Genomic DNA, 122,848 nt, shown 5'->3' on the forward strand with positions numbered 1-122,848 from the left:
GCGCTGCCAGCCCCCACCGTGCAGCAACTTGTTCCCCGATTACGTCACCCTGCATAAAAGGGAATTATTCAGACCTTCGTTTCAGCTGAAACAATACGGCAAATTAGCTAAACGTGTGCTCCGCTCCCCACCCGCCCCCCTCCCGCCCATCTTCCGAGGAACAAGACCTGCCTGGCGCAGGTTGAAATAAGACCTGCTCCGAGGTTCAGGGGATTAAGTCACCCAAGACGATTTTGTGGAGTTTAGAAAAACGCCCATTTCCTTTGGAAAAAAAAAAAAAGAAAAATGGCCTCGAAACGGGCCCCACCAACAGCGGAGGCTGCGGCAGCCGCCGGGCACCAGGGAGACTCTCCTGCGGCGCTGGGCTCCGCTCCCCGCACCTTGCCCACCCTGGGCGGGCATGGACGGGTTCTGCAGCCTCTTCGCATCCCTCCTGCTGCCCCGTGCACCCTTGCCCTCCTGCCTCAAACCCTCCGCCTTTTGCTAGCCAAGCGTCTGTCCAGCAGTTGCCCCCAACAAAGCCTTGGTAGCCTCCACCACCAAGGAGGTGGCCATGCCCTCGCGTTGCCGCCCCAGGGCCCTGTGCAGCTCTCAAGAAGGTCCCCACCACCCCCAAATTGTCCCCTGTGCAACAGAGCAGCGTCCCCACCCTCAGCCCGCTATCAGGGCGATGGTGGGACGTGGGACATCTCCCAGAACATCTTCCACCCCTGCCGTCCCAAGCCCCGCTCACCCCAAGAAAGCACCAGAGCCAAAGTGGAGCTTAAATATTTTTGTTCTCTCATTCACTTAGGGATGGGGGGAGGAATGGAGGGGGGAGAAGGGAGAAGAAGGGGAGGGGGACAAAGGGGGTTTAATAGGCTCCAGTGACAGCACAATGTCCACATTGGGAAAAGATTAATGACGAAAATTAATCGCATGACCTTTCTTTCGAGGAGCTGGAGGTGAGGCGAGCCATTAAAGCCTCTTATGTTGTAATTAACGTTTGAGGGGAGAAAAGACTGGCTTTAGAATGGATGTGATCATTTAATTAGGGTTATGCGTCAGTGCCACAACAGGTTCAGAGAAGTCATAATTTAACTATAGCTTTAAATTACACAGTCAGAACGCGGATGGCAGGGTTTAATGGCAGGGAAGCGCTGCCACCGAGGAGTAGGGAAAACAATTAAATAAACACCTCGAATGGGAGAAAAAGGGAGAGGAGACGGCCGCGGAGGCGAGGAGGGCATCCTGGGCAGGGAAGTCGCAGCTTGGGTTGGTTTGAAAGGGAATCCTGTTAAATCAGAGCAGGACGGACCTCGAGCCGCCTCCGCCCAGCTCTATGCCCTCAGCCTCATGTGTCCTCACCGATCAAGGTTTCCAGGGCAGTGGGGTGTCTTCCTCAGCCCGGTATTAATCCACCAGCCCCAGTTTCCCCTTTTTTCACCCTAACGGACACAGGTTGTAATTTGATTGATGTCGGGGCACTGTGGCCCACCACGCTGTCTCGGCAGCGCCTGGCATTTGATGCTTCTGTGCATTGCGATCAACGAGCAAAAGCAACGTATCTTTACAAATCTAAGATTTTAGAAAGAAAGGTCAGGATTTCTTTTTCCCTTTCAGGAGGGGAATTGACAAAAAAATCCAGAGAAATGCCTAGTTTTCCCTTCACCTACGTAGAAACGTCCACTTGGCGAGAGCACCGGCTGCTTTAGCGCTGCTGCAGAAAGCGTCCGTGAAAGGGGCAGGGAGCGCGGCGTGGCGCGGCAGCGGCTCCGCGAACGCTGGGCTTTTTGGGGGGAGGTTTGGTTCGAAAGGGAAAAGTTGGATGGCGTTTGACTTTGGCGCAGGGAAGAGGTTTAACAGCTACGCGGTGCGGCGCAGGCGGGTGTATATGTTAGAGAGGAGGTGAAGGTGGATGTGTAGAGTCTTGGAAAATTATATGTGAGAAATGAGTGTCATGATCAAGTGCTGCATATTGGATGGATTATTAAGGTTCAAAATTAAAACATATACAATATTGCCGATGCCAAGAGCTCTCTAATCATAAATCAGTTCCCCTGACCCCTTCATAATCATGAGATTGCCCTAAAGAGCATGAGATTTTACATAATAATAAATGTGAAAGGGTTTTTTTTTTAATTGGCCTTCTGGTTTTTTGAGCCTGCAGTGGTCACATTTTCAAACTCTTCTTGGCAATCAGAACGATGTTTTATTTGTTTTTTAGTGAAGGTGGAGGTTTTTCTGTAGCGCCGTATCTTTTGTGAAATCATGCTTCAAGAAAAAAAAAATTACACATTTCTCATGAGCCCCTTCTTTGGCGACACAGCAAGCAGAGGAAACTGAAACTCTGAGATCCCGGTGCCGACGCTGAACTCCCCGCACGGCGCGGGCTGGGGGAGCAACCCAGGGAAGGGCAGGTTAAATGCGACAAATCAGAGCTCCTTAACTTGGGGGTAAATCGCAAACAACTCCGCTGCCTTCAGAAGAGGCAGAAATCTGGAGTAAATAGTTCTCTGAATCTAACCAGCTGCTTAAAATCACTGTGATGCTCCTGCTAAAAGGGACAAAATTTTTACATTCTCCTTTCCTTTCATCATTCGCTTTGGTGCTTTTGTTTCCACTGAGGGACTGTTACTACTGCTGGGCGCCTTTCACTTTGCTTTTTACCTGCTTTGCCTTTCAGTGAAGGTCCTCCTGGCTTCCCACCGTGCCATCAGGTTTGGGCCGCGACCCCTTGCTTCTCTTTGGGGACAATCCCTGAAGTTCTTATACAGCACATAAAAACTGTGAAGGAAACCCCCAAACGCTAGCGCGTTATTAACCGTAAGCTCTGCAAAACCCTTTCTCTCCTGGCACACGTGGTCTGAGTGCCTCCTGCTCAACCGGTGCTACCCCAGCTCACACAAGCCAGCTTTGTGTCACCACCGCTGTCACCGACAGCTTCTGCACTGCTCTCCGCGAGAGCGGGATCAGGCCTTTGCATTTGAATCCTGGTGGTGTTTTGCTCTCAAATGAGGGTAAGCAGAAATGAAAGGGGAAGGACAGCGAGCAAAACCCCCCCTGTATTTTGCACACTTGCTCTCAGAAGAAAGGGCTGCACTGGGTGCATGGGTGCGCCCATTTCCATGCAAAATGTTGAATTTTCCACCCTCGCTGCATTTTTCCAAGACCCGCCCCAGAGAGGGAGCGCTAACTTCCAGCACGCTGCAGAGCTGTGTTTTTTCCCCCTCTCACAGTGGGGACACCACGGCAAGCACAGCCACGCTGGGAGCCGCCAGCCACCGCCAGCCTGCCCGGACGGCGGCTCGTGTCCTGGGGCTCGCCGGAGGACACCGTCCTGCCTTCGGGAGATCTCGGCAGCGGGTGGCTGTGTTTGCTCCGCAGCCACGGTGGTTTCTGCGCCTCCAAAGTGCATAAGAACCTGCTTAACTCAGAGAGCGGGGTGAAGTCCATCCCTGCTTAGCGAAGCACTTGAGACAAAGTGCTTTGCTAAATCTAAGCCAAATGCAATTCTGGGCTGCATGAACAGAGGTATCCACTTGTCAGCGAGGACGTGCAGATGCCAAAGTACCTGCCTGGGAATGGCCCCAGGAATCAGGGCTCTGTCGTGCTTAGCTCTGTGCCTCGCTGCTGAGCAGTGAGCGATTCGAGCCAAATAACCCCCAAATCCGCACCACCAGCAGTGACCCGACCATATCCAAAATGCTTAGAGCTTTGGACTTTGGGGAATGAACGCTCAGATCACTTCTGGACAGGCTTGTGCTCACTTCTGGACTGAGTTTTGGAAAACACCAAGCAGCCTCCAGCTCTGCCCGTCTCTGAAATCCTTACGTGTGCATCAAGCCTTCCTGAGGACAAGGTCGCTTTGCCCAGCCCGTGCAGGACTCTTCGTGTGACCAGGGCATTATTTCTGCTCTCACACGGGGTCAGAACCAGCACATGCAGACAGGACAGGCAGACTGTTTTCCTATGGGAGAGTAATGAAAATATTTAACATTTTTCTACCATACTGCTGGAGATATATAGAATAAATAACAAACAGGTCTGCTCTGCAGCAAAGAGTGCTTAATTTATCGGGTTACTCTGCACGCAGCTGGGATATTTGCACGCTCAGATGTGTAGAGGGGTGGAAATGCAGAAGAGGATCTCAAGCCATTGTTTCATCCCACATCCTCACACCATTGTATGTCAAAGCAATCTTCTCCCAAACACCTGTCTTTGCGAGAAAACCTAAGATTTGGGAAGAACCAAGAGCAAAATAATTGCATTAGCCACTCCAAGCCCATATTATTGATAGCTGCATCCTCGGGGACGTGCCGGGACCCCCATCACTGCTGCCCTGGGTCCTGCCCTCCCCGGTGAGCGTGCTGGCCCACATGCTGTCGTGGGGAAGCCTCGTCAATCCCAGTTGCTGACTACCCCATAAACCCCAGCGCCCTCGAAAGAAAGAAAAAAATGGAAACGACTTCTCTCCTTCACGGAGGTCTCGTGGCCTTAAAACTTAATAGTCTCTCAAATGCCGTAATGCAAGAGGGGACTTTTATGGACTCGACAAGGGATAATATTATTAAGGTGTGTTATTATATTAATTCCAATATTTCATGAGATGGGGCGGGGGGAGAGGGTGAAGAATAAAACCTTTCACTGGGGAGTTGTGGGTTTTCTTATCCTTCCCCAGGGATGTGCAGAGGGGTCAGTGATGGCTGCTGGGGCTCCTCGGGTGGCAATGTCACTGTCATCTCCTTCCCCATCTCCTCTCCCTTTCTCTTGGCCCAAGGCCAATGTCAAGGGTCCTGGTGGGAGGTGCAGCCCTGGGGCGGCTCTTCTTTCTGAAGCATGACGGGTTTGGAGGGGATGGCTGGGTAAAGCTGACTAATGACCAGCAATTGAAAGCTTGTGCCACCATCAATGGGAAGCAGATGGAGAGGGCTTGGGAAGGAGTGACTTTCGCCATGTTGGGAGGAGCCATGGTTGAATCCAGGGAAGTTCTGGGCAGGGTAAAGCTTGCGCCTGGTTTTCCTGTTGGTGCTCAGCTTTGGCTGCCTCTAACCCAAGCTCTGAGAGTCGGGCTGTTGGCTGTGCGTGACTGTGGCAGTGCTGGGGGTGCTGCAGGACACCCCGGGGTTAAGCACGGCGTTGGGCTCGGGGTAGGGCTCTGCTCGCAGGCCAGGCGGAGATGCAGGCGAGGCACCCTGTGCCCAGGAACAATGACTGGCTCAGCTCTGAAAGGATAGAGAGGGCTGGTTTTGCACTGCCACCCCTTGAGGAAGGCCTCGCCAACCTCAAGGGTTTGCCGGAGGGGGTGAGGAAACATCCAGGGATCTCCCTGTCCAGCCATCTCCACCACGAGCAGAGGCACAGGCAGTCCCCGCCATCTTCCATCACCCCATCCACTAAATGCCTTCACTGTCCAAACAAGTGCCACTTGATTGTTTCCTTTTCTAATCCCACCTCTTTCTCCTTATTTCTGTATTTCCCTCTTCCCTTCTTTTTCCCTTTCTGCTTCTCCTTACCTCTCCCAGCCAAAGCGCCTGCTGGGATTTTGGAGTCCAGCCACTGCCCAGCTTTCACCGTGTGTGGGCAACACCAAACAAACAGACTGTAAATAAAATACCCTCTCTCTCACACACACACATATTTTCTCCATTAACTCCGCTAATACTGTCTTTCTTCCATCTTGAGTTCAATGTTGGTTTTTGTCTCTCCCAAACCCCTCCTCCTCCTCCTCCCTGCAATTTATTCCAGCTGTGAAAACCTTTCTGCCATCCCCTCTGCCACACGGGCGGATAGGTGAGTGGCAGCGAGAGAAGCCCCTCTAAGCCACTGTGGCTAATCTATCCCACATGTGCGACTTGGCGGGCGTCCCGCGCCGCAGCCCGGCCGGACTCCGCGGCTCCTGCCGAAATCAGCCCAGCCCTTTACGGGCTCCGGCCCAGACGCTTCCCTCCATTGGAGGCTTTTTTTTTTTCCTGCATCCTCTTTTGCTCAGTTTGACGGCGTGGGCTGGTCCAAAGGGACAAGGTGGAAGCCTGCGGGGTGGAAGGGGCAGCATGAGGAGGACAAGAGAAGACAAGCCATGAGCACATCTAAATATCTTAAGTCCCTGTGCTGAGCTGAAGGGTGCCAAAATTCTTACACTGAAAGGGTTATTAAGCATTGGAGCAGGCTGCCCAGGTTGAGGCACCATCCCTGGAGGTATTTAAAAGCGGGTAGACGTAGTGCTTGGAGATCTGGTTTAGTGATGGTTTTTGTCAGAGTTGCGTTGGTGGTTGGACTCGATGATCTGAAAGGTCCCTTCCAGCCCCGGCCATTCTGTGATTCTATGAAGCCCGTCTTTGCTCATCTCAGTACCTATTGGTGAGGATTTCCACTTCAGCATCAACCTGTTGGGAAACAGGTACCATCCTCCCCACTGACTGCTGGGGAGACAGCACTGCGTGAGTTGGGGTGACTGGTCCCAGATCCCACCCTGAGCCTTCGCAGGGCTGAGGGAAGAGTTGGCTCTTTGCTGCTCTGCAACCACACACGAATTCCGCCTCCACGAGCTGGGAAAGGGACCCAGGAGCCGCGCCGTCCCAGCTGGATGCACTAAACTGTTCAGCTCTAACGTGTTTAGATCCCTCTGTGGCTGATGGAGGCAAAAACGAAGTAAACCCCGCGCATTATTCCAGTCCCACGACGCTCTGTTAGTCAATAACACATCCTTGATCATAAGCACGGGTGTGCATAAAAAGATCAGATCATCAAATCCTCCCTTCTCTCTGTTGTGTTTCTTTTTTTTTTTTTTTTTTTTTAATAAATACATATCGAGGCTTCTGCAAAACAGAAACGAGAAGCGTGTTTGGCACTTGGCAGAACTTTGTGCAGGAGCCAAAGCGCTGTCCTGGCTGCCAGATCTATTTGTCTGTCACTCGGAGCTGCCAGTCAAGGCGATGCCGCCGGCACCCAGGGGACGGCTGCCAGCACCAGCCCTGGAGACTCGGTGGGGAAAGAGCCTCCCTAAACCTTTAAAGACCACTTTATTTAACAGATAGCTTTAGTTAAGCAGTGGCTCCTGCTGGGCTATTTTCCTGGCTTCCCTCTGGTCTCAACACCAAGCAAATAGAGAGGAATTTCCCGTCGCAGCCCAGGGATGCGGCGGGAGGAGAGGGATAATCCTCGCTTTCAAGCAGGTTTGGGGGCAGAAGCAGGACATGCCTGTTGTCCCATAGTGCTAATGGCCGTCCTTGATGTGGCCTCGAGGCTCTCTGGAGGTTGTGTCTCTCTGACCACGTGGCTTGGCCTGATTTTAGGCTAATGAGGATCTTTCCATTCCCCTTTGCCCCACTACTCTCCATCCCAGGCAACTTTTCCTTGCCCAAGCGGTACTGCCTCCCACACTTGGAAAAAGGAAAGACCTCGAGGAGCCCGTGTCCTCCTGGTGACACCAGCTCAACCTGGAAATCCGGAGAAATAAGCCCAGATGAGAGTACCTATCCAAAATCAAGTGACTGCTGGCTCTTCACTGACCTTCCAGCACTGAGACGGTGACTCCTTCGAAAACCACATCCACGCCTGTGCCCACACCAACACCGCAGCGTCTGCAGGGCATGCAGCCTTGTCACCCTCGGATGACAAGTTATCCCAAAAAGAAAGCGGGGCAGATCGATCCATCAATCCCCCCTTCAACCACGCGTCTCTCACCTGCCTCTCACCTCACTATCGGGGCTGCAAAGGCAAAAAGAAACCAGAGCCTGTTGGAGGACTGACATGCAGGTGAGCTCCATTGCACTGCGAAGAGTTGGTCACCTGCAACGTGTGTTTTTAAATGAAGATTTTAGAAAAGCTTTCCTTTAGAAAAGGAACTTGTAAAACAAATAAATAGGAGCTCTTCTGAGCGAATCTGAGGCAGAGCAGAGGATTGCTGTGCTTGAAGAAAGCCGCCCCTCCTAAATGAAGTGCATACTCGGGCTGTGCATCGCTCAGACACACCAGCGAGGTCCTGACTCCTCCACGGTGAACATCTGCTCAATAAATGTTGTCTCCCACCTGATGGAAGCAGTTGAGTAAAGGTGTGGATTTGTTCCAGATGGGGAGCGTAGGTGCCATCGTCTGAATTTAAACCAAAAAGCTACGCGTTGAGCCCTGCTGAAGGGATCGTCTTCCTCGCCGCTTCCAAGCAGGAGGCAATGCCGAAAATGAAAGAGTAACACAAAGGTGGAAGGATAAAGCCCCGGCCTCTGCTCTCCTCCTCTGCCTCCTGTGCCTTTTCCCCACTCTCCTTCTCCCCCTGGCCCCCGTCTTGCTTTGCACGACCAAAACGGGGTGCCAAGGTCCTTCCTCAGTGCTTGGCCCATTGTGGGGACCTCCCTGGTCATTTCAAAAAGCAAAAAAAAAAAAAAAATTCAACCGCAAGATGGAAATCCCCCTGCCCAGAGGAAAACGGCTTATGTGAGGTGTAAAGCCCCTTTAGCACTCGTGCGAGTTTTGGGGCTCCGGTGACGGGGAGCAGGACATGGAAAGGGCCCCGGGGGATGGAGGGGGTGCAGGAAGCCCGGGCGGGGAGCAGACCCGTCCTGCGTAACTCCCGGGATATTGACTGCTGGGACACGGAGGTGGGGAGAAGAAAGGAGAGTAATGGCCCTGGATTTCCCCCAGATGTGTGGCGGGCCCACATGATTGATGGCATCTGTCTTTTGCTTTATTAAACTTGTGCAGCCGTGTTCAGCCAGGGATTTGCAAGCGGCTTAATGAGTATTAGGGAGGAATCTCCTGGCAGGACGGGGAGATTTCAGGGGTTTGCCGAGCCACTGGCAGGAAATGTCCCGTACGATGTGGCGTGTCCTGCAAGACAGGGGCTGGGACACCGGGAGCAAAGGGAAGGGCGGAAGGATGATGCCTGCCGGGATGCGTTGCTGGAGGTCGGTACTTGCCCTGCGGCAGCGGGATGCGGGTGCTACGGGTCCGGAGGTGGGTGATGGCGAAGGGAGGCAGCACCGGGCTGGGAGGAGGAAAACACACCTTTGTGCACCAATGGGCCGGGACATCGGCAAGAACTGACGACAGCAGCCTTGCTTGGCTGTCTGGGTCCTGAATCCAAACTCGGAGCTCAGACAGGAACATCCCAAGTGACAGTTCACTGGTGTGTTCGGGGACAAGCTGGCGTGAGAGTCCCTCTTCCGTGGGGCTCAAAAGGCATTTTGAGAGACGAGTTAAGCCAGAACGTGGTCTCTGCTGCCGCGTCACACCTCTCCTGTGCACAGGCTCGTCTGCGCAGCCTCTGCCTCCTCTTTTCCCCTTTGACGGGGGATTTCAGAGTGCCAAGAACTCACATCATATGCCTGCTTCTCCTCGGTAGAGTAGATGTACATGCATATGTGTGCATGAGTGTACATACGTATAAAATATAAGTAATATTTATGTGTATCTATATGCAGAGTGAGGAAGACTGACACAGAACTTTTCATCTGCAAACATTTGCAAATTAAAAGCCTATTCAATGTGAAAGTTTCTCGGCTGCAGAGGAACATGGTGCCCGCCCAATGTCGCCCTGACCTGGGAAATCACTCCAGGGTATTGCCAAGTGGATTCTCCACCCGTATTACACGAACCACTCTGTGAGGCACGAAGTGCGCGGGGCACCGTTGCTGTGCTAGTGTAAGGCCACAGAAAAAGCTTCCCTTTTCTCTGCCCTGAGCACTCAAAACACACAGTCCCTGGTTACCTTCCCTTCTTTCAGTTACTGTGACCCTTTTCTGCATCACTTTAAAGCCTTTTTTTTTGTGATGGAAGACACCCCTGGACTAGACACCGCAGTATGAAACGGTTTGGTTCTTCCTTTGCCAGTCTCTCTCCTTTAATCCCTTACCTACGTCACTCCCCGGCTCCATCCACACCCTCTCCACCCTGGGCACGTCACGATCACAAGTCTCTGCACAAACTCAGGGCCTCTGACGCACAAACAGCATTTTGAAATTAAATCAGTTTGGTTCCTTTCCGTTGAAATCCTGATTTTGGTTGGGGTTTGGGGTTTTTTTGTTGTTTAAACCGTCTACCTTGGCCACAGCAGCCATACACTTCATTTTGCGTTTTAAAAGGAAGCTGGGAGTCTTGCGTACCGCTTCCACAGCGTTAATTTCAAAGCGTTTCCAAAGAACTTTTAAAAATATAACGAAAGGGGATTTCAGGAGAAAGCCAACCCAGAGCAGCGGGATCCCCGTGGCGGCCATTCGTGCCGTGCCGTGTCGGGGCTGGCCGGAGAGTCGCGGGGAGGCGATTCCCTCCTCCGCGGCCAGACCCCAAGGAAGCAAACCCCGAGCTCCAGCCCAGCCCCGCTCGGGAACGTGCCCTCTGGCCTCCCATCCCTCCTTCCTCCCCGCGGCCTCCGCGCTCCCTCCTTCCCCCAGAGCCTCCCCCTCCCTGCCTCCTCTCCAGCTCGCTTGTTTTTCTTATTTTAATTTTTTTTTTTTTTGGCAGGGATTTTTTTTTTTTTTTTTCGGTGCCTCTCTTTGTCAGAATTAGTCAGGGCTGAACTGCCTCCACTCCCCAAGGAGACCCTATTTCACCCTGCCTAAAGTTCACCGCCTTGTCAAACCGAGCTAATCTCCTGCCGGGGAAGGAAAAAGGCTCATTTCAAACTGCTGCACATTCGGGGAGCGGCTGGGGGAGGAGGAGGTCTTCCTGGCTCCAGCCTGAAAAGACCCCGGACAATAATACCCCTTTTGTTCTAGGACAGTGGGAGGGGGCTCGGCGGTAGGAATGAAAGATGGGGGATATTAAAGGAGCAGGTGAAAGACATGCGTCTTCAGCAGTCACAGATAAGAGCCGACCCCCTTCTAATCTGACTGAAGCTTATTATCTTACTGCCACAGTCATTACTATTAATATTAAATACGAAAAAAGAAAACTGCATGAGACAACAACCTTAAAGAGGCTGCTTTAAAGCATCGGCAGACGCGGAGGTAAAGCCGGTGCCTTGGCCAGATTCGCAGCCGGGGTAAAGGAGGTGTTTCTCCGGGGATGCTCGGCCGGCGTTTGCCGGTGGAGGAGTTTGTCTGGCTGCAAGTCGTCCCTTTGGGCCAAAAGCGGTTGATGCAACAAAACTATCTGCACCACAGGCTCTCTGCTTTACTTTTCTTAGCAGAAAGCAGCAAACTTGGGGTTTCTTGGCAAACGTGGCGGGGTGTAAGGTAGCCAAGGAGCAGGAGCTGGGGTGGGCCTTGCTCAGACTCTTTGCGGGAGTTGCTGGATGAGGCCGGGGGCCAGTGGCTGGGCTCAGCGGCGTCTCCCCGGCTAGGAGGGTTTATAAGGGAGGCCAGAAAGGAGGGAGCGGTGTGTCCGCACAGCCTGGCACAGCGCGGCACAGCGGGGAGAAGGGGGGATCCGGGAAAAAATGGACACATGGAGAAACTCGCTCCCCGTTTTTCCTCCCTACACATGCCTTCTGCTCACCCAGCACCTCGCCAGACCTCGCTCAGCCAAGGGCTGCTGCCTTCCTGCCGCGCCGCCGGGCAGCCAGGGGGGAAGGTGGCCCCAAGCCCACCGTGAAGCATCTCGGACTGTGCCCCCCAGCTCCGTCCCTGCCACAGGTGGCCTTGGGAAAAGCACTTGGCGGCTCTTTGTCCCCTTTCTGCCTCTGCGAAGGTTTCCTTTGTTCCAATTAGTCCGGAGGCTCTCCAGGGCGGGGGATCCTCCCGGAGCCTGTTTGCACAGCGTTCGCCCCAGCAGCCCCGCGCTGCCTCTGTAAATACCAGCCGCACAGTGCAGCCAGCAGCCAGCATCCAGGCGGCTCCGGGGGTCCCACTCCCACCGGGAGTCCTGGCTGAGCAGGAAGGGAAGCGATTCCCCTCCCAGCACGGGAGAGAGGAGCTCCCCAGCCAAGCAGAGGGCTTATTTTTGGCTGTAGTTTGACAGACCCTCTTTCTGGACCGCTGATGCTCTTTGTGCATGGAAGGGAATGGGTGGATTTGGGAACTGGGATTTGGGAACTATTTATTCTACACGTCGGGGGGTAGCAAATGTGAACCGAGCATCCCTTTTGCATCAGCCCAAGGAGCCCTGCTCTCAGTCTGGCTCAGGGATGATCATCTCTCCCACGAAGGGCCAAATTGACTCCCCAGCGAGCATGGCCCCTCCTGCCAAAACCCTGCTGAGCCGGGGACGAGCGAAGGTGGGTCGGAGCAGGGTCTTTGTGCAGCAGCCGGAGCACAAGCAGGCGGCTTCGCTGGCGAGGGGGGTGTTTGCTCTCCCCGCTGACCTCTCCCGTCCACCTCCTGCCCTCCCTCGGCAGCTCCTCCACGCTGCGGCAGGGGCCAGCAGGGATGGGCAGAGGCTCCTGCCAGATGTGTGGGGGGGGTTCCCTGCCGGAAAGCTGCAGGGGGGCTTTTGCCACCCCCTGGGCAGGGATGCTGATGGCTGGGCAGCAGTGTCGCAGCTCGCAGCGGTTGTTGGAGTTCATATAATTTATTAACCACACTGGGGCAGGAGGTACCAAGGGGGGAGAAAGCCCCCAGGAGGGGATTTGCCTGCTCATTTGGGGAGGGAGCTGGGGGCCATAACCCCCTGCCTAGTGTTCATGGTGCAAAAGGATCGGCGTCAAGCTCCTGGCATGGCTGTGTCTCTGGGGAAACACCGACCGCTCCATCGTAGGAAGGGGCCAGCGTGGTCAGGCCCTCCATCCAAAGGCTCAGAGGTATGATCCTGAAGCCCCCCAACCTCATTGCAACAAAAAGGTCTCTGAAACGCCATACGGGGCTCTTTCCCCGCCGGCTGCACCTGCACGAGGCGGGCAGAGCTGGGCGCCGCGTCCGGCAGCTTTTCCCAGGGCACCGGGGCTGCCACCGACGCGGTGGGAGAGCTCCCGCCCGGCTGAGGCACCAAGGAGGAATGTTTGCCGCGGCCTCCTTCCCCTACAGTAAACATGAACGGATGACCCCGGAGCGACATGCTAGGGTTGAAATAGTCTGTCTGTGCGCTGGAGAGCCGTGGGAATGCAGCGGGGGTTACGTCACGCCGGGGAGACAGCGGTGGCCTCGGGGATCGCGGGCGCAGCCGTGGCCTCGGCCAGTCGGGGCTGGGGGGTCTCAGGTCCGGCCGTGCCCTGGGCGGCAAGCACGTGCGAGCCGCCAGACCTTCCCTTTGCAAGGAGGAAAAGTAGTGTGATTATTTATTATCAGCAGTCGGCTGAATATATTGAATTTCCAATCGCTAAGCTTGCGGCAGGATGCTACGATGCGTTAGCTAAGTTATAGCAAAATATCCTTCAGCGTCTACAGCTGGCAGAATTGGGCAGGACACATAAGAGAACAATATTTGCACAGCATTATGGCTCTCCTGTTTCCATCTAAGACAAGCTTCTGGAAAGAAATGGGAAAAATCCCTGCAGGGAAATGGCTCAAAGCCCTGCAAAAGTTTGCTGGGATGGAGGAGCAAAATGGGAAACGCTTGTTCTTTGAGCTAACGGGCAGGTCCAGAAAGCAACAAATCTCGTTCCGTTACACTTTAATATTGTTTAGTGGGTTTTAAGAGGGCTGTCCCAGGAGCCCAGTGGCCTCTGAGCAGTTTTTTGCCCTTTGCACCCAAAGCAGAGGGATGTGGCTGTGCTCTGAAGGAGGCAGGAGCCTGGGGGTGGCAGGGGGTGACACGTTGGTGGCATGACCACACCATGCACCGAGGGAAGCCAGGCCACACTGCCCGGCACAGCCTGATTTACCTCCCGTTTGGGTCCAGAAGTAAGAAGCGAGGACTAAAAAACTAAACTAACTAAATAACTAACTATAAATAACTACTAACTAACTAACTAACTAACTAAACTCCACATGTGGGAGGGAGCCCGCGGCTTCCCACCCTCTGAACAGAGACTGACACCTCCAGAAAGAAAAGCTCTGGCTGTTACCCCTCAAAACTCCCATTTCGAACAGCTTAACTCACTTATATTACTTTACCTTCCTACAGACAGAGAAAATTCATCGTATTAACATTATGGGCCCCACACTATTATGCGTTAAGTACTAAATATCTGCGGACACCAAATCTGCATATGGCATATCTGCCCCAAAAGGGCACGGGCGACTCCAGGGTTCTTATTAAGCCAGACGTGGAAGGGAGACTTGTCGCTTCGTTTCAGACCGATGCATGTTTTCATAAAATTAGTCCATTGAACCAGGGATGGCGGCCGTACCAATATCGTGCATGCCGGCAATTTTCCGATCCTGTTTTTCAAAGCTAGGTACAGGGGTTTTTTTTTTTTCTTTTTTTGCTCTAGACAGCCTGAATGCGCTGTTCCTTATCTAATCTTGTATTGATGTGTCTGTTAGACGAGGTATGCAGCGTGTGTCACTTCTGAATACCGGCATTCAGGACCCGCAAGCTGCTCGGGATAAGCCATTAATATTTTTGCATTTCGCACCGCGCAAGGCTTTTTCTTTGCAGATCTTAAAGCACTCCGTTAGTTAGTTAGTTCATTATTCTTCCAGTTTATAAAACAGTAATAAGGAGCTTCGGTAGAGAGAAGCCAGCCTTTGACACACGCATGGAACCGCATCAAGTCAAGGGAAAGGACGGCACTACCACACGTGTAACAATAGCAGAGAACCAAACAGCCCCCGAAATAAACCGAATTCCCCACGCTGCGTTGAGCCTTGCCTGATAATGTTCGGCTTGAAAGAGGCAGGACACCCTGCAGCTCCTGAGATGTGGGCTATTTTGGTCTTAACAAATATTAATTAAGCCTCTGAGGAGGGATATTTGTTGTATCTTCTGCTCTTGACACAACAAAAATAATCTGAAGAAGCTACAAAAGCGGACAAATAACTGTGTTTACTAAACATGTGCAAATACCCTGGCCCAGCTGGATATTCGGGGATGTTTTACCCTTCTCTCCTGTGCTGCTCGGCTCCACCCTGCGGAATGCTGTCCCACTGATGGAAATAGCCGAATTTCCAACAGAAACTGGGTTTTACTCCTTAACTTTGATGAAACATCGGGATGAGACAAACCAGCCTGCCGTTTAGGAGCCCCAGACCTCTCATCCTTTGGGCAACACGGCATCAGCAGCCAAATTTTTTTCCAACTCGAGAGCCTGAATTTGGGCTCAGAAATCCGTATTTAAGCAGCTAAAGAAGAATCCTCCGGAGCCCGTAACTCCTGGGGAGATGGAAGATGTGCTGTGGTTGATGCTGTGGTTGGTGTTATCATCACCAACCCCCAAACGGGGCGTCGGGTACTTTATAGCTAGTTGGAAGGAAGAGTTTCTTCTCCGAGGACAGCGAAATCTGCCTCTGTAATTAATTGTAGGAGCTGTGGGTGTGGGAGATAGCAGGCAGACACATGTACGTACTCATATTTGCGCTGCAGTAGGTCAGGAAATGGGGTTTTTCTCTACTGAAAACGTGTGTTGTTGGTTTTTGGGGTTTTTTTTGTTTTTTTTTTTCAGGGAAGAAGACAAATCAGTGTCAGAATTACCCCGAAACGCGGCAGCGGGAGGAGAGCGGGGGGATGCACCCGGAGCCCGATCTCCCAGTTTCCCAGGGTGGCCACTGCCTTTTTGGAAGGGAAGAGGGGACCCTGGCCCAGGTATCATTTGGTTTTCTATGAAAAGTTGAACGATTCTTGGGGAAAAAGGCTCATTTCACACACAGAAGCCCTCACCACCCGGATTGGCGTGGGAGAAAACCAATTTTCCATTGAAAACCCCCTCCAAGACCCAAGTGTCTGTGGGCACAGGCAGCCACCGGGTTTGTCCATATGGGCTGTGCCACCAGATTTTCTAACTGATCCTAGGAAAAAAAACCCCCAAAAAGTAAAAAAAAAAAAAAAAAAAAAAAGCAGGAGGGGGCAGGGAAGGTGGAATTAATAAAAGGCCGGGATTAAAAAAAGAACGGAGAAGAAAGTTTTATGAAAAAGAGAAAAAGGAGAAGTCGCTTCACAAAGTGACACTTAATTCAAAGCTTTTACTTTGGCTTTTCCACCTCGGAAGCATGAAAGCAGCTAAATTAGCAAAACAGAAGTAAACTGTTGACTGCTTCATTGCAGGATTAAGTGTGATAAATGGAGGTTTTGTTCAGCCTCTGTCCAGATGTTGTGTCTACGCTGGGTGTTTTTTTTTCTTTTTTTTTTCTTCTTCTTCTTCTCCTTTTTTTTTTACATTCTTGGCCTAGGGCCCATATATATTTTGGATACTGCAGGGAGTATATAATATCATTGGAAAATGATGTGGTCTGGTAACCTTTTAAATAACATTTCCTCCCTCCTCTCTTTTCTAATAGTTTGTTTTTCTTTCCATGTTTTCCTTTTATTGGGGGGAAATTTTTTTTGGAAATTAATGAGGCCAAAGTTTTAAAACAAACAAAACAAACAACCCCCCCAAACAAACCAAAGCAAAAAAACACACTATTTCCCTCCCCATTTAAGGGGGGAAAAAAAGAGTTAAGGGACTTGTAAGGGCGCAGGCTAAGGATGTGTTTGGGACTTTTTTTTTTTCCTGTCTAGAAAACCTTCCTGATTATTTTTTAACATTCCCAGCGCACTTGGCCCAGAAGCCGGGCTGGGTTTGGGACAGCAATTTCAGTTCCTCGCTCTGTTTGCATTGTCAGAGCCCCCCGACCCCAAAAGCGTATTTTTTTTTCGCCTCGCATTTCATGAATCGGAAGTACCTGTCGCTCCTGGAAGCGCTGGACGGAGGAGGCCGATGACCGGCCTTTCCCGAATCTCAAAGGCAGCATCCAGCAGGGATTCAGACCTCCCGATTTTAAGCCGAACGAGGCGGAGGAAGGTGGCGAGGGCAGCGCCCGCAGGGCTGCGTGGCCGCGGGGCAGCCGTCCCAGTGGCACCGCTGAAGGCGACCAAGTTGCCAACCCCTTCCCCATGGCCGGGCAGCATTCCCCGGGATTTTAGCATCCCCCCAGAAAAACAGCAAAGCCGTATTTTTGCATCTCTGCTACTCTGTGTGTTCTGCAAGCGGCCGGGTGCTGCCGGCAGCCGCTTTACCCCAGCACCGCGGCTGCTCCGGTGGGGACGGTTCTCCAGCTCCACGCTCCCCTCTCATGCTCCCCGTGGGGCTCCTGAGGTTTTTTTTCCAAACTCCACCTTAAAATCCCATCCCGGCAGCGGCTGTGCCTCCCTTGGCTCAGCCTGGCTTCGGGAGAGGAGCCCGGCCCAGGCTAAAATTGTGCGATTGACTCACCCGCTGGCAGCGGCCGGGCGGCCGGCACACCGCTTCCAGGCAGTTAAAAGAGCATTCGGGGTCTCACCCCATGGAGGAAGGACCACGCTGCCTTAACCCTGTGAGGGCAGAGCCCTGGGGATGAACCCTCTCCCCTGGGTGTGCTGCAGGAGAAGGGGGATAAAGAGGGGAGCAGCACGGGTGGTGACGGGGGGTACCAAAATGGGTTGGTTTAACCCATTTCTACCAGCTGGCGTGGGGAGTTAGGGCAGGACAAAACGAGGGTGTTCACCACCCAAACGTGGGCTTTCCCCCTCGGAGCAAGGGTCTGGGTGTCAGGACCTACATCGCTTAGGGAGAGATCTGCAGTGATTTTAACAGCCCTTATCGCTTCCCACTCTGCCAGGGCGAGGTGAAGGGCAAACCCGATGGCTCCGTCCAGCTCGGTGCCGGGGCTGTTGTGACTGTCGCCATCTGGGAAGGGACGGGGAAGCATCCCCAAGGCAGCGTCGTGAGGATGGCCACCACAGAAACCCGCCGTGGCTCTCGGCTTCTGCCACTGGGTACGCTCCAGGCTGAGAGGGGACGAGTCCCCATTCCCCGGCACAGCCCCATGTCCTTGTTGTGTGTTTTGTTTTTTCCAGGGTGACGTTAAACAAACCCAACCCAAAAAAAAAAAAAAAAAAGGTGAGAATTTCAGCAGATAAAAACGCAAAGCGGCAGCCGTTCGCAGCAGTAAACACCTTGGAAAGTCGCTCTCAATTTTTCTCCCCACCACCACCTCCCTCCTCTCCCTCTCCTTCCCTCTCTCGCTCTCTTAAGGTAGCAGCGTGGGAGCTTTGCCAAAACATTGCGGTCCCGTGGGGAAGCTTTCCTCTCACTGAAAGAGCCCTTGCGCCTGCCAGCCCAATTAAAACAACGTGAAAGGAAAGCAGCATCTGGAATTGCGCTGCCTCTCACAGCCAAGTCACAATTGTTTAGTCTGAAAGTCGTTTCAGGGAGAGCGGGGCTGGCTGGCTGCGCAGTGGCCCCCACATCTGGATTTGCGGCTAGACAGCCTCTTTGGCTGCAGTCCTGTGTGCATGTGCATTTTTAACTTTAGGATATGCTGACAAGTTAAGAAGTCAGAAAGTCAGTCACAGTAACAGCCTCCGCGGCCCCTTCCTCCCTCCGCCCCTTTCTAACACACACACGCAGTTGACTAAATACAATTTTCTGACATCCTTTCATCTGGAGAGAGTTTCTTCCCCTTCCAGCCTGCAGCTCGGGTCCCCGATGAGTTATTTGAGCTGAGCCAACACATGTGAACAAAAAGTCTTCTCTTCGGTTTATGCTCAAGGGCCCGTCTGTGCTACCCACGTTTCGCCGGCAGCAGGGCTCCGCCGTGCCCGGCGCGGGGACCGGGGCGGCCACTGTGCTGCTCCCCGCAGGGGACGGGCTGCCCGCGGGGGTTTTGCTCATTGCCGGCCGTGGGGGATGTGAAAGGGGCTGGGATGTGTTCGGGGTCGAGCTGCCCGTCGGGGGTGTGCGAAAAAATGAGCTACCGATCCCAAGCGGCGCCGCCGGAGCACGTCCAAGTCGGCCTCGCCATCTTTGGGCTGAAGATTTTGCCGGCATTTAGTTTTTTCCTACAAAGCCTTGGCTGGGGCTGAGATGTCGGGGGGTTGGTCATTCATACGGCAGGCAGGGTCCCCCCAAAATGGCATAGGGAGGGCAGATCTGAGCTTTTACAGACACGGCTCAGGAAAGGCCACTGACCACGCTGCCGTTACCAGCTCGCGTTTGCTCACACGGTGCCCAGAAGCACCCCGAGCCCTCGCCGGTGTGGTTTTGCCTTCCCAGGAGCCTGGGAGCAAGGAGCCAGGAGCCTGGGAGCCTTCCCAGGAGCAAAGGGAGTGGGGATGGCCCAGGAGCCGATGCCCGGGCGGCACCACAGCAGCCAGCATGCCGGCGTGGTCCAGTCACCGCGGTGAACCCTGCTCGCCAAAATGCTTCCAGGCGAACCCATCGGGACGGGTGCACGTCCCGTCCTCCTGCAGCACCAATCCAGCAGCGAAGAGCCTTCAGAAAAAGCCCGTTTTGTAATGAACGACTCCCCTCCAAGCCACCAGAAACATCGGCACGGCCGAGGGAGCAGCATCTTGCCTGGCTCCTGCTTCCGTCCCTCCCTCTGCCCAGCTGCGGGTTCGTCTGCGCGCTGTGTCGGAGCAGTAAAACGGCGATAAAATAAGGGAAAGTTTCCATTCGGAGGGAGGTGGTTGTTACGGGCTGGGGGCCCCTGCTGCCACCTGGACCCCGGCTGGGCTCTGCTCTCAGACCCACACCAACTGCACAAAGGCTCCACTTCGCGGCCATGATTTTTCAGAAGTGGCTACTGATTTTGGGGGCTGAGCACAGACAGGGTTTGGTGCAGGGATGCCAAGCACCCCAGGCTCACGGATTCCCATGGAGAAACACCCACCCGCCCTGTTAAAGCAAATGCCACAAATCCAGGGCCTGAAACTCCCGGGGGCAGCGCTCCAAGGTTTCCCCAAGCACAGGAAAGGTCAGGACTGGGCAGCTCTTTGCTTTTTTCCCTTGGTTTCCAGCTAGAGCTAACCTTATCCCGCCCCTCACCCCAGCATCAGGCCTGCGCTCAGCCTGGGTTAACCAGCACCCAGAAACGGGGCTACAAAGGGGATTGGGGGTGTCCCAGGGAAGGGCTGGCTGCCCTGAGCCCCCCCTGGATTTGGGGTGAGTTCTCGTGCCGCGGTGGAGGGCTGCGTTCCCGGCTGCCCTTCCGCAGGCTCTCCCGCAGCGTCCCTCCGGCCGCCCCTGTGCGTGCAGGAGTGTCGCTACCAAACTGGTTTAGCAGCTCTGCAGGGCGAGTTATGTTGTTTCGAAAGGCTCCCAAATACATGTTGTTCACAAAGCTCTCCTGTATAAATAAATACCAGCATTTCTCTCCTGACCTTTGCTCTTTTGCCGGGTTTCTCCTAAACGCGGAGCACACGAAACCGCCTTTTATCCCCAGAGAGACCCCAATCACCCAGTCTCCGTGTCTCTGTGGGCATGGTGGCACGGAGAGACATCTGGGAACTGTCTTCTTCATCCTCCTCCCTCCTGGCAGCCTCAGACCTGGGGCTCACTGGAGACCCAGAAGTGTCTGAGTTTCTCCTGCCTTGAGCTGAGGGGCCGGAGGAGGGATGGAAAAGCAGTCCCATCAATGCCAGCATTCACAAATCCCATGTGAGGCCTCCAGCTTATTCCAAGACGGGCTGAAAACCCATGCCCCGGTGCTGTGGTGGCTGTCCACAATAAATTTCTTGGGGTTTTCTTTATTTGCCTTCTGCTTTCCAGGCCTGCCGGGGTAGTGAGGTCGTATCTCCGAGTGTGGCTGGGTGGCCAGAGCTTTTGCAATTTTATCAGGAGTCTCGTGGTAGCCAGTGTTTACTCTGAAACCTGTCCTGTGGCTTTGTTCACACCGACTGGCTAAAACCCTGAGAGATCCAGGGAGCTAGAGAGCCAAGGGGAGAAAAAAAAAATCACATAGTAATAAAAGAAAACAAAACCTGTAGGAGCCTAGACCTGATTGTAACCTTCTCCCTGCAGGGCCTGCATCCTAGGTTGCTGATTTTCGGCGGTGCAAGACCCTCGTCCTCTGGCGGTGAGGTGGAGACCCCAAGGATGTTGGATGACAGAGCGTCGCCTGCGCTGGCTCCGAGCTCTCGCCCACCCCGAGGTTGCTCTTGCCGTCAGAAAGCTGTGCCTGCTATCGATAACTCCCTGATTGATGGCTGGGTAAACTCGCCTTGTTTACCAATGTGGGTGTCATACTGACAACAAACAGGTCTCTACCCGCGTGTGTCATAAGCGAGGGAGGACGGTAAATAAGAAATGACACGTAATGCTGCAAAGCCCTGGGCGGCTGGGAACAAGGGAGCCGATTCCTCCTCTGCATGGCACGTTGCAGCAGAAGCAAATCGAAGGCTCGGTCATCTCCTTGGAAAACACTGGAGAAAACAACGTAAACTGCGTGATAAAAAGGAGAAAGAATGTTTACCCTGTCGCTAGATTGCAGGGTCTTTGGGGCAGGGACCGTCTTTATTCAGAGTTTGCCCAGCACAGGGGGACATTGCGGCAGGGCTGCCGAGACAGCTCTGTGTGGGCACGATGTCCTGGGGCAGAGGCACCTTCTGCATCCCCCCCTTGGAGCAATCCCTGTGCCATAGCTGCTGGCACACGGACGGTGAGCGGTGGCGAAGGTCCCCCCTGTGCCTGGGGCTGCGACAGGAGCCCAGATCGTGCCTCGCCACATCCTCTCCTGCGCTGCATCCAACAAGCGGTAATTACAGCTGTGCCAGAATCTTCTAATTACCTTGCTGTGGGTGCCAGGCAAACCCACAGCTTTGGTGAAATTAGCCTGGGTTTCACCAGAAAACCCATCAAAGTCTGTAGAAAAAGCCTCACTGAAGCAGCTACCCTGGCTGTTCCTGGGTACAAGTGAGGACAGAAGATGCCTGTTCTCCTGCCAGGCTGCCAGGTCTGCTTCCGTGCTTCCCCAGGCGTCTCCGAGCACATCCCGCTGCATCCAGCCTTCCTGCCCCAGCCCTTCCCGTTGGCAGGACCCCAGGGGACATCCCTGTGCCCCAACGTGCTGCTCTTCTCCCTGCACTGGTGGGCTGTTTGGCTGCTTGCAGAGGGGGCAGGAGGACCAGGGGCTCCCAGGCATGAAACCAGCCCTGATCTCAGGGATGCCAGGTCTCAGGAGACCTCAGCTCTGCCCCTTGCAGACCATTTTGACAAATCCCCACAACGTGTGTGAGAACCTTTGGATTTGGTTGAAGCCTGGAGCGATCACTGCGAAGCCATGGGCAGGATGCAAAAGGCCCCGGTTAAAATCAAGGTGTGATTTCTAAACCCTGTGGGCAAATGCTTTTCCCACTAAATGGCTCAGCTCCTCCCAAAGCGCTTTCAATCTGTCTTCTCCCATTTCTTCTTCTTATGTTGGAGTCAGAAGCAGCAAATCAGCCTTACTTGAAGCAGGACCATCTAGTATTTAAACTCAGGTCCAATTCCTCCCATTTACTTCCCAAGTGTCCTTGAGCACATCATTTCCCTCTGCCTCAGGTTCCCCACCTGTGAAATGGGGCTGAAAAGGCACTGAGACGCTATGAAGTGCCTCAGGCCGTACCGACGTCCTCGCTGCTCTGGCAGCAGCTCTGATGTCTCTCGTTTTTTTGCCAGCGGTTTAATGAGTCCTGCTCTGCGAAGCGATGGGCGTGACGGCGGCGTGCCCCGTGGAGGTGCTGAGCTGTCTGTCGCGGGTGATGCTGAGAGCTGCTAGACATATATAATCTCAGGGAGCCCCACACCGATTGCAGGGATGAAAAATTTCATGGGAATAATGTACGCCACGGGATGCTGGAGCCGCAGACCGGAGATGCCGAGCGTGACACTAACAAGGACGAAACCTTTCATTCACCCCTCCCTGCCCGGTCCCCTCCACCCGTGCCACACACACGCGCGCGCACACGCACGCACACACGCAGTTTCTGGGTTTATTTTATATTTTCCCTCGTAAAGATTTGTGTCCGTGCTGCTCTCGTATCAAAGCCAGCAGTGGCCCCTAGGATAAACATGCGGTCAGAAGACAGAAAACTCCAGGCTAAAACACTATTCGTTTCACCCGTAGCAGCATAAACTGAGAGGCTTTTAAGAAGGGCGAATGGTTTTCAGTAAATCTCTCATATCAGCAGAAACCTTTGAAAGAGTTTGTTTAAAGGCTGTGGAGATAAACAGCCCGGCCAAGTGTTTGTTTAAGATGTATGTACTCTGTGTCGACTGGTAGGCTGGTATTTATATCAAGGGGGAGGAAAAGGAGGGCTGGGATCTTTTTGACCCTTTGCTGGCTGCGGCTGCATGAACTGGGGTGTTTTGAAAGCCGGAGGGTCCGGGCTGGGTGTCACACAGGAGCGGGGGGACAAAGCCAGGCGGGGGTGCGAGGGCTTTGGGCGAGCATTGGCATTTCTCTGCCGTGCAGAGCTCCCAGCTGGGATCGCCGTGCCAGGCACTGGGTGGATAAATGTCTGGTGAGGGATTCCCCGCCTCGGACAGCCTGGAAGCTACATAAGCCCCACGGAGGGAAGGGGAGGAAGGAAGGATGCACAGCCCCGGGAAGCAGACGGGTGAAGCTCAGCCCGGCTCGCCCTTGGCCGTGCAACAGCCTGGGGCTGGCACCGGAGCTCGGAGTCGCGGCCTGAGCCCCAGCCGTGCCTTCGGCTCGCAGCTGGAAACGGCCTTTCTGCAGCTCAGCAAAAGGCGAGTTGAATAAAGGTGTGTTGTATTTCAAGTGACATTGGCTGGAGGTGGTTAGAGCTGGAGATGGTTAGCAGCCTGCTGGCACGTCCCAGCCACCGTGAGCCCAGAGACGGGACCGTCCTGGGAGAGCTGAGGGGACAGAGGAGCAGCAGCACGGGGCCGGAGAGGTGCCTTCCTCGCTCCTTGCTTCCAACCATTGCCCCGTGAGGTCCGAGATCCAGCTCTGCCTGCGTCCGTCCCAGCCACGCACGCACCCGAGCGCCGCAGCTCAGCACCCGCAGGGTCCCGCGTCGGGGACCCTCCTGCACCCTGAAAGGTGTCAGGGGGTCAGTCTGCCCTCACCCGCCCGCCCGGCGGCGAACTCCAGCAAAGACAGGCGAGCGGAGACTTTCCTGGCCATGAGCCGGTTCTGTCGCCTTCCCTTTCAGACCTGCCCCTGTAAATCATCTGGGTGGGTTTTTTCCCCCCCCTAAACTAAACAAAACGTGGATGCTTCGCAGGTGTCTCTGGGAGGGAGGTGCAGTCAGAAGGGACTTGCTCTAGATTTACCCTTGTGTAACAAGAAGCAGAATTTGGCCTGTTTCCTAGCCCGGGAGGGTATGCAATATCCATCAGCTGAGCTGGGCACGTGAATAATGCTTATAGCATCTTCCCTCGTCCTGGGGGATCCCAATAGCGTGTACAAATCTTCCAGGCGCTCCTTCTGCCACTTCTAGGACGGATCCTGAGGTTGGGATCCGAGTGTCCTACACCAGATGCGGGAAGTGAAGGGAAAATGCTGCAAACAGCTGACCTCCATCAGGTGGAAATTAAACCCTGAGAGCTAAGCCCTCAGCTCGTTTAAATCAGCATCTGAACACGTGTGCTGGTGGAGTAGCACCAGTTCACACTGGCTGATTTGGCCCAGGGTGTTTTGCAATCCAGCCAATGCTCGTAGCTTCCACCGCAGGCGGCCCAGGGGCACCTGGATAAAAGGGGCTCGTTGGGGAGGTTGTGTTTCCCCAGGAAGATGGAGCCTCCCTCCCTGCCGTGGTATTTACACCCTCTAGGGCAGTGTGTTGGCACCGTGGTTCGTAACCCCACGTATGATGGATGAGGTTCACATGCACATCAGGATCCCAGGAGCATTCCGTCTGGAAGGTGAGTCTTGACTGAAGTAGTAAGTCCCTGAAGCTGTAGATAAGGGCTGAACACCGGTGTGATAATTGTGTGTGATGTTTTCTAGCCAGGAAAGCATACAGACCGCTCTCCTAACCTGCCCTGTTTTGAATATTCCAGCTGTTGGGGCTCCCATCATATAGATTCATAATCAGTGCAAATCCCACAGTAGAAAAAGAAAATTCTATCCACAAATAGATGAGAAACTTTTTTTAATTAGCATGAACTGGAGATTGGAAGAAAAAAAAACCCTTCAACTGTCTGAGGGCTTTGTTTACAGAAAATCAGATGATCGTGTTTTGAGCTTTTAAAGCTGTTGTCATATTTTTAAGTGTTAGAGGTACTAAATGTTCTCCAAACAAATCTGTTCAAAACTGGCCTCCCCACTCCTGGCCTGCACAAATGAGGTGCTATCAGGCTGCTCCTGTCTCCTTATTTCTACTCTGAAAGATTGCTAGAGCTGACCTGCTTTTGAAGTGTTTTGATTTGGCCAAAACCAGGATTTTTTGGTTGTATTTACCCTCGTTACTCGCTGAACTGCCTGTTCGGATCACCTGGCTGTTGAAGCACCTTGAAGCTTGTTCAGGAAATCTTCGTTTTAGTCCTACTGCAAACATTGACATCCAAGACAAGTTGGGGGTGAGCCCCCACCGCTGCTGTGCCGGAGCCTGGAGCCTGCAGTGCTGCCTGGGAGGGGATGCTCAGGGGGTCGGGTCTCTCTCGCAGGTGGCATCGACGCCTCCCTCTAATATCTTCTTTTAAGTCTTGTTATGAAAAAGCTTGTGACCTCCCTTGGTCACATATTGCAATACTTCTGTACAAAGCTTTCCCTATCCTAAAGCTTCTTCCCTGCAAACGAAGCCCCTTTCTGCTCCTCCTGTGCTGGGAATACGGAGAGCGGTTGATCCCTGTTCTCTTTGCAGCAATATTTATACCGTAAGGCCGTTATCATCTGCCCTCCTTACCCTTCTCTGGGCTAGACTAAACAGACGCAGCTCCTCCAATCTCTCCTCATGGGTCATGTTTTCCAAACCTCTTATTTCTTCTCCGCTTGCTTTTGAACTCCCTCCCGTCCACCCATCGCCCGCTGGCGGGCGGCAGGGACGCAGGCTGGGTACCCGGCTGAGCATCCCCGCGGCATCCCCTGCGCCCTGCTGCAGCCTCTCTTGCTCTGGCCGCGTTAGGCAGTTTGTTGGTTAATACCGAGCTTGTGAGCAAACACAAATCCCAGTTCACTCTTCATTGCACTGCTGGCTCGCCCGCCTGCCTTTCGGAAAGTTGTAGTTTTTGCTTCTCGTTCCTAAAGTCGTGTCCGTGCCGTTAGCCCGACTGCAGCTCACCGGGTCGTTCGTTCCTCTTACCCAGGTGGTTTGAACGCTAATCCTGTCCCCCCAAATGGCAGCCCCTTCCCAGGCTGTTCTCACAGACCCTGCACGTGTACCCTCTGTGTGCATCTTAACTCACCACCGAAAATACCGCCTGGGCTGGGGACAGTCCCTCCCGCCCCAGCCCTGAGAAAGCCCTTGCAGTTTGGTCACGAGCTGCTGATGGCTCCTAGTGGGGTTTCCCACCCAGCTGTGCCGCTGCAGGGGGATGGATGATTTCACCTCGAGACCGTGTTACCTTTATTGCGTATGAGGATATCGGGGAGGCTGCACCGAAAGCCTTCCCGCAGCCAGCCTGTGTCGGATCGCCCGCTCTCCCCGTTTCTGCCGGGCCAGCCGCCTCGGCACGGGAAGATGCTGCCTTGACACAGTATTGGAGACAAACCCATCTCCTCACCGTTGTCTTTTAGCTCCTTACAAATTGATTGCTTAATAATCTATTTGTATATTTTTCTGAGTATCGATTTATTCTGACTAATCCCCCCCACACCCCCTTTAATCATCGATGTTATGATTGTCTTGTCCAGCCCTCTGGGAGTTCCCCACCTGAGTTCCTGGAGATGGAAACCAACGGGTCAGCGAGGGCTTTAGTCCCCCCTTATGTACAAGAGGGGACCACGGAGGTTTCTCCACGCCCAGCCCCACTTGGAGTGATGACAGCATCTGAGGGGGAGTTCGTGACCCCCCTCAGTGTTGGGGCTCTGCGTGAAGAGCCCCCAGGTTGGATGCCAGGGCAGCTGGGGGGGCATGGGCTTGGCTTGGCTCCGTACAGCGACACTGCTCCTGCAGAGGGACGGGGGTGTGCCGGCGCCTGCAGCCTTCTTTGCGAGGCCATCGCACTTCTGCTCTTTGCCGTGCCCGTCGCCTCGCTGCCTATCGCGAAAGCAAATCCTGAAAAACCACTTTCCTCGCTCGGTGGGAATTTGGAGCTTCTCAGTTCTTTTCCCAGCCCATAAAAAACCGCCCATTCCCCTCCCTGGCTTGGTCCTCCTCCACCCCCTTCTAATTTCGGTGCCCAGGAAGGCCCTGTGCGAGATACTGATTTAAAACCCAGAAGCCAATACTTTTCTTTTCAAACCTCGGCATTTCATCTCTCCTCTAAGAAGGAAGGAAGCCCCTTTTGTTGAGTACACAGCCTGTAATTTCCCTGTCAGATCCTAGCAGCAGGTCAGTGTTGTGACTGACTGAGTGAGGATCGCTCCCTTAAGGGTAATTACACTAAATTTCCTTTTGAAGGACAGCTTTCTCTGGATATGATACAAGGAACCCGCTTTTTTCCATTCACTTAAATTCATGAATTCAGCGGCTGTCACCAAGCGCGCAGCAGTCGGGGACTTACACCCCTTCCAGCTCCGAGGCGAAGCCCGAGGAGGTGGCAATGGGGACAACGTGACGGAGCTCCCACCGCATGGTCCATGGGGGAGCTGAGCTGGGATGGACCACGCTGGGGCCGGGAGCTCCTGGTGGATCCGGAGGATGGAAGAGGGCTGCAGACCCATCTGGGATTTCTCCTCCACCTCCGTGCAGCATCTCGCTGCTCTTCCCTTCCTTCCACCTGGGTGGCATCGCGAGGCTTCATCCATTACTTTCTGGCATCTCGATTGCTCCTGTGGGCTCACCCACCATGTGTCCAGGAGTCACTCATCAACAACAAACAGTTAAAAGGAAGAAAATAGGCTGGAAATATCAATGCACTTTGGTAACAATAAACCCTGCTTTTAATTTATGCTAATATGTAGGGTTGTGGTGACAGTAAGAACAAAATTACAGAGTGGCTTTCTAGCTGGTAATTATCCCTCCATTTTCGTTGCTCGGGAAGATGGACACACAATTATGCTCTCTTGCTGTATATTAATACGGATTCTTGACATCTTCAGCAGACCTGGAGCTGTCATCGGGCTTTTTGTCTACTTTAATTGAAAATTAATGGTTACTGTGTTACCACGGAAACCGTGGCAATGGACGCCAATAGCGCTCACATATCAAACAGGCACTGGTGGCATTGTCTGTCCGTGTTGACCTTGAAAGTTAAAAGAAAAACTTAAATAAAAAAAAAAAAGGGGGGGGGGCGGAGAGGGGTAGGAAAGAAGGGGGGGAAGCCCTTGAAAACAGAGGGTTGGATACTGCGAGTCAAGGGGAGGGGAGAAGGGGAAAAGAGGGCTGTGAAGGGAAAACTTGGTGCCTTTTGTATCTGGATTGGGGGGAAAGAGGGAGCTTGGAAATGAGAGCGTCGGAGTGGCGAAGCGGAGGAGGGTGTTGGGGCGTCTGAACTGTACGGGCATCTTGTGAGCGGCCCCGGGGCTGCGCGGGGCTCTGCGGCCTCTAGGCACTGCGCGAGCAAGGGGGGTGTGCGGGGCCGTCAGTGTAAACCATGAAAAAAACCTTGCGAAGGAGCCCCGAGGAGGGCGGGCAGCACTGGGGAGAAAGTTAATGGTCTATGTGGAGATAAGAGAGAAGGGGAGGGGGGGGGAAAGAGGCAAGGAAGGAGGAGAGAAATGGGCTGAAGGGAAGAGAGTCCAGATTTGCTTTGACTGGAAATACCGCCTGGCCGGTGGATGGTTGCGGAGGCTGTGGATTAGAGCAGCCCCGCGGTGCTCTGGAGAGTGTTTGGGACCCTGCGGCCCCTTCCCTCCCCCAGAGATAAGAGTGGGGGCCGCAGGGGGACCCTGCTCCAGCGCCTGGGACTGATCAGCTACTGGGAGGGCTGGGGGAGAGATGGGGGGCTGAGCCCGGGCAGGGACCCTCAGACTGGCTCCGTCTGGGTCAGAAGCAGGTGGGACTTTTTTCTTCTTCTAAGTGCAATTTTTAGGTAGGTTGTGCTTTCACTGGCATCAAACTTCGGCTGTCTCCCCTCTTCCCCAGCTTCCCCAGGGAAAATGGAGCTTGGAGCAACCTGGTCTGTGGGAGGTGTCCCTGCCCAGGGCAGGGGGTGGCACTGGATGGGCTTTAAGGTCCCTCCCAACCCAAACCAAGCCGCGATTCTATGAAACGCAGCAGCACCTGCCCTTTGGGGGCTGTTTCATGCCCTTTGGTGGGGCTGTGACCTGGGGAGGAGGACCCCGGAGCAGCCTCTGGAAAGGTGGAGCTCCAGCTCGGCTTGCCAGGGCGCAAACCCTTTCTGGGGAAACCATAGGGGAAGCAGAGCAAAGCTGTGACACTGGGTGACAAGTGGCTGGGTCTCTTCTTGGTGACAGGGTGGGACGCGAGAAGGGGATGGCCAGCAGCCGAGGGGAGTCCCCAGTTCCTGCACCTAAATGAGCTGCATAATTGGCCTGGCTTTTCCTCCTCCTTTCTTGCTCTCCTTGAGGTTCCCATGACCCGTCGTCCTGCTTTTAGCCGGGGCTGGAGCACAGGGAGAGGCAGCTGCTCCGCTTTCCCATGCGCCATAAAATGCCACCTTAGAGCACAGGGATTTGCAGCTGGTAAGAAAGTTGTCACCCCCCCGGTGTCCCTGCTGCCCCTGCCTGGGAGGAAGGCAGAGATGTCCTGGCCAAGAAACACTGCGGAGATTGGAAGTAGGAGGAGTTCTGGTGGGGAAGTGACAGAGTGACATTTCAGAAACCCCTGCGAAAAGGCAGATATTCCCCAGGCACCCACGGCTGCTTGGCGCTGCTCGGTGCACCCTCCCGTGGGACGGCGCTTGGGCCGCCCAGCCTGTCCCTGCTGCCGCTGGTCTGGCTGCCCTGGGGACGGCAGAACGTGCCCAGCGCATCCTCTCTCCCCTCGCAAACCTCTCCAGATGCAGCACCGAAGTGAACCCTGGCCTCTTCAGGAAGGTGATCGGGGGCCTTTTAAAGCCGGGAGCCTGTCCTCCTCCCGAGCAAACAAGAAGACAAACACAGCCGAAGCACGCCTGAAAGCCGGAGTCTTTTTTTTCATTTTCCCCGCATCCCTGATCCCAACCTTAATCCCCGCTCTGAATCCTGTCAGCCCGGCTGTTCTAGCACTGACATTGCTGCAGGCATCTTCTCCGCTGCCTTCCCTCAGATCTGCCTCCTCCTGGGACGTCTAAAGAGGACTCGGAGATTTCTGTGTTACTGGATGATTCGCTCCGTGCCCTCCAGCAAAGCGCCGGCTTCCCTGGGGGAGGAGGCAGGCGGAGGGGGGACGACAGGGGTTGCGATGCCGGTGGATGCTCCGGCATGGCAGCGGGGGCTCGGGGCTGGCGTGCGGCGGCTGCAGGCTCTGGACGCTTCATGGGGGTCCACCAAAAGCAAGAGGTGGGCAGGGAAAGGTGCTGCTGCCTCTCGCTGGTGCTGGCACTGGTGCCCAGTGGGGGAGATGGAACCATCACCCCAGGACAGCGTGTACCGATTTTGCTGTCAGGTCGTTACAATAATGATGCGCTGGAGTGTTTTGCCCAACCCGCCATCGATCAGAGGCTGTAAATGCTCGGTGATAGACACATCACCGGGCCAGGGGCTGCCGCAGGAGAGCAGCTCCGGAGAAGCCTGTCTGCCTTTCTCCTCGCCCACCCACACGCACGGCCTGGCTGGGGTGGGGATGAAGTAGGGGAGAGGAAAGGGTTTCTCCAGGACGCGTCTCCCAGCGCTGTGCTCAGAGGGGCAGGTGCCACCAGCCCTCTCCCCTGCTTGTGTCACCCTGGGAGCATCTGCTCCCAGTGACGGTGCGCAGACCTGGGCTGAGCCCATCTTGCTGTAACCCTCCGAGATGCAACGGGGGATAGAAAGGGGGGAAAAAGCCTGTAGGCTGAAATCTTGCTTGGCTGTGTCCAGTTGCAGCAATGGCACAGGACGTGGATTTCTGCCTCTGCACCTCTGGAGCTCATGTGATGCCGAATCCCCCCTCCCTGCACCTCTGCCTCGGGGTGGGTGGACAACCAAGGTGGTTCCATGGCTGCGAGCCCTGCTCAGGCAGGTTTCCTCGCTGGAAACCAACCAAGCCCAACTGCAAACTCCCCCGCAGGCGTTTCCCTTGCCTGGGAGAGGGATGGCGATGTCTCACACCCACCCTCAGGCTCTGCAGCCCCTTCCCTGCTCCCAGTGGGGACATGGTGGAGGAGGACGGAGACTGGCAGCTCTGGGTACCCCCAATGTTGGAAACGCCCCAAGAAACCCCCCACTTCAACCTCTTGTGCGCTGCGGTAAGGGAAGGAGCAGTGTCTGTAGGACCTTCAAGATGGAAACAAGGCAGAGCTCAGTTACAGGGTCACGGGTAGGGTCTGCCCCACCACTGGCACGGCCCGGGGGGGTCTGTCCCCCGCGAAACCCACTGGGGGCAGCAGGGACCCCCCCCAGGCACTGGCTCCCTCTCGCCATGCTCTCATCACCGTTGTCAGGGGCGTCTGAGCGGGTGTCAGGCCGTGGCATAAGGCTTTTACTGGGTTTTATGTGGGCGCTTGGAATAGGGGCTGCGGGTGGGGTTTTTATTCTGTGTGTGGGGACTTTAATAGTACATGTTTGGATTTTATTAGCCTGCGTACGTGGGTTTTATGACAGGAAAGGTGGGCATTTTAATGAACTGCTTAAGACACAGGAACAAGAACGGAAAGACATTTTCAATGGCCCTTTAATAAATAACAAAGAACCCATCCATTTAAATGTTGTAAGCAATAAAAAATATGTATATATTGTTGAACATACATAGTTCCCCTGCAGTTAAAATCCATTATTAGCCTAAAAAGCTAACTGTGCCCGCTACCCAGAGAAGAATATCTTTGGTTTTGGGGTTGCCCGTGCACGATGCGGGAGGCTCTGAGCTCTTCTGCAGACCGGGGGCAGGAGGGACCAGTGCCGGGGTCGGTCCCTGGTGACTGCGCGGAGGCGTTGGAGGGGCTGCCATTGCCCGCCGCGCTCGGTGGAGCGTCCCAGCAGCGCGGGGTGGCTGGAGAGGTTCATCTTGGAGCACCGCTGTGCCATGCGGCAAGTCCCGGGATGCTGAGAGGAAAGAATGGGACCATAAAGGCCTTTTCTCTGCATCTCCGGGGATGCTCCGCGATGCGCCCGGCCGGTGCTGAGGCCGTTGCGTCGCCGAGCAAACCCCACGCCAAATTCAAGTGACGCCTTTTGCCTGGTTCTCCCGTTTTTTGAACACCCACAGTTGAACACAAAGTGGGCTACAAACCCGGCCGAATCCTGCAGAAACCCGACGCGGGGCCGGGGGGGGGGGGGGGGGGGGCTGGATTCCTGCAAGAGCCTGAAAATATCTTTCTTTTTTGAAATGTTTGTATAGCATGACTTGGCCGATTTACCTCATAATATCTCACGTTGGCCTAAAGCCGAGGGCATTAGCGAAACTGTGAGCCAGATAAATGATTCTAGCGCTTTTTCTTCTTTGTATCTGCTGTTACAATAAAAAAGGGCCTTTTCCATCCAACTGCCCTCCCGTTAACCCAGGTGGTGCCGGGCCGGGCAGCGGAGGGGGTGCGGAGGGGAAGCAGGGGCCACGTTGTTTGCACAGCCGGGAGTGGAAAAAGCCATGGAGAGCCTTTATGCTTCCTGGCAGAGCCGGGGTAGCTGTGGAGGCGGGGGCTGGAAGCCTGGAGATGCGAGATCTGCGGGTAGAAATGTTACCCAGAGGAGCTGGTTTGATGTTCCCATGCCGCGGCGTTAGATACGGCTCCCAGCTGATGGACATCTTCTCCAGAGGCTGCCGACTCCCTCCAGATGCCATCCAGGTGGTCTCCAGGGAGGCACCCACACCGGTGTTCAACCTGGGGGCAAGAGGATTTGGGGTTTGTCACCTCCTGGCTGATGTGACCCACAGCAGGAGGTGACACAGGTGAAGAGGTGGGATGTCCTGTGTTGGCCAGGGGCGTCACCTGGGGCCACAGGAGCTGATGGAGGAAGCGTCCGCATCTCCTCGGCAGAGCGCAAACCCCCTCTGTGCCTGGGGAGGTGTAATAAGGCACGTAGAAGCCACCGATGCCGCCCAGCAAAGGTTCACTTTACAGAGGCAAAGGGGCTTTAATATGAAATAACCCCAATTAACCTGCAGCAAATTCCCAGCCCTTATTTTTCCATGCTTGCAGGGAGAGGAGCGGGACCCGGAGGCCCGAGGAGCGGGTTTGGGCTGCCTGGGGAAGGCTGTAAAAATTGCTGGGGCAGGAGGCGGGGGGGGTCAGGGGAACCAGCGGGGTCCATCTTCCCCCGGTCTCCAGCTCAAACCCTGCAACGAGAGCGCGCTGTGACCCGAAGCGAGGAGATACTGATTTTACTCTGTTAAATTGCTTTAAAAAAGGGCAACACCATCAACACTAGAAGTGTTGGGACGCTCAGTGGATGGTTCAGACTCAGAGCTGGGGCGGTTTTGCTGGGACATGGTGGCTCCAGTCTGGGTAAAAGCCGGCTTTTCAGCATTTGGGTGAATTTGAGCTCATTTTTGACACTGGTGGGACCTCACCTCCGAGATCTGGAGGATGCTGGTGCGGCTGGTGAAATGCCAGACTCGCCCCAAACCAGTTGTAGAGCAGATGTAGGAAACGACGAAGCAAAGTGCGGATTATTACGCATAAACCCTCCGGAGAAATGGGTTTTTTAAGAAGTGATCAGCCGTACGAGGAGGTGTGTTTGCTAAATTTAATTGAGGTAATTCAAACACGGCAGAAGGCTTTCGGGACGCTGGTTGTAGAGATGAGGTATCGCAGCTAACGCCGTGTACCCGCCGTGATTACACACCGAGTGCCGGGACCCGGACCCTGCCGAAGGCAGGCGGAGCGGTGGGCGAGGGGGTCTCCTTTCAGGAGGTCTGTGCCAGGGAGATACGATACTCGGGGCTATTTCAGCACAAAGGGGCACATTCAGCCCCGGCGCGGCTCTCCCGGAGCCCACGGCGGTGCGTCGGGGCAGAGATATCGGGAATCGCTGCCAGTCGGGCTCTTTCTTACAGCCATCCAACCGCGGCTGCATCTACGCTCGGGTACCTGATTTGGCCTCTGGGAATTATGCCGCAATTAATTGCCGGTTTCCTCGGCGCTGGGATGGGGCTCTGGAGGGAGCCCAAATGCCGGATGGGGGTGAGCCGCGCACACCCCGTTTGGGCCGGGTGAGGTGCGCACCTCCCCGAACGTTGGTGACCTCATGCCGCAGACATGGATGAGGTCACTGGGATAATTGCTCTCCCCAAACGATGTATCTTGCGGGAAGAGGATGTTGTGAAGCCGGAGAACTTGCTAGGGCAAAAAACACAATACATCGCACCCCCCTGGCCAAGAGCGCTCCGAGGGGAAACTCATCCGCGGAGCGTGCCAAGACCTCCGAACGCTAGACTGCAGGGGCATGGCAGGAGAAGAGACGCCGGCAGCCGAGATGCGGCGTTAGGGGAAGCCGGGGGGGGCTGATTGCAGGAGGAAGGCGTGCGGTGCCTGGCGGGGAGGGAGAGGGGCCTTGCAGGGACCTGCCCTCCCCAGGGCACAGCGTGGGTACGGACGCCCAGCTCTCCCTGACGCCAGAACGGGCTGCGCAAGGGCTTTTCCTTGGGGAAAGAGCTGCGTTCATTTGGGAGCTTCTCCTCCGCCTGCCGGGCTGCCTCCTTCCCTCCACCAGCTCCTTCTCCCCCGGTGAAAACTCGGCTTCTGCCACCCCGGGACGGACAAATGCAGTTGCCCAACGGGGTGCTGGGCTCTGCCGCTGCAGCTTCACTGCCTGGATGAAACCTCCGCAGCGCCGTGCCTCAGTTTCCCTACCTGCATCGTGGCAGGAGCGATGCTCTACTACCCCGGCAAAGCACTCGGCAGAGCTTTGCTTGCAAAAATGTCCCAGTTATCACTCATCTAACCCTCCCTTCCCTCGCCAGGGAAAACTCGGAGATGTTTGATCCTGCGGTATAAAGTTGCTGCCGCCTGAGAGAGACGCGGGCTCAGCTCTTCTCAGCCCTCGCTCAGGGTGGTGTTCCTTCACCGGGCTGGTTTCGGCTGTTTCTTCTCCCCGCAGCCTCGTGACAGGTATTTGAACAGAAGCTGAGAATAGTCCCATCAAACCTTTGCAGTCACTGGGACAAGCCAGACTTTAAGGAGACTGAATATGAGTGAGTTTCGCAGGAAAACAAACAGAAATACTTAAGTCACCGCACCAGGGGAAAAAAAAAAAAAAAATAAAAAAAAAGAAAAGCGGGGAAAAAAATAGCCGCTCTATGGAAAAAATCAACTCTTTCCTGAATAAAGCAGAAAAAAATGCTGCTGTATTGAGCTGTGACATATGGTTACACAAATAGAAACCACAGAGGGGAAAATCATGTTTTCTCTTTCATTATTTATCACTCTCTAACTGTCTCCAGCTGGGTGAGTAAACAGCCTCATTGGGCTGTAATGAGAACAGCCTGCTGCCACTGTGCTCCGGGCTGCCGGAGCCCGATGGTGCGCGGCGCGTGTGCAAGCCGGCGTGGGACACGCCAGCCATCCCCGTGGCCGTCCCCGGCCGCCCTTCGGTCCTTGCGGCATCGCCGCCAGCTCCGGGGGTCCGGCGGGATGGGGGCACGTGGCCCCGGCACCCGCAGCATCCTCCCCTCGGCAAGCGCTAACAAGGCGCAGGCTCGGCATTAAATTAAGCGGGCTGCTCCCGGTTATTGTTCAGGGGGAATTATGTGCCCAATTTCCCCCCTGAGCCGCGTTGCAAATTGACTCCTAAGTGTCCCGTGAAATGGCTGCATAATTTGCGCATTTGCGAAGCGGCGGCAGGAACGCGTCTGAGAGCCGGGCGCTTTGCTTTGCTTCCTTCTCCACCTCGCTCGGCTCTCAGCCGGGTTTATTGCCGCCTTTCGCCCACCCCGCGGCTCTCGCAGGGTTTAATGGCAGGGTCTGTGGGCTCTGCCGCTCTCTGAGTGCATCTTCCCTCCTGACCCATCTTCAGCGGCTCCAGAAAGCGAAGTTTCGCAGCTCTCGCCTCTCTGGGGACCAGGAGCCCCTTCCCACACCCTGGGAGCCCCAGCGAGGAGCCCTTGCGGATGGAGGGCAGCTGGCCCCCATCTCCCAGATCCCACTGCATTTTCCCATTTGCTTTACTGGGCCGGGGGGGTGGGGATCAGACGTGAAGATTCAGATCCCCCTGATTAGGGCAGGCTTTGGATTAGGCTCTGAATTAGGTCAGGGTATGGGATGTTTCATCCTCCCGGTTGCTTTCGTCGTTCCCTCCCGCATCTTTTCCTGGGGCACGGCTGAACCGGAGCCTCCCCGGCCAACACGCCGCTCGTGCCCGTGAACCGAAGGGCGAGTGACATGCGTGTCATCGGGCACAAACCACCACGGCAGCCCCTGTCCCTCCCGGTCCTCGCACCCAGCGCAGGACCCTCGGGAAGGCGCAGCCATCGCGGGCGCCGTGTAGCACCGAGACACCGCGTCCATCGGGGCCTTTCGGGGGAGAAAGGTCTTAGCCCAGAGCCAGCGAGTCCTTGAGCATCAACAGCGGCGACGGGTGATTTCCCATGAAGATTAACCCATTTCTCAAGTCAGGAACGGTGGCAGCCGTCCCCTCTGCGCCGAGTGGCGTTTTGAGCGGATCCGAGCCCTTCCGACAAATGAAAAACTATTAGTAAACGGAAGCATTTTTAATGAAAACTGACCCAATTTGGAATGCCACTTCTCCTCCCGCCTCAGGAATAGCGTGTGCCAGAGTTTGAGTGAAATTAGGTCATTGTTGAACAAAGGTCATGAAAGAACATGAAAAGCTTTTCAGTGGGAAACCCCAGTTTTTATGGCTTTTTGTGGAAATCCCCTCCCAAATAAAGTAGTAAATCGAGTGACAAAAAGGCGCACAGAGCAAATCATCCCTGTATTTACCCAGTATGCCCGGGACTGGTAAAAAAATCAACGTCAGATTTCGCCCCTTCTGAACTCGCGGTGAGTTTGGGGAAGAAAAAGAGAAGAACCTGGTGAGAACCTGACTTTTTTTTCCCTACTAAATCTTTGCGTCCTTCAAACCCGGCCGTTGCTGCAGGATGGGGATTTGGGTGGGTGTCCCGAGAAACCTGGGTGCTCCGGGGTGCGGGGAGGGCTCGGCTGCGCCTCTGATCCAACCCCGCACCGAAGCACCTACTCCCATCCCATCGGCTTAGCACTCGAACGCCCGCCTTGCTGAATCAAAGCCCTTCTTACAGTAAATACTCGCCGAGCTTTCACAACCGCCATCGGATGATCTAATCCCTGCCCGTTTCCCTGGGAAGGGATTGCAGAGGCAGCTCCTTTCCGTAGAAAACGCCGGGCGGATGAGCGCCAGGTTTTGGAATCGTTGGGAAACTTTTACAGAGAAGTAAATAAACGTGGAAGTTTTGGGGGTTGGCTCACCCAGGAAAGTTTTCCAAAGCGCAGGGGAGAGTTGAGGGGGGATCCCGGAGGATTAAGGCCCCCCCAGTGCCAGTTCGAGCCCAGCCGAGGCATGTGCGAATGGAGCAGCAGCCCGAGAAACCTCTCTGCTCGGTTTCGGGAATGAGATGGGGGAAAAAGAGCCCTGAATCCTGCGACAGAGGCGGCTCTGAGCCATTGTTTGGCTTGGTTTTTAAAGGCGCCGGTGTGCGCGCGCGCACACACACACACACGCGCGTGTCTGCAAATGCAAAACTCAGTGTGTGTTTTCCCCCTCGCTCTTTTAACCGAAGTTGGGTCCCGATGGCATCTGGTTTGGGCGGTTGCTCAAGGTGCTGGTGGCGACTTCCCCGTCTGGTCTTGCGGGACCAGCTCACCCCTGCCGCTGCCCATCCCCGCTCCCGCGGCTGCCCGACTCCGGGCCCCGCTGCCACCCCATCCCCATCCCGGCACCGCCGAGGGCACGGCGAGCGCAGCCACCGGCTGCACCAGGGCTCGTGGCACAGGTCCCTCTTGTCCCCGAGCTCATGGAGCTGCTCTGTGGCCCCGGTTGGGATCCCGGGGTTGCCGCAGCATCGTTAAAGCGGAGCAAGGCGGCGGCGGACCCCTCAGTGGGGGAAGCGGCGTGAGAAGCCGAACTCCGGCCCCAGACAAAGCGCTTTTGTGCTCCCGCCGGAGCGTGAGCAGGGATGGCTTCCTGCTGCCCCGCTTTTGGGGGCTGCTTCCCTCTTTCCGTGTCCCATCCTGCTGCTGGAGCATTAAACGGGCCAGATCCTGACCTCCAGAGCCTTCCTCCAAACCCACATCTCCATCCAAGCGCATCTCGGCCCCAGCACCGGCTGCTTCGCCACCTTTCCCTCTCCTTCTCCTCCTCCTGGCCGTGCCGTTAGCATCCTCCCCGTGTAAATTTTAATGAATTGTCATCAGACCAAAGTAATCACCAGTCGGCAAAACTTAATTTTACAAAAAGACAAAAAGAGGCTTCGCTCTAATTGATGGAAAATTGGTCGTTTCTTGTCAGGTTATTGTTCATTTCCCGCCCGCTAATGACTCCGCTCCCGCCAGCCGTGCCCGGCCTGGGAGCCCGGCGAGCGTCTCCCGGCCCTCGCCCTAAGCACAGTCTTTATGAAACAGGAGAGGAAGAGGAATATTTTCATTAATAAACTTTCAATGCAATGGAAACTTTAAAAAGGAGCAAGGAAGAGAGGGGCGAGGTCCTGCCCGGCAGCCGCCACGGGAAGCACTCGGCTGTTTCCATCACAGCACACAAACAGGCAAACGGCGTCGATAAGAGAGAGCCGATTACATTTTTGGATGCCTTTCTCTTTTAATCACCCGAGGTGAGAGCCAGGTGATCGAGGCTGGAGCCCTGGTGCGAATCCGGCAGAACTTCGCTGAGTTTGTAGACTCGGGCATCAGAACCGGTTTTTAAGGGGTCTCGAACCAGGTGCTGTCCCTTTGTCACATTCTTAGGATGGGGGAAAAAAGATGGATCGTTTTCATACCCTTCAAATATTGGCAGCCCAAAGGAAAACAGACCTGCCTCGTGCTATCCCAACCACTGTTATTTATGGATCACGTTCCGGTTGCACCCAGGGACCCTGGTCTGGTCCCATCTTGTTCGCGATCGTCTAAACGCACCCGTGGAGTCGCGTCCCGGGGGCGAGGCAGCCCCCGGCCTCCCCGCGCCGCTCCACGGGCTTGGTCTACACAGGCTATTACGGTAATTTGATAAGCCAGTTCTTCGTGATATGAATCTTCGCCTTCGTTAAAGGGAGGAAAAAAAAAAAAAAAATTGCATTTTGATGGCTCACAGGGACAGTTCATTAAGCAATCAACTCTTTTAATGAAATATTTCTTTGTTAAAATATTCATTGATCTGCCGCGGGTTTGCGCGGAGGAAGGGAAGGACCGTGCCCCAAATGCTTTTCTGTTGAGTCTTCCCAAGCAGGAGCTTAAACCGGCGGGTTGTGCCCCAGCCTTGCGGACGCGGCAGGTCGCACGTCAGCCCTTGGCCGGCGCCCGTCGGGGAACCCGGCGAGATCCGGGGCTGAAACGAGGATCTCGGGCTTCCGAGATATTTTTTCCGCTGCCTTTATCCTGCTATTACGCCTAACGATGGCTGAGGTTTTACGCACCAGGTTTTGGGTCTTCTCTGGCGGGGGCGGGGGGGGTGTGTGTCGGGGTCGGCTCTGGTCCAGCGTGGGCAGAGCGGTTTGTGCAGCCTGGGAATGTCATTGCAGAGACGGGGGGAAAGTTGGGCCAAGAATGAGCGGAAATGGGCAACTGTGGAGCGGGCAGAGCCGGCGGCGGTGGTCAGCGTGGGAAGAGAAGGGTCCCAAAGGGAGGGACTGGTTCTCCCGGCTGGGTGCGAGGGGATGCAGAACCCCTTTGCACCCGCAGGGCAGGAGAGGTCCTTTTACATCCCACAGGGATTCAGCCAGATGCTCTGGCCCCGGTGTAAGAACAAGGAGGAGGGAGCTCCGGGAGCCAGGATGGAGAGTATTGGCAGAAGAAGAAAGAGAGGAGGGGAAAAAAAAAAAAAAAATATATATATCAAAGAGTGAGAAATGAACAACTGCAGACAAAGCGCCGAATCTGGCCTCCCCCCTCCTTTCTCCAACCTTTACACCATGAGTAATCCCCGCCGCTCGGCACCGTGACGGCTCAGACAAGGAGTCACCGCGCGCGGGTAAAGCATCTCCCCGAAGGAAACAATGCAGACAAACACGGTGAGTGGTGAACGCCGGCGTCCTGCTCTGGATGAGTAACGTTATTGGAAAAGCAGATAAAGGAAAAAAAAAAAAAAGAGAAAAGGGGAAAGGAAAAAAAAAAAAAAACAAACAAAAAACCACACCAAACCACGGCACGTGCTGGTGAGGAGAGAAAAGCCAGGTGTCTCCGTGTGCTGGTGGCACGGCACGGTGCGACACGTGGGGGTACGGCTCCGTGGGGGACGCAGGGTGCCCCGCCGCGGGGCGACCCGCAGCCCCTCCGCTGGCAGGCTCCTTCCCCTCCCGCGCTGAGGCTGTGCAGGCGCGGAGGGAAATTGGTCACTGTCTGGAGACCCCCCACGCCACATCCTTTTCTCCGTGTGTGGGAGCCGCACACCCAGGCGCTGGTGTTTTCGCCTGTCTCTCCTTTAACCTTTAACTTTGGCTTACGAAAGCCCAGCTGAGCCCCGTCTGTCTGTCTGCGCAAGTAGGGGAAACTGAGGCACGGCACTGCTGCAAGCCGGAGGGGCTGCAAAGCCCCCGCTGTGCCTGAGTTGCTGCACCCCCCCACAACATTCCCCCCCAAAGTCTCTCCTCTTTGTGCAGCTCCCAGGCGGAGCCACCAGCCCCTGAGGGTGTCAGGACCCTCCTCCCCGGGGGGCTGCTCCCCTGGGGAAACGCTGGGGGGCTTTTTGGCTGAGGGCAGCGGGGGCACGCAGGCTGGGGCGGGGGGGGCGATGCCGGCCCTGGGGGCAGACAGCAGCCTGTCGCTTTAAAAGGGAGCCAGGAGCCTCTCATCACTTACAGTAACTCGGTGCATCATTTCTTTGCCTTACGCAAGAGGCGAGCGGGGTCCAAGAGCTCGGCGTCGGCCGCGGCCCTGCCAGCACGTCTGGGCAAAGCCGGCTTCCTCCGGTGGCTGGCGAACGTGGGCTGAGGCCACGCCGAGTCCTCCCTCGAGGGCTCTGGGGGGGGGGGTCTCCTCGGGACCCCCGGCTCCACCAGCCCTGCGCTGGACGGGGATGCGGTGCCCGGAACGGTGGGTTTCGCCCGAGGAGGACTCATCCCGCATCCTTCTCCGGCGCATCCTGGGTGCAAACGCTGCCAAGATGGACCCTGGCATGGCTCAGTCCCGGACCCCCCGGGAGGCGAGGGAGAGGATGGAGGGCTGGGCTCCGAGCGCTGCCGGGCGCCGCAGCTTCACGGGGTGCTGCTGCAAGAACTGCAGGAAAGGGGCTGCTGTAATTTGGGTGGAAAACCAGCTTTTCTACTCATCTCTTGAAATTTCCACCTTGGAAGGGATGGGAATTTGGGGCTTAGCTGTGCCAACTCATGGCTTTCTCCCCAAAACACTGCTCTGGAAGGGAAAAAGTAACTTTCTTCCCTTGTTCTCCCTATTTTCCCATTCCAATTTTTTTTTTCCCATTCCCAGTTTTCTTCTTTTGCTTCTTTCCATCTGTTTTTTTCCTCTTTATTTTGCCTTGAAAGGAGGAGGGAGAGAATCGGAGGCAAGGCAGGAAGCAGAGGGGTTCAGGGAACTCCTTCACATCTTCAAAAACACATTTTTTCCAATGAACATCGTTAGAAAAGTCAGGTTTTCTTCTTGAAGTTACTCATCCCATCGAAGAAAACACAGAAAAATGAGCTTCATCTCTTATGTTCTCCACCACCCATTATAACATGGGCTTTAAATCCGGCTTGGAGAGGATTTTCCCGGAAGGATGCGGATGCTGCCCGGTTTGGAGCTGCTTTGCCTTGAGTGGGATTTAGGACAACCCCAAACTGACCTTTTCCATGATTTCCGCTTTCTGTCAACCTTAGAGCAGCCAGAGAATATTTCCATTCCAGGTAACCACAGGATCGAAAACTTTTGGTTGAACATTTTCACTTTATAAAGGTTTTCAATGTTCTGGTTAGAAAAGCACTTTCGGGAGGAGAGGAGAGAAAAAAAAAAAAAAAAAAAAAAAAAAAAGACTTTGCCAGGAGAAACGATTTCCCACAAATAAAGAGTTTGGGGATCGATTGCAGAGGCATCAGTGAGGATGAGCATCGCGCTTGGAAGAGCTGGAACGTGTCATTTTCCTAGGAGAGACGAAGGACACTGCGTTTGGGACCTGTCGCTTACCTCACACTAACTCCCGGTTTTGCGGCCGCGTGTCTCAGCGCTTTATAACCAGACATTATGTGAGATATTTAATCCAAGAGCTCTGAATCCTGCTGCCCCTGTTACACCATTTGGAGATGATACGTGCCTGAAGCTTGCTGCAGGATAAAGGAAGTTTTCTCCTTCTTTTTTTCCTCTTTTGGGAGTTCAGTGCTGCAGCACGAGCGTCCGTGGTCTCTCTTGCCGTCGCCCTCCTGGGAATCTCCTGGCCTCCCCTGCAGCATCCCTGATGTCCCCGTGGCAACGGGCTTCCAGCCGAGGTGGGTACGGCATCACCGTCGGTGCCGAAGCCCGGTCAAGCCACGTCTCCTCACCCAGATTCCTGCTCATTCCTATTTTTTATTTTTTTCCTGGCTGACACGGCTGAACAAAGAGGGATCTTCAGGCCACGCTCAATCCACAAACTCCCCTTGGCGGAAGGCTGCCCGTCGTCTTTTTGTGCAAATCCTTCCCGCTCGGATGCTATTTGATGTCTTCAAAGGGGCTATTCTTATGTTGAGAAAAGAGGGCAAGTGCAGGTTGGACGAGGCCCGTCGCTCAAAGCCATTTTTTGCTCAGAAAAGCGCCGGTTTGGGATTAAAAAATAGATATATTCTGTTTTTCATAGGCCGATATTTGGGCGAATAACTCATAAAGTCAGAACATTGGGTCTTAGGGTACAAATTTGGGGAGACGACTGGGAAAAACAGCTTTTATGTCCCTGGGAGGGAAATAAAACTCCTTGAACCCACAAAAATAGCCCGTAGAGCATCGTGTTGGCCGAGCCAGGGGCAGGCGGTGACTTGCGGTGTCTCCGTTTGGCTACTGCGGGGCCCAGGCTTCCTCCGGGGATGCCGATGGGGCAAGGGAGGGCAGCCTCTGTGGGTCTGCCCCTCTGCGTGCGGGGAGCAAACTCATCACAGCGGTCTCGGCGCTACGACGTCTTCACGGATTTGCAAAATACCAGGAGGGATGTGGGGGGAATCGAAGCTTCTCCGCTTCCCGCCTGGTACCCGGCCCCCAGGTGGGTTGGGGTGTCTCGTGTCTCTGAAGCCTGAGCACAGAAAGGGCTCTCAACACCTTCCTGCTTTCTAACGCTTGAGTTAAAATTTCCCTTTTGTGCAAATAAATAGATAAATAAAGGAAAAAATGCCTTTGCCATGGTGGCGGTGGGGTCCAGGCCTCCGGCTCGGCCGGGGGACTCCCATGGACGATGCTCGGCCGGCCCCGGCTGCGGGTGCAAGGGGTGGCCCGGTGGCCTCCCGCGGTGCAGGGGAGGCTGGAGGATGGCGGGGGGGGCTTGTGCCAGGCTGGCGTTTGCGGGGTGCTGAGCCTCATGCTGCCCACAGAGGGGTCCTGCCCAGCATGGCAAGGGGGGGCTGCCTGCGCCGGGTCCGACCCATGCAGGAAACCCCCTGCCTGCGATGGAGAAACAGCCAGGGAGCACGGAGAGGGCTGGCTCTGGGGGGGTTCATCTGGTTTTTCATTGCAAGGGCGAGGGGAACGCTGTCCCCTCCCCAAGGGAAAGGGGGCTGACAAGAAGCGGAGCTCCCCCCCGCCCGCAGCGCCGCTGCACCGCGCTTCCGAGAACTGGGTCCCGCGGCGGGGGGCCTCTTCCAAGAAAGTCGGGCTCCTGCCGCCGGGACCCGATTCTGCAGAAGTGGGTGTGCAGCAAACGCTCCCCCCGCGGGAGCCTCGGGGGTGGCGGAAAACAAGCCGAGCCCTCTGGAAAATCCCAGGCCTCCAGAAGCCAAGTCCCGCACCCCCAGCCCTCGCCCCGTTTGTCCCCTCCAGGGAAGATTTTTTTGGGGGGGGGCAAAACTGCTGGGTTTGCTGGGATCTTTGCTGGGGCCACCAGAGCGTGCAGCTGGAGGCAACCAGCTTTTCCATCGCCCAGAAATTCCCAGATACAGAATTTCATTCAAGAATAGATTATTTTCTTAAAAAGTTTTCCTGTAAAAAATCAAATTATAGAAAAACAAAATAAAACCCAGGTGAGCTGAAATACTTTTCATTCCGATTTCACCTTTTAAAACTATTTTATCTGTCCATAAAATGGAAATTTCCCAAAAGCTACTTTCGAGGTAAGAAAAGGAGAACATAGAGTGGTCACACTTTGGTGCTATTGACACATAGCGGCTTTGACACTTGGTGAAAAACTTTATTTCACTCCTTCCACGTGAGATTTGGCCCATCCGTCCCCAACCTGCGCAGGTGGGAATGTCACCTCCCAAAGTGCTGCTCCGAGCCCTCCTCCACAGCCGACTGAGACTCCCCGACTGGCTCCGAGTGACCCCAGCGCCTGGGCGACACTTTGGGGTCCGGCATCCGGGTGATGATTTGGGGTCCTGCATCCCAGTGATGCTTTGGGGTCCTGTATCTGATACTTTGGGGTCCTGCATCCGCAGGGAGGTTTGGGGCCTTCATCCAGGTGTTTGGGTCCAGCATCTGGGTGCTGTTTGGGTCCAGCGCCCTGAGTTGGGCTCTGCTCCCCCAAGGGCTGTGGGGACCCTCTTCCTGCCGGCGGGACGGGATGTCGGGGTGTAACAGGGCAGGGCTGGGGGGCTGCTGGTGTCACCAGCTCAGTGCCTCGCTGTTCCCATCTGTAAAATGGGTTCAGTGACTCTTTCCCAGCTCTGTGAGTAAAGGGGGGGGGGGGGGGGGCGTGTGTGCCCCCAGCACCCTACATCCTGCCACTCCCGCGTGCCTCAGTTTCCCTCCCATGAATTCCCCCCTCCAAGACATCGCTGCGCCACGAGCAGCGGAACCCAATTAACGCAGGCGTTAACGAGCAAAATGCGGAGGAGGGGGAGAGAGGGGGGGAGAGGCCGGGACCCGTCGCACTGGGGTGTGTGCAGGGGGGGGGTGGGGATACTCCCCCCTCCCCCCCCCCAAAAAAAAAAAAAAAAAAAAAAATAGCGGCAGCGCGGGTTTGGGGCGGGGGGGTGGTGGTGGTGCGCGCCCCGGGGAGGGGTGTCGGGCGGGGAAAGCGGCTGCACCTGCTTTAGAGGAACTATGGTAGGGCGGCCGGCGCCCGCCCCGCGCCGCCGCGCCCGCGCCGCCGCCGCCGCCGCGCCGAGCCGGACCTGAGCGCGGCGCGCACGGCCCCGGCCCGGCCCCGGGGCTGCCCGCGCTCCGCACGGCCCGGCGCCGCCCAGCAGCCGCAGCAGGGACACCGGGGCGGCGGCGGCGGTGGTGGTGCCGGTGCCCGGTAGCCCACCCCCCCCCCCCCCCACCCCCCGGTCCCCGCCATGCCGAGCCGCTCCTAAGCTCGCAGCCCCGCCGCGGCCGCCCCGTCGAAGTTTTGGGGAAGGGGGTCCCGGGGGGGTGGTGGCGGCGGCGGCGGCGGCGGCGGGGGGGCGGTGAGAGGCGGCGCGGCCGCATGCCCCGCCGCGGATCCCCGGCGCTCGGCGCGACCAGGTGGGTGAGAACGGAGCGGGGCGGGTGGGTGCGTGTCCCCGCCGCCGGACTGCCCCGTGCTGCTGCCGGCGGGGGGGGGGGAAGAATTCGGGATGCTGCCCTCCCCGGTCCCCATCCCCACCGGCAGGTGTGGGGGGCGCCGGTTGTGTATGCCACCCCCCGCCATCCTCCCCGGGAGCGCGGCGGGTCCGTGTCCCCCCCCACTCCCGCCCCGGCGCTCGGAAGTTTGTTGCGGCGGCCGGACAAAGGGAGCGGGGCCGCGGGGGGTGCGGGGTCCCCCTGGGGGGGGGGGGAGGTGTCGGTGCTCGGTGCGCACCCCGGGGAGGTGTCCCCGGCTCGGTGCGCCCGGGGAAGCCCCGGCGGCGGGCGGGCACGGGGGTCTCCGCCACCCCTCACCGCCCCCCCCCGACCCCGAGGCGTTTCCGCGGCCGGCGGAGGGGAGGAGAAGGGGGGGGGCAGCCCCCTCGGGGAGTGGGGGGGTTGGGGGAAGGGGAAGGCGGGGGGGGGTCGGGCACCGGAGAACTTGCTCCGCCGCCGGGAGAGCCGCGCTGCCGGTGCCGGATCCAGACCTGCCGCTGCCCCGGCGCCGTGGGGTCCCGCCGCCCCCCGGGGTGGGGGGGGTGCTGAGCACCAGGCGGGGGTGGGGGGGGGGGGGGGCACGGCAGCCCCTGGGCTCCCTTTGTTGGTGCTTCCCATTTCCCACCCCCATTTTTCTCTTCTGCCTGGCAGTTTTGTTTTAATTCCGGCTGCTTGGGAGGGCTCGGGTGGGTTTTGGGGGGTTTTCCCCCCAATTTCCCCCCCCCTCCCCCCCGCTTAATTTTAACTCAGCCCCAGCCCCGCCGCTGGGTGCCGAGGAGCGGCCCAGCGGGTGCCATCGCCTCCTTGGAGATAAATAATTAAGTCAGCCCCAAGTTTTGAAAATACTGGGAGAAACAGCCGCCGCCGTCAACCTGCAGCCGAGCCCGGCCGTCGCTCCGGCACCCAAAATCCTGCGCCGTGTCTAAAACACTGACCCAAACTGCAAGGTGAGGGGAGAGGAGGACAAATGCACGGCTTTGGATGGAGCTGGAGGAATATTCCCAAGAAATTCCCGCAGGTTTGGATTCCGGACATGGCGGGGCAGGGGTTGGGGGGACGACTCTACGGCAGCTGCGGTGTTGCCCGTTCCCTGCGTTTTTTCGCCCAGTTGGGAAGTTGGAGAGGTTTTGGTGTGTCTTTGTTTGAGGTCGGGGATATTTGTTTTGTTTTTTGTCAAGGGTTTTGGGGGGGTCTTTAACCTCAAGACGATGCCCGCCGCCTGCGGGAGGTCTCCGCAGGCTGGGACCCTCCCGTCAGCGGCGACTAATAGTATTGGCAATAATAACAAGGTGGTTTTTTTTGGAAAAAAGAGTTTTTATTACGGAGCTGTCGTCTTCTGGGAGTTGAGAAATTCCCGGGCAAATCTGGTTTAGCGAAGCTGGCGGAGGCGTCGCCGGGAGCCCCGGATCAGCCTCTTTCATCCCGTTTCCACCCCGGTGTCCGCCGTCGTTGCGAGATGCTCTCCCAGCCCCAGCGCCGGCAAAGTTCGGAGATTTCTATTCTTCCCTGCTCCATCTCCCTCCTCTGCGGGATAAACAAACGCGCCTCTGTCTCCTCTCCCCGCTCCCCCTCTCCCCCGCTAAAAAAGAAAGGCGCTGCGGAAAGTGCCGCCTTAGCAGCAGATCGCTCCCAGTGTTTCTTTTGGTGGTAGGAAATCTGTTTTGAGTTGGCAGGCGCGTTTCGAAGGTGTGGATAGGAGAGAACAAGTGGAGTGTAATTGGTTTTTCTTTTTCCATTCGGGAGCGATTCTTTTTTATTTTATTTTTTTTTTCCTTTCCCCTTTGGAAAAAAGAAAAAGAAAAAAAAAAAATAAGCGAAGGGCTGTCTCTCTGCCTCTCTCCCCTCCTGTGCACCTTTTAATACAAATAAAAATTTGCGTAAGGGAAAGCAGGAGTAATTCATGGGCATCTGCGAACTCCACTTTGCTCGGAGTCGTGCTCGGGAAGCGCCCGCTTTGAAAACTTGCGCTGGGATTATTTTTTTTTTTTTTTTGCTATTCTTAATATAGTCCTAGAGGAATTTGTGTCCGAATTCCTCCCCGGGATCGCTCCTCGGCTTCGGGCGGCTCCTCCATCCCCATCGCTCTGGCTGGGAGACCGCGATACCCAGAGATTCTCCTTTTACCACACTCAGAACCAACTTAGCATCGGATTAAGACCTCACTTTTCCGCGAGCATTGTAAAGCTGTGGGGCATACAATAAAAATGTTATTAGTTTCTGTATTAAAAGGTTGGGTTGTTTTTAACCCAAACCAGAAGTCGGATTTACTTTTACAAATTTCTTCTTGTGTGTTAAAAATTTACACGAGAAACGTGTTACGCCGGAGAACAGGCATTTGATGTTAAATCAACCCAACATGTGTCTCGCCCGGGCGGTGTGACTTCCCCCCCCCCCGCCGGTCCCCGTGTGTTTGCGGGGACGTGTTCCCATCCGCGCCTCCCCGGCTTCTCAAGCGTTGTGAAATCTAACTCTTAATTTAGTTTTTTGGGGTTTGGGTTTTTTTTGGTTTTTTTGTTTTTGTTTTTGTTTTTTTTTTAATTCCCACCCCACCTTAAAGTCCATTGAAAAATCCCCCGAGCCCCCAGGGGGGTGGGTGGATGGAGAAAATAATCAAATTTGGGAAAATTACCCTGTTTCCCCTGCTTTTTCTTTTTTTGTTGTTTGTTTTCCCCCCTTGCTCCAGGTCGCTTAAATCAAACTGGGAAGGGGGGATTTGGGGGGAGGGGGGGAAGAAGGGACAAAATTTCCTTTGCGGAGCTTTTGTCAGGGCTGCGGAGCCCTGGTGGCTCCTGCCTTTTGTGGTGGGGGCCGGGCAGGGAAGAGCTTCCGAATAATGGTCCCGAGCTGCTGTTTTGAGATGCTACCTGGTTTGGGTTTTTTTTTTCTTTAAATTTTTACACACACACACCCCCCCCCGCCCCATCCTAAGCTCCTTTTGCCGGGGTGTGTGGTGTGGATGGGGCTGGAGCATCGCTCCCGGGATAAACCCAAACCGGCTCCATCGCTCAAAGTCAGGCTTGATGGGGGGGGAAGAAATGCGGGAGAGAAGGATTGGTGTGGAAAATCGCCCCCCCCCGCCCAGGGCTTTAACCTGCGCACCCCGGGGATGCGTCGCCCCGTGGGGTGCCGGACCCATGGGTGCCCCCCGCTTTGGGGCAGGAGGATGTGATGGAGAACGCGGTGGGGTTCGGGGGGGGGAAGGCTGAGCAAACAGAACGAAAGGAAAGAAAACGGATTAAAGTTGCCGCTGGGGGGAAGGCGGGGAGGGGGCTGATACTCAGACCTGAGGGGGGGGGGGGGGGGGGAAATAATATAAAAAATATCTGTAAATGCCGTAAATATCTGAGACACTTCCCTGCCCTCCGGGAAAGACGGGTGACCGTGGGTTTTCCGTCCTCGTTGGAAAGGGAAGAGCAGGAAAAAAATAATAATAAATAAAAATAAATTAATCTGTGCAATGTATAAAATCAAGTGACACTAAAATATCTACTCCGGGCCCTCGCCCTTTCTCTCCTAATAACCCGGCAGGAATGCGAGTGCACTCAGTTGTGAAGTTGCTGCCCCGGAGAACCCGGGAGCTTTTCTTTTCCGCCGCTGGAGAAGGCGGGGGGCAGGGGGGGGATGCTTTGAGTCTGCTGATGTGGGGCTGGGGGAGAGGGGCTGGCGAGGCGCTGCCGCTTTTCAGGGGGTTTATTTCCTTTTATTTTATCCCTCCCCCCCCCGCCGCCCCCCTTTTTTTCCTCTTTTCTCGTTGGAGGGTGGACGGGGGGGGGGAGCGAGGCCGGAGGAGAGGTGTGGGGCTGGCTTGGCCTTTGTAGCAGCAAGGTGGGGGGCGAGCCGTGCCCCCGGCCGGGACGGGTTCATTCTTCCACCGGAGAAAGGCGGGAGAGCCCGGAGCTCCCCGGCTTTTCTTTTTCGCTCTTATTTAAAAGTAGTACACGTTTATGGCTCTTTGCGGCGCGTTTCAGGGTTTGGTAGCCTGAAATGTTGGGGGAGGTTCTCTTATTTGTGGAAGAGGGAGCCGGGGGGGGGGGGGGGGGGGAGGGTTTCCCTTCGTCCCCCCGCTTCCCTGCGGTGGTTTTGAAGCGCCGAGAGCCCCCCCGGTCATGGCCGGCAGGTGGTTTGGGGGGGATTTTGTGGGGATGCTCCCCATTGCTTGCACCCCAGTATCTCCCTGCGCGGGGTGGGGGGGGGTCCCACCTCCTCCTTCTCCTGGGGGGCCACCCTGGGTTTATCCTCCGGGGCTCCCGAAATGACCCTGTCGCCGCCTCGGCGTCACCTGCCGCGGCTGGAAGTGGAAACTTGAAATTTCCTGTCCCGTCCGCTTTGATTTCCAGCTCCTCCGGCGCGGTCGCGGGGTAACGGGGGGCAGGGGCTGGGCTGGGGCGGGGGGGGTGTCTCGGTCCTGCCCCGGGAGGGATGCGCCGTGGGCATCATCTTCCCTTCGGAGGGACAGGCTCCGAGTTAGCGGGAGGGGGAATAAAATGGGAAAAGCACTTGGAAACTCATCGTTTGTCTCGGAAGATGTAAAAATCCTCCGCGTGCCGCTTCTGGAGACCGAAAATGCAGGGGTATTTTCAACCTTACTCGCTTGAAAATAAACCCAAAGGCCGTGATAATCAGGTTTGCAGCCGGTGGCCGTCGGGCTCGTGTGGGGCTGGCCCTGCTCGCCCCTCCGGGTGGCCGCGGGGGCTTTGGCCAGTAGCCCGCTCCTCTGCCCGCCGGTGGGAGAGCGGCGCGGGGAAGGGCTCGCACCCATTTCATCATCTTGCAAAACCTTCCCCCTCCCCCTGCTCGCGCTGCTGCACCTTTTAAAGTCAAATATAACTTGTAGATCGAGATAGGGCTGGGCACGGCTTGAAAAACTTCCTAATATTTTTTTTTTTTTTCCCCCCCCCTGCTGTAAGTGTTTGTTGTATAAAACACGGTGAAAATGTTGCTTGAGAGGTTTTTTTTTAAAAAAAAAAACAACTTTTCCTAATTTAAACCCCTTTTGGCAATCGCGTAGGGAAGTCTCCGTGATAAAACATGTTGCTGGCAATCAGGTTGCCCGTGACAAAAACGTGTTTGCAAGTGGAATAGCATCGGGGACGGGGAAGAATTGAGAGGCAGAGGCAGCGGAGGAGGAGAGCTGCTCCCTTCGGAGGTTGGCAGCGCGATGCCGCGGAGCAGAACGCAGCCCGTCCGCCCGCCGCGTTTTATTTTCTAAGGATCCTGCCGGAGGAGAGATGAGATGGGGGGACGGAGCCGGAGGGATGTCGCTAAGGGATGAGGATGCTGCGGTGCGGAGGTGGGCACGGGGCTGGCAGTGACGGGACCGGGATACCCCGGGAGAGGAGCCCGGCCTGCGCCAGGCGCTTGGCACAGGGAGTCGGCGTCTGCTCTTCTTCTTTTCTTTTTTTTTTTTTTTTAAGGAAAAAACCACCACAAACCCTGTGTTTGCAGTCGGCTCTGCCGAGGTCGGGTGAAGCGAGCCCGTGTCGGTGTTCGCTGGCCCCAGGCGACGCTTGCCGCCCGGCTCTCGTGCCCTGGCAAGTTGGCAAAAAGTCCTTGGCGGCGCGTTCCGGCGGAAACCCTCCTCCCGCGCCGCCCGGTCCAGACTGACAGCAAAAACACGGCTTATTTTTTAGCAAAATAGGGAGTGGAGGGTGAGGGTGGCTGTGGGAGGAGGAAATTTCTCCTGGTCCCGGCGGCTCGGCTCGGCCGGGGGCTCCTGGGTGTGTTTGTTGGAAGTGAGAGGTGCCGTAATAAAACTTCTTTTGGGAAGATTAATTTTAAAACCTATGGAAATATGCGGAAAAAAAAATATTCTTTTTAAGGTACCAAAGGAGGAAAAAGAAAGAAAATCCCATAGGGGGGCCCCAGTTTGGAGGCGATTTGGGAGGTGTTTATTCTGCTTCGTTGGCAAATCTCCTCCATGCTGCGGTGGGGGGCTGGCACCGGCCGGGAGACCGCGCAGGGGCTGGGGGGCTGTGACCCCCGAGGAGGAGGAGGAGGAAGGCCCCCGGGCGATGGGTACGTGCTCTGTGTGCGGGCTGTTTTGGCATCTCCGGCGTCTCGGGGAAGATGCCGTCCCTGGGGGGGGTGTTTTTGCTCGGGCACCGATGCTCCGGTTTAAACAAACCCGGGGCTGAGCCGCTCACCCGGAGCGGGCAGTGGCGAAACTTCTTTCAACACACCTTTGCCAGGTCGTCGCTGGCGGAGCTGGGTTTATCCAGCGGGATTTGACTGCGCCGAGGCTAATAAAGGCGTAAAACACCAACGGTGCCGGCCGGGGTGGCAAGCGCTTCAGCAGGGCCAGGCGAGCATCGGGCTAGAGAGTCTTGTCAGGGGCCAGGAGCCATCGAAGCCCTGACTCTGAACCCTCCGAGTCTCAGTTTATGCCACAAATTGTAGATTTATTTATTATTTTTTTTTTAGGTGAGGGATTTTCTTTTTGCCTGCTTATGGTGAATTTGCAAGCTGGAGACTGCCCTTGATTTGTTTGCCTGTAGCGAGATGTGGACGGGGAACCACCGAGACGCTGTCACGGGCTTGGTAAAAAGATATCTTTAGGCTTAGAAAAGAGGGAGAGCGGAGGAAGGCTCGAGGTGGGTCGCTTAACGCAAAATAAAACGCGGGGACTTGTGCTCACGAGTGAAGGACGTGCTGGGATCCCATCTCCCAGGAGCATCTCCTCCTCCTGGTGGCCCCTGGGCTTTGGTTCTCTGCCTGCAGGTTGCCCGCAGTGGGAATGTGTTTGCCCGGTGACTTTCTGCCGGTGCTGGGATGGCCGGGTGGAGGGGGTGGGGGTGGCTCACTGGTGTGCTGGGGCTTGCGCTGGGCTCGCGGCTCGGTTGGGTGCCACACGTCACGTGCCGGGATGGCGACGCGACGCGGCGGTTGGGTTGGCCACCGCGGGATGGGGGTTTGTGGCGCGGGAGATCCCGCTTCGGCCACGCGGTCCTGGGTGCTGCCGGGAGGATGCTCCTGGCTGCAGGACTGTCCCCAGACCCCGCTGGGACGTGAGGTTTTGGGGAAAATTCGACTCCCGGCTTGTCCGATGGCATCACCCCCAGCTGCCAGGGGATGGAAGTGCCTGGCCGGGATGGCAGGGGACAGCAGGGGACACCTCGCTGCCTCCCGGGAAAGTGCCCCACAGCAGCACTGGCAAAAGGCCTTGGGGCTGTTTGGGACTGGGGGTGGGGGGTCATGAGGGTGTTGGAGGAGCCACCCCCGGGGTGGGGGGGACGATTTATGGCCAGAAATACCTGCCAGAGAGAAAGTTTCTTGTTGAGCGTCGGGAGTTTTCGGTTCCACTGGCCCTGGGTTGGGGCAGGGGTGGTGGGCAGAGACCTGTACTGGGGAGGGAAAAACCCTCTCCCATGGCTCGGGGGTCCCGTGTGGTGTCACGTCCCCCCTGGGTGCCGCTTGCCAGGCCGTGTCCTGGCAGCCACCTCCCCGCAGAGCTGCGTGGCACCAGGAGCCCTTTCGCAAGGGCTGCGCTGGCTTTTGGGCTGCTGCGTCTGGAGAAGCCAACCCCAAATGTCACCCCTCCTCAGCACGGCGTGGAAACAGCCCAGGACCCCCAAAACACCCTTTAACGACTCATAATTTTTTTTATTTCTTGGATATCTTCCCCGCCCCGCCCCCCGACGTCTCCCCATGGAGCTCCATGCACCAGTCAAGGGGCCAGCGCTGCTGAGCATCCAGTGGTCCCACATCCCTGTCCCGGAGGCAGGAGGAGGTGGGGAGATGCTTAGTGCCACCAAGGGGGTTTCCCGGCGGGTGGCCGTCACCCAGCGGGCTGTCACTCCTTCCTCTGGAGTCCAAAGTCCCCCAGCCCATCCCTCCTGGATGCGGCCAGACCTGACGGTGGGAGGGAAATTGCCGGGAGCGCGGGGTAACTTGCATCTGGAATACAAATAGGGCATCATTGGGCCTATTGGAAAAAAAAAAAAATGGAAGAAGGAGAGAAAATAAAAGTGGGGTTGGGGGGAAAGTGTCCCGTAACTTCTGTGGCAGGAAACGTGGATTTTGAAAATGTGGATTTTGAAAATGTGGATTTTGAAAACGCGGATTTTGAAAACACGGATTTTGAAAAAGTGCTGTGCGTAGCTGAAAAAAAAAACCATTTATTTTTCTGCGATGGATTCGGGTGGGGGCAAAACCGTGTTGTATAAAGTGCTGTCTCCAGCTTTGCCCTTCTCCAGGGTTTTTTCCAAAGTATTTACGCTTTTCCCTTTTCCTCCCCAACCTGCTTTCCCCGCGGTGAAGTCGCTTCCCGACCGGAGCGATGCCACTTTTATCCTGCATCTCCGCAGGGGGGTCCTGGTGGGATGTGGTGGGTTTTGGTCTCCCCCGTCCCCATCTCCCGCTTTTCCCATGCTTGGCTTCGGCTCTGCCGGGAGCGGGCTTTGAGGAGCCAGGCTGCGACCGCTCCGCCTGGCACAGATGTTCGCCCTTAATAAATTAAAACCGCAAAAATCGAAGTGATTTCTCGTTTGGAAAACAAAAGGGACGTTTGTCCCCTGCCGTGCGGGTAAATCTGGGGCTGGGGGGAGGAGGAAGGTCCCGCTGCTGCGTGTCCCATCGCTCCCAATTTGTCCCTGTGGTCCGAGGTGCTCCTGCCTTTCTTCTCCCCCCGCAGTGGGTCCCGTTCCCACCCCTCCGACCCCCCGTGGCGCTGGGGGTGGTGGGTTTGTAGGGTGCTGCCTGTGTGGGGGTGGTCTGGGTTTGACCCATGCAGGTGGAAGGCAAGAAGCAGGTGAAGGAGAGGACTGGGCAGACTGGGACGTGCGGGGCCACATCCTGCACCCCTGCGAGGCTGGCCGGGGTCAGAGCGGTGCTGGTTTCCCCAGAAGACCCCGACGGACGGGGGTAAAACCACTGAAACGCCCTGGGAAAGGCTCCGAAGACGCCTGCGTGGGGGGGTGTTACTGGTGCTTGGGGGTGTCCCCTCTGGAGGGGTCAGGATCAGGCGCTCGCTTCTCGGGTGCCCGCGATGCTCCGGCAGATCCTGCGTTACGGCAGCGGGGGGGTCGGGTGGTGGATGGTTTTGCACATCACACCCGGCTGATGGAGCCCCCGGGATCGCTCGGGAGGGCTGGGGGGGGACGTGCAAGAAGGGGAGGGAAAAGGCCCCAGATGTGCACCAGGTGCAGGCAGACCTGGATGCGGGTTTTCTCGTTTTTTGGTCCCTCCTCGGAGGGTTTCTGGCAGGGAAGGGATGTGGGGGCTGCCGAGTGTGGGGCATCGCTGCCGTGTATGGCGGGGCGAGCAAGTGCCAGCCCGCGGAGGCATCTCTGTGGTCTTGGGGAAAATCTCCCCAAATTGGGGGTTTGTTGTGTATTTTGGGCAGGGAGATGCTCAGCCAATGCACTCCGGAGAAAAACAGCTAAAGGCAAATGTCCTAAAAATCCATCTTGGCCGGGATGGGGGGTGCGAGCGTGTTGGAGAAACCCCCCCCAGTGAGGGGTTTCTGGCCGAGCTCCGCTCCCGTGGGGCGACACGAGGTTCGTTTCATCCCTCTTTTGCCGTCGCGACGGGCGGAAGGTCCGTGCTGAAATTTGGGTCTGAGTTTCCCCGGCTCCTCCGCTCCCCCTGGCAGCGGCGGAGTCGGGGGGCTGCAGGGACCAGCCCGGCTCCTCTTACTGGGACGGGTCCCCGGGGCCGGGCTCTGCTCGGGATGCTCCGGACTCTCCGGATGCATCGGGCAGGTCGGGGTCGGCACGGCTTTATTCAGGTTATTCATGTTTCTCCTTTTAAACCGGGTTTTTATTTATACCTCGCGTGGCCGAGCCTGCTTTTAGGGCCTTTTTCAAAATCCCTTGAAGTCTTTCCCTTGATGCTGGTGGGGCTCGAGCCCTGAACAAATGTCTTTTTTTTTTTTTTTTTTTTTTTTTTCCCTGGGAAGCGGAGCCAAGGCTCCGAATCTGGGTCAAACTTGGGGGCTGTCGGTGCAGCCCCGTCTGCGCATCAAACGCCACCTTGTTCCCGCACCACGCGGGTACCGCACCGGCGCCGGCATCGCCTGGGCGAAAAATGAGCAGTTCCAGTGCCGGAACGATTTTCCCCTGGGTTCTAGGTTTTAAAATATTCTGATGAAAAGGCCAGTCCGTTTAGAAACGCAACGAGATAAAGTTTAATGGGTAAAATGGCTCGTTTGGGGATTGATGCTGGTTTTGGGGAAGGTCGGTGCCATCTGGTGACTCGGGTCCCTGCCGTACCGGAGCGGGGGGTGCTGCGGTGGGGAGCGTCGGGGCTGCTGGGTTTCCAGTTGGGCTGCTGCGGGAGGAGACGGCGGCCGTGCCCGTCCATCCGGGAGAGGGATGGAGAGACGGAGCCCAGCCCTCTGCCCTCAGAGGGGACACACATCTCCTTTCGCTGCAGGACCAGTCCTTCCCGACCACAGCGGAGATCTCCGCTGGCCATCGCTGTCGCAGATATAACTGCTCCGGGAATCGCCCTGGGGCTGGGAACAAGCTGGTTTTAGCTGGAGGTTTAAAATAATAATTGGCGTTTTAAAATCCCTGGCAGATGCTGGGGGCTCGTCGCCGGGCAGGGAGGTGGGACGTGTCCCTGGGGGACTTGGTGACCTGGACTGTGTCCGCTTCGTGTCTTGCCTGATGCAACATCCCAGTGTCATTGCCTTCTCTCGCTGTAATGTGATGGTTTTTGGTCCGGGGATGTCCTGTGGGTTGGTGGCCTGGGGTGACCGGTGACGGACCCGTGTCCTGCAGCCAGTGGTCACGGAGTGCTCGCTCCCCACCCGGGGGGATGCGCTTTGGGGACGGCGGGGAGAGGGATGTCTGTGACCCTGGCTCAGCGGGAGATGCGGAAAGATGATGTGAGCTGGTTGCGGAGGATTGCGGTTCCCATCAGTGAGTCCTCCCTGGGCAGGGGGTACACACATGTCGACCCCCTTTCTGCCCCAGCACCCATGGGTGCTCGCAAGTCCCCTGGGACGTGGCAGCCGAGAGCTGCAGGGCTGGGCAAGATGCGGGGTGTTACAGCTTGGAATTGGTGCATCATAAACTAATATTTTACAGAATGAGGATTATTTTTAAGGGGGGGGACACCACAATTTTTCAAGGTGCTTTGCCGTGAGGACGTATCTAACACCACACGAACAATGATAATCCCCTGGATTTGCATGGTGCTGGCTGTCCCATGCCGGCGGGAAGGTGCTGGTGGCCTCCTTGGCCACCGCAGCCTGGCCACTTGTGGCCTGGAGCATCAGCAGCCACCTCCGTGCCGCTCCTGGGGGCTTCTGCACCCCGCGGCTGGGCTTTTTCGGGAATCTCGCTGGTCTCGGGAGGCAGCATCGCCTGCTGCCTGGGATTCGGGAGGTGCAAATCGCCTCTGCCACAGGTTTGCTGCACAGCCTCTGTCGATTCGCTTCATCCTCCCATAGCTCCATCCCAATCCATAAAGCAGGGGTGCGCTGCCCGGATTCGGGAAGGTGCTGTGTCCCGACGTGCGGCGTGGTAAGGGCTGAGCTCTAGGGATGGAGAGGGCTTGGGCGCCCAGATGGATCGGCATCACCTGGGGATGACACCGAAGTGATGCTGTGGGACTAGATCACCTTCCTGGTGCTGGCGGCGGTCCAGAGGGACGCTGAAACCACGGGATGCGCTGCCATCCTGCCGGGAACGCCGGGGAAAATGCTCTTGCTGCATCCCGCAGCCGTGGGTGCGTTGGGCGAAGTGTCACCCTGCCGGACTCCCCGGCCAAGGGTGCTAGAGGGGGATGCTCTCCCCAGGATGAGGACGTGGCAGCTGGATTGTGGCTCCTCCAGGTCACCCGGAGCAGGGGCACGGAGGGACCCTGGCGATCTCTTGGCTTCGGCACAGGGTCTGTGTGGGGAAACGCTTCCCCCAGCCGGAGGGATGCTCCGTGCCTCTCTGCTGAGCCGTACCCTCTTCCCCAGCACCCAAAATGTTAAAAGCACCTTCCCGTGGCCACCCATCGCCATTCCCGGTGTGAGACCCCGGGACAGCCCAGCCTCTCCGCTGGGCACGCCACTTCCCGGCTTTTAAGAAAGCACTGGGAGAAATTCCTCATCTTATTCCAGTCGCTTGCTCTGAGCAGAGACGTCGCGGCTGTCGGGAGCTGTGTTCGTCTTCGGGGCGGCCGTTTGCTCGGGGGCGGAGGTGGGGGGGTGCAGACCGGGAGGTGTTGAATCCGTGCGAGATGGAGCCGAGCTGTGCAGAAATAAAATCGGGAAGGTTGTTGGAAAGCGCCGAGCCCGGCTCTGGCGGCGGCTGCGAGTCGGAGCCGGCCTCGGGTCATGCTCGCCTCTGGTTTGGATGCAGAAAAAATGGACTTCAGACCGGGAGTTTGAAAATGCCCAAGGATAGTTCTTTCCCCCCCACCGCCTTTTTTCTTCTCCCTCCTCGTGAGCAGCATAATTTCTGGATGGAAACCAGGCCTCTTCCTGCATAGAAATGGGATTTGCAGTGGAAAGCGGCGGTGTGCGCGGGGAGCGTGTTAAACAGAGCGTTTTTCTGGATGAATTTTTGCACAAACATGACGGAGTCTGGGAAAACTTGCAGCATCCGAGTTCCTCCCTCCGGTTCCGTAGGCGCCGTGACTTTCTTTTCCTCCCCTCCGGATTATTTAAAGGCCAGAAGAGACTTTTAGCAACCTCCGGCCTGACTTTGGGCAAACTCAGCTGGGAGATTTTGCTCGGGGTCTGACACGGGGGGGTTGTGTCCCAGCGCCGGGTCCCTGACACGGATGGCCCCGCCATCGCTCCTCATCCCGGTCGGGTTTGTCCCTCACCTGCTCCGGCTCATTTTTCTTCCTCCCGGGCTCTGCCCGGGCCTTTTGCAGCCTCCCCTGAAGGGATGGGGCTGGGGGGGGAGCTCCTGGGGCTTGGTTTTTATTGGTATTTAAGAGCTTTCCCCTCGTTGGGAGCCTTCCTCCACCCCGCGCTGCCTTTACCGTTCCCAGGGGTGCTTCCTCCTGGGCGAGTTCGGATGTTTCCCCACATCCCTCCTCTTCCTCGCCTCCCGTGGGGCGATGATGCCCTGCGGGAGGAAGAGCCCGAGGCTCCGGTGGGTGGGTGCCTCGATGGGGGCAACGCGGCGTTCAGGCTGCGTGCCAAGGGGATGGCGGGGACGTTGCGCGTGCGAGGCGCGTTGTTGCGTGTGCCCCGAGCGGGCCGGGGGCTCTGCCGCTGGCGGGATGCTGCAGCAGAAAGGCTGGGTGTTCCCGGGATGTCCCCGCCGCGGGTGGTACCGACGGGGCAAAAAAATAATTGTGTGAGCCGGGCAGGTGGGCAGAGACTTACAGCGCGGCGGGGATTTACTGGGAGGTGCTGGAGGAGCCTTTGGAAAATGCTGGTGCGTCCCGGCCGCTGGAGCTGGGCTGGGGAGCCGTGGCCGGGAGCACGGACGGGGGGTGTGTGCGCGGGGGGGTGTGCAAATGTGCACAATGGGGGGGGTGTGTGCAAACGTGCGCTATGGGGGTTGTGCACGTGTGTGTGCAAGCAGGTACAACGGGGCATGTGGGCATATGTGGGTGCAGATGTGCACAACAGGGGGTGTGTGCACGTGTGTTTGTGCAGATGTGCACAACGGGGGTGTGTGTGCACGTGTGTGTGAGTGCAGATGTGCACAACAGGGTGTGTGTGCACGTGTGTGTGAGTGCAGATGTGCACAACAGGGGGGTGTGTGCACGTGTGTTTGTGCAGATGTGCACAACGGGGGTGTGTGTGCACGTGTGTGAGTGCAAATGCGCACAATGGGGGGGTGTGCACGTGTGTGAGTGCAGATGTGCACAACAGGGTGTGTGTGCACGTGTGTGTGTGCAGATGCGCACAACGGGGGTGTGTGTACGTGTGTGTGTGCAGATGTGCACAAAGGGGGGGTGTGCACGTGTGTTTGTGCAGATGTGCACAACAGGGTGTGTGTGCACGTGTGTGAGTGCAGATGTGCACAACAGGGTGTGTGTGCACGTGTGTGTGAGTGCAGATGTGCACAACAGGGGGGTGTGTGCACGTGTGTGTGTGCAGATGTGCACAACGGGGGGGTGTGCACGTGTGTGTGTGCAGATGTGCACAACAGGGGTGTGTGTGCACGTGTGTGTGTGCAGATGTGCACAACAGGGGTGTGTGTGCACGTGTGTGTGTGCAGATGTGCACAATAGGGTGTGTGTGCACATGTGTGTGTGCAGATGTGCACAACAGGGGGGTGTGTGCACGTGTGTTTGTGCAGATGTGCACAACAGGGGGGTGTGTGCACGTGTGTGTGTGCAGATGTGCACAACAGGGGTGTGTGTGCACGTGTGTGTGTGCAGATGTGCACAACAGGGGTGTGTGTGCACATGTGTGTGTGTGCAGATGTGCACAACAGGGGTGTGTGTGCACATGTGTGTGTGTGCAGATGTGCACAACAGGGGTGTGTGTGCACGTGTGTGTGTGCAGATGTGCACAACAGGGGTGTGTGTGCACGTGTGTGTGTGCAGATGTGCACAACGGGGGGGTGTGTGCACGTGTGTGTGTGCAGATGTGCACAACAGGGGGGTGTGTGCACGTGTGTTTGTGCAGATGTGCACAACAGGGGTGTGTGTGCACGTGTGTGAGTGCAAATGTGCACAACAGGGGTGTGTGTGCACGTGTGTGTGTGCAGATGTGCACAACAGGGTGTGTGTGCACGTGTGTGTGTGCAGATGTGCACAACGGGGGTGTGTGTGCACGTGTGTGTGTGCAGATGTGCACAACAGGGGTGTGTGTGCACGTGTGTGTGTGCAGATGTGCACAACGGGGGGGTGTGCACGTGTGTGTGTGCAGATGTGCACAACAGGGGTGTGTGTGCACGTGTGTGTGTGCAGATGTGCACAACAGGGGTGTGTGTGCACGTGTGTGTGTGCAGATGCGCACAACGGGGGGGTGTGCGTGCGTGTGTGCAAATGTGCACGTGTGTGTGCAAGCATACAGCAGGGGATGTGTGTGCGCAAATGCGCACAGTGGGGGGGTGTGGGCACGCGTGTGTGCGCAAACATACACAACAGCAGCGTGTATGCACGTGTGTGCGCGCAGACGTGCGCTATGGGGGTGTGCGTGCAAATGTGCACAGTGTGTGTGCACGGGTGCGTGTGCAAATGTACAACGGGGGAATGTGTGCACGGGTGTGTGTGCAAATGTGCACAACGGGGTGTGTGGGCGTGGGGGTGTGTGCAAACGTGCACTCTGGGGGGTGTGCATGTGTGTGTGCAAACGTGCACTGTGGGGGTGTGTGGGGGTGGGTGTGCAAACGTGCACGACGGGGGGGGTGTGCATGTGCGTGTCTGCAAATGTGCACGAGGAGGGTGTGTGTGTGTGCGCACGTGTGTGTGTGCAAACGTACAACGTGTGTGTGTGCAAACATGTACAAGGTGTGTGTGTGCAAACATGTACAAGGTGTGTGCGTGCGCAAACGTGCACAACGGGGGTGTACGGGCACAAGTTGTGTGTGCAGACGTGCACAGCGTGTGTGTGCACACGTGTGGGTGTGTGTACGTGTGTGTGTGTGTGTACGTGTGTGTGTGTGTACACACACGTGCACTGTGGTCCGTCCGTGCTGTGCCGGTCCCTGCAGCTGCCGCCGGGCTGGGCTTTGGCTGCAGGTCTGTCCCCCGCCAGCCCTGGGGGGTGCTTTTCACTATTTCAGTAGGATTTGGGGGGGGGGTGTGTGGGGGTGTGTGTGTGTGTGGGTGTGTGTGTGTGTTCGTGCTGAAATTCCTTCGTACCTCAAAGCCCCCGTCCCGTGTGGAACTCGCTCTCGACGGCGACTTCTGCGCGTGGGGAAATCACAAATCACACGTTCTTCCTCCCGGGTTTTTTTTTTCTTTTTTCCTTTCTTTTTTTTTCCTGGGAGTTTGGAGAATTATTTTTTTTTTTTTTTTGTTCCCCATGAATTATTTTTTTTTTTTCCCCACCCTATTCATTATCATTTTTGTTAATTAGATTGTGACGGGGAACGCTCTCTATTCAAAAAGAAGAACCTCTGAGATGTGTTTTTACAAGTGCTGGGTGCGTTTCGGGGCGAGGTGGTGGGGGGTGGGGGTGGGGGGGAGAGCAAAGATGCTTGAAAGAAATCATTTTAAAAATAATTTCTTCATAAAGCTCTTTAAAAAGAAAAACCCAGGTCCCCTTCCCCCACCGCGGCCACCTCCCCTCGGCCCCCCCCTAATTAAACGATTTGAATTTTCACGTTAACCGCTTGGTGCTTCCTCGGCGCCTCAGATGATTAGAAAGGGATATTCATTTATGCCTTTTAAACGCCGCCCCGATTAAAATCAGAGAGATTTTTTCCTTCATCAAAATCTAACATCCTTGAAAAATTAATTTGATGCCTCTTGTTATCAATTAATTGAATCTCGTTGGGAGAGAGGCTCGTGCGGCGGGTGGTTGGAGCTGGCCCTTCTGTTCTTAGTTGCTTTCCCCCCTCTCTTCTCCTTCTGCTGCTGCTTCCAAACACTGTGACATTATAAAACTCTGCCTTTTTTTTTTTCTTTTTTTTTTTTTAATATATATTATTTTTACTCATCTCATAAAATAAATGAATAAAACTTGGGCTCTCTTCCCACCCTCCTCCCCCACTCCCTTGAGTTCCTCTTGTATGAAAGACCCTTTTTTTTTTTTTTTCCTCCCCCTTTCCTTTCTCTCATCCCTCTTTCCTATAACTTCGGGGGAGAGAAAGAAAGTTGGGGCTTTAGCAATTTCTTGGCGTAGCAAAGCGGCCAGGGTCCGTCTTTCTTCCTTTCTTTAATGGGGGATATTGGATAGTTCATTTGAATCTCCCTCTTTTCAATTAAAAGCGCGCGGCTCCTTCTCTTCAAGCCGCTCTATTCTCCTCCTCTGGCTCGGCAGCCGGAGAAGCGATTTTTTTCCTTTCTTTAATATTGCGACTCTTTCCCCCGAGATGGGCTGCCTGCGTCTTTTTTTTTTTTTTTTTTAATAGAGTTTTTCTCCCTCTATTAAACTTTTCCAATCTTCGTCCCTTTATTTTTTATTTTTTTTTTGCCTTCCCACCTCTTTTAACAAAAAAAAAAAAAAAAGAGAGAGAGGAAAAGTTATAAAATTTAAAGAACTGGGTCATTCAGGAAGTTATTGAAGTAACTTAAAAAAAAATAGGCGTTCGCTTCATTTCTGCTCTCCTTGGAGTGAATCTACCCGGTCGCTTCGAGATCCAGGCTCTTCCGTGGTGCCGCCGTTGTTTATGTCCCGTCGTGGATTTGGGGCTGGGGATTTGGGGGGAGTTTGGCGATGACTCGAGCGGGTGCCGAGGTGCTTTGGTTTTCTTGGAAGAGCGGATCCGTGTCGGACACCGGTCGGTGCCTGCGATGGAGGGGGGGTGTTTCCTCCATGGGCGCCCCATGGCTGATGGGGGATGGATCCCCCCCATCCGGAGCCCTGGGCAAGGGGTGATTCGATGCCAGGGCCACCGGCGCAGGCGTCCCCTCCCCATGCCATGCGCTGTCCCCTCCCCGTGCCACGCGCTGTCCCATCCCCCATTGCGGCGAGGGGATTTTTTTTGTGCCAAGTTGGATTTGGGGTCCTACAGGTGAGAGAGGCCGTTGCCCGTTTCCAGCCCTGTCTGCCCTCGCTCGGGTCCCTCTTCTGCTCCTGCGGGGGTGCCCACGGATTTTGGGGGTGCTCTGTGCGGGGCTGTGTCTGCACTTCAGAGCAGTTTTCCTTTGGATTCCCATTTGGAACACATTGGGCGGAGGGAAAGCAAGATTTTTTGGGGGGATGAGAAATTGGGTTGTGCTTTAACCTCTTTCCCTGCTGCCAGGGCTGGATCCTGGCACCGCGGTGGCAGGCGTAGCTCCACGGGGGCTTCCTGGAGTTTGGGCTTTGCCTCCCAGCAGTGGCATCTGCTGGGATGCGGGTGCTGGACAGGCACCCTGACTTATATGGATACTGGACCAGCACCCAATCCCGCAGGGATGCTGGACCAGCACCCGAGACCCACAGGGATGCTGGACTGGCAGCCTGATCCATGGGGATGCTGGACCGGCATCCCAGACCCACGGGGATGCTGGACTGGCAGCCTGATCCATGGGGATGCTGGACCGGCATCCCAGACCCACGGGGATGCTGGACTGGCAGCCTGATCCATGGGGATGCTGGACCGGCATCCCAGACCCACAGGGATGCTGGACTGGCAGCCTGATCCATGGGGATGCTGGACCGGCATCCCAGACCCACAGGGATGCTGGCCCAGCACCCTGATCCATGGGGATGCTGGACCGGCATCCCAGACCCACGGGGATGCTGGACTGGCAGCCTGATCCACGGGGATGCTGGACCGGCATCCCAGACCCACAGGGATGCTGGCCCAGCACCCTGATCCATGGGGATGACGGACCGGCATCCCAGACCCATGGGGATGCTGGCCCGGCACCCTGATCCACGGGGATGCTGGACCAGTACCCAGTCGCTGCAGGGATGCTGGACCAGCACCCCGATCCATTAGGATGCTGGACCAGCACCCCAGCCCCGCAGGGATGCTCCAGCATGGCAGTGGTGAACCATAGTGGGTGCACCCACCCAGCCAGCACCCACCGAGGGTGCTGCCCTGCTCGGGGTCCCCCCTGGGCCCACACATGCGGCTCCCGAGCAGCGAGGCGGGAGCCCCCGTGCACCACGTCACTATTTAATTAGAAGTCCCTGATTAACAAAACTTGGCGTTCGGCTTCCTCCTGCCCTCATCTTTCCTGGCTCCGAATCAATGGCTTTGATATGCTAATTAGGGAGTAATTTAATTTCAAAAGGCCGCAATTAACAAGGGTGTTGTGGACATGCTGTAGTTAAGCGGCGTAATCTAATTTGCATTAGTAACAAGCAGGGACTAATTAGAAGCTTAATTAGACACTTAGACGGCTCTTGTGTTTACTTTCTTAATGAGATGGAGTGGGGCTCTTTTTTTTTTATTATTTTTTTTAATCTTTTCAAGAGCGCAGCGAGGGAACGCAGGATGGAGCAGCGGCCCCGGTGCCCGGCACGTGCCCAGCACCCCCTCGGCACCGTCCGGCACCGTCCGTCCATCCCTGCATCCGTGCCGGAAGGGATTTTCTTTTCCTTGAAGCTTGGCAGGGAACGGGAGATGCGCCAGCCAGCCGTCGGCATCTCCGGAGCTTCAGGATGGTGCGCTGGGGTGGGCACCGAGGGTCTCCTGTGGGGTTGGCTACGGCTGGCGTGTCCTCGATGCTCTGGAGAGCAAAGGATGCTCCAGAGAGCAAAGGATGCTTCCGCAGGAGACGTGTTTCGGAGAGGTGGGCTCGTCGGGACGCAAGCAGTAAGTGCCACGTCCTGCTGACCGACACGGCACGGTCCCGGTGGCTTCCCTCGTTGGTGGTGCTCACGCTTCCAGGTGATCTCCCGGCTCTTCGAATGGCGTGACCCACCTTTTTGGGGAGAAAAACCTGGCTGTGGTTGTTCTCGCTTGATTTCCGCGTAGCGGCAAATGCTCGCCGCTGCCTGAGGGTTGCCGGTGGCCGCCGGGGTGGCGCTGGCGTGGCGGTGGGCAGGCGCGGAGAGCCGCAGGGGGCGAAGGTCTCCCCGCCGGCCAGGGCCAGCGCCCGCAGGTTGGTTCTTCGCAAAGAAGTTGCTGGGAGCGAGATGAAAGTGGGAGATGAAAGTGCCCAGAGGTGAGATCCCATTAAAGCGGTGCCCAGGCTTAGCCAGTCCTCGGTTCCTTAAATCTCTTCTAATTTACAGTAATGCTCCAGATTCGTTTCAGCTCCCCCAGACTTTTATTTTAATCCCCTTTCCACATTTCCATGTGTTTATGTGTTAATTAAAGGGTAAAAAGCCACTCTCCGAGCAATCCCGGCTGCCGCTTCTCTTCAAGCCGAAGCCTTTTAAGATTAGCCAGCCGCTTCCTAAAGCCTCGGCGGTGCCGGAGCCGGAGGGGCAGGGATCCGGAGGAGCAGGGATCCATACGAGCAGGGATCCGGAGGGGCAGGGATCCGGATGAGCAGGTCACTCAACTTTCCATAGCTGGGAGCAGATCCGGTGCCTGGGATCCAGCTTCCCCTATTCCTCACCTCCCAGCCGTGCAGAGGAGTATCCCGTGGAAATTCCGACGGCTTTGGGTGGGATTTGCTCAGTCCGTGCTCCTCCGTCACCTACCGGTACCTGCAGGAGAGGCTGTTGGGGGGAGAGCCCTCGCCGTGCCGTGGGGCAGCCCCCTGCTCCCCTCTGGGTCCTGCCGAGGCTGGAGCTGGAAGGAAGGGTCTGGAAAACAGCTTTGGGGCTGGGATGTGGTGGGAAGGGTGGAAAAAGCCTCTGGAGCATCGTGGTAGCAGGTTGCTCATAAACGCGTGGTGTCACCTGTGCTGTGCCTTATGAAATGCAGTTGGGCACCGGGGACTTTCTCAGTTGACGGAGACGTGGGGGGAAGCGTTTTTCCCACCAGTGTTTCCCACTGGCCATCCCCCATCCCTCCTGGGTGGTGGTTTCGAGCTGGGGATGCTCTTTGGGTTTGCGTATAGGGAAACTGAGGCCAAGGGGCACCTGGTGGCATGGGGATGGGGATGGGGACAGGGACCCGCTGGCAGGAGGGACGCGATGCAGGGTCCATACGCAGCCCCAGTCCTGCCGGCAGCCCGCGAAGGGCAGCCCAAAGTTACGGAGCCCTTGAGGACCGCGGTATTGAGGATATTTAAAAATCGGAGAAGCGGCTAAAATAGGTGTTCGGGCAGTCGGTCCGTAGGAGCTCATGGTCTTGGCTGTACCTGTTCCTGCGTGTCCCGGGGGCTGAGAAGCGCCATTTAGATTTTCACGGCCGTGGAGCTGAATGGGATGGAGAAGCGGCATCGCTTCGGGTGGGTCTGGGCGCCCCAAAATTCCTGGGGAGCTTTTGGGGAGAAGTCGCTCCGTAAATGCTTCGTCTCCTCTTCCCGCTCCTAAAGACCCCGCGTCCTTGGGTGTAAAGCTTTGCTTCGAGTTTTCTGGTGCGTTTGTCCTCCCCTTTTTGCCGGGGCTCGGAAAGGCTCCGTGGCGATGCCGGGCTCCGTGGTGATGCCGGGCTCCGTGGCACACACGTGTTGCTCCCGCGGGACCCCAGGCAGCGCGGCACACGCGTGTCGGGCACGCGTGTGTCGGGAACCGTGTCCAACAGCCCGGCCAGCTGATCTGCACCCTCCCTGGCAGGGAAGCTCTGGGCATCCATCAGTCTGTTAATTGTGCTAATTAGAGAGTGTGGAGGTGTTAATTGGAAAACCCTGGTATCGTGCCTGTTTGGGGGGGGGCGGAATGTCAATAAAAATGAATTGATGACTTGGCGTGGCGCGCGCGCTTCACAGGTTAGCGGCAAGTCAGGGGATGTCAAGGAAATGTTACTGCTCCGATGATGAAGCAATTGTTAATTAAAAAGCAACGGTAATTAATATACTCTCATTGCCATATGGTACTGCTAAAGGCAGGGGGATTCTTTGCTCCGTTTGTAATTCTCTGTTTCCTTTTCTTTGTCCTGCGAAAGGTGCACGTTTAAGTAAAAAGGGGGGTTGGGGGGGGGGGGAGGCAGAGTGCTTATTCCGTGAAGTGATTTTTGAGTCTGAAATGGTAATTAGCAATCCATTTGCACAGCTTCTGTTGCTCATTGCCATTAGAGGGGTCTCCTCCCCTCCCCTTTTAACTAAAACCATCCTTTTCTACCTCATCGGGGGTGTTGTATCTTCTGCGGTGACTGTCTGGGCACGGTCCCTGCCTTTATGCCTAGGGGAAGGTCTCATCCCGGTTAGACCCTCTGGATGCCAGGGTACGGAGAATCCCTAAAATATTGGACCGTTTTGAACTAAAATAGATGAAAAGCTGGGGCTGGGGTGCTGCAGAGCCCTCCCGTCGGTGCGCGGGGATGCCCATGTGCTGCAGTGCTTGCAGCCGGGGTTTTGCTCTTCCCAACGCGGCTTCAGCCATCCCGGATCAGCCCCGGCTGGAAAAGGCACTCATTCCTAATTTAAATCGACTTTATAACATCGTAGACACTGGCTTCATTTCTTTTTTTTTTTCTTTTTCTTTTTTTTTTTCCCCCTGTAAGGTTTTGTAAAACTTTTATACGAATGGAAATATTTTCATTATTATTATTACTTTCTTTTATGACTTCCCTTGCAGCGTTGGGAACCCAGACGCACCAGCATCCCAGTAGGGTTTGCGAACGGGAAGTCGGTTTTTTACTAGACTTGGAGAGGGAACCCAACTGGCCCCGTGTCCCGGGCTGCGGGAATCACCCAGCTGGACCCCAGCGCCGCTTCATCTGCTCCAGCATCCTGCCTCTGGCAGGGGCCGGCAGAGCAAGCCCCCGGCTACAGCTCCTCCACCAGAAGAGATTTCCTCCTAATTCCCAATAGTTAAGCTTCAGTTTATGCCCCGAAGCCAGGAAAGTTTTATATCCTTTCCAAAAACTTTTTTTTTTCCTTTTTTTTTTTTTTTTTTTTTTTTCCTTTTTTAATACTTCCTGTTGTAACTCTGGATATTCTTGGTCTCCGTATAAAAGTCAAGTCCTTTTTTTTCTTTTCTGGCGGTGGCGATGCCTTGCGTCTGCCGGACACGGGCAGAGCCGGGCTTTCCCCGCGGGACCCAAACACGGAGCAGGCGGCACAATTTCGGAAGGAAAATGAGAAAAGTAACGGCAATCATCATTTAATATTCCTGCAGGCTCTTGGTTGACGTCTGAGGGAGGATGGAGCAAATGGAGTTTTCGAGGGGAAAAGGCGTTTTGTTTCTTCCAGCTTTTTTTGCTCCTAGCGCAGCATCCATAGGCAAGCATCCCATCCTTTCCCGATCCTTTCTGGGGAAGATGCTCCGACCGTGCTGTGGTCTCATCCCGGCTCCCACCCCGGCGTCCCGGCTCCTGCGCTTCCAACAAAGCCAAAACCCAATAATCCCGTTAACCTTGAACTCTCCGGCGGCCACCGGTGTGTCACCCTGCGCGGGTTTGGCAGTGCCAGGACGGCGGGAGGGAGCCGGCAGCTCCACATGGGAATTAATGTCAGTCATATACCCCGCGGAAATGACTTCTGAAATGCATATAATCTCAAACATGCAAATGAGAAGCTTGCTTCACCCTGTTTAATATGAATGATCAGCTTCTGAATAGCTATTATTACACGCCACATTTCAGCAATTATGTCGTTCGCGGTTTGTCTTTCTGTCTTTTGGGGCGGGGAGGGGGGAAAATGGGGGGGAAAAAAAAAGAGAAGAAAAAGGGAGAAGCAGTATTTCTTCTCCCCGGCCCTCTTTCTTTCTTCCCCTCCTGTCTGAAACTCGCTGGTCGGCTGCGAGCGGTGATGGATGAACGCTGATCCCGCTCCGGGGAAGGAGCGGGATTGAATGGGATAAAACTGTGTCCTGCGCTTTTCCAGGGAGCAAAGTGGGTGTTGGGAAGGGGGGAGAGACCCTCAGCTCCGGTGGGGCTTTCGGTGTCCCCAACCCGCGCTGTCGGGGCTGGACGCGGCCCCGGGGGGGCTCGGCAGCAGCAGGGGGTGATGCTGGTTGCGGGGGGTGGTTTTCCCTCCGGTGCCGGCCCGGATCCAGGAGTTTCCCCTGGAAAGGGCACGGACCCTCAGGTTTACAGCTCACGACCTGCCCCCTCATCGCAGCCAACTGAGCAAAGACGCCGCATCTCCTGGCTTTGAAACCAACCCTGGAGCTCTTGGGGAGTCCCCCCCCTCGCCCCTCTGCCTTAATGTCAATAGGGTTTCACACTCGGGGGGGTAAGGGATGCTCTTGGCACCCAGCCCCCTGCAGCCGGCCACATGTTGGGGTGTGAGAAGCTTTTCCAGCCTGTGTCTCACCCGGTGCCCTGGTCCCCCAGCTCGGCGCGGTGCCTCGGGAGCTCGTGTTGGCCGAAGGGAGCTCCGGATGGCAGCCAAGACTACCGGCACCCCCCGGCTCCGCTCCCGGCATTGCTGCGGCACCCAGGGGCACCCGGGACCTGGGGAAGAGCCGCCACCTCCGGGCGGTTCTGCCCCTGTGCCCCGGGTGTAAGAGGAGAGTTTACAGGGATAAAACCCGTCCACGAAGGAGAAGTGGTTTTGCTCTTGCCTTGCGAGGGGGAAGCCTGGAATCGCATGAAATGAAGCGCAAGAGCTGCAAAACTGGGGGGGGTGGGGGGCTCCTGTGGGGCTGAAAATGCAGTGGGTGTTGTAGCCCCTGCAGCAGGGGCTTGGTCCTTGGAGAGCATCCGAGGGGTACGGCGGGATGGGGGGGTACAGCAGCGCAAAGGGGTGCACAGAGGCATCTGGGAGAAAGGGAGGATTTTCCAACTGGTGTTTTCGGAAGCGCCGCCGTGCTCTTGTTTTTTGCCACATCCCAGCCCCGCGGTACCTTGGGGTTTCTTCGACCGGGCGGCAAACTTTGTGCCGGGTGGTTTTTTCCTGCTGGGAAGTGCTGGTTTTGCTGGGAGCTGAAGCGCTTTGTGGCGATGTGTTAACTTTGCTGAGGTTTTCACGGTGAAATGTGCGGCGCAGGCTCCGTGCGCTTGGTGTGCAGCCTCGCTGGAACTTCAGCTCTGCTGTCTCCCCCGTCTCAAAGTGGAATATTTTGGGATTCTGGTGAAAAATGCCCGGATTCCTGGGGTTTTATGTCTTGCACCAGGCTGGGAGAAAGCTGAAAACATGGTGTTTTCGTAAGAGACGGGTTGCGCTTGCTTTGCCGCGGCGCTGTAAAGGGCTGGCAGCGTGTTCATGGCAGCTCGAGCTGCTGCACGTTTGTTTTTTGGAGTAAATTGAACGCAGCTAAAACTGGCCGGGGTTTGACATCCCCATCCCTGCATCTCCCCTGCCGGAGCTGGCGGGCATGGGAGACGGGGCAGGGTGAGGACGAGACATGGGGCAGGCGGAGGTGGGGATGCCAAGACAGGGATTTTGGACTCTCTTCTCAACCTCTGCTCTCTCCTCCTCTTCCTCAGGTCCTGCTAGCAAGTCATGATGGTTGAATCCGCCTCGGAGACGATACGGTCCACTCCCTCCAGCCAAAACGGAGTCAGCAGCCTCAGCAACCAGCCCGATGGCGGCGGGGGCGGCGCGGGGGGCGGCGGAGGGGGCGGCGGGCGCGAAGGAGCCGCCAGCGGGGAGACCAACGGCGAGATGAGCCCCGTGGAGCTCCTGCACTTCCAGCAGCAGCAGGTAGGAGGGACACCCCGCTTCCTTCTCATACCCGCCTTACACAAGGGGATGGGGCACCGGGTCCTTCGAGGATACGGGTTTGGGGGCAACACACAGTTTAACCCTTCTGTTGTCCCCGGGGCCGGCCCAGAAGATGGGTGGCACCAGGCTTGGTCATCCCTGTTGAAGTTGGGGTGCCCCAAAAAGCAGGTGCTGCCCCAAAAAACCCACGTGCTTGTCCTTGGGGGTGCACGTCCCTTGGGAGATGGAGCCCATCCCTCCCTGCAGCTCGTGGGACGGTGGCTGCTGCCCCATTTGGGGTTTTGGGGGGGAGGCCCATCCTGTGCTGGCGGCTCTGCCTGCTGTGTCCCCCATGGGTGCGGGGGGAGAGCGGGGCAGGAAAAGGAGGGGGGCTGTGAGAGCAGAGCAAAGACCCCTTGGCTGTAAAATAAGGAGCAGGTTGTCTCCGAGTCTGTATTTAGTTACCAGAGGTGGTGTCCCCTCCCTTCTCTGGGGCTCCTGGTGCCTTCAGCTTAATTAACCACATGCGTGGCCGGGGACACGTGTGACTTTGACACGTGCGTGCAAGAGCTCTGTCGTGAGCACACGCGCGTGCACCCCGGGAGCCGCGTGGCACACGTCTGCCCTCGCCCCCTGCGCGCCCCGGCGGCTGTGGGGAGGCGGGGGGGGGAACGTGTGTGCGTGCCTGCAGGTTACCTTTCAAAACAAACTTGGGAGAAAACATAAATTTTCCTCCTGGGATACTAAATAAGGCAATGATCCCTGCCTCGTATGGAGATCGCCTCCCCGAGCCATAAATTCCAGCGTGAAAGCTGTAAAAAATTGCTGTGTCTGATACTTTAGTAGTGAGCGCTGTAAATCCATTACCTGAATAACAGCCGTTTCTCACGCAGTTAAGCCCCTGTTCCCCTGATCTGCGGGGTAATCATGCGTGTAATGCCGCTGCGAGTCACCCCTGCCGAAGGAGCCGCCGCTCGCTCCCTTCCCCGCGCCGCGGACGGCCCCAAATTTCACCGAGCGGCAGCCGGAGCCAGGGGCGAAGGGGAGATGCTTGTTCCCGAACGGCCAAAACGGTGCAAAATGGGCGGCGTGGTCGTGAAACGGGGTTATCTCCTCCAGAAAATACGGAGAAAAAAAATTTAAAAAGGTGGTTGTTCTGTTGTGTTTTGTTTTTTTTTTTTTTTTTAATTTGTGCAACGCGGAGCGCTGCTGCTCTTGGCTCATCCCCGCGGATGTCGCTCCCTGAGCTCAGCCGGTAAATCCTGCCCTGCCCAAGGCACGGCCAAGGTTTAATTTCATCCTTTTGCGTTTCTTCTTTCGGATTCCCAGTGTAATCACCCTGGGAAACTCGCCGGCACGGGGAATTCACTAAGGCAGAGAGGGTTTGGTAAACTTCCAACAACAAATGACATCTGCAATGACAGCACCTTGGGGGGAGGGAAAAAAAACCTCCCACCACCCCATCCCGAGGACTATCAATCTTCATGCTTCAGGGACCAGGCTGAGCACCAGCTGGGGTCAGGAATAAATGTCCCCATATATAGAGTTTTGCACAATTAAGTGCTTTATGGAGGCTTTACACCATCCTCGGCAGCACCCAGCGTTCCCCCCTAGTCGCAGCCAGGCTCCCGGACCACTGGGCTGTTCCCGGCTCCTCCGTCCCGGCTCCGCCGCAGCTCCCAGAATGTCGGTGCTCAATCCTTATTTTTATTTAACTGTACGAAATCCCCAAGAAACGTTAGGAAGCCTGGAAGGGTGGGAACCCACCACTTGACCACCTCCCCCAGGCTTGAAGGGCCACCAGTGCCGTACAGCTCCCTGTCCGTAGGGCTTGGCGTGGGCGATGCGGCTCCCCGGGGCCATGTTCTCTGCCCTCCTTTTGGGCTGATTTTGCACCTTTTGGCGAAAAGAGCTGGTTTTGACCTTCCTTGGGGCCCGCAGTCTCTCTGCTGTCAACCCTTTCGAAAGGGTGAACCCAGACAACCCTTTTGTAGGGATTTCTCAGGTTAAAACTCCGCTCCGAGGATGGTGTCTGGAGGCGAGTGCTCCGCGTGGGAGCCTGGGGGGAGGCGGGTGTATCGTAGGGTGCTCGGGGACCCCCTGAGGCTGTTTTGGGGAGTCCCTGGAGCAAGAGGGCCAAGGGTGCCTGCCTGCACCAGTGCAGGACAGGGGTTGCCAGCCACAGCTTTCTGTGGCCATCCTCGGCAGCGCCTGGTCCATCATTCCACCCTGGTCCGTGCGACTTCAGAGCATCCCGTGGTCCAGAGATCCCGGAGGGAGAGCGGGAGCCCGGCAGGGATGGGGTGGAGAAAGGGCATCCCCCTCCCTTCCTCCCTCTCCCCCCAGCCCAAGGGATGGGCGTTTGGGTTAAATCCTTGGATTTCAATGGCGGGATTGGGGTTGAAAAGCTTGAATAGCGCGCGCCCGCATTGTGGCGGGGTTGGCGGAGGGGAGAGGTCGGCCGGGGGCATGGGAGGGCTGCCCGCCCCCCGGGGTCTCCCACCGCCGTTGCTGTGGGAACGTGGCGAGACCTCCAGCGCGCTGACATCCTCCGGCCGGGATCCAAAGGGCCCCGCCGCCCTGGCGCATTAATGAGTTTTTAACGTGGGGGTCGGCCCCTCGTACCTCCCCTCCCGCCACGTCGGGACCCCCCCCTATCCTCCAGTAATCCTCAGCGGAGGAAAGCTGGGCAGGAAATGGGGGGCAGCGGGGCAGGGGGGGGGTGATGGGGGTGTCGCATCCCTGCAGTGCGAGAAGGATGGGGATGCTCCGCCGTGGGTATGGGGGGCAGGGCTGCACCCCATGGGAACGATGCGGGGGCGCAGAGGAGACCCGTGGGTGCTGCCGTGCTGAACGGGGGGGTGCTCTGCCGTGATTCAGGTCTTTTCAGGATTTCCATGGAATTCCTGCAAAAAATCTCGCAAGTTTCCTCCTGGAGCTGGGGTTTAAAGCCGTGGGGGGCTCACGGCTGGGTCTTGCGGGGGGGAATTGTGGATTTGGAGGGCAAGAGGTGGCAGGGTGGGAGCACGGAGGGGCTCGGAGCAGGGATGTCCTGGGGGAATGACGGGAAAAGTCCCCGAGCCCAGCAGCCACACGGTAGCTCGTTCCAACTTGCAATCCCATGGAAAAGGAGCCATCTGGAAAACCCAGCCGCTCGCTCACTCTAGCGTTGGTCGGCGTATTTTTTCATTATGCAAAAAAAAAAAAAAAAAAAAAAAAGAAAAAAATTTTGCAGTTTATTGCAGGCACATGTCGAAGAAACGTTAAGTTATTAAACAAAAATAAGACTTTTTTTTTAAGAAAAAAGAAGCAAAGCAGAGGTTTTTGGTAGTTAAAGAAGGGTGGGGGTGGGGGGAGGAGAGGCACTTCTCTGCCGTAGGAAAGATACCGTTCTATAAAACATGTGATCACATCTCAAATATATTGTGTAATCCGCTATTATTAGGGTGTTTAAGATAAAAATGAGACCGGAGCACTTAAGTGAAACTCATCTCTCTATTAGGTCCCTTGATTTATATTTCATATTTTACCGAGTACAAATGCGGGAGGGGGTGGGGGGTTTCCCCCCCCCCCTTTTTTTTTTTCCCTTTTTTTTTTTTTTTTCTTTTTTTCTTTTTTCTCCATGGGGTGGGATGGTCGGGAGCTTGTTCCTTGTGTTCTTGATTAGTGGGAATGGGTTTAACCCCTCGGCTGCGAGGATCGAGGAGGCAGGAGCGGAGGAATAAAGTCCAGAAGCATTAGCGTGTGCAGCGAAAGGCAGAACAGCTGGGGCCGCGGGAGAGGCGCAGAGACGGTCGTAAAAAGGACTTTTTTTTTTTCCTCCCCCCTTTTGTGAAGACTTGTGTCATTTTTGTTAATTTTCATCTCTTTGAGCCATTTGGTTCTGGTTAAGCAAGACCGGGGCCAGGCTGGGTGGAAGTGCTTCTCAATATGGCATCATTTACCGTTAATATCCATCTAAAAATATCCGCGTGTGTGTGTGTTGTTTTAATAGCTCTAATTCTGGAATGTGACGATGTCATTTTTATGAGGTTAGTGTAAAAAATCTTTTTTTTTTTTAACATTTTTTCATCCCTTCCCGACCTCTTTCTACCCTCCAAAAGGAACGGAGGGAAAAGGGAAGATCCACGCTCTTTATAGATTCCCCTTTCTTGGCAAAATTCTTGGTTTAATATCATTTTTTCGCGCGGCTTTTCACTCGTTGGGGGTTAAAACCCCCGTGCAAAGCTTTGATCCCATCCAGGTGGAAAATCCCTCGGCTATTTTTGGGCAGTGCTTCCCATCCCCAGCGCGGCAGGCGGCCGGCGCGCTGCTTTTTGGCTCCGGCAGCTGGAGCGGCCGGGCACCGCTGGGCGTAATTAAAAAGTACACCCTCGTAAAACGAAATACCTGGGAGAACAAGGTGGTTTAAAAATACCCTGGGCAGGATTTTCCATTGCGCTGTTTGATTTTTGGGGAGGCCCAGGCTTGTGTGTTTTTAGAAAGAGCCAGGGATGTCTCCAACCTCGCCAAAGTTTTTTGAACTACTTGAGCTATTTCTTCCCAATTTGACCAGGCGATGGGAGACCTCGGAGAGACTCGGCTTGGGCAAATTTTATGGGGGGGAAAAAAGGTGGCCAGGCAGGGATGGGGGATTAACGGGGGGTTGAAGTGTGGGTCAGCCCACCCTAAACGGGATGGGAGCCGCCGTCTCCTCTCCCCGGGATGAGACGGGACCTGGTGTTCCCCGTGGGAGAAGGGGAGTTTGTGGTGTTTTGCCATGGGGAAGGCGGGCAAAAGCTGGCCCCCCCACGCTCCTGGGAACCTCCATCACCTGCGGAGTGGAGGTGTGGAGTCCCACCAACCGGAGCATGAGCCTTTTGGGGAGAGAATTAGTGATAATTCCCATTTACGCTGGGTGGAAGGCGGGATAACGGGCTGCTGCCCCGCTGGAGGATGAGATGCTTTTGCCTGAAGTCGGGGGCGGGGAGGATCCAGCCTTGGTTTATCCAGCGAATTGGCTCAATCCCAGGCATGGTTTGTGTATTGACCCCCCCCCCCGCCCCAGCCCTCGCCGTCCCAGCACGCCCCTTCCGGCATCCCCCGGTGCTCGGCTTCTGCAGCATCGCTGCGAAAACCCGCGCAGAAACCCCGCGTGGGGCACACAGAGGTGCTGAGCCCGGGGGAGGCTTTTCCTCCGACGGGCGAAGAACTTGTCTAAGTACTTTTCAGCTTTTTGGTCGCCTTTAAAAATACTTCTTTAGAAGCCATGATAGCTGCAGGCTGCGTTTTATTTCTATCACGGAGCCTACGCTGAACATAGTTGGAGAAATAGCGCAGAACGCGCCCAGAAACTGGTGCGACCTTGTCTGAGATTTTGCGGTTTAGTTGTTAAAAAAAGCAGCAGCTGAAATAATTAAATGAGCAAAATCCCACCAGGTTCAAAGCTTTCCTACCCCGGGCACGGCTCTACCAGGGTAGGGGGCTTCGAGTGTTGCTCTGAACTGATGTTTTATATGCCCCAATGTAGCCTGGGGTAGTTTTGGGTCACCCCCAGCGCAGTTTGGGTCACCATCGTCTTCCTCAGCCCCGAAACCTCCTGCTGCTGCTCTTGGGGAGGGCAAAGCCAAAAAGCATCAGCTCTTTGACGTAAGTGTCTGAGACGTTACAAACTTTTTAATGGGATAATTTGCTGATCAAAGGGAGCCATCCAGGAGCATGATGAATCTGACACAACCCATTCGTTCCTAATTACGGGTAACATGCTAATGACTCTTGAATAACACCATGCAGCAGGATATTTTTTTTTTTTTTTTTTTAAATAAATCATTTTTCCTTCAGTTCACAGAGCCCGGAGGTGAAAACCCCTCCACTCCTACGAGGAGACTTTCTCCCTTCTGCTTGCCATCTCCTCAGCCCCAGGGAGAGCTTGCGGGTGACGTTTTCCTTGTGCATCCCTATGGAAAGGCTTCCCCCCCCCAGCACCCGGGCTGCTCCTCCTGCCCCGCGGGGTAATAAATACAGATAACGGGATGCTCTGCATCCCGAAATTCAATTCTTGGGGCTCCGTCTGCCTTGTGCAGCCGTGCAACAGGTTTGCTGCCGGCCAGAGCATCCTTCATTTGCAGGCTGAGCTGAATTTAGGCTGAAGTGGAAATCGCTGCCGGGTGGCGGGGAGGGAGGGGGCAGCTCCGCGGCAGTGGTAGGGAGGCCCCTGTGTGCAATCGTAAGGCCATGTCATTTTTTTTTTATTATTATTATTTTTCTTCCCCCCCCCCCCCCCCGTAAATCTTGTAATTTCATGCTTCAGAGCACAACAAAGTGAGAGAGCCAGCGGGGAGTGAATTAAATTCCCCCCTGAGAGGCGGCGCGGGGTGGGCGGCCGGCAGAAGGGCTGAGCCAGCCGGGCGCTGGGGACGCGGTGGCACCCGCGGGCCAGCCAGTGTTTGGGTTTAGAAAGCGAGATTCTGGGAGAAGTCCGGCTTAGCGCTTTGCCTGGGTGCTGGCGTTGGGTCTCTTCTGGTTTTCCCCTCTTTGCTGTGTTTTCCCGACCTGCTGCAGTGATTTTTGTTGGGCTGGGGCAGGGACCTGCCGTGCCAGGTCACCTCTATGAGATTGTCCTTCCGAACACTGGAGGAACTGCATGTGGCGGAGATGGAGAGACCAAACCCCTGCAAATATCTGTCAAACGGACGTGTGGAAAAATAGGTAGAGCTCGGGCAGCCGTTGCGCACGCGGGATGCAGCCGGTGGTCCAGCACCCATCCTCGGGCGGGAGCCCTGGACCTGCCGCCTCTGCTGCATCCCGGCGCTGAGCAGCCCTCGATTGAGTTCCTCCACCCTTGGCTTTTAACTGGGAATTACTGTTTTCATTTCAAAAAGTAATTAAAATATCAGACCTTGAGCTGTCATAACTGTCACATGGTTTTTGTGTTCGCATTACCGATGCACATCTATTACTGTTAATAACAGGGGAATAACGTGCCCGTGGAGAAACGCGCCTTGCGCTGGGGCTGCAACGGCGCCGGGACGTGGACCACGGGCTCGTGCCATCAGCGATTCCCAGCAGCACGTTGCCACGTTTGTCCTTGAGGATTTTATGGTTTTTCAGTCGTTTGGCTAAAGCCAGTTTGCAAGTTAGTGGGGACGCGGTTTTTGAGCATCCCCAGCAGCCGGCCGGGGATGCTGAGGAAGAGGCGGAGGCCGTGGGGCAGCCCCGGAGGTTCATCACGGGAGCGTAACGTCGGAATCCTGTCTTGCTTCTGAAACTCCTGGGCTTTTGCCTTTCTTGGGGGCCGTTTGGTTCACGCAGGCGGTGACAGACACAGCAGGGCAGAGGGTGCGTCTTGGGTTTGGGGCCCTTGCTATGAAATGATGATTTTTCTTTTAAGAAAAATGAGTAAGGCTGCGTCTGCTAAACCCTCGGCTCTTTAAAATCTTTAAAAAAACTCTCATTTTGCAAGTGCGCTTCTAATGCCTGTCCATGCGCAAGGAGCGGGTTGGATGGATTTATCCACAAAAATAAAAAAGCGGCGCAGCTCGGCCATCCTTTGCTTTAGACCCGTTGCATACCCTCTTCCCGAGCAGCCCCCTGCGGAGAGGAGCACGAAACGGGACCTTTTGATTAAAACGCAGGTAATGAGTCTTCATGGGTGCTCTGTTGAGCAACCGTTTAAGGGTGCTGTGGGTGCCCCTTGGTTCGCAGAGCTTAAATAATGAGCGCGTGGACCGGAGCGGGCGTATTAAGGTGCATCCGCGCCGCGGGGTGACGCTGCTCCGGTTTGCGAGCGGGTTTGGCAGGGAGGGATGGGGAAGGCGGCGCTGGGGCTGGGGGCTTTCTTCTTTATGGCTGGAAACGCGGAGAATTAACAAGCGGCCCTTTCTCGGGACGCGCGGCCGCCGCCTGGAAGCCGGGAGGGTGATTTACGGCCGGGGTGATGACAGCCGGGGGGGAACCGCCGAGCTGGGCGCTGACCCCCAGCGCGAACCTGTCCCGCAGGCAGGGCTACAATGGTTTGGTTGTTCGGAAATACACCCCCCAAAAAATAAAGAAAAATTCCCTTAAAAGCAAAACTAAGGAGCGTGCGAGGAAGCGGGGCTGGGAGCAGCAGCCGGGTACCGCAGGGTTGTTTTTGTTTTTTCGGTAGGGCTTTATTTTCCCTTTCCCAGCTCCTGAATGAAGCTCCTTTTCTCCGCTTGCACACACCGGTGCTCGCCCTCGCCTGTGACCCGCCGGCTCGCGCTTGCTCCTCTCCCGTCCTTCTCTCTTTGCAGGATTTCTCGTAACCTCACCAAATTTCTTCAGCTGCCGACGCCGCTGTGAACATCTCGCTCCCGGTTGCTTGTGCCTGCGTGTGTTTCCACACCTGTTTTTTATCGATTTATGTGGGTTTCTCCCTCTTTTGCCTGTTACGCGACTTCCCAGCGAGACACCGTCATCCCCGCAGACAACTTGAGGAAACCCGTAACTCTTTCTAGGCAAAGACCCGTAAAAACAAGCAGGTTTCATCTTGGTCACTTGTACGAGTTGCTAAACTCTTCCTGCGTCGCTATAAACTCCGTGCGGATGCGTTCGTGGATTATTAATTCAGGGTTTAATCCTGCCTGACCCAAATCTGGGCGTTGAGTGGGACTTTTTTGGTGCTCCAGCACAATGATCAGATGTAAAATTAAATATACATGGTAGCTTTAGACACCAGGGGTGTCATCTGCGGCCAAAAAGTAGTGGTGGCTCCATGCAAGGGTAGGATAAAGCAGCCGGGAGCCGGACCCTCCGCCGGACCCCCCCGGTCGCAGGTTGGGCACTGGTTGTGCCTGGTCCCAGTATGTGCTGGGGCTGGGGGTGACCCGCCTGGGAACCTGCTGGAGGATGAAGATGTTGGACCTGGTGACTTGCTGAAGACATGATGGGGGTTTTTGGAAGACGGTAGGATTGTCCCCAGGTCCTCGTCGCCCCGGGCTGTGGGGCGCAGGGAGAGCAGTGGCCTGTAATGGGATGTACTGGTCATACTGGTGTGGCAGGAGGGAGCGCGCGGGGAGTGCTGCCCTCCTTGTGCATCGCTCGCACCCCGTGAATCAAAGCCGTGGGGAGCCAGTCCGGGCGCTGCTCCGGGGAGGGTGTCCGGAGGAGGGAGGAGGAAGAGGAGGGCACCCCTTCCTCCTGCCCACCCGCTGTGTCTCTTTTGCAGGCTCTCCAGGTGGCACGCCAGTTCCTGCTGCAGCAGGCCACGGGGCTGAGCTCCCCCAGCAGCAACGAGGGCAAGCAGCCGGCGGTGCAGGTGAGCCCCGAGGACGCGTGTGTGTGTCCATGTGTCCCCATCACCCCCTTGGTCGGGACGGGCTCGGCTGCAAACTGATGCGGTGGGAAAGTGAATGGGGAAACACACGTTGTCTCCGTCTTTGGGGTGGCCAAAGCACACCAGGAGCCCACAAAGAGTTAAATCTAACCTAAAGAGTTAGATTGCCCAGAGAAGCTGTGGCTGCCCCATCCCTGGAGGGGTTCAAGGCCAGGTTGGACGGGGCTTGGAGCAACCTGGGCTGGTGGGAGGTGTCCCTGCCCAGGGCAGGGGGTGCCACTGGCTGGGCTTTAAGGTCCCTTCCAACCCAAACCATTCCATAATTCTATGAAATCCCCTATAAACCTCCAGAAATTTATTGCAGGGGTGTTTGGAGGGTATTTTTGTGGTCCTCATCTGTGGTGACATGGTGGGAAAGGGCGATGCGAGAGAAGGGCTGGCTCCAGGTGGGGTAAGGACCGGGGAGAGGTCACCGTGTGCCACCATCCCTTGGGACAGCATTTTGGGTAGGGAGGTGCAGAGTTTCCCAGGGTTGGGGCACCCCAGGATTCATTCCGGGTGCTGTGAGCGGGGCGCGGGGCTGGAGAAGGGACGGTCCCTTAGGATTGGGTAAGGGACAGTCCCTTGGGGCTGGATAAGGGACAGTCCCTTGGTTCCACAGCCAGGGCAGGTCCTCCGTCATGGGACAGCCCATGGGACAGGACAAAGGCCCGTCTAGGCTGGGGTTTGGCGGCACCGGCAGGAAAACAGGGCTTTGGGTGGATGCAGCACCCTTGGGTGACATCTTGCTCCCCTGGGGGAGGGGGTCCTCCCCTTTGCTGCCCTCCTCCGCCAAAGGAAAGGGGCAGAAGATGGGAAGGAAAGGGGCAGACGAGGGGAGTGAACCCGGGGAGAGGGAGGCAGAAAGAAGCAAAGCCCAAGCGATGGGAAGTGACAATTTAAATAGCTGTGCGGAGGGGCTCTCCCTTCAGGCTAATTAAATTTATCGGAGAACAGCAGGTTACCTTATTAGAGCCACGTGGGTTTAATTAACAAAGGAAAGTAATTAGCACAAGCGCTCTCGGAGCTGGAGGTCCTGCCTATGCCAGGCTGAGCCGGCACGGCAGCGGGAGGGCGGTGAGAGCCGGGACTGGGACGGGCCATCGCCGGCTCCTCTCCCGGTGCCATCCCGGTGCTGCCAGTACCTGGGCGGGCGGGGGGGAGCCCGGAGCCCCCCCCCACCCCCGGCTGCCCCAACGGGTTGGGAAGCAGCAGCCGGGTACAAGCAGCGGGAATTAGTCAGGGCTCCCGCGGCACAAACAGGCGGCTTTTTCCAGTGGCGCTCACAGGAAGGAAATGCAGTCACTGCATGGAAAACGCCTGCGAAGGACAAAGGCAGCGAGGGTGAAGTCAGATTCCGGTAACCGGCGCCTCGCTCCCCTCCGTGGGTGCGTGTCGCTGCCTGTGCTCCTGCCTGCACTTCTTCTCCTGCCTATCCCTTACCGCTCTCTCCCCCGCTTCCCCCGCCTGCAATACACGCACGCTTCGCTCGCTCGCCGCTCGCTTGACATCCCGTCCCCCCCTTTCCCTGCCGCTCTCCCGCCTCCCCTCCCTGCCCATCTGGCCAGCGGCTTTGCCGGAGTGAACTGGATCTGCCTTCCTCTCCCCTCCTCCCTTTCTGCGTTGCGAAAAGACTTGTGAAAGTTGTAGACGTGAGTCAGAAATAGCTCATAACTCAGCAGCGACCGGCCTCTTCCTCCCCCTGGCCCGGCCGGCAGCTGGAGCGGGATCTGACCGAGGGGAGATAGAGGATTAAGCAGACTCCTTTGAAAGGAAGTTTATCTAACGGCAGAGTGGTGTGGATGAGACTGGCCAGGACGGCTGGAGGAGGAGGAGGAGGAGGAGGAAGGCTGGGTCCCACTGCAGCAGCCCCTGGCTGGGGAAGCAGGGGGGAGCGCGGCAGGACCGGGGTGTTCATTGCAGTGTTGGGACTTGGGGTGCCCTCGCTCTGCCTGGGGACATGGGGCTGGTTTTCCACATCGTTTGGGGCGGGGGGTGCGGTGTCCCATATCGGAGGGTCCCCCCGGAGCGTCCCAGCACCCAAATCCCAGGACGGCTGCAGGTTCCTGCGCTTGCCGACACCATGCGTTCGCAGCTCCCTGCCACCCTGCTGATGGGGACGGGGACGTTCCTGGGGCGCCAAGCCAGCGGGGCTGGTAATGACAGGCGGCGACGGCGTGCTCTTAAAAACAAACAAGGAGCTGCTGGGGTTGATGGGATCCTGGGGGGGGTTTTGGAGCGTGAACCCTCTCTCCCCCCAGATGCCTGGAGGGGTGTGCGGAGAGTAAAAAAGGAAAAAAAAGCCAAAAAAGCCCACCCGAAACATTTTAAAATGGTTTTTTTTCTTTGCAACTTCAAAACTGTTAGAAACTTGGTGGATGCTGACAAAGTGTTGCGTTTGAGGACTTTTGCTGCAGGGCACTCCGTGCCTGCCCGAGGCTGGTCGGGAGCAGTGCATCCCGCCGGGATCCTGCCGGCACGGGGATGCAGTAAAGCCCATGGCGCGAGGTGCTGGAGCGTGCTTGGAAAGGCGGCGGGGAGTCTGTCCGTGCCCCATGTTTTCGGTGCTGGGCCATTCCTGGGCTCTGAGGCACCGCTGCATCATGGGGTGCCCTTTTTGGGGTCCCTTCCCCAGCTCGGCTCCCGGAGCCGGGGGGGTCTCCCAGCCTCCGGCGGGAGCAACTTGCTGAGGTTTTAAAAAGCCTCCGAAATGGGAGAGGGGCTGGAGGGCGCCGAGGGAAGGGGAGAGGAGTTTGGAGCGAACTGCGGGAAATTGCTTTTCTTTTGTCTGCTGCGGCGGGGAGGGCAGCGGAGCGGAAAAGTGTATTTTGTTGATTTGAAACTTGAGTGAAATGGGTAATGAAGACAGATCAATACCAGCCCTTCTGCGGTCCCTCTCCAGGAAAAAAAATACAGCAGCCCGTCCGTCTCGGCTCGCGCGGCGCTAGATTTTTCCATTTGAACTCGCAGCACCGCCGTCCATCCCCGCTCCCCCCGCCGCTCCCCCTCATCCTTCCCGGAGCCCCCGGCTCTGCCAGCGCCGCCGCCATCCCACTCCGTGCTCCCTGCTGCCGCAAGGGCGTTTTGGATTAACGGGGGAGCAAAGGAGACGTGTCAATCCCTGTGGATTCAGCGTGACGAGCCGTGCCAGCGCCCCATGCCCATGGATCCTGGCGGGAGGATGCTGGGGGGCAGCGGCTCACCCCGAGCCGTGCCGAGGAAGGGGCTGCCGGGCAGCGAACGCTCCAGCCTCTGCCATGAGCATCCCCCAGCCAAGCTCCCTTTCAACTTCCAGCGACTCGCAGCCCAATTATGCGCGATTAGTGCCTCCCCGGTGGGGCACGCCGCGCTAACGAGGATGCACGTTGGGTTGAACACGCAGGGGATTGATTCCTCCTTTTCTTTGCGTGCGGCTGAACATCAGAGGCTGGTTGTCCTCCACGCAGATACACCGGTGCCCGCTCGCCCCATGCAGCCGCCCTCCTGCCACCACCACCCAGGGCAATTAGTCCTTTGGTGCTAAAGCTCTTCAAAGTATTCATAAAATAACCCCCACAGCCTCAAAAGCCAGCCTGGCACATGGAGCAGGAGCTGCCGTGTAAATCTGTGTTTGGTTTCTCCTCTGAGCCTGGGTAGATTTTGGTCTGTCCTCTCTGCCCCGTCTTGGTAAGGTCCAGACGCAGCGTGGTGTGAGCGGAGAGGGGCTGGAGCAGTGTTTGGGTGGCCCTGTGTCACCCATCCAGGCGTATATAACCGCGGCTGGGGTGACACCGATGGCGTCACTGCCTGGCCCCGGGCGTTGGAAGCTCTTGCAGATGGTCTGAGCCAGCTGGATCCCGGAGCTCGCCCAGGGATGCTGAGCACAGGAGGGGACGCGTGGATGTGCCCTGGCTGGACTCGGAGTGAAAGGTTTGGGTCCCTCCAGCTGTGGCAGCGAGAAGGGGGTGCCCAAGGCGGGGTTTGCTCATCCCCTGCCCCAAAAAACAGCAGATCTGAAGCTGCTCGTGGTGGTGATTGCTTCCCCCCTTCTATTCCCAGCTCCCCGCCTCCCTCGCCAGCCTCCTCCGTTTGTTTCTGTTGGTTTTGGAATTGAAAAGGGTGTTAAAAAGAAAAAAAAAAAGAAAAACAGCACAAACATGTTTGCTGTTGTTTCGAGTTGGGAGTTAAGACCTGAGATTAGATCAGAGCCAAGGTTGTGCAGTGCCTTGGGCTCCTGCGGGAAGCATCGAACGCCCCAGGTTGCTGGTGTTGATGTTTGCTCGTCCCAGGGGCCCCAGAGCCCCTCCGGGGTCAGCAGGGACAGGGGGGGACAAGGTCCGGGCTGCGCCCGCCCTGGCGCAGGAGCTTGGATGTGTGGTTTTAGCTGTGGACCTGGAGATGCTCCTTCCCATGGTGGTTGCGATGTGCTCCCCCCGGCTCCCTGGGGACACGGCGGCTCCTGCGGCAACCTCCCGGCGTGGGTGACGGCGGGGCTGGGAGGTGAAGGTCGGTGCAGGGATGCTTTGAGGCTGAGCAAACCACAGGCTTGCTCACACGCCCCGGGCTGATGGGGGATGTCCCGGCCCCCGCACTGTGCCAAACCAGCGGTCCCGGGGGTCAGGAGGGCAGCCATCCCTCTGACGGCAGCCCTGCGGCACTGGGAGCCAAGACCGGCCGTCGGGCCGTGGCTTTCCCCGCTCTACCTCGTGGCTGGGAGTTGCAATCCGCTTCCCGTAAAAAAAAAAAAAAAAAAAAAATTAACTAAGATTTAAATAAAAGCACCGCTCCCCCATCCCGCTGCGTTACGCCCAGCCAAATCCCGTTTCGCTCAGCCGGCTTTGGCAGAGTCGCTCCGCGCTTACGCCGAGCGCCGACTTTCCCCTGTAATACCCGTCTCGTTTTCCACCCGCCGCCTGATGATCCGCGTCCTCCCTCCCCGTCCTCTGGCACGGAGGGATTACAACCGGGACCGCCTGGAAAATCACCCCCTCGAGATCCCGCTCGCCGGTGGCAGCCGCAGCGCTGGGGCTTTCTGGGAGGCAGCCGGAGCTGTTAGTAAGCAGTTTTGCGGGGTGGCAGCCGGCCAAGGAGTGAGTCAAACCCTTCCTGACTCGGTGTCTGGCAGATGCCAGCTGGTGACGCGCTGGCCGGGGACCCGCCGCCGCTGCGGGGCTGGCTGCTGGGACCCGCTTCCCGAGGGATTTGCTGGCTGCGGTGCCACCGCCGCCTGCGGGGACGGTCCCCGGTGCCTCTGGCACATGGGGAGGGACTTTGCTGCCGGGTGGATGGGATGGGGAGGACACGGCTCACCCCGTGTGTGTCCCCCGTGTGCTCTGCTCGGCGCCCTTTGGCTCTCCCTTGTGTTGGATCCCAGCTTTGGAGAGGCGACTGTTGCCCGAAGCCACCGTGTTGTCCAGGGATGCCAGGCTGGCCTTGTCCCCTGCTGTGGGGAAAGCGGTGGCCGCTGAGTGCTGTGGATGCAAGCGAAGGGGCTGAATCATCCCGGGGGGCTGCGCCGTCCCCCTCCCCGTAAGCAGATCAGCTGCGGGCTTGGGACAGACGTGTCTGTCCCCATTTCATTTTGCCGGGGCAGCAGCTGTCACCGTCCCCAAGGGAGGCAGCTGGGGCTGTCACCGGAGCCCGGGGCGGGGGACCACAGCACCGGGGTTTGCTGCCCCCGCGCCGGGCTCGAGCCAGCTGCCGGTGGCACCGCGCAGGCTCCCCGGCACCCGTGATGGATCACCACAGCGGGAGCAAAACTGGCTGTATATGGGATTTTCCCCTCTTACTAAAGAAAGTTCCTGCCCTCCCGGGAAACCTTAGGCAGGAGGGGGATGTTTTCCATGCCGGGGGGAAATTCTTCGTGGGGCTTCGGCATCCGTTGGGGCTCGGGGAGGTGGCAAAGCCGGGGTGCCCCCCACAAGAGGTGGCACCAGTTCACCCCATTCACACCTCACCCCTTGGCGAAGCCGCCGCCATTTCCCCGTGTCAGCTCCGCATCCGAGCGCGGAAGGGAAAAAAAAAACCAAAAACGTTTAGTGGAGACAAAGGTTGTATGAAAATATAATTCTGCTTTTGTTAGCAGCCATCAAACTCTAAAAAGCGTCACTTTTGTTTTCTTGTAACATTGTGAAAACCTCGTGTCGGATCGAGAGCTGGGGCCCTCTCGACTAATCGCCTCTCCTTTGTGTTTTTAGATTATAGGGGCAATTAGTGTTGTCAAAACCTCTGGCAATTCTCTTTGCTCTTGACAGGGTGTCAGTCCGCTGGGCGAGAAATGGAAGGTGTTATAACTCTCCGGTAATTAGGATGCCTCCGATTTGAAAATGCCAGCAAACGCGTACGAGAGGCCGTGGCGGCGGTGGGGGCGGGGAGGCCGCCCGGATGGGGGATGCGGATGAGCAATTAATTAGGGGCTCTCATTCCGAGCACGTTGCCAGCTGATGAATTGGCAAAGGGAAATTAGCGGGGATGCTTCGCTCCCAGCGAGCGGGCGCGCGCCCCGCTCGCGCTCGGCTCGCCCTCGTCGCGAGCATCCCTCCTTCCCAGATGTTCGCCGAGGGCTTTGCACAGCTGGCTGCGAGCACCTGACGGCCCCGACACCAGTTCTCCGCCGGCGCTGGTGCCGCGGGGGATGCTCGGATCTCTCCTGGCTCCCCGTCAGGCATCGGCGGGTGCCGGAGCCCTGCCAGGGCTTTGCAGCTCTTTGCTGGGGATGCTCCCGCTCCTCCGGACCCCCACCACCGCCAGCCAAGCCAGCGCGGTCGAAGGCGTCCCCAGCAGCAGCCCTTGGGTGTGAACACACAGCAATTAATCAATAACTCTGACACGAAGGCAGCTGGTGGGGGGGGGGGGATCACCGGCGACAAATGAAACTCGGGCCGTTTGTGACACCTCCCTCCAGCAAAATGCCTGAGTAAACAGATAAGCCTTTGCAGTCTCCCTTGAAGGTCAGCGTGCTCCAGCCCGGCCGGACACCTGCCATGGACAGGAGGGACAGCACGGGGCCACCCCTGGGGTCCCGTGTCCCACTGGGGTGGCTGGAGGGGGAGGGCAGCCCCCAGGGCGGGCGGCAGATCCAGGCTGGGGGGTCTGGGCATCGCTGGGGGTCCTGGGCAGGGGGGTCTGGCAGGTACCGGGCTCTTATCTGGACTTTGCTGGGTGCTCTGGAGCCGTTTGCATTGTTTCTCCGTCCCTCGTTCTCTGAGGTCCCAAGACCTAGGAGTGAGGGAAGGAGAAGTCATGGAATCATCCACTTCGGATCAAACTTGAGTCCTTGGCGTGCACGGGGAGCCTGGCTCGGGCTCTGCTGTGTCCCACATGCTGAGGAGTTGCCCCTTCCTGGGGTCCCCTTGAAGACCCCAGCGCCACCAGGCAGGGACAGGCAGGAGGCTGCTGGTGGCTCACCGCCTCTCCTGCTCCTGACGAGCGGCAGTCATCTGCTTTCCTAGGAAAAGGGAGCACCCAGGAAGGATTCTTAAATTACAGCAAAACCATAATCCTGCCCAGGGCTTTGGGCTGGTGGGATCGGCAAAGGGCTGGCTGGGAGAAGGCAGCTCTGGATGGCCGTGGTTGGGAAGGCGGCGTCGCTCCCCCTGGGCAGGACCAGCGGGGCTGGGATCCATCACCGGCACCTTCTCCGGCGCTTTGCCCTGGGGGTGTGGACCCGTGTTTTGATAACCAAAGGCAGGGGTTGGCAGGTTTTCTTAGCCCTCCCTCCACTTGGCATGGTAATTACGCGAGTTACTGGTGTCAACTGGAGGTAAAGCTTTGATGTGTCTATGGAAAACCTGGTAACCTCTTCCTCTGTGCTCTGCTTTGCAAAGTTATTTGGGTGATCGGTATCTTCCCCGCTTCCCTTGGCATTTCCCTGCTCCCTGCAGCCGCCGGGACCCCAAGGGAAGGAGCGGTGCCCGGCACCTTTCCCGTGCTCGCAGGAGGGGAGGGAGCCGTGGTTTGGAGCTGGCTGCCCATCTGCCGCTGGCTCCTCTCAACGCCTAATTCCTCCGGCTAAATTGGATTTAAAGAAGACCCTGTGGGCAAAGAGCATCCTGCCCGCAGGGTGCGGGGAGCTCCTGGTTTAGGAAGCTTCATCCCGGTGCCAGCTACACCATGGGGCATCTCGGTGCCATCACCACGTCCCCAGTGGTGGCCTCGGCATGCCAGAAGACTGGTGGCCAACAGCTTCACCAGAAGGTGATGCAGGAATGGGGGCATGGAGGATGCCCCGGGAGAGCTTGGGGGGTGGGAGGCACTTAGAGGCTGTCGGCATTTGGGGAGGGTTTTCCAAGGTTGGAATTGGGAATGGTGGTGACACGTCCTTCCTCTCCGCAGGTCCCCGTGTCCGTGGCCATGATGTCCCCGCAGATGATCACGCCGCAGCAAATGCAGCAGATCCTCTCGCCGCCCCAGCTCCAGGCCCTCCTGCAGCAGCAGCAGGCCATAATGCTGCAACAGGTAACGCGGCTCCTGCGCTGGCTGCGCATCGGCCGGGTCCGGCCAAGCCATTTCCCACCGGTGTCCGGGAATGCTGGAGCTTATTGGGGGCAGGCAGAGGGGTCCTTGCCTCTTTGGTCTCCTGTATTTCCCTGGGGATTCCCAGCATTTCCAGCACCAAGGGGTGAAAAGAGCTGCAGGTGCTAATGGGATGCTGCTGCCCTGGGCCAGGGTCTCAAAGCCCAGAAAGCCCCTGCACAAGAGCTGGTTTGGGGCTACTCAGCTCCTGGGGAGAGCTGGGGTCAGGGTGGGTGCTCTCGGCTCAATGGACCCCCCTTTACCTCCTGCCGGGGCTTTGGGGCAGGTCCCTGGGTCGGGCTCCAGACCTGCGTGCATGGGTTTGTTTCTCACAGCCCCGCACGGCTTTTCCGGAACGCTTAATCAAATGTAAAGTGAACGGAGAGGGAAGAAAAAGGAGGAGAAGAAAAAAAAAAACCAACAAAAAAACCCCAAAAAACCAAACCTCAACTCCGAAACAAAACAGGTCTGCTTGGGTAAACACCTCCCGCCGGCGGGAGGGAGAGAAGGAGAAATCCCACAAGCATCCTCCACACCCTTCCTCCTGCCTCCAGTACCTGTTTACTCCAAACAGGCTGATAAGGATTCAAGGTTGGCCCCAGGGAAAGAACAAAGGGTAAACACTACCCTGGGTGGGTCCTTCTCCGAGCCTCTTTGGAGCCGGATAAAGAAACACGTTTGACTGCAAATTAAACAACCCAGGCCGGAATAGCTCGCATTCTCCACCAGAAGAAAACCAAACATCACACCTCTCACCCCTGACCCAATGTTCCCGCAGCCTCGCTCGACCATGTTGCAGAGACCTGGCTTTGATTGGCTTTCGGGTAAACACCCAGCCTTTCCAAACCTGTTCGCCGACAGAAAAAGCAAAGTTGCTGCTGTCAGCCCTGTCAGCCCCGAGCTGATAAAGGCTTCCCGGCATCCAAAGGGGCATTCCTGAGCCGCCGCCATCGCCCCTGTGCGGGGTACGGGGCTCGCTGACCTCCCCGTGCCTCCAGCCCCCCCCCGCCGGCGCCCAGCAAATCCATCACCAACAGTTTATTTAGGGGCCGGGGTGAGAACTGGTGTCAACGCCAGCAGGTCCCGGCGCTTACTCCAGCAGACTGGGACCCTCTTCGGTGGCTCGTCGTGGGGCCAGGGTCGTTTTCTCCGTTTTACTGGCCCAGAAAAACTCTCTTTTTGGGCAGGGTGCTGCGAGGAGCCAGGTTGCCTGCGCTCTGCCATGGTCCCTGTGAAGGGGGGTGCAGGTCCGAGCCCCCAGCACTCGTGGCTTTGCACTGGCCAGACCAGGAGCCGTGGCCGCTCCCGGCCCCTTCCCAGCCAGCAGCCCCCCAGCTCTTGCAACACTTGCCAGGGTTTTTTGGGGGTCCCACCGTGCCAAAAACGGGGTTTCTCCACTGGTGAAACCTTGGGTTAGATGCCTGGACCCCATTTTTCAAGGGGGTCGCCCAGCTCCTGGTGTATCACATCCCCCATCAAACAGTTTCCCCCCAGGGCAGCTGTAGAATCCCTGGGATGCACAGGAATTACTGAGCCGGGGGGGTTGCGACCCTCCTTCCCGAGGCCCCGCCAGGCGGAGGCTCCCGGAGCAGCCGGTGGCAGAAAGCCAGGGCGGCCGGGCAGTGCTAGACCGGCAGGTTGGGTATTGATGGCGTTGGGGGATTTTACTCGCTGTGGGGATCCAGAGCCCTTAGGAGCCGGTGCCCAAGGTTTCTTCTGCAGCCGTGACTCCTTTGGCGGGTGCTTTTCTTTGGCCGAGAGCCTGCCGTGCTGGCGTGGTGCCGGGAGCTGGCACGGCTGTGGCAAAGCCCGGTGCTGGGCAGGGGCTAGTGCCAGGCAGGGAGACGCGAGCCGGGTGTTTCTGCTGCTAATCCGAGCTGCTCTCTCCCCTCCCGTCCCTGCCTCCTTCCCTCCCAGTTGCAGGAATACTACAAGAAGCAACAGGAGCAGCTTCACCTGCAGCTATTGACGCAGCAGCAAGCCGGAAAGCAGCAACCCAAAGAGGTGAGCTCACGCAGATGGGTTCTGGGCCATCAGATCTGGCTCCAAATGAAAGGGGGACCAGCACAAAACAAGGTGTTTGTGAATCCCGGCACCCACGGCAGCCGGCTGGGAGTCAGCGGGGATGGGACACAGGGGCACCCTTCTCCTGGGGGTTGCTGGGGCGGCTGGTCCGGGTGCTGGGAGTTCCTCCTCCTCCCTATCTGCGATCTGGCATGTGCACCGAGCTGCGTTGTTCTCAGCCGTGTGTCCTTGTCAGCGCATCTAGAAACTATGGGGCGGGTGTGGGGAGCGGTGCAGTCAGCGGGTGTGGGATGGTGGCTCCGGCAGAGCCACCGGACCCTCCCCGGCAGGAGGGGCAGGTCACTGCCCCCCTGGGATAGAGCGAGGGGTCCCCGAATCCCCCTCATGGTGGGGGGCAGAGGGCTCAGCCCTTGCCCCATGGGCTGAGCTCTCGGCGTGGGTCAGGTCGGGTGATTGAGCTGGCACGGCAGCAGCCTGGCAAGGGTGGGATCAAGGTGGGAACCCAAACCAGGGCTTTTCCTGCCAGGAAGGGCGGTTCTGCAAAACCCAAGCGCTGCGTGAAATCCCAGCGATGCCGGCAAAGGGGCTTTTCCAGCGGGAGATGCTCAGGCAGGGGATGCTGTCAGCCCCCCCCACGTCACCGGGTTGGCAGCGGTGGGTCCTTTGCTGGGGAGGCGGTTGCCTGGTGGAGAAGTGTTTACGTGCGTGTGATTGCATCAGTCTTGTACAACTCCCTTTACCCAACAGTTTTTACTGTCCTTTCCCATAGTAACGCGCTCCGAGGCGTTGCGGCTGTATCGGCAATGCTCAGTTTTGGGGATGTGCCGGTCGCAGGGATGCTGGGGGTTGACCCCGACCGGCAGCGGGCAGACAGCACTGCTCACTTCCTTTTCTTTATATATTTTTGCCCCTCTCTTTTCCCAGATTGGTGTGTGTGGTACCCCCTGGGGGGGGGGGGGCGGTATTTTGCGTTGTGGATGCTGCTGTATGTCTGGTATCACCCGCCCTCTGTGTCGGGCATCCTCCCGTGGGCTCCCAGCGCGGAGGGAGGTGGAGCTGAGCCGCGCGGTCCCTGGCCCCGGCCGAGCATCGGTAGCGAGCAGGGGAAGGGGATGCTGGGGCTGGTCATTGCCATCGCCCCTCCTGAAACCCAGCGCACTCATTTCCACTCATCCACTCTCAGCACTTCAAAATTCAGCTTTCTTTTGAGGAAGAAAGCGTTTAAGCCCAGGCTGTGCACTGGGGTGACGGCGGCGGGGGCTCGACGGCAAAGAACTCACTGGCGTTGGGGGGAATAAGGCGGCTTGAGCGGCTCGGGGTCGGACCAGCACCCACTCGAGCCTTCAATAGACTTTGACCCGGGCTTTCATTGCAAGATGTTGGCGTATTTACGCAGCGCGTGCGGGGTCAGGCTTTATCGGAGCCATCTCCAGGAGCTGGAGTAGCTGCTCGCGCTCCAGGAACAGGGGAGGCATAAATCTGAGCTTCCTCAAGGACTTTCCTCTTGGCTGTGGCGATGTTATATTGCAGCAACGAACGGGGATGTAATTAAGCTCTAACAAAGGGCTTGCTTAGCGGGCTCCTGGTTTAAAAAGCGCATGCTAACTTTTAATTAAATGGTACAGAGGAGATGAGAAATTTATCCGCTAAGAAAGTCTGAGTGGTCAGTGGGGGGGCAGAGGCATTAGATGCTGCCAAAGCGGGTGCATGTCCAGCTCCCGGCAGCATCGTCAACCCATGGCCGGGAAAAACCGCGAGAGCGTCCCTGCGAGGGGGTGCCACGGCGTTTCCCCTCCCCAAAACCCCTGGCCAGGCTTTTTGGGGTCGGCTTCACCCTGTGAATTTGGGCAGCTGCTATTAATCAAGCCCGTGTTTTCGGCAGCAGTGCTTGCCTGCTGGGCACGGCGATGCCGTCGCTTCCCCCCGACAGCACGGGGAATAGCTGGCATGTCTGGGATGCCGCCGCAGAGCCGCTCTTGGCCGGCATCGCCTCCTTCACGGAAATCCACGGCGGTATTTAATTACGGCCCCGCTGCAAGGTTTGTAAACCGAGCGCCTTCTGCTTTCCCTCTGCTTGATTTCAAGGACTTGCCTGGGTGTAATTGTAAGGCAGCGGCTCGTCTGCGAGCGCGGAGGGGGATCAGCAGGTGGGAACGGCTTTGTGCCGCCACCGCTGTGCCGGGAGCAGGCAGCAGCGTCTCATGGAGGAGCAGCTCAGATCTCCCCAGGAGGAGCGGCGCGGCTGGAGGTCCCCCGGCGGGCGCGGGGATGGGGAGAGCAGGAAAAGAGGGAGCGCGGAGGATGGAAACGTGTCGGAAGCGCCTGTCGGCAGCATCCTGTCCCAGAGGATGCGGGGTGGGGGGGCGGTGCTCGGCGTCTGCGAGAAGCCGCACCGTGGCGGGGGGGTGCAAGGAAGGGGCGAGCGAGGCGGCTGATCCGTGTATCCATGTGTCCTGCTGGGATGGGGCTGAGCTGCAGCACATCCCACATCCCAGCCTGTTTCAGGTGCAGGGGTGAACCCTCAGCCCCCAGCAGCATCCTGGGGACGGGGGGGAGCCAGGGGCTGCGGTGCAGGGCTGGGACGGCTCCGGCAGCCCCTCGCCCTCGTGCCAAGCGGCAGCAAAGCCAGTGTTTGCCATCCCGCACTTTCCCCCAGCCGCTTTGCCTCTCCAAGCAATCCCGATATCCCCCGGGGATGAAGCCAGAGGGTCTCCGTGTGCCCCCAAAGCTGCCGGTGGGGGTTGTCCCTCTCCCGAGTCCAGTGGGGCAGGGGAGGGGGGCGGCGGTGGGGGCTGCCTGCCGCCTAACCTCAGTGTCAGCTTAATGAACTGCTCCTGTCAGTCCCGCGTGTCACGCCGAAACTCCTCCTGATGTGCTCATAAATCAAAGTGACGGCGGCTCTTACCCCGGTAGCTGCACCCAGTCAGCTGCGTCTAATGTACGCCCAGCGCAGGCGAAGCTCCGGACCCCGAGCCCCCGCGCTGGGATGGGAGACGGGACTGGGGGGGTCACGGGGACCAAATGCAGGATCTGACCCTAAAAGGGAGCCAGCTCCTCCAGCTGGCACCAGTGGGTCCCCTCTGGGAGGGATTCAGTTGGTGTTTGCCGGGCTGGGGGTTGCCGAGGGGAGAGGAGGTGAGCGAAGCTGGTGGGGTGATGGCCGGGGAGAGAGATTTTCAATAAGGTTGGGGCTGAAATTCAGGCTCTCGCCGCCCTGCCTTCTCCAGAGCAGACTCTGGACTCGGAGCCCCCGCGTGCCGTTGGGTAGGTCCGCATGTGGGTGCTCCTCTTCACCCATCGCTCTCGGTGGTTTTGAGCCCGTGCAGTTTGTTGGCTCCGCTGCGCAGCGGTTGCTCTCTAGGGGCTGGCAGATGGGCTTCCCCGGAGAGAAGTGGTCCTTGGTTTGACTCACCCGGGACGGCTGCGTGTCCGCCAGGGACCGGGACTCGTATTCCCGGGGCTGGTCCCTGTCTTCCTGGTCTGGTGGAGCTGGAAGGATGCTCACGTGGATTTGAAGCACATGAAGGTGCTTCCTGGACGGCATCATCCCTGCCAGAACCACGCATGAGTCAGGGTCCTGGGGGCTCGGGGGGGTCTGTCTCTGCCGGCCGTAGCTCCGGGGAGGCCGGGTCGGGAAAGCCCAGCCAGGCTACGAGGCGCAGGCGTTGTGCCCCCGGGATCTTCATGACTTCATCCGCTCCCAATTTCCTCCTGCTCCGTAGCCTGGAAGTGCAGGGAATGAGGTTGTGTTTGTGCGGAGCCCAGGCTTGCCCCAGGGCCGCCGGGGAGGGCTGTGGTGGAGCTCGGAAGAGGAGGAGAAGCCCATCCCATCCCATCCCATCCCATCCCATCCCATCCCATCCCGTCCTGGTTCCAGTTTCTAACCAAGGCGAGGACACGTGTCCATCCCACGTGGTGGCAGAGCTTGGTCGAAGGGGACAGGGACACCATGGAGGACAGCGCTGCCTCTCTTAAGGCCCTCGGGCACGCAGCCTGGTCCTGCCGTTTCTCCTCATCACGGTCCTACAGGGCCACTGACCACTCGGGTCCCGTGGCCTGAAGCCCTGCTGGCTCAGTGGCTGGCTGAGGAGCGAGGGGTTTTCTCTTGGCTGAGCAGAAATGGGGTTGATTTACGCCTTTATCCTCAAGTGTCAGAAGTGCAGGAGCCAGACAAAGCCAGAGGGGATCCGGACCTGACTCCGGGGGGACAATTCTGCTGTGGCCAAGAGGTTGGGGGGGGTTCGCACATCCCTCTGAGGCTGAGAAACCAGGTTTAAACTCTAGACAGGACTCGCAGTCCAGCGTCGCGTTGCAGACCATGGGGATTTTGCAGGGCTGTGCCTGGACCCGTCCTTGCCCTGTTTCACAGCCACGGCCGAGCATCAGCAGCATCTGCAGGGGACGGCCTGTCTCCCGGGGACCCGGGGGGCCGCCTCGGGTGCAGCAGCACGTACTGAACCCGAACTAAGCTGGGAACTGGGTTTGCCTCGGAGGGTTTGTTTGCTGGTCCCTGTTGAGCAGAGAGGGAGATGCAGCCTCGGGGATCATTGAGAGAGCGAGGTGGGGGTGCGCCAGGTCCCTGGGATGCCCCGAACCCCCGCCATGCCCAGACCCATCCAGAAGATTAAAAAAAAAAGGTCATTTCCTATTGCAAAGCTCTTGCGCACATCAGAAAGAACGTGGGCATGAAAATACTCCTTTTTGGCCCAAGCAACGGCCCCCACTCAGGAGCGCAGTGGGATCGGGTGGAAGCACGGGCTTGGCCGGGGTGCTCCGCCGAGGCGGGGGCTTGCTGTGCCGAGGGGGGTCCCGGCACTTTTCCCGGATAACGGAGCTGCCGTGGCGGGGCTGGGCAGCTGCTGGGGCTGGTCGGCACAGCCGGCTCGCGCTGCCTGCCAGCCCGGCTCCTCGCAACCCGCAAACAACGTCTGGGCAAACAGGGGGGTTCAAGGGGTTACGGAGACGCCTGCCCCGCTAATGAGGCCGGGCAGGCCCGGGGCAGCTCCCCTCTCGTGGCCGGCTCGGATTAGCAGCTGCCTGTCCCCGTCCCTAATTGAATTCTCTCCCCTTCAGTTAATTCTCATGGATTTCTTGGTGCCTCCCCGGGGACGCATCCTGCCTAACTAGTTTAGGGCCGGCTACGCCGGTCAGAGCGTGGCCGGCTCCTGGGGACGGGTGGGAGAGTCGCCTACCCGGGGGGTGCTCGTAGCCAGGGTGGGGGCACCGGTGCTGGTGCCCGGGGACTGGGAGCGCTGGGCGCCTGCTCCCCTGCGGGTGGTTGTTTTCTGCCCCCCACGAAGAAGGAGTTCATAATGGTCATTTTTGGTAAATACAGACAGTTTCCTCACTTAAAGGAGGGTGTTAGGGATCTGGGCAGTCTCAGGATGCCTTTCGGGTGCTGGGTGATGCTCGGTGCCCGTGGGAGCTCGCCCTGCGGATGAGCCTCCCCACGTGGGACCCCGTGGCTCGGGTTCACCCATCGTGCAGGCAGAGCTGGGTCCCTGCTCTGAGCGAGCCCCCAGGTCTGCTCTCTCCTTCTCTTTCCAGCGCTTTATTTTTTTCCCTTCCCCTTTCCTTTTTTCCCCCTCCTCTTCCCATAGATCAAAGCCTCCGAGCCGGCACAGCGGCTGGGCAGCAGGACGGAGACACGCGCGGCCGCGGTGCCACCGCCATGGGCTTCCCTCGCCGCCGCCGCCGCCGGGTCTCTGCCTCCCCTGCGAGGCTTCTGCTGCAAGGCTGGAAATAACGCGCTTTGATTTCTCCCTTTTGTCTCCCGGCAGCCGTTAGGGAACAAGCAGCTGGCCTTCCAGCAGCAGCTCCTGCAGATGCAGCAGCTCCAGCAGCAGCACCTGTTAAACCTGCAGCGCCAGGGGCTGGTCAGCCTCCCGCCAGGACAGGGCACCGTGCCCCTCCAGACCCTGCCCCAAGGTAAGGACCCCTGCCCGGGGTCGGGGGGTGCATCGGGGGGATCCCCCACGGCTGCAGCATCTCCCTGCTCCGGGTGAGGGGAGGGGGCTGGAGCATTGATTTTCCAAATGCGTCTCCATCTAAAGTTTGGGGCTGGATTGCACTGATATCTGGAGTAGCCTGGGAGAGTTTGAGCTGGGTTGTGTGCAGGATTGGGCCCCCAGCTGCTTCTTGCATGGAGATGCCAGGGTTGGGGAGAGCTGAGGGTCTCGTCCCCTCTGGGGCTCTCCAGGTGCTGCAGATGGCTTGTTTTGGGGGTTCCCAGTGGGGCCGTGCAGCTTCTCCTCCCCATCTGCCGGCACAGAGGGCTGTGCCCAGCTTCAGGTGACGATTCCCCGGTGCCTGAGCTTCGCGGAGCCGAGCTGCGCCGGCCGGGCAGGGAGGGAGCCACGGGGTCCGGAGCCATCCCTGCTGGCTGGGTGCCAGTGGGTGCTGCTCCTTCTCCCCGCTGACGGCAGGCGCTTTTCTCCCCGCGCCGTAGCTGTGTGCCCCTCGGACCTCCAGCAGCTCTGGAAGGAGGTCACAGCCGCCCAGCCCGTTGAGGACAGCATTAAGCAAGAAGGTCTCGACCTCACCACCAACACCTCCAACTCTACCTCGTTTTCGGCCGCCAAGGTCTCGCCTCCCATTTCCCATCACCCTCTGCCCAATGGACAGAGCACCATGCACACGCCGAGAAGGGACAGGTAGAGCCGGGTCGGGCCCTGGCACTTGGTGTTTTTATCCCGGGAGAGGTGGAAGGGGCTGGGATTTGTCACCCATGGAGCTGGCAGCAGGGTTGGGAGGGCTGGAGGGGTTCTGCCCACCCCATAAACAAGCCCTATCGCTGTTCCGCTGTGCCTGTGGAGGGCAGGGAGCCATCGCTGCGGCGTCTCCCATGGGTCCCTGAGCTGGGGACGGGACTGGCCCCGTGCACGGGAATGCTGGAGCATCACGGCTGCCCATCTGACCGTCCCTTCCCATCTCCTGCAGCTCTTCCCATGAAGAGACCCCCAGCTCCCACCCGCTCTACGGCCACGGAGAGTGCAAGTGGCCTGGCTGCGAAACCCTCTGTGAGGACTTGGGACAGTTTGTCAAGTAAGTGCTCCCCTTTTTTGGGGGAGGTTTTGCCGGAGGAGGGGAGAGCCAGGACAGCATGGGGGGCTGGCGGAGGGGGAGACCCTGGAAATGGGTTCGGACACCCCAAAGTCTGTCTGCCCAGAGCTGGGTGGGGGGGTTTGTCCATGCAAAAGGAGAAAGCACCAGAGATTGCTGCAAGAGGAGAAGAGACCCACTGCAGCGGGCAGGAGGCGAGGGGAGTTTGGGGTCCCCTCCTGGGGGGCGAGAGGAGGGGAGGAAGCAGATGGCGGCGCGGCAGCCCGCTGACACCGCTTGTGGGCTCCGGCGCTGACTGATTAACTCCGCTGTCGAAGAGCCCTCTGCTAGCGTCAGGGTCAAACAAATTGTTTTCACGCTTCGTCAGAGGTTTACTTAATTAGTTCATTTGCAATTAGATCTCTTTGTAGCCGGGATTTTTAGCAAAGACATCAGAAGGAACTGACGGGCTTGCTTGCTCCTTCCTCCCCCGCCTCTCCGGCTGTCTGCTCGATGCGGCGGCCGAGACGCACCGGCGCGTTTCGCTCTCCATCAGCAAGATTTTGGGGATTTTTACAAACCGATCCCATCCGCTGCCACGCACTCGGGGCCAGCTGCGGTGGGAGCATCCCTCAGACCGCACTGGCCTCCTCGTTCCCGGGGAAGGAGCTGGGCAGAGGCCTTGCAGAGGAGGATGAGGGGGTGCGAGGGCAGCCCGGGGAGGCCGGGGGAGCGTTGCCTGGTGGGGACTGAGTGAGTGAGTCAGGCTCCTGCGTTCTCCTTCCTCTGACTCACAGGGTGAACCTAGATAAGGCATCTCCTCCCGCCTCTCCAGGCGTGTTTACATGATGAGCAAGCTCCGGTTTGGAAGCTGGAATTGGGGTTGGCAGGGGATGGCTGGGGCTGGGTTCCAGCTGGGGCTGGAGGATCCCTGTATCCCACCTGCCTGCTCCCCCTAAGCACACCTAGTTCTTCCAGGAGCAACCTTCCCGAGGGGAAGGCAGCCTCCGCGGCAGCACTAGTGAAGTCTTTCTGTCCCCTCTCTGCCAATGTGAGCACGTGTCGGGCTGTGGGACAGATGAAAAACTTCCCGCTCCCAAAGGCTGAGCCCAGCTGCAGCGTGGACCTTCCTTTGAGTTCAGGCACCGGCTTTGAGCCCTCTCGGAGCATCGCCTCCACGGAGCAGCTCGGAAGCCTCAGCGCTGGGCTGCCAAGGGGCCACGCGTGCTTTGAGCAGTGATTTATTGAAGCCTGTGAGGGTCAGTGGGAGACGTCTCCGTTCCTGCTCAGCACAGCCTAGACTCTCCATAGCTTTTTCCCGGGAGAAACGGCCGGTTCCGGCCGTCGGTCCAGCCACAGCCCTGCGGAGCGGGGCTGGGACACCGGCGGAGTTTGCTCGCATACGGCTTGGCAGCTGGTCCCAGTTACCTAACTTGTTTTTGCAAGTTGGGGCTGGAAGTCTCTCACAAACAGCCGGGTGAGACTCCCGCTGTCTTCCACATCTGCACGGAGGGTAGGTGCTCCTCAGGCACCTTTTCCTGGGATGTCCCAGCAGAAATATCTCACTCTTGGTCCTGGAGAGCATTGGCCCACAGCCCTGGGACACCTCTGTGTTTCCCAGCATCGGATGCCACCTTTTGGGGTGTTCCCGGGGTGGCCCTGGTGCAGTTTGCCCCGCTGCCCGGCATCCCCCCTCTGAGCTGTCCCACTCCCCCGGTGAGGACCCCCCTGGGGTTTGCACCCACCCCAGCAAGGATGTGCACTGGCCATGTGGCATCTTCAGGGCTGGGTGCGTCCCCGGGCTGCTGCTTTGCTGGGTCTGGGGACGAGGACCCCCAAAAGGTGATGCTGGGATGTCCCTGGCTCTGCCGCCAATGGTGTCCCCGTCACCCGCTGCTCGCCTCTGCTGGGAGCCCTTCCCCTCCCCGAGAATGAGGGAGGGCGGCGAGGACCGAAGGTCCTTGTGCTTTATAAACATGAAGTGCCTTATAAACACAAGGCAGGAAAGCGGTAGGATGAGGAGCACCCTGGAAATGTCACCTCCTGCCTTCGGGGGTTTCCTTAGAGGGTGTAAGTAAACTTCCATAATACCGCCTTTGTCCTGGAAACCTGCTCCTCAGGTCCTCCTGGGCGCCTCCTGCCAGCAGCCCTTCGCAAGGACTTTCCGTCAACCAGCGGCTGCTCCTAAACACCGCGGGGCTGCCCTGGGCAGGGCTGGTGGCCTATGGCCGCCCTCCAGCCTGTTCTAGGGGAGGAGGAACAGCCCAGTTTGCTTGGCTGCCTTCGTGCCTCAGTTTCCCCTCTGCTCGTCACGCTTTGGGCAGCAGCCCCGGAGCATCCCCAGCACCGGCATCTCCGAGCGTTGCTGCAGCACAGGCAGTTTGCAGGTCGGGGCTGATCCCAGGTGTGGCCCTGGTGGAGGGAGCACATTTTGGGCACGTCCAGGCATCAACCCCCGTGTTCTTCTCCCCAGACACCTCAATACAGAACATGCACTTGACGACCGAAGCACGGCCCAGTGTCGAGTCCAGATGCAAGTGGTACAGCAGCTGGAAATACAGGTGGGTACCGCCCCAGCCTCGGAGGCCGCACGGTTGAAAAACCATCTCCTTCCCAAATCTGCACGTTGTGACTTGGCTGCTCTCTGCAGGGTGGGGGTAGCGAGGTTGGGGGCCACCAGCGAGGTAACTGGCCACCCCAGTGCCACGGGGGGCTCATTTTAAGCATCCTTCCCTCATAGAGGTGCTGCCCCTGGCTGGGCTCAAGACCTCGGAGACCCTCAAACTGGTTGCCCCTTCAATACCAGCATCCCTGCATGATTATGGTGGGGCTGGAGGAAAGGACAAGCCATTTCTCCTGCCCCAAGTGTCCCTGTGGGTACAAGGAGATGTCACACACCGGGAAGGCACGTGGCGCCTGGGGGGGTGCGTGCCCACAGGCGGGACGTGAGCCGTGCCCCAGCCCAGCCATGCCGCCACAGCGAGAGCCACGGGGCTGCTGGGCTCTTTAGAAATCAGGCCACTTATTTTGGTGACTGAGCATGGTCTTCGGAGCCCGACTTTGGGTTGCTATTTTTGGAACGCCTGTTCTTTAAATAGCGCCTTTCCCAGCATCTCCCGACTCCCCGACGTGCCGTGCGTAATTCGGTTAATAGAGAAGGGAGGGGGGAAAATGGGAGGAAACAGAGAGTTTTCATCTTGGGACTTGAAAGCGGTTGAGGAGGAAAGCGGGACAGGGCCGGGGTGTCAGAGGGTCGCTCACCGAGACCCCCCCATGGCGTGACGGTGCCCGGCTGTTGGGCCAGGGTCTGGCAGCAGCTCAGAGGGGTTTGTGCCCATCGCCGTGCGTGGCAGTGGGGATCGTCACCGGGGACACCAGCCGTGATGTGCGGCAGCCTTGGGAGCCTGCGCCCGGAGTTACAATAACGGGGGCTGCAGGGTTGGGGCGGGGGGGCACAGCAAAACCTCCCCGGGAGGGGAGGCTGCCAAGCTGCCCGGGCGAAGCCGAGCGATCGCATCCTGCTCCCCAGCCCTCGCTAAAGCGAGAGGTTGAAAGCAATTACTGGGGCTTAAAGAGGGGAGGGAAAGGAAGGGGGGAAAAAAAAAAAATCTGAAGGGCGAGCAGAAAGCTGCGTGTGCAGAGGAGAACCTGCCACCGGAGCTACCAATTATAAAGTTTTCAGCGCGGAGCTCCCGCTGTGCCGGCGGAGAGCGTCTGCATCACGAGGGGAGACCTGTCAGCTCTAATGAGCACCACGACAGCGCGAAAGCATCCGAGCTGCTCCAAACTTGCAGCAAACTCCGCTCCGGCTCCTGCCTTTAACTCCTTCCTCACCCGGCTCCCGGGTCCGGCGCCTGCCAGGGGAGGGGGCTTGGCTGGCGGAGAGCCGGCAGCACACGGGGATGTGGCCGAGCCCTGAGCTTGAGGGGTCGCGGTGGAAAGGGAAGGTGACGGGAAGAGAGCGGGTGTCAGATCCCATCGCCTCCGCCAGGCTCAAAATCTCTCCTGGTGCCAGAGTGAATATTTCACCCTTCTCCGCACTCCGGGGAGTAAACAGGCAGGAGCGCGCAATTAAAGCGATGTTGTGCGGCCAGATGGATGGACGGACGGACAGAGGGATGGGTGGATGGACAGGGAGCTGCTGGTGAGCGGGAGGCAGCAGAGGCTGGAGGAGGGTGAAGGGGACGGGGACGTCTGGCACCGGGGCACGGGGACTGGAGCGCCCGGGAAGGAGAGCGAGAGCTGGTGGGTGGCCGGGACACTTGAAATGACTGTTTCACCATAGATTTTTCATCTGGCTGCACACGTGGAGCCGGAGCGGTCCCCAGTCCCCCCCGTGATGGGCGCCACAGCCCCCCGCGGAGCCACGGTCCCACTGGGGCTCTCAGGAGGGCTCGGCGTCAGGCAGGAGGCGGCTCCTGTGGGGACACTGGAGGATGCTGTGTGCCCCCAGGCAGGGCTCGGGGCTGGGTGGGCAGCTCCTCCGGGCCATGGGCATCTCCGTGGGTGACTGCCGGCACTGCCTGACCATCTCTCTTCTGCTTCTTGCCTCCCACAGCTGGCAAAGGAGAGCGAGCGTCTCCAAGCAATGATGGCCCATCTTCACATGAGACCTTCAGAGCCAAAGCCTTTCAGCCAACCTGTAAGCGTGCGTGTCCCTTCTGCCCTTGTGCGTCCCTGCAGCCACCCTCTCTCCTCCCCTTTCCCCTCGCTGCTGTCTGACGTCCCCTCCCTGCCCTGCGTAAGGTCACCACGGCCCTGCATGGCCCGGCTGGATGAGATCCCTGGGACAGGCATTCCGTGGCCGCGCTCTGGTGCGCGTAGCCTGGTCCCTTGTGCTGGTGCAAGGGATCAAGCAGGAGTGAAACGCAGCCTGTGTCAGCCTGTTGTGCTGCTCCGTGCTTGCTTGGACATGTAGTGGGTGCATCCCGTCCTGCGGTTGCATCTCATCCCATGGTTACATCCCGTCCCGTGGGTGCATCCTCTGCCATGGTTGCATCCCCATCCCACGGTTGCATCCCCGTGGGATCCAACCATCCCAAGGTTGCATCTTGTCCCTGCCAAGCCCAGCAAGTCTCCCCCCTGCAAGCCCTTCATCACCTGCTTTGCGGCATGACCCGGCTCAGCCCTGCCGAGCTGCCGGTTGTGCCGGGGGCTCTCCCAGCCCATCTTCCCCATGCCGGTGCCCAACCACCCGCCCTCCCTCCCGCCTGTCCCCGCAGCTGAACCTGGTCTCCAGTGCCACCCTCTCCAAGAGCACTTCCGACACGTTCCCCGATGGCTTACCTCATCCCCCCACCTCCGCCACGGCGCCCATCACCCCCCTGCGGCAGGGCCCTTCCGTCATCAGCTCTTCCACTTTACACAACGTGGGGCCCATCCGCAGGAGAAACTCGGAGAAGTTCTGCACCCCAATATCTTCAGGTGAGCTCCGGGATGGGGCTCGGCACCCTCCATTGCACGGTCCTCGAGTCCCAAAACGGGTCCCTTCATCCCCCGCCTCCCCGTTTCTTGTCCCCCCTTTCCAGAACTTGCACAGAATCACGAGTTTTACAAAAACGCGGACGTCCGGCCGCCCTTCACGTATGCCTCACTCATCCGGCAGGTGAGTGACTCCCCGTGCCGCGGGGTTCAGCCCTGCACCCTGGGACCTTCCTGTGGGGCACGGCAAGCAAAGCCATGCTCTTCCCCACTTTCTCAGCCCTGGGGGAGTCCCCGTGCTCTCTGAACCCCCATTTCTCCCCCTCATGCCTCGCCACGGGACGGGCGTCACACCCTGCCGGGGCATCACGAGTGATGCTCTTGTCCCCTTTCTGGTTTCCCAGGCCATCCTGGAGACCCCCGACAGGCAGCTAACCTTGAACGAAATCTATAACTGGTTCACGCGGATGTTTGCCTACTTCCGGAGGAACACGGCCACTTGGAAGGTGAGAGCAGCCCTGCTCGGAGCAGCGGGGCTCACCCCATCCCACTCAGGGCTCGCCCCATCCCACCCGGGGCTACCTGCTGCGGGAGATGCTCCAGCTTATATGGGCACCTGTGGTAAAGGACCAGTTCATTGCACAGCTCTGAGACGGTGCAGGAAGTGATTTTATGGATAAATCCCACATTTTCCCCCCTCCAAAATGCATCCCTGGTCTCTGGGGATGCATCGTCCGCGCCGTAGGATATGGCAAAGTGCCGCGCTGTAGAAAGCGGGGCTTTCTGCGGTGCTGGGGCTGGAGCGGAGCCCCCGCCGCGGCGCCGGGAGAAGGGCAGAGAAAAGAGCCAGACACTCGAAATAGCAAATAAGGTTAATGATAACCCGGGGGCGGGTGGCACGCTGCGAGCGGGAGATGCCGCAGCCGGGCTGCGATACGTGGCGGCTGGGGCTGGGCGGTGGCCGGGGCCGCGGGTACTGCTCCATGGGGACGGAGGGGGGGTGGTGGGGGGACCGGTGGGTGCCCTGTGCCCATCGGCTCCCCCCACGCGGTGCCCGGCGCTGTACAGGCAGGCATTGAAAGATTTTGGCACCGAGGAGCCTTTTTTCACAGGCCTGGGCTTGACGGGTGTGAATTTTGGGGCAACCCATGGGCGCCGGAGCTGTTTCCCCCTCGGTTATATAGAAATCACTAAATCTGAGAGAACTGAGAAAAAGCGTCTCGGAGGAAGAGGGCGGTTGTGAGAAGGAGCAGTTATTGCCCCGAACCAGGATGGATTTATTTATTGTTTCCTGCTGCATGTATTTACTGAGACCGCTTCCTCCTGGCCAGGGCGGCGCGAGGCAAAGTGGCAGAGGGAACCTTAACACTTAAAAAAATAAATTAGAATAAGTGAGATTGCAAGCGAGATGGTGCATTTTGAAAGGGTTAAGGCAGGAATCGGTTATTCTGGAGCCCGGGGCCCCCGTGCGTTGCTGCTGTAAATCAGAGCTGGCCGCAGCAGGGGTTTACTTCTTCGCAGCAGACTTTGGGTGAATAACGGGTGTTTTGGCTCCAGAGCGCTATGGGTGGCCCCCGGCTTCGGCATCGCCCGTCCCGAGCATCCCCGCGGGCTGAGCGGGGAGGATGGTGGCGGGAAGGAGCGGGAAGGAGCAGTCAGAAGTGTCGGGGCCATTTTTGGTTGCTGGCCGTGGCCCTGCGTCAGTCTGGAGTCCCCCTCACGGCACGCGTGCAGCACTGCAAGCCGGCGCCGCACGCCGCGGGGAGCATCGCTGGCCGCCACCGCTGTTCCCGTCAGGCCCGTGGGGACACCCCCGGTTTTGGGGACAGGGTGAGAAGTGATGGGGAGCATCGGTGGGGAGAGCCCGGCGTGGCCATCGCTCTCCCAGAATGGTGTCCCACTGTGGGTCTGTCCGGGTCAGCCTTTTCCCTGCTCCGTGCCTCAGTTTCCCTGTCTGTGGAATGGGATAATGGCAGGTGAAAGTGCTTTTTTCTTTCCCTTTTGCTAGCTGAAAGGAATAAAATTTTGGGGTTTTTTTTCTCTGCGGCTCCCCTGCGCCCCATGTTCCCCCAGGGTTGATGTCCCAGAGAGGGGCAGCCCTTCTCTTTTTGCTGCTCTTTATTTTTTCCTGTTCCACCACCCAAAGGGATGGCAGGGGATTAAAAAGAGCCGGGGGAGGGTAATTCCCTTCCCAGCTTTCAGTGTCCCAAGGTCGGGCTTTTTTTGAAGGAGGGGGATACGCAGGAAAAAATAGTGTATTTCCGCTCTTCGGAAAACCACTGTTTCTGCTGTGGCTTCTCCCTCGTCTCCGGCCTCAGCTGCCCCCGGGATGGGGCTGGAGCTGGCGGGGGCCGAGGTGGGTACCCCATCCCCACGGTGGGGCAGAGCCATGGTGCGGCGTGGGGGCCCACGGGGAGACCCCCGGCACGGCACGGGGAGCGGGGCCGGGGGCGTAAAGCAAACATCATTAGAAAAGGCAAAGATGAGAAGCAAACAGAGCAGCCGAGTCTGGCACTGAACAAATACTCTGTCGAAATACAAAAGCCCCGTTAGGATGAGGAAGGGACAACACCCCCCCCTGCCTCCCCGGGCACAGGGTGGGAGGATTCCCATGCCGGGGGGTCTCGTGTGGCACCTCCTCCGTGTCCTGGGGCCACGACCCTGCCCGACACCCGGGGACGGGGCATCCCAGGCTCTGCCGATGCTGAACCACATCCACCGCCTGCCCGCTGCCAGGATTTATTTTATTTCCATTTTTGCCCTAGCAAACGTGTACCCGCCGGTGCCTGGAAGCAGGGGGGTGTCACCCGGGGCAGGGGACATGGTTGCTGCCGGGCCGGGGCTGCGTTTCCACGTGCAGGAAGGGTTTCGGCTTTGCCACGCTTCTTGCCTTTAATCAGGGCTTTGTTTGGACGCGGAGCCCCCGGCGCACGCAGGAAGGAGGAAGGGGAGCGCGGGGCAGGATCCGGCCCCGGCCAGGGGAGGAATTCCTGTGTTTGCTCAGCAGGGAACAGGGGTTCAAGGGCAGTGTCCCACCCAGCCCCGGCTGGACTTCAGACCCCCAGGTGCGGGCAGGGAGCGGGGTATCTGTGCAGATGCTGCAAGGGCAGAGCCAGGGACTCATCCTGCTCCATTGCTGGCCGGGGACCACAGCGGTGTCTGCGGTTCCGCTTGGATTTCCAGCTCCCCGGGATGGCTGTGTGTCAGTGCTGGGCGCAGCTCGACCCTCCTCTTCGGGTGACGGGGTCTGAGGATGAGGGATGCCTTGTCCCCCGGAGCAGGGCATGTCCCAAATGGAGCATATCCCTTTGGGTGACAGTGGCGATGGCACCGGGCTGGGACCTGGGGACATGGCTCTGCACCGCACCGAGCATCACCCGAGGTTCCCAGTGTGACCCAGTTCCCCCAAACAGCATCGACTGTGCTCAAATCTCCTTCCCCAGGAACAGGCTCCTGACAGCCGCTTGCAAAGTTTCCCCTTCTCCCGGGCTGGCTTTGCCGGACGGCTGGAGGAGCAGGAGCCAGCCTGTCCCCGCTGCCTGCCACCGTGTCACCCGTGTGCCGGTGTGATGGCACGGCCGGGGACGCTGGGGCGGATGGCGGGCAGTGGGCACAGGGCAGTGGCCAGAGGATAGGATGGGAGGGAGGGAGGGAGGGAGGGAGGGAAGGAGGGATGGATGGATGGATGGATGGATGGATGGATGGATGGATGGATGGATGGATGGATGGATGGATGGATAACGAGGGAAGGAGCCCAGCTTTGTTTGTTTTTGTCCTTAAATTAAAAAGAAAAAGGGGCGATGGTGCAATTTGGTGAGTTTCTGGGAACTCTAACACTTTGCAGCGCGGGGGGGGCATCAGTCCTTGTGTCTCCTTTTGCCTTGTTGTGTTGGCCGGCTCCTTTGTTTATACAGCCCCCGTTCGACCTTTTAAATTGCTGTTAATGTTTTAGCGTAACGAATTAGTCTCTCATCACGAATCAGGACTCGAAATAAAAAAAAAAATATATAAAAAAAAAACCCTCCGAGGCCAACTTCCTGAAATTGGGGTCATTCTCATTTGCAAGGCAGAGAATCTGAGAACCTTAATGCAAGGAAATTTATTCAAAGGCAGAGCCCCGGCGTGATTAGGCCCTTTGTAATTATAGCTCGGAGAGATTCCACTCCAGCCTCCTGCCTCCCTCATGGATTAGCAAGTGAGTCGGAAAAATACACAGGATTTAATTAGAGGCAAATTAAAATTGGTAATGAAATAGGGGCAGTAGCAAATGGCAGGGAGTTGGAAGGGGACAAGGGAGCTGGTATCTCTCGGGGCTGCGCTGTCTGCCTACGTGTGTGTCTCTTTATTTTACATTTAGAAATGTAAAGATGGTCGATGTAAAGAAGAAAGGGAGGGAAAGGACCGAAAAGGGAGGGTGGGGGGAAAAGAAAAAGAAGGGAAAAGATTAGCTGGCTTTGCCGAGCGTCGCCGAACGAGCTGCAGCGGAGAGGGCGGCTCGGTTCCAGGCTCCTTGCTGGTGTCACTTGTCCCTTGTCCCGCTCGGTCCCCGTCTTCCTCGGCATCTGGCCAAGGCTGACGGAACAGGGCTGTGTTCCACGTGCGGCTCGGGGGCTCCTGAACCCTCTGGGTGCTGATGGGCTGTGCAGAGCGTTTGGCTGCAGATGACCATGGCTGGGGCAGCCCAGGGCTATGGGGACCCACAGGGGCTGGGGGAGGAGGATGGGAGGAAGAGGAGGGGTCCGGGCAGGGCGAGGGCCGTGTGGCTGAGCTCTCCTGCCCGCTCTGCCCGCAGAACGCCGTCCGCCACAACCTGAGCCTGCACAAGTGCTTCGTGCGCGTGGAGAACGTCAAGGGAGCCGTCTGGACCGTCGACGAGCACGAGTACCAAAAGCGAAGGCCACCAAAGATGACAGGGTGGGTCCTCCTCTCCCGCAGGACACAGCCGGGGAGTCACGATCGCGCCCATCCCCGCTGCCAAACCCCCTGGTCCCGGGGCCGGGAGCGCTCAGCCCTGCATCATTGTGCTTTCTTTTTCTGCAGGAGTCCAACTTTAGTCAAAAACATGATTTCAGGACTCGGTTACGGAGCACTTAATGCAAGTTACCAGGTAAGGAGGTGGTCCCATCCCTGGCGGGGGTCATAGAATCAGAGAATCACAAAACGGTTTGGGTTGGGAGGGACCTGAAAGCCCAGCCAGTGCCACCCCCTGCCCTGGGCAGGGACACCTCCCACCAGCCCAGGTTGCTCCAAGCCCCGTCCAACCTGGCCTTGAACCCCTCCAGGGATGGGGCAGCCACAGCTTCTCTGGGCAACCTGAGACCCCTGAGATCTCACCACCCTCAGAGTGAAAAATTTCTTCCTGGGGCACTAAACCTTCGCTGCTCCACAGCCCAGTTTTCCATCGGGGTCTTGCATCCTCCGCGCCTTGAACGGCGGCCGCTTTCTGTTGCAGGCTGCGCTGGCAGAGAGCAGCTTCCCGCTGCTGAACAGCCCCACCATGATCAACACCAGCTCCGCCGGCGGCATGCTGCACGTGGGCCACGACGATGTCAGCAGCACCGTGGAGCAGGTCAACAGCAACGGCAGCAACAGCCCGCGCCTGTCCCCGCAGCAGTACAGGTCAGCCTGGCCGGGAGCGAGGGGACGAGGGACGGTGCCAGTGGGTGTTGCTGAGCTGCTGGAGGGGTTGGAGCTAAGGGACGTTGGCACATTGGGCACCCGGAGCTGCTCGTTGCCTCCCCTGGTGCTGGTCCCCCCAGGCAGCGTAGGGATGGAGGGGGTTTGGACCGAGAGCTTCATGGGGGTGCATCCAGCGGGAACGGGCTCCCCGGGGCTGAAGGCTTCCCTCCCCGCAGCCATCCAGTGCACGTGAAGGAGGAACCCGCCGAGGCAGAGGACGACAGTAGACCCGTCTCGCTGATGGCCACCACCAACCAGAATGTGACGATTCCAGACGACAGGGACCTGGAGGAGGAGCTGCCGGTGGAAGACTTGTCCTAAGGACCCCTTCCTCCTCCCCACCGAGGGGCAAACCCTTCCCACCTTCCCGGCCGGAGACCGAGTGACGGCTCCCACCTCCCCAAGGTGACCTTCGGCGTTATACCTGTTTCTTAAAGGCACTTCCACAAAGCAAAAGGGTTTCCTTGGTGCAACAACCTGTTGCTGACGGCGCGTATCTCCCGCTCCCCACTGCCCCGCGCCGCGGCCCTGGTGACTGACCGACCCCTGCCGCAGGGGACGTCCCGCGACACGAGAAGCAAAAACCCAAGAGCTGGACTTTTTTCTCCCTTCTTCCCTTGGTTAGTGACTGGTGAACGAGGATGGTAGGTTGTTTCTGTCCGAAATGGTCCCTCCTTCTTTCCCCGTGCATGGTGGGCGCTGGGAAGGCACCTCCATCCCTGCTTCCCCCACGATGCTCGAGCCTCTGCCGGCAACCGCCCCGGGGAGGGAAGGTGATGGCAGGAACCCACCATCATCTCTCCGTCCCCCAGTGGGTTTTGCACTAAGAGGGACCGTGGACCCTCCCCACGCGCTGCCTCCACCCAGCTTTGGGGGAAGAAACAGCAGAAATGGGGGCGAGTCCTCTGCCGTGGTCTGGACGTCGGGCTTGCACCGTTGTCTCGTGGCTGGGGAAGGACGAGGACTGGCGCGTCGGTGGGACTGTGTCCCCTTTGCCTTGTCACCTCTGGCAGGTTGCTAAACCCCCTGGGTTGGCCACCCTCCCCGAGACCCCTGGTTCCCGCTGGTGGCGGGGCTGGTGGCACCCAGCAGCGATGACCGTCCCCAGCCAACTGCCAGCGCCGGGCAGCGAGGACACGGCTCCCCGCTTCCTTCTCCACGTTGGCTGCAGCGGGTGACACCTCTCCCAGCCCATGCCGGGTGGCCAGTGGCCCAACTTCAGCTCCAGGGAAAGGCTCCTGGTCCCCTGCGCCCCCGATTCCCCCTCTGAAGCCGGGGGAGCGTCTCTGAGGACGGGCAATGGCGCAGGGAGGCAGCACCCACCACCACCAAGCCTCCTCCGGGGGGTACCGGGCGGTGGGCCACTGCTGGCCATCCTGCTGGTCACAAAGCCGACCCCGGTGACACCCCGTGGCAGCTGAACCCGGCCGTGGCCAGCGAGCCGAGCCTGCCGGTGCTGGGGCTCCTGCTTTCATCTTTTCTTTTCGTTATCCTTTTGTGTGCGTGTGCGTCCAGATGGGAAGATACCAAAAGATTTTTAGAGACAGAAGGTCCGTAGTTCAGGTGAACAGATGGTATTAATGCCAAAAAAGAAAAAAAGAAAAAAAAAAGAAAAAAAAAAAGAAGTATTAATAATAACGAGAACAACACAACCAAACACCCCTCTTCTCCCTGCTCTTTCTTTCCGTGGTGGTGATGTGGGTACCCTGTGCCAGTTTCGGGAACCAGCCCCTTTCCCAGCATGGTGGGGCTGGCGCAGGTTGTCCTGGCACGTGGTGGGGTCTTGGGGGACTTGCTGTGATGGACGTGGGGCTGCTCTTGGTTTTGAGCCCAGCTCCGGGCTCTCCCGGGCAGCGCTGCTCCGTCCTTCCCTGCCCCCAGTACCCCCAGTTAAGACATCGGTGGTGGGGGCTGCGTGCCTGCCCCAGCACATGGCCCCCAGCCCCGTGTCGGGGTCCTGGCGCTGGCACCCCGGGAGCTGCGTTTTGGCTTGAAAATGCAACACAGCTGGGGGCGGAGCGGGTGGGGGGAGGGAATTCTGTACTTTTTTGTCCCCGTGCATCACCTCTGTGACCTCCCCGTGGGCTCCTGGCCCGGTGGCCTGTGTCCCTGGGGCGAGCCGGTACCTCGGACCAGCCTTTTTGCTGCCTGTTGCATCCTCGGTACCCAGGTGGCTGCAGAGATGGGGTGGTCCCTGGTTGCCCCCCCCCTGCAGCCACCAGTGAGGCCGAGCGAAGCCCCCCCACCCCCCGCCTCGTTCCCCTGTGCCCCCTCGGCACCATCTGGGGGGTGCCAAGACCCTCGGGGAGCAGAGCCCGGTGGGGACTATTAACGGGGGGTCAGCAGCACCCCCCCCCTCCCCCGGCCCGGTGCTGCAGAGGGGTCCTAGGGGTCCTTTCCCCTCCTTAAAACCCCAGAAAATCCTGCCAAACGCGCCCTCCCCAGCCCCACGCGTGGTGGCCGCGCCGCGGGGGTGGTGGCCGCGCTGCCGTGGGTGCTCGCCGTGTGGCCCTCGCTAGGTGTCTCCACTCGCCCCGTCTTTCTCCGGGCTCGCTCCTTCGCCGCCGCCGCAAAAGCCGGGCGAGGAGGTGGCCGAGCCGCCCGCTGCCCCCCCGTCCCCGCTCTCCCGGCCCGTCCCATCGCGCTCCGCCGGGCACCAGAGACCCCGCCCGGGCCGGGGGGCACGGACCGACCCCCATCTCTTGTGGGTTCAGCGCCGTGTCCCCCCCGTAGCTCCACAGCTGCCGTGAGGCGAAGGCGCTGCGTATGTTCCCCACCTGCTTTCTTTTAAAAAACTTACCATTTTCTTTTTTATTTTTTTCCTTTTTTCTGTTTTCTTTTTTCTTTTTTCTTTTCTTCTTTTTTTCTTTTTCCTTTTTTCTTTTTCTTTCCTTCTTTTTTCCTTTTTCCTTTTTCCTTTTTTCTTTCTCTTTTTTCTTATTTCTTTTTTCTTCTTTTCTTCGTTTAAAAAAACCCTATTTTTTCTCTTTCCTTTTTTCTTTTTTCTTTTTTTTCTTTTTCCTTTTTTCCCCCCTTTTTTTTCTTTCTTCTTTCTTCTTCTTTTCTTCTTTTCTTCTTTTCTTTTTCAGTCTTTTGATGTTAAGTTATTGTTCTAAACAAGTTTACAGCTGCCGCGGGCGGGTGGTGCTAGGCCGTCGTCATGCATTGCTGCTTTTACTTGTAGGAAGGAGCGGGGAGGGATGGACGGGGGGTGGGTGTTGGGGTGCAGCCCCCGGCCCCCCTCTGCTGCTGCTCAGCCACGCTTCACCCTCAGCCGGGGCTTGCCTGCACCCAGCCAGGCTTTTGGGTTTTGTTTGGTTCGCAGCCTCCCCAGCTGTGCCTCCTACAGCAGCACCAGCACCCGCTGTCACCCCTCGTGCTGCTCCTGCGTGTCTGGGACACCCCGGGGTCCCTGGGGAGGGAACGACCTGGCTTTGTACCGGTGTAGTTTGTCCTTTCCGCGGAGGGGGAGGTTTTGCAGCCTGATGGCTGCGGGCACGGCTGGTGGCACACGTGCGGGGAGAGCTGCAAGCCATCGCACCGGCGGGTGGTGGGTGCTGCCGGCCCCGGCTGCGAGCCCTGCGGGGACACAGACCCCCCTCACTGTTTCAGTAGCGGCTCCCCTTCGGCTTCTCCTGCTGGGGCCTTTGCCCTCGCCTTCCTCATCCTCTTCAAATTTCATTTTTTTAGCAGCTCTGCAACCCCCTGGGTTTTGCGTACGGTTCAGGCAAATCCAAGGCGGACCAGGCACAAAGTTCACCCGGCATCGGCGAGGCCTCCAGCGCCCGACGTGGGTCCTGCTCGGGGCGGGGTGATTCATATTTTTTTTTAAGCTTTTCCAGAGGTACAGACATCCCCGAAACACCCCCCAGAGCCAGGGTGAGCCACGTGTCTCCTTATCCCCATGGGTCCAGCTAAAATTCCCGTACGCCGTCACCCCCACACCCCGCGAGGACAACCTGGCGCCTTCCCCTCCGCACCGTATATTCCTATAGGTCTTTAGCCACCATCCTGGCTCCCAAGAGCACTATATATATATATTATATATATAAAAATAAATATATAAATATAAAGGAGGTTTTTTTTTTTTTTCTTTAAACACATGCACAGGTTTGGAAAGTCCTGTGGCTCCAGGTGATGCCTCTTCCCCGGGAAGAACGGGAATCGCGGTGGGTGATTTCACGGGAAACATGCCCGGTTTGATACTCAGGGGTAACTTTAATTCATTCTCTTACCCCCCACCCGGCCCAGCCGCCTCTGCAGGGTCCCATCTGAACCCAGGTACCGTGTCCCCTTCCAGCCTCGCCCGCACCCACCCCACCCCCCCTCAGCCCTCTGGTTTTATTTTTTGCCGGTTTGAATTTTACAAAATTCTGCGTGTCTTACCTCAAATACACACCGGAGGCGGGGACGGGGGGAGAAGGAAGGATAAAGGACCAAATGCGATGTGTGGCAGAATTGTATGTCTGTATATATTGAGATATATATATACTGGGTTTAAACCTACCAACACGAATTGTTCTTTTGGGTTTTTGTTTTTTTTCTGGATTTTTGTTATATTTCCTGTTTCTTTCCCCCACCTGAGGCAGTTCTGCGAGGGGAAGGTTTGGGCACCTCTCTGTAAGTAAAGGCATTGTTGTGGTATCTCCCACTGAAGGAATTACTCAGTTTTCCATGGGTTTTTGGGGTTTTTTTTCATATTTTTTTTTACCCCGGAATAGCTAGAATGAGTAGAGCCGGGGTGGGTGGGAAACCAGTGCTGGAAGGGCAGGAGCGCTGGTGGCACTGGGGGGGTTGCTGGCGAGGCCAGCGGCAGCGAAGGGGAAAGCAGCAGCTGAACCTGCGTTAAACCAAAGGGTTTCTTTGCTTTGTTTACACGCCTGGCCAGCCCCCCCCAGCCCAAGAGGATCGCCCTCATCTAGGTTTTTGTCCTGGAAGCGTTGGGGAAAGTAGGGACAGGCCAGAGCCGGGGGCTTGGGGACCCTCCGCTCCCCGGAGATGCCTGCGATGGCCCGGGGAGCCCAGGTGGGTGCCCATGCTGGGGACATCCCTGTTCCCTGGGAAAACGCCAGCCATGCCACAACCTTTTCCCCTTTTTTTTTCTCTCTCGTTTTTTTTTTTTTTTTTTTTTTTTCCCCCACCCCCCATCCTCTTTGGCGCTGGGTGGGAAGGTGACGCTGGGGAGGTGGGACGAGGTGCAGGTGCGAGGGGGCCGGAGGGGAGGGAGGATGTGTATAAAGTGACCCTTTCTCTCCCGCCGCCGCCTTCGCCGCCGCGTCCCTCGTGCTGTATAAAGGAAATAGCATCGCTGTGTATTTGTACTCTGAACTTCCGTGTGTCTGCTTTGGCAGACGGTAAACCCTTGTACAGTAGATCTAGCTGCATGTAATCTGTATGGACAATGGCATTATAAAATGCAATAAAATAAATTACCTATCATGCTGCTGTGCTGGCTGCTTTGTTATGATTATTGATGTAAAAAAAAATTTAAAAAATCTGAGTTTTTAATCCTCCTCGGTGCTTCAGCAGCGAGGGAGCGATGGTCGGCCTGGGCAGCAGAGGGGAGAGAAGTGACTCGCTCTGCTCTGTCGGTGTTGGGGTGGCTGGGGGGGCTACAGCAGCCCTGGTCATTTCGGTTCCTATATCCACCCCTCACAAGCTTGCTCCTTCCAGCACCGCCTCGTGAACCCGGGGGACTGGCTGAAATACCCATTTTTGTTGGGTTTGCTGAGCCGACCAGCCTTGGGGTGGCATCCTGCCCGCGGGGCGTTTGCTGGTGCTGCTGGTGGCATCGCAGCAGCGGAGCCCGACGTCCACCGGTGCTGGGAGCCGTATGCCGTGGTGTTGGGAGCTGTACGTCGTGGTGCTGGGAGCTGTATGTCATGGTGGTGGGAGCCGTACGGTCATCGTAAGATGCCAAACCCAGGGGTTTTTTTCGTTGCCAGCACCAGCCAACGCCGTAGAGTTGCACTGGCTGATGGGGAGCTGGGAGATGCTTGGATTTTCCTGTCAGTTCAACGTTCTCCGAGCCCCGGGGGCAGAGGTATGGAGAGGGGACCCGGCAGCGCCCACCCAACGCCCATAACATCCCTGGGGGCTCAGGGACTGCTCCCTGCATCCCAAAAACCTGGGAAGTGCCTGAATTTCCCTGGATATGCTGATTGCAGGGCACAAGTCCAGCCAGACCTCCGCAGCACCTGGCTCGTGCTGACACATGCCTATGGATGGGATGGGACAGGACAGGACAGGATGGGATGGGACGGGATGGAACAGGACGGGATGGGCTAGGGCAGCAGTGGCTCCTGTAAAAGCGTGAAGCAGGACTCTCCCTCCTCTTCCTCAGCAAACAGCCCCTTCTCCGCTCCGCTGAGATGGGAAGGGCGTTTTTCCCAAAGTCTGAGGGGAAGGTGAGTTGCTGGATGTTCGCTGGAGTTACTGCCATAGGAGATCTGCCTGTACAAAAGAAAAATAGCAATAATTAAGAAGTTAATAATTAGTAAGTAAGAGAGCTTTTACCACTGCCCTTAGGGATTTTTTTCTCCTACCTCATCTTCTTTTTTCTTATTTTTTTAAGACCAGTTCTGCAGTGAAACCCCGCCACCGCGTGTTTAACGCGTCCGTGTCCGTGTTCTCCAGAGGCCCCTTGATCCGGCAGCAAGAGCGATGCCCGCCAGCCGCCCGCGCTCCCTCGCACCGTGGAGCCCCAGGCAGCCGGACACCCGGCACCCGGCACCATCGAGCCCGCGGCGTGGCCCCAGAGCCAGCCCGCTTCTCCCCGGAACGGCGGCGAGCGAGGAGGCAGCTTCCCAGCGGCTCGGACCGGGGGTTTATTCAGAAGAAGTGCTCGGGGCTCGTGGAGGCTCCGAAAGCAGTGCCAGGTTTGCAGCCTCAATATCTGCCTCTCAAAAACAAAAGAGTGAGGTTTTGGCACTTCCCTCAGGGAATCGACTTCCCGGGGCACGGGGGCTTCACCAGCAGGAACTTTTGGCCATTGTATTTGTATTTTTTTTCCTGAATATCCTCGCTCAGTGTCCCGGCCAGAGCTGCAGCAGCAGAGGGGACGGGGATGAGGATGGGATAGGGTTGAGGATGGGACAGGGATGAGGACAGGGAGGAGGATGGGACACGGATGTGGACGGGACAGGGAGGAGGATGGGACAGGGATGAAGACAGGGATGTGGACGGGACAGGGATGAGGATGGGACAGGGATGAAGACAGGGTTGAGGACGGGACAGGGATGAGGATGGGACAGGGATGAGGACAGGGATGAGGACGGGACAGGGATGTGGACGGGACAGGGATGAGGATGGGACAGGGATGAAGACAGGGATGAGGATGGGACAGGGATGTGGACGGGACAGGGAGGAGGATGGGACAGGGATGAAGACAGGGATGAGGATGGGACAGGGAGGAGGACAGGGTTGAGGATGGGACAGGGATGAGGATGGGACAGGGATGAGGACAGGGATGAGGATGGGACAGGGATGTGGACGGGACAGGGATGAGGATGGGACAGGGATGAAGACAGGGATGAGGATGGGACAGGGAGGAGGACAGGGTCGAGGACGGGACAGGGATGAGGATGGGACAGGGATGAGGACAGGGATGAGGATGGGACAGGGATGAGGACAGGGATGAGGATGGGACAGGGATGTGGACCGGACAGGGATGAGGATGGGACAGGGATGAAGACAGGAATGAGGATGGGACAGGGAGGAGGACAGGGTCGAGGACGGGACAGGGATGAGGATGGGACAGGGATGTGGACAGGACTGGGATGAGGACAGGGAGGAGGAAGGGACAGGGATGAGGACGGGCCAGGGCAGAGAGCAGATTTCGGCCGGCACCGCAGCCCCCAGCCGCCTCGCAGCCCCACGGTTCGCAGCCCGGCGCAATGGCTGGCTCCCAGCTGTGTCTAGACCCTGCCAATATTAATAGACTGTTATATCCCCTCTCCCTCCGCTGCTCCGTCTCAGCCAAACTTTGCTTAATCTTTTTTCCAGTGGCCCTTTTCCAGGGCTCTTTGAACCGGGGCCAGCTCGCCGGTGGCTTCCTGGGGTGCGCTGAAGGTGCCCCCGCCAGCCCCTCGCCGCCCGCCCGGGGGGGCTGAGCCGGCACCCATGGGTGCGGGGGGGCCACGCAGAGAGACCGGTGCCCCCGTCCTCCGCCGGCTCCCACTGGGAGGGCGCGGGGGCTCGCGGGCTGTCGGTCGCTTGGGGGAGCATGTGGCTTTGATTGATTTAACACTTGGAGAAAGAGCTTTTAACTTTTAAACTAGAAACTTTTTTTTTTTCCCTATTTATTTTCTTTTCTTTCTTTTTTCGCTATGGACATGAAAGCTTTCTTGGTTTGATTGCTAAACCAGTACGTGGATTAGGGAAGAGACTGGGACCACCCTCTCCCCTCAGCTCCTGGGCGTGGAGCAGCTCCACGCACCCAGAAAACGGTGGCAGGAGGCACCCACCCCCCTCCTCATCCCTCCTGGGTGCTCCAGAGCTTGCATCCATGAGGGTACCACCCTTCTCTCCCACTAGCTCGATGCTTTTCCCCCAAATCCGTGGGGATTTTCGCCCATCCCTGAAGCACAGTGCGGGGTTTGCTGCCGGGAGCTGAGCCCCTGCCTGGGGACGGGTCTCTGCCTCGGGTGCGCGCAGCCGGCACGGCTTCCGGATGGTTAACAAAGAACGAAAAAGGAAGGAGTGCTTTTGGTTATTTTGTTTTTTGGGTTTGGGTTTTTTTGTTTTTTTTTTTAAAATGAGCATTAAGGAATTGCAACAACTGGGGCCAAAGGAGGGGATGTGGCCAAAACATTCTTGCTCCGAGATCTGGTCCCCTCCCTGATGTCTTGCGGGGGGTCTCTGGTCCATGTGGCTGTATCCCCCCCCGCCAGGACCAGGGCTGAGAAGGGGTCCTGAAGCGATGCAGGTGGGTGGGGGGCACCCAGAGCCCTCGGCCCTGCAACGGCCACCCACCCACAGGCTGTGGGTTTGCTCCCTGCTTTAATCTCCTTTTTGTGCCCATTTTGCTTCTCCGGTTTGTCTGTGGGGCCGGAGGCTGCGGCAGGAGGGGCAGCGCCTGGGGGTCCCAGCCCCCCCTCTGCCCGGGGGCTGCTGGACGGGTACAGACGAGTTCCTGTAAGAAGAGCCCTTTGCGTGCAGCTGATTTAGTTTTCTCTTGCCACTCAGACAGCGACGTATTCCCTGTGGAGGGACCGTGGCCGATTGAATACCAGCGTCACATCGTGTCCGGAGCAAGGCACGAGCTGTGACGTGCGGCGGTGGGGGGCTGTGAGCCCCCTGCAACGGGGTGGGGGAGACTCACAAAGCAGTGGGGACAGTAACTGTGGCTTTAGTAGCCGGGAAGGAAGAGACCAGGAATGGGGACAGCAGGCGCAAGAACCCGCTTTTGCCCCCCCACCCCCAGCCTCTCCGAGAGCTGCCGTTCCTACCCATCCGTGCAGAGATCTGGAACGCCAACCCCAGGCCTGCTGGTCCCCCCCGGCGAAGGATGGGGACAGAGGACAAAGGGGACCTTGTTGGTGAGCATCCTCCTTGGCAAGGCACTTCTTCGTGCCTCAGTTTCCTCCCCTGCCAAACGCCGCCGTGACGCTCAGTCCCCTGCCCGGCCGGGATGTGACCCACTCGCCCCCCAGCACTGAGGGGGACGGTGACACCCCCAAGCCGAGATCCCCAGTGGTCCCCAGGGAGCGTCCATGGTGGGTGGCAGTGGTGGGGCTGCTCCGACGTGCTCCCCACGGTGCTCCCCACGATGCTCCCGTGCCTCCGCCTCCCCCCAGTTCCAGCACTCGCACACAATCCCCCCGCCCTGGGGACGGAGCGTGGCACGGAGGGGACGGGGCGGGGGGGGAAGTCTTTAATTTTTCCATCTTCAAAAGACGAATGTTCATGGGGCCCCTTTTTTTTTTGTTGTTTTTTTTTTTTTTTCAAAAAAAAAGGTCCGTTTCCTTTTTTCTTTAATTTTTTTTTTTTTTTTTTTATTATTTACAGAAATAGCTCGTGACTCATCAAAATCTTTTAGCAGAAAACCTAAAACAGTGGGGTCATTCACTGCGAACCCAGCGCCTCCCCCTCCACATACTCCCCCCCCCGGGCTTCGCCCAGAAGGGTTTGAGACGGTTATTTTTTTTAGCGATTTTGTGTGCGCCCAGCGCCTGGTAATGATGCGAGACAGCTCAGGGGGTTATGGCGTGGACCCTAAGCAAACACGGCTCCGTCTGCACAGCCCGGCTCTGTGCTGAGACACAGCCCGAATCTACACTCCCATTCACGGCAGGTTAACCGCACGCCGCGGTTTAGGTTGTTTTTTTTCTTTTTCTTCTTTTTCTTTTTGGTTTTTTTTTTTTGGTTGTTTGTTTGTCTGTTTGTTTTCCGATCGCAGGCCTTTCACTCGTGTTTATTTATTTATTTGTTTTCCTTTCGAAACTGCAAATGGGTTTCGCCGAGGGAGAGATGCCGGGAATGTTGCAAAACTCCTTCATTTTGTACCGCGAAGTTCCAGGCTCAGTGCTAAATCCTCGCCGGAGTCGGGGAAGGTCAGGGAGGTTTAAATCTCAGTGTCCCCTCCTTTTCCATCCTGTCCCCAGCCCGAGTGACGGGGACATGCGGGACACAGGGGGAGCAGCGGACCCGGGGCGATGGAGCCTGAGACACAACCGGGAGCTGGGAGGACCGGGCTGGATTTACTTTGGCGGCAGCCGAGCTCGGAGCGGCGGCGGATGCCAGGGTTTGTGAATGTGGGTCAGTGCAGTCACACACCTACAGAAATGGCCTTGTTTTCCAAAATACAGCCAGCTCCCACAGCGTTGCTCGGGGCGCAGCAGTCCCGGGTGTATCGCGGGATTAATCCGGGTGTAATCACTGCAGGATTAACCTGGACACTGCAGGGTGCTCCCAGCCCTTTTCCTGCCCGCCCCAGCACCCTGCTAAAACTCCTTGGGGGGGTTGTTTTCTTTAGAGGGGACAACACTTTGGGGGAAAAAAACAACCTTTTTTTGGGGTGGAAAATGCTCTTGTCGGCATGCTGGGTGCTTGGCATCGCTGAGCAAATTGTAACCCCCACCAGAGACCTCGCCAGGCTCGTTCGCACCTTCCTGCTCACCTCCATCCCTGGAGCTTTCCAGAACAGGGATGGGGCTGGAGCCCCCACGGGACCATCACTCCCAGGGTCCAGCAGCCGTGTGGCGAGGGAGGGCGTCGAAGGTTCATCACTGTTGGGCAACAGCGTTGTGAAGCGCCGGCGCGTTATTTTTCCATGGAGCTTCGTGGGAGAGCGGCAGCGGGGCCGGCTGAGCCGCTCGTCCTGCCGGATGCTGCCGATGACGGATGCGGCTGGTGACGTGCTCGCCCCGTCCCCGCGCCGCAGCGCGCTAAGGAGAGGTCGGGGAAGGCTGGGCCCCGGCTGCCCTCGGCTTGCGCTTGCCAAATTTCGCCTCCTGCTTCTGAATGAACGTGGGATGCGGCAGGAGAGAAACCCCAATGGGAGGAGGCGGCGGGGAGGTGGCGGAGAAGGGCTGAGCTCGGGGTTCAGGCAGCAGAAGGCAGGCCGGCCGCCAGCCATCGTCCTGCTGTGCCGAGATGGGATCCATCCTGCCCCGGCTCGCAGGGAGGGCGCAGACCACCGGGGCACTGGCAGCAGGTACGGGGAGGCGGGGGGATGACGGACGGACAGCATTTTGCCTTGCAGCAAAGGGACATGGGTGGTGGAAGAAAGGAGGGTGCAGACTTGTTCTGCAAGGGTGGATCCCGCCTTTGGCTGCGGTGTGATCCCTTTCATTTGGAGGGGGAGCGGTGCTGCGCCTCTGTGGCTCGCGGTGGCCCTGCTCAGGGCGCGGGAGGCTTGGTGGGGTGGCCCGTGGGGTGGCCCATGGGCCAGGCAACACCACGGCTGCGATGTGGCTGTGGGTAAAGCCCTGCTGCTCTGCGGCCCCAAAAACCCTGCAAAGCGCTTTCCTGCGTGGCACTTCTCCCGCCATGCCCAGGTGTCTGCCAGCCCGGGCACCCGTGCAGCCACCCTGGGGCGCGTAGGGGACATCCTGTGCCACCGAAGTCATGACTCAGCTTTCCCAAGTGCTCTTAAATATTATTTTTTTTTGGTGGGTTGTCAGGCCGAGCTGTCAGCGGAGAGGAAAAGTGCTGCTCGTGGCCTGAGTCGAGCACGTGGCACCTGGATTCCTGGCTCCATCCTCCCCCGGGCAGAGCATCACCCACCCAGGCAGCCGCCCGCCTCCATCCCCGGGTTCAAGGCAATCCCAGGGCTGCCGGGTCCTTCTTGCATCAAGCACCTTTGTCCGGTGGGGCCGCGTCCCCCAGGGCTACCCAGGGTGCGTCCGCAGGCTCACGGGTGTCTGAGCAGGTAAACAGGGAGGAATGTGCGGCGGCAGCGCGTGGGGCTGGCGTGTTCCCGGCGTGACTCACAGACACTGCCTCAGAGGCCGGCGATGCCGGCACACCCCGCGGCCCCGCTCGCCGTCACCAGCACGGCCGGCTCCGCGCTTGGACGCCGCTTTTAATGAACCCTGGTGGAAAGCTGGCCGGGTCCTCTTGGGGCTGTGGCCAGCGGTGTCAGGTGAAGGAAACGATCCAGCCGCGGGCTCCCAGTTGAGGTGACCTGTGTCAGGGTGGCCCCCCCCGGGGACGGTGTCAATTGATGCTTCACCCTCAGGAACAACGATGCACAGAGAAAGGCTGTCTGCGGGTGGGAAGGAGGGTGCGTGGCACTGCATGGCCCTGCACCCCACACTGCTCCCCACGCTGCTCCCCACGCACCCACCGCTGCCCAGGCAGCGAGCGCTGGGGGCTCTGTCCCTGTTTTCCGTGACGTGCGGGACAGCAGGGTGGGCAGGACGGCGCTGGCTGGTTCTCGGCAGCAGGGTTTTAGGGCTGCCGTAGGACGCAGGCAGGAACACTCCTCCTGGAAGGATTATTGAAGGCACAAACCACAGTGACACATTGGCTTTAATACAGACCTATTCTCGAGGTCTTGCACGACCCTCTCCATCTCCCTGGCCCCGGGCTGGAGCTTTCAGAAGGGTCCCAAGCACATTGGGTCCCTCCAGACCCGTTTTGTGCCCCAGGCCACCTCATTTCCCCCTCCCGACCCGTTTCCTTTACATGTGGCCGCGGTGGTGACGTCTCAGCACCTTCCCCTTATCCCTCGCCGCAATAAATGCTCCACCACCGCGTAGGAGACGGCCCCGATGGCAGCCGGGGTACGGATGGCATCACCAGGCAGGGAAGAAGCAGGACCTGGGGAGTCACCCAGGGCTGTCCCATGGATTCAGCCCTGCTCTGGGAACCCGGAGCCATAGCACTGGATTGCAAAATCGAGACGTCACCCAGACCCTCAGTGTGTCCGGGAAGCAGTGACTGAGGGAAGTGCCTGTGACCCCCCCAACCCCCCCGTGCCACTGGCTGGTTCACGCTGGCGGCAGCGTGGCTCCAGCCCAGCTCCGGCGCGATTACAGCCTGGTTTGGTACACTTTGCAATGCTGGGGCTTTTTAAAATGCAAGAAAACACAGCAGCGTTATAAAAACAAAACAAAACAAAACTTTGAACATGTGCCGCCGGGTCCTGCATGAAGCTCTGCACGAGGACGGATCCTCATGGGGATCCTGCAGGGACAACAGCGCCGGAGCAAACACGGCGAACCCTGGCTTGTCCCACTTGGGAAGTGCTGATACTGCTTGAAAACATGGTTTCACGCTGTCGATGACAGCAGTGACGCCGCCACCTCCGATCCCAGCACCTCCGGGCGTCGCCCCGAGGAACCCAACCTCATTTACCAGTTGGGGAAACTGAGGCAGGGAGGGGTGCGGGAGGCAGAGGCTTTTCCCCAGGACGCGCCGGAACAAAAGCACCCTCTTTTCGCTTCCCCGCCCGGGCGCAGTGCGGGCAGGCTGGGGCACCCACCCGAGGGTCCCCGGCACAGCCGGGTGGTGGGAGTTTCCCAGATCCACTAATTCCCACTATTCCCGCCCCCCCCCCCCCCGTTTATTTTGGAGGGGGGTAGGGGGGGAAACCCAACACTGAGCCGAAAGCTCCATCCCAATTTCGAGGCTGGCCCTGGGAGCCCAGCAACCTCTGCCTGCCCTGCGCCTCTCCCCTCCCCGGCTCTGCTCCAGCCCCCAAAAAGAAACTTTTCCTCCCCCCTCCAGCTCGGCGGAGCGCGGCGGCCGCGGCC

General features: G+C 57.7%; 1 protein-coding gene across 7 annotated transcripts; it reads left to right on the forward strand.

Annotated features, from left to right (window-relative positions):
• Positions 1-45,296: 45,296 nt before the first annotated feature.
• Positions 45,297-108,985, forward strand: FOXP4 (forkhead box P4). Of its 7 annotated transcripts, none has more exons than XM_063356653.1 (17): positions 45,297-45,496; positions 70,459-70,675; positions 79,842-79,931; positions 88,302-88,424; positions 90,405-90,485; positions 96,287-96,434; positions 96,955-97,159; positions 97,446-97,550; positions 100,021-100,108; positions 102,106-102,195; positions 102,770-102,971; positions 103,076-103,152; positions 103,373-103,474; positions 107,761-107,882; positions 108,009-108,075; positions 108,421-108,587; positions 108,824-108,985. In XM_063356653.1, the coding sequence occupies exons 2-17, from the start codon at positions 70,475-70,477 to the stop codon at positions 108,966-108,968; spliced, it is 2,013 nt and encodes a 670-aa protein (XP_063212723.1). In that variant the 5' UTR covers positions 45,297-45,496; positions 70,459-70,474; the 3' UTR covers positions 108,969-108,985. The 7 variants fall into 7 exon arrangements, with proteins under 7 accessions (XP_063212723.1, XP_063212718.1, XP_063212722.1 ...); XM_063356648.1 differs by having other exon boundaries at positions 45,298-45,496; positions 90,399-90,485; XM_063356652.1 differs by having other exon boundaries at positions 45,301-45,496; positions 90,399-90,485; positions 102,106-102,189.
• Positions 108,986-122,848: the final 13,863 nt, after the last annotated feature.

This window comes from Chroicocephalus ridibundus, chromosome 20 (assembly GCF_963924245.1).
Source record: "Chroicocephalus ridibundus chromosome 20, bChrRid1.1, whole genome shotgun sequence".
Classification (NCBI taxonomy): domain Eukaryota; kingdom Metazoa; phylum Chordata; class Aves; order Charadriiformes; family Laridae; genus Chroicocephalus; species Chroicocephalus ridibundus.

Excerpts from the sequence above, each read along its gene's own strand:
- FOXP4 (XM_063356648.1), top strand. The coding sequence starts at position 70,475 with ATGATGGTTGAATCCGCCTCGGAGACGATACGGTCCACTCCCTCCAGC. Across the intron at positions 103,153-103,372 it reads ATGCCTCACTCATCCGGCAG|GCCATCCTGGAGACCCCCGA; the intron begins GTGAGTGACTCC and ends CTGGTTTCCCAG. Across the intron at positions 108,588-108,823 it reads CTGTCCCCGCAGCAGTACAG|CCATCCAGTGCACGTGAAGG; the intron begins GTCAGCCTGGCC and ends CCCTCCCCGCAG.